Below are 144,179 nucleotides of genomic sequence, written 5' to 3' on the forward strand. Positions count from 1 at the left end.
AGTTACCCTTATACAGATCGTTGACACTAATATTACTACAAACCGAATATACCCCCAAATTTATTAATATTTTTATATAATATTCCCTTTGTTCCTAAATTGACATAGTCGAAGTCTAGTTTCATCCCAAAAAATCCGACTCTCTCCTCTCCTCTACCCTCTTCTAACTTTTTGGAAAATTTGACATTTGGTACCAGGCAAAGCACCTTGGTTCACATTTGGTACCTCTTTAATTTTTTTTTTATTTTACTACCACTCAAACTCACTAACTGTCAAAATAACTACCAGATAACAGTTTCTGTCAAACGTTACTGGGGCCCACACACCTAACTACCTCCCTCTTACTCCCTCTCTCTCCCCGTAACTTTCTTCTCCCTTTCTCTCTCTTCTCCAATTAATTCCTCACAACCTCCATAATTGACCAAGTTCTCAATTTTTTTTCCCCTTTTTTTCGATTCTTTCTTTCTCTCTCTTTCACTTGGTCAATGTACCTCTCTCTCTAACTTATCCTGAGATCTAGTGGGTGTTTGCGTGTAAGAAGGTGATTGAAGGAGGAGGTCCAACTGGAAGATTCGTCATCTTCTTTGCTGAAGTGGAAGCTTGAAGATTCGTCTGACAGGTAAGAACCCTTTTTTACAGTTGTAGTGGTCCAACAAAGCATCAATGGTGGTGAAATTGCAATATAATGCTGTGCATGTGGGTAATTTTGACAAAAAAATTGTTTAACTAAACCCTAGAATTCTGTGCTTAGAGTAAGATATTCCCTAATTGTGCAATTAACTAATCATTTGTGGGTATATAGTAATGTGCTATGATGTTGTTGTTTTTAATTGTGCTTTTCTGTACTTTAATTGCTAAATTAAAAAATTGATTGTGTTGCATGTTTGACTTGATTTAATTGTAGCTGATATGGATGGTGATGTTGAGACTATTGACATAAAGCTTAGGTTATTTGGTGGGTTTGTGGAAAAGCATCGTAGAGGGAAGTCATACTTTGTTTATGAGGGTGGGTTTGTGTTTTGGAAGTATGTTGTCCCTGTTTCTTTTGTGAGGAGTGTGAGTTATTTGAGGTTTCTTTGAAGTGAAGGGTATATAGATATTGGGTGGGAGGTTCCTCAGATCTATAGTTTGTGGTATAAGGAGGCATGAAAGACATGGGTTACTGGGAAGAGGAGGATTGATAATGATGATGATGTTAGGGGCTTCTTAGAGTCCAAACATAGTGAGGGGCATGTGGAGCTTTTTCAAACTGTGGGGGTGGAAGAGTGGGACAGGTATCACCCACCTGCTGTAATACTAGATAACCCATCCTCATCCAACCCATCTGCATCTGGATCACACCCACCCCCTCCTTCTCAAAAAAACCCAACTCCAACTGGTAATGGATCTAATCCATCTAATTCAAACCCTTCACACAGCCAACCATCTCAAACACAGCAGTGCTCAACACTAAAAGGCCCAACTGATTCAAAAAAGGCCCAAGACTTGAGCATTGTGCCTCTTTCTAGGAGGAGCCCAAGGTTGAACAAGTGCACTGAGAGTCAGCCACCTAAACCTACCTTACCCAGATAGAAACTGAAACCTAAAAAATCCAAAAAACCTATTCAGTCTGTGTGTAGGAGAAACCCTAGGTTTATAGCAGTTTCTGGGAAGGAGGGGGCTTTAAGTGGAGTGATTGAGAAAGGGAAGGGTGTTTCTGGTGAGGTGACTGAGCAGGATAGGGTGACAAAGAAAAACAAAGCTGTAAGGAAGTGTAAAAAAAGGTTGTTCAAGGATGAACAATCTGGGTCAAAGTCTGGTTCATCTTCATCTGAGTTAAGTGATTTAGACATTGAGTGGAAGGCTGGGGAAGAAGAATTGGATGTGAGTGAGGAAGAGCAGGAGCAGTGGCATATACAGACTAGAAGAGGTCTAATTGGGGTGGTTGAGAATAGCTTAAAGGTTGTTACTGTTGGTGAGCAGCCAAATCAGAAGTTAAATCAGCTTGTGAAGTTTATAGGGTGCAAGAATCTTGAGCTGCAGGTGGAGGAGAGTGACTCAGATGAACTCAGGAGTCTGCATGGATCAGATGAGGAAGAAGATCCAAGCCCCTGGTTCAGAGAAGACACTAACTTCAAAAAGCCAGTTGTTCTCTTAGACAAGCAGAGGTTCACAAGTAGTGCAGTGCTAAGGAAAGCCCTCAGAACTCATGCTATTGAGAACAGGTATGAGTACTACTACCTCCATAATGGTGAGAAGAGGATAACTACATTTTGTAGAAAGAGGTGCAATTGTGAATGGAATCCAAAGACAAGCCAACTACCTCTATGTCAGTGTGGTGATGATGTGAAGAAGTGTGACTTTAAGGTTTCAGCAAGGAGGTTGTACAACAGTTCAGCTTGGCAGATCAAAGAGGTTAGGCTTCAGCATAGGTGCATGAGAAGTAAAATGAATGCTTGTATGTCAGCTGAGTACCTGTCAGAGAGGTATGTAGAAGAGTGGATGAGTAATCCTTCATGGAAAATCAAGAGTTTCAGAGCAAGGGTGCTTAATGAGCTAGGAATACAGATAGGTTACTCTTTGGCATGGCTAGCTAGAGCAAGAGCTAAGTTGATGGTTTATGGTTCAGCTCTTGAACAATATGCAAGGGTTTGGGACTATGCTAAAGCTGTGCTAAAGTATAATCCAGACAGTGGGGTTTATGTGGTGGTTGATGGTGTAGACAAGCCAAAGCCCCCAATTTTTTTGAGGATGTACATCTGTCTTACAGCTTTGAAGGATGGGTTTAACAAAGGCTGTAGGCCTCTCATAGGGCTTGATGGATGTCATTTAAAAGGAGCTTACCCAGGGCAGATTCTGATTGCTGTAGGTAAGGATGGGAACAATCAGATCTTTCCCTTTGCCTGGGCAACAGTTGGGGTGGAATGCAAAGAAACATGGGGCTGGTTTATAGAGTGTTTGAAGAAGGATGTGGGTGACTGCAGTGGTGGCTTAGGGCTCACTTTCATGAGTGACAGGCAGAAGGTGATGTACTTAACTTGTTGTATTTAGTCAATAACTGTACTACTTAGCTCACTTTGACTAACTAGCTTGTTGTTTACATTTGTAGGGTCTGCTAGAAGCCTTTCAAGATCTTGTTCCATTAGCTGAAAAAAGATTTTGTGTAAGGCACATCTGGGCTAACTTTAAGCTCCAGTTCACTGGTTCCACTTTCAAGAAACTTTTCTGGAATGCAGCAAGAGCAACTACTTATGTGAGTGTCTTAATTTCTTTGTTTGTTTGTCCTACTCTGTCATGATGTGTGTTGTGTGTTGTGAACACTTTTTTTTTTTGCCTTGTAGTTTGATTTTGAGATTGCAATGGAGTCTATAAAAGTCTTATCTGAAGATGCATATGAATATCTAGCAAATATTCCTGCACAACATTGGTCAAGGCATGCATTTTCTGACTTTTGCAAGTCTAATATGCTTTTGAACAACCTTTGTGAAACATTTAATGCTGTTATCAAAGATGCAAGGGATAAACCCATACTTACTCAAATGGAGTGGCTAAGGAATTACATGATGAAGAGGAATGCTGAGAAGTGGCAGGCACTTCAGAAAATAGATGGAAAGAACATGCCATATGTGGGGAAGGTTTTTGGTAGGATAGAAAAAGCTGCTAGATATTGCATTGTTCAGATTTCAAGAGGGGACAGATATGAGGTGAAACTGAATGGGGACCAAGTCATAGTTGACCTAGGACTTAGGCAGTGCTCTTGTTACCACTAGCAGTTAACTGGGATCCCATGTTGTAGGGAATATTTCAAGCATTACGATAACCCCAAACTTGAACCCCACTGTGATCATACACTAAAGTACGGTGGCGTTCCAAAGGGAAAGACAAAGAGCAAAAAGAGTCGCCAACAAGTTTTAGGAACTTGTAAACCCAAAAGACAATCCAAAAGGACCATCAACTACTCCATAAGGTCTTGAACCAAACAGGGTCCGGGAATGAGGGTACGAATCCAATCTACAAAAGAAAGGACCCGCCCTATAAAATAGGCCTCTACTTTGTTCTACTCGTATTCATGTGCGCTTTTCGAATAACATACAAACATTATATTAAACCTACCCTGTTTAATCTATGTTGGTTGAATATTAATGCACAAATAATACTATTATTGGCGATCACTTGAGTTAAAATCACATTAGCCTAAACCAATTTATTAATTATCTTATTAAGCGTGATTTCAAGTACAAATTCCCTTTAAACCTGCATAAAAGGCGTGATCAAGCAATAACAATAAAATAAATCAAGCAACATAATAATAAACAATAAATAATAATCATGATAATAGCATGATAAGGCATAATAAAGCTTGAATATAATAGCAAGATCTTAGGCATGATACTAACAAGATTAATAACGAACCCTAACATGTCACTAAACAATAAAGATCAAAACTTTAACCTAACATGGTACTAACATGATATTAGAAAGGATTAAAGGCACCCTAAACATGATACTAGAAAGCAATAATAACATCCTAACATGATACTAGAAAGCATTAAAAGCATCCTAACATGATACTAGGAATCAAACATAATAAACATGCTTTCTACATTGAAAGAGAGTAATAAGATTACATACTTTGAAGCCTCGTACCTCTTTCTAATAACAAAATACACAAGTTAGTAACTTCAATGAAAATAATAAAGAATAATCAAAGAATTAAAGAATTAAATTGAAATCAAATTAAATAAAGTTTTGACTAGTTTTGGACCAAACCCTCAAAAATTATCAACCTTGCACGTCTAGGGCGAAGGCAACTTCGAACTTGGCTAGATGACTCTAAGTCTAGTGAATGCGGAATATTGTATGTAAAAAAGCTAGTTTAGAAAAAGAGAGAGAAAGAAAGCATATATTGCTCAAGAGAGAAAAGAGAGAATTAAGGAAGAATTGATAGTGAATTGATGATTATTGATGAAAGTTGATTAAGAGAATTGATTGTTGATTGATGAAAGTTGATGAATAAAAAAGGTGAGATAAGACCTCTATTTATAAGAAAAAAGAGAAGGTCGAAGAATAAGAAAAGAAATCCGAATTCAAATCGAAATAAAACTCGTAGACAGCAGTTTTTGCAAATTTTGTTTTTATCATATCTTTTGATCTAGAAGTCCAAATAAGTCATATAATATGTCGTTGGAAAGCTCTTGAAGTCTACTTTCTAATAAAATTGGAATCAGATTAAAATCTTTTGTAGATAAAAAGATATTGCCGAAATAGTAGGACGGTGTCAGTTTTGGATAGAGTTTCGTATATCTTTAATATCTTTTTCGTTATAGCTCGGATTTGTTATTATAATATATCATTGGAAAGATAATTTCAAGATCTATCCAACCATATAAAATTTGGATAAAAAATATGAGGCACGAAAATAATATCTGACTATCTTTGAACATCTTCAAATTCGAATAGAATTAGGAAAGTTTTAAAGAAGGAAAGTTTATATTCAAATTAAATTCCATGATCTTATCTTTTCAAAAAAGGATAATTAAGATATTTTAGAAACTTTATAGAAGATTCTAATCAATCCTAATTAGTTTAGGAATAGGATTAAACCTTTGGACCCTCCTCATGATCATTGGGTCGTAGGTAAAATCCGGTTTGGGCCCAGTTTAGTATTTTGGCCATAACTTCCTCATTATTCATCGGAATTGGGCTTATAATATATCGTTGGAAAGTTCTTTTAAAGCCCCATCCAACTACACCATTATTGGACCCTTATCATGGACCAAAATAAACTGAAATGGACGTTTTTATAAAATAGAAATGGTTTTCGAAAACAGAAAGAAGGATTTTAATAAAAACTAACCGCAACACTTGACTTTTCACACTTTCACCTCATTCGATTATGGTTCGACGCATAAGGTATTCATCACTGGGTTTGGTTTTCGGGAGACACAAATGGGTGTCTACACATGTGTTCATGCATTTGCATGTATCTTAGATAAAAGAGTGGACCCAGATGACTATGTGGATGCATACTACAACAGGGCCACCTATGTTCTAGCCTATGAACCTGCAATTAAGCCTATGCCTAGACCCAAACATTGGGGTAGGGTCAACCTAAGACAACCAGTTCCCCTTCCAGTAAGGGTAATGCCAGGCAGGCCAAAATCTAAGAAAAGGAAGCTTGAAAAGGGAGAGACTGCAACTGGGAGCAAAGAGTCACAACCTAAAGCACCCAAATTTCAGAAAAGGTGCAAAAATTGTGGTCAACTTGGTCATTATGCCAAGACCTGTGGGAATGCACCTAAGCCTGAAGCAGCTGCACCTAAGCCTGAAGCATCAGCAGCATCTGAGCCAAAGACATCAACCAAACCTGTCCTAAACACACCTTGGTTGCAGGAACAGAGAAGGAAAAAGGCACAAAGGGCTGCAAATAATGTAAGCTTGTGTTATGTGTGTTGTTGCTTGTGTTTTTCTTTTTTTTTTTTTTTTTGCTAAGGATGCTAACTGTGGTCTGTATTTTTCTGACATACAGACTGCAGCTGGAGCAGGGCCATGGAGCATTGCAAACAGGTCATTCCCACAAGAGCAGCACCAGCAGCAACATGCTACTGTATCCACCCAGCAATCTCAAGCATCAACAACAACAACAGCTGAACAAGTGAAGAAGGGAGCAAAGGGCAAGAGCAAAGTTGTTTAGTTTAATTATGTAGCCTTGCTAACTTTTGTTTTAGTGAATGAACAATTTTTACTATCATCATTTGTCTGTAATGACTAAGTACATTAATTCCTCTAGCTTTTGGAACAAATGGAAAAATTAACATTGCAATGAAATGAAATTAACCTTGTTGTCTCATAAATATTTCTTTTTTCATTCATTGCTTAAGTTGTCACAGCATAAGTTGTTACAATTTTTGGGAGTCAACTCCTATTGAGCAGACTTCAGATTACAAAAGCACTACTAACACCAAATAACCTATGCTTACTTCAACTACTAACTAACATCAACACAACTTAAGCACAACTATCCTATGCTTACTTCAGCACAACTAAAATCATCCCTAACATCATCAAAACACAACAGAACACAACACCCACAGCTACCCAATTAAACCAGTTCCTGTTCTGCTGCCCAAGCTTGGAGTACCTCTTCCTGTCACCATCCAAAGCTTTGCACTTCAGCTTCAGGTTGTCAATCTCAGTGAGGAGGCACCTTCTCTGTCCTGTCAGATCTTCCACTTCTGTTTGCAATGAGGTTATCTCACCCTTCATGAGTTTTTTTGTCAAGGATCAACTGGTTGATGACATCCCTTTGTCAATCAGTCCCATCTTCTTCATCCACCCACTGAAAGCTCTTGCAACCTCGAGTTTCAGTTTTGGGATCATAGAACTTGCAAGTGAGAAACTTCCTGCCTGGGTTCTCTCTGGTCCATGATGTTAGCCTAGCCATGGGTATGCCACAATCACACTTCTTGTATTTTGAAGGAGAACACCTCACCGAAGCCATAATTCGCTGCAAAAACAAACAATTAGGGACAAATTACAACACTAAATACTATAATAACTCACCAACAATTTCAATTTCATGATAGTCACAACCAACAAAAAACCCCCAAATTAACATTACACTCAAGAACCCTAATTTTCATTCCACAAAATTAATACAAATTACACCCACCTCAATTCAATTTAAACCAACACATCTGTTTTGTGTACTAATTACAGTACTAATTAAGCAAGTAATTGAAAGTTACTTACATGAATTGATGGATTAAACCAAATAACTTACCTTTATCCGCTTCGCAATCCTTCCCTTTTCAACCCAAGAATCACCAATTACCCACACTAATTGAATTCGCCTTTGCTTGTTTAATGAATTTTGTGTTTAAATTTAATGAATTTCTGTTTCAATTTGCTGCAATTGATGAAAGATGGTTTACAGAGCAAGCAAACCATGAAGAATCGTATTTAAGTGGGAGAAATAAGGAGGTAGCCGTTGGAGTGGACCCCACCTGACAGAAACAGTAACGGATTCACCCAAGTGGTAGTTATTTTGACAGTTAGTGAGTTTGAGTGGTAGTAAAATAAAAAAAAAAATTAAAGAGGTACCAAATGTGAACCAAGGTGCTTTGCCTGGTACCAAATGTCAAATTTTCCTAACTTTTTGGTTTCAATAAATCTAGAGGAAGTATCTTCCACTACTTGGTATGGGCGGTCATTTCCCCATATCAGAATAAAAAAATATTATTTTTATTTTAAAGGGAAATGATATTTTGTTCAGTAAATAGGAATAGGGTAGGGTAAAAAAAATTAGAAGCCATTTTCAGGTCCTATCCCTTTCCCGCAAAATAGTTCCCTCCGCGAAACATTTGTTGTCGGAGGCGACCCTGGCGGCGGCGAAGCTTGAAACGAGCAATCTGTCCCGATTTTTAGGCAAAAAATCACAAATTTTTGCACCTCGTTGTCAATTCTATCGAAGGGAACAGGGTAAGTTGTTACTCCCCAGCAACTAATTTAATTTTTTTTTTATTTTTAAAGAGCTCTGTTTTTGTTATGTTTATGTCAAAGTGAATCGGAGGAGGTTTCGGTATTGACAAAGTAACTGGGTTTAGCCCTTTGAAATATCGGTGGTTGGGTTTATAATTTAACTTATGTGGTTTAGGTTATCAATGGAGGTTGAAGATTCTGTTGTAATAGGTGAAGGCGAGCAATCTGAACAACTCGATTTGGAGCAGGGAACTGAAGTAAGTGAGTTGGAAGCAGAAGAAACGGAGGTTAGTTTGTTTCTACTCTTGTTAACTTGAGTGATATGGTTGAGATGGAATTACTTTCCTTGGTAATTATTGATTGAACTTAGATCTTGAAAGGTAGGCGTATAATTTATGCAAATGTTGTTAGTATTGTGACCTTTTGACTCCATAATATTGAATTGTGAAATGTGGATTGTGAGTTGGTAAATGAGAAATTTGTATTGTTTGTGAATGTTGAATTCTCGTTCTGAGTTGGGTATGTGATTTTCATTTGTTAAGTTGAATTGGGATGCTTGTGATTTTGTGTTGAGCATTGAATTTGTGTTGAGAGTTGGGTAATGTTAATGCATACCAATGGTAGTCTTGGTTTGTTGAATATAAAGGTCAGGCATGTGAGTTGGGTATGGATTTGTTACTGATTTGAGTTGGTTATGTGATGTTTGGAACAGAACTGAATAATGTTAATGCATATTAATGATTGGTTGTTCTTTCTATTGTTAATGGAAAACAATGTAGTTGATATTGTTTGTTATATATTAATATTGTTAATGGAGTATATTGTTAATGTACTTTTGATTGTTCTTTCCATTTGTTCTTACTATTAATATGGAGTATAGTGTTGCTATTTAAATTTAAAGGCAGGAGTGTTTTAGTTATAATAGAAGATAGGGTTCTTCATATTTTATGTGAGTAAATATGTTGTTTTATTGCTTGGAAGGAAGTGATGGCTAATACACAAATGCATGATGTTTTAAGTTGTGGTGTCGGAGGATGGATCAACACCTATACGATGTGTTGTGGAGAGTGAAGAAGGGGTGCATGAGGATCTACTAGACCACTTTGAAGCTAGTATGGTTTTCAATAGTTGGGAGGATGTAGACAAGTTTTTCAAGCTGTATGGAAAGCAGCGCGGCTTTGGTGTATTTCAAGTCGCTGGAAATTTTAAAATTGAGAAAGGAAAGACAGACAAAAGTAAGAGGAGGAGCTGCATATGGAGGTGTGAATGTGCTGACAAGCCAGACTTGCATTGCGCCGCTGGGTGAATGGGAAAAGGGTATATGGTGGTGGGCTGTCTTTCGAGCTAAACCGGAGGAAGACGAAGAAATGTGGATTTCCAGTGGAGATGAGGGCAGCATGTAGTTGATGGTGCTGTGATCGAACATAAATATCATAATCCCACTCTTCTAAAGTTCCGATACATCTCAATGTATCGGCAAGATGAAATAATTACAGATGTTAGAAGGAAGTTGTTTAATGATTGTGATGCTGGAAGTAAGGTTACACAGTGCATCGTAGTTTAGAGAAAGAGCATGGTGGAGTGGAATATATGGCCCTCATAGAGAGGGATTTACAGAATGCACTTGTAAGGGAGAAGAAGCTGAAAATGGTCGGTGGAGATGCAAATGCAATGCTTGCTTATTTTGATAAGATGAGCCTAGATAACCAAAACTTCTTTCACAAGTACAGATTAGATGACGAGGGTAGGTTAATTGATGTCATGTGGGTGGATGCATAGAGTAGGGTAGCGTATGTGGAGTTTCGGGATGTTGTGTGTTTTGACTCGACATACGTTACAAATCAGTACGAGCTACCTTTTTCTAATTTTATTGGTGTTAATCACCATAGGCAGACTATATTGTTAGGGTGTGCCCTTATGTCTCATGAGGACACTAATACTTTTGTGTGGCTATTCTCGAATTGGCTATTCCCCGGGGGATATTAAGTTATTAACTGACTAGTGTGCAGCTATGAGGAAGGCCCTGAGTATAGTGATGCCAAGTGCTAAGCACAGGTAGTGTTTATGGCACATTTTTAATAAGTTTGGTAACAAGTTAGGTAGTTACGCGAAGTACCAGGAATTCCATGATGTGCTACATAATGTTTTTTATGATAGTTTAACTGAAGAGGAGTTCGAGGTCAATTGGACTGTAGCAATTGAGTCCTATAGTCTTGGAAACGATGAATGGCTCTCAGGTTAGATAATAATTATAATTTACTTATAAACTACTTCACTAATTTTAAATTTATCATAATTTATCATAATGTATCATAATTTATTTAGACACTAGCTACTTTATTATTTTTAAATTTGTGGGGTTGTTCTGATGTGTTCTGCTATTATGGTTAATGTTCTGTTCTGCTATTATATGGTTAATGTTCTGTTCTGCTGTTACTTTATGTATCATAATGGCTTTTTGCAATGTGTATGTAAACACAATGTGTCTCTTTTGTATGAGTAATTCAATTAAAATTCACATTGGAAAACTTAAAAGGTCTGTTTCTTTTTTCTGCCACTAAATGAATGTATATATGTGAACTTGTATATATTTGAATTCTGATGAGGTTTGTTAGGCTTTTGAAGGTCTATTTTGATCAGTGTTGTTAGGCTTAATCATTATGTAACACCTTGGAGACTGAATATATTTATATTTGTATTCATTAATTTGTTAGGTCTTTTTTATGAGAGACATATGTGGATCCCCGCATATATGAAACACCTCTTCTGTTGGAATGAAAACTACGCAGCATTCTGAGAGCATTAATAGCCCGCTTTTTTGATAAGTATGTGAAGAGGGACACGCGGTTGTATGAGTTTGCAGAGAGATATTGCGATGCCATCGAAAATAGGGCAAACACGGAGAAAGAAGCAGATGCAAATAGTGCCATAAGGGTGAGACAACTCATTACTGGCTTTGCATATGAGAGAGCCTTTCAAAAGGTGTACACTGATGCTAAGTTCGAAAAGGTCTAGGAGCAGTGTACCAGGCTTATGTATGTGAATGTTCTCCAAAAAAGGGAAATATTAGAAACTGTTGTGGAGCTTTTGGTCGAAGATAGGGTATGGAAGTATGTGAAACAGTTGAAGAAGGAGATGCCAAGCCCGAGTAAGAGAGTTTATACTGTGAACTTCAATCCTGAAACGAAAGATGTGTTGTGTGAATGCAAGATTTTTTAGTGTCATGGGATCATGTGTAGGCATCAGTTGAAGGTGTATGATGTGAATGATGTGATTGAAGTGCCATCTAAGTATATACTAAGGCGTTGGCATAAAGACGTCCGCAGGCGTCATACTCGTGTGAAGGTGGCATACCATGACTCTACGAAAACGGAAGAAGTGAAGAGGTATGATAATATATTGACTCGGTTTGATAGTGTTTGCTTGAAGGCAGCTAGTCGTCCAGAGTATGTTAAGATGGCCTTTGAAGCCATCAGCAAGCTAGAAACTAAGTTGGATGATGCAATAGACTAGGAGAAGGAGAAGGACAAGTAGAATGAGAAGGGTAACTCTAATTCAGGCTGTGGGGCATCATCTCCATCTGTGAACAATAACAGTCTAGAACAGTTTCAAGACCCAATTGCGACAATGAGTAGCTTTGATGTTGAGTTTCTTGGACACTTGTGCGCCATAGGCCTTGAAGACATATCCCTCGACCTGGAAGGTGTTAAGGATAAGACACCACTCGTAACAATGCAAACAACCCAAATGGTTTCACATAATGGTAGTTCGGTGAATGAGAGTCCTTCTGTTGCTGTAGGAAAGGCCATTTCAATTGGGGATCCAATTTCCAGGAGAAAACCACATAGACCAAGCGGCAAGCAATTCCTTTCATTCTCAGAGAAAGGTCGTACTGAATCCGGTAATAAACAGCAGAAAAATGGACCACTTACCACTCAGGTAAATACTTGATTTGTTACAACAAGTGTAGTGCCAGATTTTTGTTTAGGCTGACTTTTGTTTTTGCGAATACAGGAAAATGTACAAGACACTTCTCAGGGAATTGAACCCTTTGCTGCTGCTAAGCCAAAAAGAAAATGAACAAGGAAGTCTAATGTAAAGGAATCAGCACCAAATACACATGTAAGTGTACAGATAATTATTTTTGTGGAAACGGTATCTAAGTTGGAACTGGGGTAATAATTTATCTGTTTTAAGATCCATGGACAAGAAGCTAATCAGTGGTCTTCTTATCCACCGTGCTTGAGCACAAATACCCCCAGTGGATTGGAGGTATTGGCTATGGAACAAGCTACGGTGAACTTGATTATTTTATCAGATCAATTCATTCATGCCTTGGGTGGGTACTTCGGGATGTTCTTCCTTTTGTTTCCACTGCAAGTACCCCATACAATGCATCACAATGTGGAAATTAATTTGGTTTAGGACGCCAATGAGTTCATTGGTGGAGAATCCTTTTTTGGCAAAATTTTGGAAGCCTACCATGGTATAATTTGCCTATATGAAAACTGGGGGAATATGTGTTGTTTAAATATTCCGTGTTATGTTAGCTGTAATTTTGATATAAACGTGTAGGGAATAATTTCAAACATCCCACACTTGAGCCCCACTGTGATCATACAGTTAAGCATGGTGCCGTTCAAAGGGAAGGAAGCTAGAGCAAAAGAGTCGCCAACAAAGTTTTAGAAACTTGTAAACCGTTCACAGGGTGAAGGTTACACCCCTTCACGATCCATGAGATCGCTAACTCCATAGTGGTTCTGAACCATGACTGGATATTCAGAGGTGAAGGTACAAATCCTACCTAAAAGAGATTGAACCTGCCCTAAATAGGTCTCTACTTTATTTTTCTCATATTCATGTGCGCTTTCTCATTAACATACAATCAATATATTAATCCTAAACCTGTTTAATCTATGTTGGTTTATTATTAATGCACAAACAAATTTATTATTGGCGATAACTTGAATTAAAATCATATTAGCCTAAATAAAATTATTAATTATCTTATTAAGCGTGATTTCAAATACAAATTCCCTTTAAACCTGCAAGAGAGGGCGTGATCAAGCAATAACAATAATAATCAAGCAACATAATAACAACAATCATCATCATAATAATATTCTCAATCTCATGAAAGCATAATATTAGCAAGATCCTAGGCATGATACTAACAAATTTAATAACAAATCCTAACATGTCACTAAACAATAAAGATTAAAACTTTGATCCTAACATGATACTAGTATGATATAAGAAATAGGAAGCAACCTAAACATGATACTAGAAAGCAATAATAACATGCTAACATGATACTAGGAATTAAAATAATATAAGCATGATTTCTAAAGATATAGAGCAATGAAATTACTCACTTTGTTGCCTCGTATCTCTTTCTATTAAAAGAATACACACGTTAGTAAGTTCAATGAAAATATTAAATCACACAATTAATTTAAATAATTAAAAATAAGGATTTGGGACCAAACCCTCAAAAATTATTAAACTTTCACGTCTAGGGCGAAGGCAACTTCGAGCTTGGCTAGGTGTGTCTAAGTCTCTTGATGGACGAATGTTGTTTTGAAAAGGGAAGGCTTAGAAAGAGGCGGAAAGAATAAGCTTCTAGCTTTAAGAGAATATAATAGAAAGATGATTGTTGGTGATTAAAACGGAGGAAATCAACCTTATTTATAGAGAAAAACAACTGTAAATTATTAGAAAAGAGTTAGAATTTGAATGGGATTAAAATTCCTTTTGACGCGGCAAGATAAAAAGTATCACGGCGCGATAGGATTATCGCATCGCGATAAAAACAGTATTTTGCGGATTTTGTTTTTATCATAACTTTTGATCTAGAAGTCCAAATAAGGCATGTTGTTGGAAAGCTCCTGAAGTCTAATTTTCAAATCAGTTGGAATTAGGTTAAAATAGTTTGTAGAATAAAAGATATAGCCAAAATATTGGAAGGGTGTCAGTTTTGGATAGAGTTTCGTATTTCTTTCATATCTATTCCGTTATAGCTCGGAATTAATATTATAATATATCATTGGAAAGATAATTGCAAGATCTATTCAACCATATAAGATTTTGATAAAAATTATGAGGCACAAAAGAAATATCTGATCATCTTTGAACGTCTTTCATTTCGAATAGAATTAGGACTTTTAAAAAGAGAAGTTTTATCCAATTTCAAATTCTTTGATCTTATCTTTTCAAAATGGATAATTAAAATCTTTTAAAAACCCATAAAATATTCTAATTAATTCTAATTGGTTTATGAATATAACTAAGATTAATAGACCTTCCATATGATCATTGGGTCGCACATAAAACTCGTTTTAGGCCCAATTTAGTATTTTGGCCATAACTTCCTCATTATTCATTGGAATTTGGCTTATAATATATAGTTGGAAAGCTATTTTCAAGCCCATCCAACTACATAATTATTGGACCCTGATTATGGACTATACTAAACTAGATTTGACGTTTTTCATAAACAGGGTACGAAAAGAAATATTTTCGAAAACAGAAAAAGGTATTTTTATTAAAAACAGAGGAATTCACGAGACTCTTTCACATTTTGCTTTGTTCAATATTCATGAAGTGAAATATATTCATCACTGGGTTTGGTTTTTGGGGAGACACAATCAGGTTTCTACAGAATCTCCCACTTTGACTGAGTTTGGAGAAACGTAAGTTTCGAAAACAAAAGTCAAAGTAGCAATAGGGACGAAGAATGATGCTGAACGTTTTGCGATCCTAAATCATTCTTGAAACGCCGATACCTGCAAACTAGAGTTAGTTAAACAGATAAAAGAGTTAGAAACGCGTATCTTACACCGTCGAGCACACGTCTCTGAAGTAACCAATTTATTGTTGTATTTATTGTAACGACCTCCACAAGCTAGGGAACGCCATCATTGAAGGTGACTACCTGTAGCCATCTTCAACTTTTGCTGTGGCATTACCTCGCCACTGTTGATGTTGGGGTCGTGCTTCACCGCTATTGATGTTCACTCGTCTCTGAACAAAAGAGCCTTTTTTGAGATGTCCACGCGTCTCTGAACAAAAGAGCCTTATTTTGAGAAATGTTCACTCGTCTGTGAACAAAGAGGTTTTGATGATATGACCACGCGTCTGTGAACAAAAGAGCCTTTTGATGATATGTCCACGTGTCTCTAAACAAAGAGCTTTTGATGAGAGATGTTCACTCGTCTTTGAACAATGGCGCATAGGGGAGATGTCCACGCGTCTCTGAACAAAGACTTTGATAGGATGCCCACACGTCTTTGAGCAAAAGAGCTTGATTGATATTTCCACGCGTCTCTGAAAAAAATAGCTTTGATAGGAATGTCCACGCGTCTCTGAACACAAGAGCTTTGAATGTTTGTTGAGATCGTTCGATTGGCTGCGAACAGGAGCTTCAATGATTGGCTGTATCCTATAAAATCAAACATTGCCAAAAGATTTTGCTGGTGTTTTTCATAGGGTTGACCTAAGGTTTGGTGTGCTTGACTCATTGTGATTGCTTTGACTTGAGGTTGACTCAATGTGATTGACTGACTTGAGGTTGACTCAATGTTATTGACTGACTTGAGATTGACTCAATGTGTTTTGACACGTATGTGTAGACTCAACTCGATGTGATATGACACGACGTACATGACTCCTGTGTGCATTGTTTTGTAATGTGCTTGACTCAAAATGCAGAAAAGAAAAAATTTTCCGTCATTTTTGTGGAGGGTACTGACTTTCTCCCGAAAAAAGAAAGACGCGAAAAGGAAGAAGTGAAGTGTTTGAGCGTTTGTGGTGCATGTTGAATGAGCTTAGTCAAGTGTATGCGTTGACTTTGTATCTCATAGTACAAGGATTGTAGCATTCTAGACTATCTTGATTGATGACTCGATAATGAAAGTATTTAGGTGCCTTGGGCACGGAGGCTAAGTACTTCATACTCTGTGATGCAATGATAAGTGATTTTGATATGACAAGGCATGCTTCAAAGTTATGTTAAGATTTCATGACAAAGGTTCCTAAGGGAAGGTTTATTTGGTTATGTATCTGTGATGTGTGTGAAAGTGACACTAAGTTTAAGTTGCAAAAGGCTATCTAAATGGATAGCGATGAGCAATGGATATCCCTTGATATGTATGAATGTGAATGTATGAATGCATTGTTATTACGGGCGCACCTCAATGTGAGGTTGCCTACGTATCCGTTAGGAATCAGGTCGATCGTAGCTCTAGCCGAACCTCGCACAAGTATGTGTATACCTCAAAAAGGTATTTTGATGGGTTGTAACGTGGTTAGGCTAAAGGTTAAAGAAGAAGGGGATAAAGGCTCAAGACCCTAGATAAGCCCCCAAGGTGTGCAACCTTGCTTTTGAATCTCTGTATTTGTATGCTTGAGATTTCTCTCTTTTAAAACTCTTTTTTGTTTATATTTTACTCCATCTTTTTTTGCTTTTGCATTTTTTTTTATTTTGATAAGTGTGGGCAATCCCGATCATGCGGTCTATCACTCACTTGGCATTCATGTTTCTCAGGCATGGTACCGAGCACTCGATAAGAGACGCAATATGAGACGTGTTCATGTCAAAGACATGTTCATATCAATGACGTTATGACACTTGCCCTTTTGCACACTTTTATATTGTTATTGCTTTTTGCTATTTTAATCTTTTGAAATTCTTGTGTAATCACTCAAGCTTTTTAGAAATTGCATAAGTTGCACACCATCCCATCCCAAGGTTAAGTAGATGTGGGTTGAAAAAGAAGGGTCGATCGTTAGACGAGGCTCAAAGTGGTTTATCAAGAAAGGATGTATATTTGAAGGGTGAAAGGTGATATGATATGGCTATAAGGGGTGCCTCAAATCATTGGTATACCTTGTGCTTAGTCCGGCAATTTTTTTTTTTTTAATGATGCAATGCAATGATCATATGCAAGAAAAGAAATGCTCATTTTATTAAAGGAAAAAGAAAAACCTATAGAATAAATTTAAGAAAGACAAATGGTGCCTATGCTAGACTTATTGGGGAAGGGGAAATCAAAAAGAAGAAAAGAAGTCCGAAATCTTGTCGTTGAAGCTCGTCTTGTATCTTGCGTTTATCATCACTCGATTTTCTTGCCAGCCGGAGGGAATGGAAGCTTGTTTGCATCGATGAGGTCTTGAATAAGATTTTGAAACTTGCAACATTGATTTATAGTATGACCGTTGCTTTGATGGTACTTGCAATAGGAGTCCGGGTTACATTTGGGCGTCCTCCTTTTAGGAGAAGGATCTTGCATAGGCCCAATTGGAGTGATGAGTCCCTTAATAAGGAGTCGATCAAAGGCAATATTGTAGCTCATCCCAATTGGAGTGAACTTTCTTTCTGGTTCTTTGGCCTTTAAAGCGTTTTTATCGATGCGACTTCCATTTTGATAGGAAGAAGCGGAAGAAGGGTTGTCGTTCTTCCTGCTCTTTCCATCATTTTTATTAATTTAGACCTTCTTGTTGCTTGGAGGAACACAAAGGCTGTGGAAAGGGAAGTCATAGATACTTATTGTTAATTGTTTGACTCAAACTTGATTCAACATGCATAGATGGGAAGATCATGGAATATGAGGGGAATGATATGTATGGAGAAAGCATGTAAGATGAAAGTAGAAGAAAGGTGTGAGGTATGTAATGTACGGAAAGTGATGTGAAAGAACGTGAAAAGGTATAGAAATTTCCGGAATAGGACGGACCCCCAACTCGAATGACGGAAAGGACGACTCATGCATGGACCTAAGACATGGTCATGGTGAAATACATATACAAAGTGTGTGCTTAAAAATTGAGTGAAAGTGGCATGTTCAAGACTCGTTTCATGACCATGTGACAAGCAATATGATTAGACTCGAACAAGGACTAAGTTAAGACGTTATGTATATGCACTAAACTGGACAGGCTGTAGTATTGTAGTCATAATTTTTGATCTATGACTTCGAATTGGACGAAACTGACGCCAAATGAAAGATAAAACTCGGGGCTACAGATCCATAGGTTGTACGACTCGTAACTCTTTCTAGAACTCCGCCTATGACCAAAACAAGTTGATACTTGTGTAGTATACGGGAATAAAAATCCTAGTTGACTCAAAGGAATTATGACTCGATTTTATACATAGTTTTTAGCTCAAATTAATTAATCAATTAATTAAGAAAAGTCTTTCAATCCTTGGTTAGCTTATTTAAGCATATTTATAATCACAAGTCAAACCAAACGGTTAGTTTAATCACATATAAATATGCACAAGTAAATAATGCACAAGTAGTTAAATAGTCACAACATGATGCAATGAGTTTGCAACCTAACCATGATTCTAGTTCTTTAAAGTTCAAGGATAAGGATAGTCAAAAGAGGGTCCATGGTTATGAGTCCAGATGCATCCCGTGGAAGCCTTACCTTTGGAAGGGTTGGCGCGTATGGATGGGACCCCACAAGTTAAATTTGTTTCCATGGTTTGGTGAATTCACAAACTCGGATGTACCCTTCGTTGCAATGAGCGTTCGATTGGGTAGATGGAGCGTGAATTCCCAGATGGTTATAGCCATATGTAGAACACATATGAATTTCAGAAAAGAGGGAAAAACTCAATCAGGAAGTAAAATCGAGCAAACAGTACTAGAATCGGTCAAAGCAAGAAGACAGATTTCTGGCTCGGTATTGGAATAACTTAGCGCGAGACAACAGGGACCATTGCGAGGAGATGGCCCTGTCACGTCGTGATATCGCTATCGCATCACGACAGAGCCATCGCAATGCGATGAGTACTTTTTTCTCAGCGCTAATTCCTACATGCCTCAGCAGCTTTCTGTGTTCTTAGAATTTTCCAGTTTTTCGCAGTATTTTTTCGATTCTAGTTGTGAAAGATATTTCCCAAATTTCCTACATGAAAAAGCCTATGTTTTTGACGCATTACGGATGGTCTATCCAATGCGGACCTTTTTATGCTTATACCAATAATGTCAATCAAAATTACGCACACGAATACTTAAAACTTTTTTAATCTCATCCACTCATTCTAAATTATTACCAAAATAAATTTTAGGAATTAAAATAGAAATCCTCCCCAGTGGAGTCGCCAAAAAACTGTAGGGAATAATTTCAAACATCCCACACTTGAGCCCCACTATGATCATACAGTTAAGCATGGTGCCGTCCAAAGGGAAGGAAGCTAGAGCAAAAGAGTCGCCAACAAGTTTTAGAAACTTGTAAACCGTTCACAGGGTGAAGGTTACACCCCTTCACGATCCATGAGATCGCTAACTCCATAGTGGTCCTGAACCATGACTGGATATTTAGAGGTGAAGGTACAAATCCTACCTAAAAGAGATTGAACCTGCCCTAAATAGGTCTCTACTTTATTTTTCTCATATTCATGTGCGCTTTCTCACTAACATACAATCAATATATTAATCCTAAACCTGTTTAATCTATGTTGGTTTATTATTAATGCACAAACAAATTTATTATTGGCGATAACTTGAATTAAAATCATATTAGCCTAAATAAAATTATTAATTATCTTATTAAGCGTGATTTCAAATACAAATTCCCTTTAAACCTACAAGAGAGGGCGTGATCAAGCAATAACAATAATAATCAAGCAACATAATAACAACAATCATCATCATAATAATATTCTCAATCTCATGAAAGCATAATATTAGCAAGATCCTAGGCATGATACTAACAAATTTAATAACAAATCCTAACATGTCACTAAACAATAAAGATTAAAACTTTGATCCTAACATGATACTAGTATGATATAAGAAATAGGAAGCAACCTAAACATGATACTAGAAAGCAATAATAACATGCTAACATGATACTAGAAATTAAAATAATATAAGCATGATTTCTAAAGATATAGAGCAATGAAATTACTCACTTTGTTGCCTCGTATCTCTTTCTATCAAAAGAATATACACGTTAGTAAGTTCAATGAAAATATTAAATCACACAATTAATTTAAATAATTAAAAATAAGGATTTGAGACCAAACCCTCAGAAATTATTAACCTTTCACGTCTAGGGCGAAGGCAACTTCGAGCTTGGCTAGATGTGTCTAAGTCTCTTTATGGACGAATGTTGTTTTGAAAAGGGAAGGCTTAGAAAGAGGGGGAAAGAATAAGCTTCTAGCTTTGAGAGAGAATAGAATAGAAAGATGATTGTTGATGATTGTTGGTGATTAAAACGGAGGAAATCAACCCTATTTATAGAGAAAAACAACTGTAAATGATTAAAAAAGAGTTGGAATTTGAATGGGATTAAAATTCCTTTTGACGCGGCAAGATAAAAAGTATCGCGGCGCGATAGGATTATCACGCCGTGATAAAAACAGTTTTTTGCGGATTTTGTTTTTATCATAACTTTTGATCTAGAAGTCCAAATAAGGCATATAATATGTTGTTGGAAAGCTCCTGAAGTCTAATTTTCAAACCAATAGGAATTAGATTAAAATATTTTGTAGAATAAAAGATATAGCCGAAATATTGGAAGGGTGTCAGTTTTGGATAGAGTTTCGTATTTCTTTCATATCTTTTCTGTTATAGCTCGGAATTAATATTATAATATATCATTGGAAAGATAATTGCAAGATATATTCAACCATATAAGATTTTGATAAAAATTATGAGGCACAAAAATAATATCTGATCATCTTTGAACGTCTTTCATTTCAAATAGAATTAGGACTTTCAAAAAGAGAAGTTTTATCCAATTTCAAATTCTTTGATCTTTTCTTTTCAAAAAGGATAATTAAGATCTTTTAGAAACTCATAAAATCTTCTAATTAATTCTAATTGGTTTAGGAATATAATTAAGATTAATAGGCCCATGGTCATTGGGTCGCACATAAAACTCGTTTTAGGCTTAATTTAGTATTTTGGTCATAACTTCCTCATTATTCTTCGGAATTGGGCTTATAATATATCTTGGAAAGCTGTTTTCAAGCCCCATCCAACTACATAATTATTGGACCTTGATTATGGACTATACTAAACTAGATTTGACGTTTTTCATAAATAAGTTACGAAAAGGACTATTTTTGAAAACATCAAGAGGTATTTTTATTAAAACAGAGGAATTCACAAGACTCTTTTACATTTTGCTTTGTTCGATATTCATGAACTGAAATACATTCATCACTGGGTTTGGTTTTTGGGGAGACACAATCAGGTGTCTATAAAACTTCATATCCCTCATTTTGTATTCCAAACAAGCATCAAAAATGGTATATTTTGCCTATTATTAGTACTTTTTCAAAATGAATGGTATGGTTTGGAAACCCCCCTGCTGTGAACTACAACAAAGTTTACTCTTATGCTAAGTTTTGGAGCTATTATGCGGGATAGTGTTAATAGTTTTATGGCTACATCTTGTGTTATGGTTCGTGAGGATCTTGCTGCCAAGCATGCCCTCACCATTGCTCTAGCAGCGGGCCTTTGGAGAATTGAGCTTGAAACACTGATAACATAAAAGGTCTTTCAGCAGTTGGAGCAAAAGAAATTTGAGGCAACCTATTTTGGTCTAATTATAAAAGGTATTCTGTAAATTGCCAGCTCTTGTCTCAGCATCAAGTTTTCCCATATCGTAGAAAGGGTAACCAGGGTGCACATAAATTAGGACACATTAGTAAAAATTTTGATTGCCTTAGGGTATGGATTGGGAGGTGCCACTTGAAGCCCTCATTTTTGTATCAAATGACTCTGGTATTTTGATTATAATTAATATATGTTGTGCTTTCCGTCCTAAAAAAAATAGCCTGACTAATTTGAAATGGGTTGTTTTCTAAATTGCAAATTGTTAATACGATAATTTGATCAACATACAAAGCAGGAAGAACTTCTACAATTTAAATAACAAATACGATGTCACATACACAAGATAACCCGAGGACCTTAGTAGTCACTAAGCTAAGCAAACATGGTGTTCATGGCAACATTGACCACCATTGATATTGTTACATATAGCATGATTAAGCTGCAATAGCTCCTTGTCACATCCCTTTTCTTCTTACACTTCTCAATTTCATTCGATAGCCGGTCGTTTTCCTTTTCTAAGCATTGCATTTTTGCCTTCACGATCATCAATTCAGTCGATAACTTCTCCTTTTGAGAGGTTAGGATGTTGGTTACATCCCACTGCCAGTCCACAACGTCTTAGTCCACCCATTCAAAGAAATCGCATCCTTTCCGACCTGTTTCAAAGTCGTAAAATTTATAAGAAAGAAATCGCTTCCCCGGGTTGTCCTGTGTCCAACTGGTTCTCTTACACGCAGGAAACCCACATTCACAATGATTTGATCTACTCATCTGCAAAATTGGCAAATTTATCAGTAAATAAATTCGTAATTGTTTGTGAAGTTACATTACAAATTGAGACAATATTATAATATACTTCTTGTTTCAATGAATATGCCCCCAATTTGAATTCTAGTTTTAATTTGATCTGGAGATGCACTTCATTTTCACCATTAAATACATGCCCTATTTTAAATACCTTCGTGCTCCAACTTTTGTGCCATAACTTTTCCTTGGTTTTTTCATTGTACGGTTAAACATGAGTTAAGTATTGCTATTCCTTATAGTGATATTGTTATTGTTTTCATACCATTTTCGAGTCGTATCCATGTGCAGTTATATATGTTTTTTTAATTCTTTTTCAATTTTAATAACCGTTATTTTGTACCAGATACAGTTAAATATTATAAATAAACTGCTATAACATTACAAAAATTAAAATACAAAAATCAGTGAATGAATAGTAATAGTAATTTATAAAGGAGACAGACATTTGACTAATAGCCAATACATTAAAGCATACAGAGCACTTCCCGTCGTTCATGGTCTTACAGAAATTTGACTAATAGCCGGCCAAAAGATTTAAGGTGGTTTAATCCATAGACAAAATAAACACAAAGTTTCTAACATACAAAGACAAATTACTAACTAATAACCATGTTTTTAACAACTTACTAACTATTCTAGTACCTTTTTTTACCAATGACTTATAAGTTTAGTTCGTTGATGCGGAGGAAATGATGAAATCTCTGTCTTTTAAATCCTTCGGGCTCGATGTAAGCATGAAGGTAAGTTCCATCGCGAATTCCTGCCTCTTGGACTGTTACGCTATCATGCAAATCAACTTCGTTAAGCCACAATCTTACCCTTTGTGGATTGACCCGGTTATCATATGCCCGTCGGGTGAACACAGTCGTCATGGGGGTGTCATGTCTTGCTCTAAATTGGAATGTGTTTCTTCGTTCGAATAAATCACTAATGTGAAAAATCAATATCTCATTTGAAGTAACACCTCGTGGATTGGCTGGAACATGTTGCCCTTCCTAATACAACAATAACCCGTTACTGATTATTTTAAGTCATCAACAACAAATTTTATTATTATTCATTTGGTTGTACTTACTTACCGTGTTGTACGCAAGAACTACCTCGTTCTTGTAAAAATCTCTATGGCGTCTCAGTTGGTGTGATTAGTTGACCTCGGTTGTAGAAACGCAGCTCCTCTAGACGGACACCGGCTCTTCTCGCATAATGAAGAAATAAGGAGTTGAAAGGTTCGTCAACACTGATAGTATACTGTAGCCTGTTGTCGTCCACGTTCCCACCCTTAATAGACATGCTACATTGTGTAAGGAGGGGAAAACCTACTAACACTAGGCTATCACCGGTTTTATCTGTTTGTGCCGACGAGGAAGATGAAGATGAGGACATTTTCATGAAAATAATGGTGTTACTGTGTTGCTAAAGTTAAAAGATGGACATGGAGGTATTAGTCTTTTTTTTAGAGTGAAGGCTATTTATTTCATGAAGATGGACGTGAAAGGTAGTAGTAGTAACTTTGATTGAAATGGTTTTTATTTGATGTTTTTGAGTTTTATGAGTGAAATATAACATATTCATATGTTTGGTTTTTTATTATCAATCGATATCATTAATAAAACTTTTGGTTTGATGTAAATATTAAATGTGAACCGTCATTTGAATTAATTTTGTACTTTTTGTTTGACACATACTTTTTGCTTACAAGTAAGTGTGAAAAGTGGTTGCGTATATTGAATGACTCCAATTGCTCAATTAATTTTAAAACAAATATAGATTTATATCTCATTAACTATGGACACTAGTATTTCGAAATTACATGAACATGGGACATCCTTGGCAACTAGAAAAATAACAATACTTCATAATACAATTTAGATTCGACATAAACAATTTTTTAGACAAAATTATATAAGCTTGTCGTAGTTCACTTCTTTGTTTTGCTGTTTCACTTTTTTCCATTCACCATTAACTTTTCGACCTTCATCCAGGTCCACATCTCCAACATTAACTTCTTCCGCTGCCAATATGGAAACTCCTCTCTTCGACCTTGTTGTAAACAAAAAAAGTAGAAGATATGACTAAGTATATAAGAGTTTGTAATAAATTATTAATTTACAACTTAAATTGTAACTTTACCATAGGCAATTGGTTTTGTTGTTGCTCTACCATTTTGTATGAATTCTGATGTTTGATCTCATTCCCACTCTACCTTTATATAGATGGAGTGACAAGAGTTATTAATTCGTACAAGCAATCAATAACACAGTTAAAAATATCTTCAAAACCGTTATTTAGGAAATACATATGGTTAAATTGTATGTCCATAGTCACTTTAAGTATTACATGCGTGCTAAACCAACCCCTAAAAAGGTTCTTTGTTAATTAATTTGATAGTTTATATTTGAATAAAAACTGTATTTTAATTAACAAAAACGGTATATAATGTGTTTGGACAAAATGTGCAGACAAACCCCTAGGTCTTAACATGAATATGTATATGGTTTTGACATGGAATGGCGTAAAACAGTATAAAAATTAAGAATAACAATTTAAAAAATATAATAATCAGTTGTTAACAATAATAACAGTAAACACTTAATTTAAAACAGTAAACATTAGCTGCTGCATGAACTTCGTATAGGACAAAAGTTTATAAGTTATAATAACAGTTCAAAATCTAAAATAACTATATTTAAATAACTTTAAACTGTATACATTTATTGTGGCATGAACTCAGTGTTAGCTTTTGTACATAATAACTTTATTTATTAAAATAAAGCATATCAGTTTATGAATAATTAATAACAATATATAAACTATGAATAACCGTTTGTGAATAATTTATACTTGTATACAAATGTATAATAACAGTATATGAATAATTACAAAAATGTACATTCTGTACTTTTTGGCCTTTTCTCCATGACCAATAATTGGATGTTGATTTTTATCCCAGCAGTTTTGTACATATAGATAACAGTATTTAGATAATTATAGTAGTTTGTATTATAAATTAACAGTTATCATAGTAAATTTTATAAGCTGGGATTATGTGTGTTTTTCAGAGCAATCAGAGCATGCATCGTATGATGCCTACCCTTACATATATACCTTACCAGATGCTTTGAAAAGAAGACATTTTTCGTACACAAAATGAATCAAAAATATATCACAAAGTGTGAAAGATTAGATTTTTTACCTGACGGTGACATACGTACCGGTGAAGTGACTAAGATTTACGGCGAAAGTGGGGTTGGTAAAATCCAAATATGTTTGCAGCTACTATTGACGTGCTTGTTGTATCCGCACGATGGTGGTTTGTACGAATCATCCATTTACGTACAAGCATGTTCTGTGTTTCCAGCCACCAGACTTAAGCAACTAAGTACACATTTGGTTGTAAGGTAGTTAGTTGATGCAAATCCATTTAATTTGGTGCAAGTCAAAAAAATAGATGACCCGGGCCAAATCATGTTGGTGTTGAACCAAGTGGAATTAATGGTGTTGAATTCTCATGAAGGTTGTAGGCACATGTCGTTCTAGATTCAATTGCCTATTTATTCAGACATGAACACAACAATACATCCGAAGGCTTCATTGAGCGGAAACGGATATTAGTGGCTGCAACGAGGAAAATGAAACAAATTGCTAAGAGTTACAACATTGCCTTCATTGTCGTCAACGAAGTTAGCAATGTTTTTACTCATGCACCAAATAGTTATGGCACCTCCATCCACACATATACTTCTAGTCGGGAAGTCAAGGCATTATGAAAAGGATGATTCCAAATAAGATATTCATTTAAAAAGCAATATGACAGAGATAATCAATCATGGTACCACGAGTGGATGGTTGTGAAGAGCACTCAATCAAACTTACAGGGTCGTCAATAACCATTCCGTATCATAACTAAGGGATTAGTAGCCGATTAATAATATTACATAAGGGATTAGTGGCTGATTAATAATATCACATTAATATTTGGATTTATGCTTAAGATAAACATGCAACAGATGTAAAAGAGTTTTAACTAACTACTGTTAAAATTATGATTTAGTATACTCTCGTTTAGATTTAATGTACTGCTATTTCTGGACATTTACTGTTTAAATATAATATTACATTGACATTTGGTTTTATGTTTTAGATAAACATTTAACAAATGTAAAAGAGTTTTAACTACATACTGCTATTATTATGATTAAGTATGATGTTATTTAGGTTTAATGTACTGCTATTTCTGAACATTTATGGTTATGTTTTAATTGTCCACATGTTGTAAAGTCCACGTGTTGTAAATGTTGTAAACTTGTAAATAAAGTACAAATTGACATTTAAATAGTCCCATTAAATTTATATAAATAGCTCCTTTTAATTTGTATAAGTCACTAGTACAAAACTAACCATAAGTAACACCCAAAAAATGTTACATAAAGTGGTAAAAGTGTTATTATAGACAATAGGTAACACTTTAATGGGTGATACATCCGCCCATGTTACCTAAGGTTTTATGTAACACTTTGGATAACGCATGGTAACACTTTTAAAAGTGATACTGTAAACCTTCTTAGATAACACTTTTTTATATTACTAGTTCATACGCACGCGCGTGTTGCGCGCGCACCGATTTATGAATATAATTTAGAAAAGTATTAGCAAGATGTATAAATAAATTATTTGGTTTAGTTTTTGTAAATTTGTACATGATATATACTTGTATAAATTATTGGGTTAAATGTGTAAAGTATAACTAGCCTTTTGGCCCGTTCGATGCACGGGTTCTTACCTAAGTTATTTCATATGTAGGTATGTTTTTCAATAGTTGAAACTTTTGATATGAAATACGAAGTAATTGTTTCATTGCTAAAAACTTAAAGGGAAAAAAAGAATGAGGGTAGAACAATGGAAAAATATAATGAAATTTAATTACGTATATATACATGAAGATTGAAGGATATGAAATGACATATTAGTTTAAGTTATGTTTTAAGTCTAGGAATTAAAAAGAAATTTTTATATAATTCAATTCATATGTTTATGTGAAGTATATTAATTGGTTCAACTTTATTTTATTATGATGGAAATGAAACACTTCATTTTCTTAATTGAATTTGCAAGTTATGGAATACATTAAGACTTAAACAAAAAGATTAAAAGGGGTGACATGTGTCATATGTGGTATTAAGTGACTTGTGATGACATATGTCATATGAAAAATTATGGTTTGTGTTTTTAAATACTAAGTATAGATTATGTTGTATTGAAATATATTAACGTTATTACTTTGTGGCCATTCAAAAGTCATCCTACTTATTTATATCATACATAATTGATAAGTCTCTTATAAGAGGAATATTGTTACAAAAGAATATGTAAGTAATTTTTTTTACAGGCATGACAAAAGAATCTTGTGTAGTGATACTTGTTAAAAAGCATGTAGAATGTTGACTAATATATGGTTTAAGGAACTTTAAATTTTAGGAATTAATTAAGTCTAAGTGAATATGTGTGGAATATTATTATTATGAGTTAATATATGAACTTCTGTTTAAGAGTAAGCAATTGGAACAAGCACTTGTGTATAATCTTATAGAATGTATTAAGCATCTAATAAATAAAAATGTTTCTTTGAAGCTTTAGTTTAAAGTGAATTGGCACTTTGTAATGAAAATCAGTTGTACCATTCACTGACCATCTATGTCATGTACTATTTTAAAGGTGATTTTATAAACTTAAACACTGTTAGTTCTACTCAGTGGATTTATAATTAAAGGTTGTTGTATTATAGATAGCACTGGCATAGGAGATGTGTTATATATTATTAGTTTTGTTCGGTGGATTTAAAGTTATATTTTTCTAAATAGTAGGCTTACCATCTACTAAGTATCTATGTTTTGTGTTATAGATAGCTAGACAAGTTTACCCTCTACCACTTGTAGACTGTTATATGAGTTGTGTTATACTATGATTCATGACTTAATCCTATGAGTCTTTGAAGGGTGCAGACTGTTTTTTGTATGAGATTTTAGTAAGAACTTCCCAATATTAGGAAGCCATTAGTGAATAGTTAAATAAATCTATTTGGTAAAGTGTTTGTTATTTTGTTCATGAATTCGTAGTTGTATGGAATATAAATTATTGGAATAAGTGTGTAAGATATAATTACTTCATATCGAAATATATTAATGTTAGAAATTATTTATATCACAAACAATTGATAAGCATTGACACTTATGTTGATATGGAGTATAGAAAATTAAAAAAGTTAATATCATTGCTTGGATTAGATCACATGTTAGAGCTTTGTCTTGCTTTATGTTAATTATTTCTCGGTCAGGGGTTACTCGAGTTGGTGGGGTTACTCAAGTTACTTGGTTAGGGGTTACTTGAGTTACTCCTTATTGAATAACTCCTGAAGTAACCCCTGACCGAGTAACCTCTCGAGTAATCCATGACTAAACCCCTCGAGTAACCCCTAACCGAGTAACCCCTCCCCTTCAAGTAACTCTTGATTGAGTAATCCCTCAGGTAACCCATGACCGAATTCTCATGTAACCCTTGACCGAGTAACTCGAGTAACCACTAACCGAGTAGCTCAAGTAACCCATGACCGAGTAACCCCTCGAGTAGCCCTTGACTGAGTAACTTAAGTAACCCCAGACCAAGTAACCCTTGACCAAGTGAACCCCTTGAGTAACCCCTGTCCGAACCCCTCAAGTAACCCCTGACCGAGTAACACCTCAAGTAACCCTTTACCAAATGAACCCCTCGAGTAACCCTTGTCCCAACCCCTCAAGTAACCCTGACCGAGTAACTTGAGTAACCCCAGGCTGAGTAACTCAGGTTAATACAAAACATAGGCAATAATAGTTTACTCACCCATAAATGTCATACACAATTGTGTCACCTCTAAATAAATTTGCATTGGTGGTTAATAGGTTCTTCCTTATTCAAAACTCATAATCTTTGGATAATAGGTTATCTTCTTATAAAAGGGAAAAAAGATTTTACTCCGTAATGACTTTTGAATAATCCTTTCATAAAAAAACCACAATAAGTATTTTCTTCCTTAGAAAAAAAAAATTATTACACTTGTAATTTGCAAAATTATAATTAGATTACACTTTAAAATATCTAATGGCAATGATTGTTAATACTTTAAAAACTAAACTAATTGCGAACGTCTTATTACTTATGCTAAAAATTGAAACTCATTGCAAAGCATTGTCTGCTTACTATAGTTAATACGACCTGTATATAACAAGTTTAGTAAAGTCATTACATTAAAGAAAACGCAACTCTTTAAAACGAGGCAAATTTATTGTATGTTGAATGTTTTTCCATGGACATTTTCCTATAGAACATTAGTCTATAACAAGTTTAGTCATAGCTTCGACTCCAAAACTTTATAGAAAGTGTGAAACCATCTTATTCAAGACTTGACAGCTTTTTTCATGACCAAAGCTTTCAGATATAAAAATACTGCTCACTAAACCAGACACAGCCTGAAGAAGGAATATGAATACAAACTGAAATATTACAAAACTTCAAACAAAATAACAAATAAGATGTGAAATGTATCCAATCTTTAGCAAAAACCTTAAAATTTATATTTTGCTCCTGCATTGATATTTGTTTCTTACATTGCACTTCGTACAATTCCATTACTACAAAATTGCAATTGGTAACACATCATACTACTCGAATACGATTAATATATTTAGTCATAGCTTCGACTCCAAAACTTTATAGAAGTACTCATCTGTATATCAAACAATCTGTATATCAGAAAGCACTACACTTCATGTCATTAAACCATTGCTACATCATAGTATTTCATTATGCTAATCAAAGCTATTACACAAAAGTTCACCCCCAAATTGGCTTACAATCAACCAAGAGAAACCCCTAAATGAAGGATTTGAAATTGCCAAAAAAATTTCAGACCCATCTGCCATATGCAAACCCACTCCAAGGCTTAGGAGAAGTGAAGAAGAATATATGTTATATATAATTGCACACTAATCAATCGACGAAAATACCAAATATTTTCTTTCAAACCATCTCCGGCTCATTGCTAGTGTGCTCGAGCTCATCTTGAAGAAGAGGTGAGAAGAGGGCAATGAACAGTGGGTTTTTTCTTAAGCAACAGCGAAACTCGTGCTTCCTAATTCTCCCATTGCCATCCATATCGAACATATTGAAAAGTTCTTTAATCTGAAATTTTTAACATCACATGATCCAAGAACTTGAGTAAGAGAAAAGAAAATACAGGTTTCAAGGCATACAGGACTTTTAAAGAGGGGAGAGGGGATCTTACATCATGGTCATTGACATTAGGAATACCCAATCGAATCGCATCTCCAAACTGCATCATAATAAATAAGAAATTAAGAAGCTGGATGAAATCGGATCCTACATAAAGTTTGGACACAGTGGTCCGGATATCAAACCTCTTCTTTAGATATGTGATCTTGGATCCCATCACCACATTTAGCAAAAGAAATTTCACAGGCGGGATTAAATGATGGTTGTTTCTTGATATGATACGATGCTAACAAAAACTGTAGGCATAACATCATCCAAGAATAAGTTGACATTCACAAAAAAACTCAAGACTACCACAACATTTCAAAACTAATGATTTGCATCCCCCTCCTCCCCCTTCTCTCTTTTATCATAAAGATATCCCATAACAAGGTAAATCTAGGAGAAAAACTACCTTGAGGAGAATGAAGTTTTGTTGGAAAAATTGTCAGAACACACTAAATAGATATAATTTGTAACACAGCAGAATTATTGCCATTACCTGTTTGAAAGTAATCTTTCCCATCTTCTTGATATCAACAAAAGCAAAAATCTGCAAGTGAAAAGGATAACAATAATGTGAATGAGTCCCCATTGCTACATTGCCAAGGCAACTAATTCTTCTAGCTTCAACAATTCTAAGATACACTGCCCTTTTTTTTAGTTTAACACTTCATTTTCTGAAAACTTTGGTATGACTTGAAGTTGTGACAACATATTATACCACAGCCAAAAGCAGTGGTGGATCTTGGGGCCAAAAAATTTGTGTGTTTCAGTGTGTGTGTGTGGTGGGGGGGAGGGGAAGGTTTAGTCCTCCAACCTTTTGCTCAAAATAACCAAACTTAGCCACTATACCACAGCCTGCACATGAAGAAAGAGGTGGATGATGGCTTTATTAAGAATAAGTAACCCAAGGTAACTGTTTCAAAAAATATGGGGAACATCGGACACAGCTACCTGAAGAATTAATGGGCAACGACCACGGTCTTGAAACCTGTAAATCCCTAACAACACTTCATCCCTCAAAGTTTGAAACCTTTAATCACCAGAATATTAGTGCAATAGCAGCACCACCATAATGACAAATAACAAAATTTGATTTTTTATGCATCAAATTTCTGAAAGAAAGAATACTGAGAAAGTGCCTCTACATGTTACTATGTGAATTCTCTTAATTAATTCCTCATTAGTTGAAGCTTCCAACTACACACAAATTGTAAATTATACCCACAAAATTCGATTGAAAATAACATATAAAAAAAACCCCCCAAAAATAGAGAAGTAAAAAATTAAATATTCAACATCTCTGCCATAAGCCCATAAGAGCTTTTTCATGTCTTTGCATCTTTCTTCTTGTTAAGCTTTTGAGAAAAGGAAAAAAGAAACTTTTTGACGATATCTATGATTAAAAGAAAAACAGCCAAGGAATGAACAAAAAGCTTCATGTTCGCAATATCAATTATAAGTTAATAGCATATACAGGAACACAAACAATTTGTTATACATCCTAAACAACTGAAACAAAATTTGCGAATTTCTTAACATGTAAAGCAATTTAGACAAAAGTAATTGCATAACCCTGAACAAGTTGGGCATTTAGGACAAGAACAATTGCATAACCCTGAACAAGCTGGGCATTTGGACAAGAGCATTTGCATTCGCAACTACAACAGTCTAAGTATGGACGAGACTTTAAGCTCTTTCCTTCAATTCTTAGTTTAATAGCATTAATTTTCTGCAAGATCAAAAACAGTTCAATAGTTAAAAATGCCAATTGCTTAAATTATAGTTATCACATCCTAAATTAAAATTCCTCAATACTATTACTTTGCCGACAATTTGTTATCATGTGGTCTATCTTGTATGATTTGACTGGAATTAACTATGTTTAGGCAAGCATGTGACGTATAATGAATATTATAATTTTCAGGGGAAGAGCTTAGATTGTTCTGCAATATCTCAAAAGACAAATCAAATGAGGAAATCTCCCCAAAAACATTCATATCATCATATGAGATAAGGTTATGAAAAAGCCCAAAGCTCACTGACCTACAGCTGTTTGATGTGATGCACCTGCTTCCTTCCTTCAATCCATTCCATCGAACCCCCAATACCCATATCCTCTCCTCGGGGACGACAAAAACCGAATGAAAACCTCTCATCAAGAGTGACCATGTTAGGCAGATTATCAAACCTGAGGGGTTCCTCCAAACTTGATGTTTTGAAATGGATAATAACACAATAATCAACAAAATTATAAAATTTATAACATACGGAGTAATAATCAAACTCCTAAACAACATAAAATTATATTTTTTTAAAAAAAAAATCAAAATTTAACCTGAGAAACAGAAGAATTTCATATTAGTCTTCCTTCTTCATTTAATCACAAAAATACTCACAAGAACTCAACCTCAAACTCCACCTACAGTACCAAGAGAAAACAACAGTAATTATCTTAGACTTAATTTTTAAATTTCTACATTATAAACTTTACTGATATGCAATCAAGTATAAGATCTGAATCAAACAACGATTTTTAAAATCAAGTATAAGATCTAAATCAAACAAATAGAAAACACAATCAATCACATCATCAATTCCTAACAAAAAAAAAACACAAAATTGAGATCAGTTCCTATATCAAAACAACCCTAAACAAAATCAAAATGCCCAGAAAACCAAAATCAAAACCTAAAAATGAAGAACAAAAACAAAGAAGAATTCAAACCATCGCCATCCTTGTCGAATATGCTGAATCTGAGAGCGACTCGTCATCACCGTAGTGATTTCGTCCTTTGATTCTGAAGCCAATTCATCATCAGTCCTTGTTTAAAGCATGGAGATAGAGCCCTGATTCTAGCCTTAATTCACCGTAGCTTATTCAATCTTCAGGGATGAGGCTATCTAGGTTTAGCATTGAAGTCAATTTGTCTGATTCACAGAAGAGAAATGGGTTATACATCACTTATTTGAGAACATCGGGAAAAAAAAATGTGAACAACAAATTACCATTAAGAGGAGCTTGCACTGCTGTAGGAAGAAAAGCAAAGAAGAGAAAGAAATGAGTGGTAGACAAGCAAAGGGTAAAAGGGTAAATAAACTTTTTAAGGGGCAAAAATGGCATAACACTGTTCATAAGAGATTTAAAATGAGGTACCCATTTTGCACCAATTTGGCTTTTAAGAGTTATAGATTAGTATCATTTTTAAAGTGTTACTTTTTATTTCTTATGTAACACTTATCTTTAGTAACATTTTTCAATCATATAGTAACACTTCATCGGACATTATGTATCACTTTTGTGAACTAATGTGACACTTTATGTATTAATAGGTAACAATTTTCAATCATCTTTTGATATATGGTATCACTATATTCGACATTATGTAACACCTTGTTAATTAATAAGTAACACATTATTATTATTTTTATTATTATTATTATTATTATTATTATTATTATAACAAAACCTACAGAGTCAATCAATTTACAAGAAATTGGTAGGGAGCCGAGATACAATCTGGGCCCCCACCCCTCTAGCTATAGCGAACCCGATCCTACTGAAGATGTGAGCAGCTGCACGAGCACCAATATCCTGAGACTTAGCGAACACCTGAACCCGCTTCAGCAACGCAATAGCATCCTTGTCTAATACCCTAATGAAAAAAAGGAGAAAGGAAGAAAACCATAGCCAATAGCCCTACAACGTGCCCCATACTTGTCCCGCTTCCGCTGAGCCGCCGCCGACACAACACGACCAGGAACGAAATCAGACAACCCCGAATGTGTCAAAGGTGAAGACCCCGTCAAGTCGACACATACATCACGACCTCTATCCCATGAATAAAGCAACACATCTGCTGGTCGTAGCGCCCCCTCGTTCCCACCAGTCAACCCAACGTTAACCTCCTTTCGAGCAGAAATCCCAGACCGAAAACAAATATCAACAAGGGTGTCACGAACAAAGTTGTGCCGATGTTTAATACCTACTATCCCAGCACAAGATACTGCATGATCCCCATAAATATCTCCATCAAAAATCCTTGAGCAAGTAGAACACGGTGCTGAAACGAAGAACAATGGAACACCCAATCGATAGCAAAGAACACTACGGTAAGTCTTACCATTCATAGTCTGACCTAAACCCGATATCGGGACCGTTCGCAACCAGGCCGAAGAGTGATTCCCCTGTTGGGACTTCCATAAGACAACCTGACGCCGAAGAGTAATTAGACTATGTATTTCTTGTGGCATCGTTACTTGCTACTCCAATCCTTCATCTTGATCCATTTGATCCTATATATGTGAAAGCATCATGTATCAGACACCCTAAAATAAAGTATTCATGAAAATCATTAAAAGTATTCATGATTTTTATTGAACCACAATCTGAGTCACAATATGACAAGAATCATAGTATCATATTGTTACAGCAAACTCAAGCAAATGAAGAATCATCAGGATAATCTGTCCAATTCCATCACAGTAAATAACTCAATATGTGTAGAAGTAAAAACTAATGAAATGGACATCTTTAAAGGCCAATACTAAAGTCACAGAATCAATGGAACTAGCGAGCTAGAGCTAACAACAATTTAAATTTCGCATAGAAGGATTAAAAAAACATGTAAGACCGAAAAATAAAGTTAAAGGTTAATTCCTTATTATGATTGTATTAGAATATATGTGTCTAAAGTAAGATTATTAGGTAGTACATGTTAATTTATGTTGCCTACGCTACTATGGTCCGTAACAAAAAGGCCATGTTTTCCTTGGTAAGTGAATTAAAAGATCAAAACATACAAAAAAAAAAAAAAAAAAAAAAAGAGTAAAACCAACTCCTAGATGAATCAAAAGAACTGGAAAAGCAAAAAATGAAATCATAAAATTCTAATAATTCATAATAGAAGAAAACCAACAAACATATGAACATGGCTATCATCGATACAGGTTATTTGAAAGGAAATTTTGACTTTTACCACAAAAAAAAAAATCAAAAAATTGTTTTTTAGCACCAAAGCTTCTAAAACTTATATTTTACCACCAAAACAAATTCTAAAAATTGTTTTTTACCACCTAACGTCAAGAAAACCGTTAAATCTAACGGTTAAAAAAAAAAATTCTTCAAATTTCGTGCGCAAAACATGTTTTTCATAGTTTTAGGGGGGGCATTTTAGTTGGAACCAATATGAGGTAAAATTGACAAAAAAAATGATCGAAAATGCCTCTTTTTGCGTATTTCACGCAAATCGAGGTATTTTTAAAAACGCAAAATGAGGCATTTTCGATTATTTTTTGTCAATTTTGACCTCAAATTAGACCCAAAGGGCTAAAATGCCCCCCAAAACCCCTAAGGGGCATGTGTTTGACACGAAAATCGAAGAATTTAAAAAATTCTGTTAGGTTTTTGACGACAGGTGGTAAAAAACAATTTTTAATTTTTTATTTGGTGGTAAAATAAAAATTTTAGAAGTTTTGGTGGTAAAAAACAATTTTTTGATTTTTTTTTTGTGGTAAAAGTCAAAAAATCCTATTTGAAAATTGTAGCTCTAAGTAGCAGAGTCTGCCTTGCAATAAACTTCTACAGGACAAAAACTTTTGGTTATAACTCATGAACTCATACTAAGGACATCAAAACCTTTTGTTCATATGTTATACTCAAGACATCATAATAATTGTGGTCAGAGTGGTGCACCATATATTTATTAGTGTTCTATATATGTGTATGTCTAATAAAAATTTTGGTAATTGCTCAACTCTGTAATACTCCTAAGTCCTGATCAAAGATTAAAATCTTTCAGGATAATCTTTCAAGTGCTTTTGAGACATCACTCTTTCAAACAACCATATAACATGATCAGACCTAAGGAAATTCTTCCTGGTAAATTGTAACAACAATGATAAGAAGCCAGATAAACACAATGTTTGAATTAAAATAAAATAGTTTATCAGGTTGTACATTAAGTACAGTACAGACGACGCTTATTCTTTTGGAATTCCAGTAAAAATATGGCTATCATCAGATTGTAGCTTAGATGACACCAACCAAGGCCAACCTCAATAATCCATCGAGGCTTATATGTAAGAATAGGAATAATCATGACATTTCTAGAATTTATGAAATTGAAATAAATAAATAAATAAAATATCAAATGATCAATAAGTCATACTCTTTTTATTCTTCTTTTTGGTTAGATATATGAAACTAGAAAAAGGTGTAGTGAATAAAGAACAATAATTCACCACCGCAACTACATCTGTCATTGTATCCTCTATGAATCAACTCTAAGAAGCTCAAATTCTTGCTAGAAATAAAATAAACATTATGGAAAATTTAGATCTTAAAATTCATAGATCACTGAAAACCAGAAATCAATTCAAAAATATCAATAATTAGACATTGAAGTTAATTATGAATACAAGAGAAAATCCAAAAACAATCACTAATATTAGAATTTCATATATGCAGTTATAGGTATCATCAGAGTACCTCGATCTAATAACACAATTTCTTCTATTATCTACCATCAACCAATAGCAAATCAAATAAAAAATATCAATAATTAAACATTGAAGTTAATTATAAACTGTTGATTAGAGGTAAAAATAATGTAATAATAAATCATGGAATCCTTTGCCACGGATGTATATTTAACTCAAAGTTCTACAACAATAATCAAAAGATCAATAAAGCACATAAATCATGCTAGAATTCCCAAAAAAATCAAAGCAATCGTTTATTAATCATACTAAACTTAGGCCCTTTTGCAGTTTCATTCACAAGAGAAGACCATTCTTGGGACATTCCTCTAGCTTTGACATGCCTATCTTCAAGTTTAGCCCATCAATATTACTCTTATCCTTAGGCATGCAGTTTCAACAAGAGTACAAGGCCCAAATGAACAACACCTTTATGAAGATACAGAGCATCATAATATAAGACCAGTAATCTGAGCAATTCTTCCCAAATTTTCAGAATTAAAATTCAGTAAATCAATGTGGAAAATTCAGCAACAAATGTTGCAGTGACATATCACTTAGTTTGACAAACATCATCAAAGATTAAAATAGGCTAGAATGTTAATTAACTCAAATAAACGCCTATATACAACAACTATTTTCATCAAAACTATCCTATATTACCCAAGAATAGAATGAATAACAGAAGTTTATTAGAAACCCCTTGCCTGGATCAGCACCAAAAATAAACCCTTGATTGACAATATTGACATTACAAAATCAAATATCAAAGATAACTTACATTGTTAAAATTGGCATATTTTCTGCCTTATAAATTTCCCCTAAGGTTGCTCGAGGTAGGTGTGCCGGGGAAATTTTGCCGGAATATCGGATGAATTGAGATAGGTGACTGGAAAATCATCGAGCAAGATTTTTTCCCCCTAATTTGTGGTAGATCGGGAAGTAGAGGGCAGAGAAAGAGAGAGGGAATGGAGGCGAATCGGAGATAGAGAATCGAGAAGGTTCCTGGCATGCCTTCGAATTTCATGGCGTGAATTTAGAGGAGAGAGAAAGCGAGAGATTGAGGTGAAACCGTGAAAAAAGAAATAGAGGAAAAGAGATCAGTTCATCAATTAGAATCTAGAAGATACAAAGCATGGGTAAAGATGTAATTATACTTTTTAGGGGTAAAATAGTCCGAACATAGATAATGATTTTGTTTAGAGGTAATCCTTATTCTCAAGATTTCCTTTAAAAGTAATCCTTATTGTCATGTTGGGGTTTTTCCGTTTTTGTAGATTAAAGATGTTATAGAAATAAGATAACACCTCATAGTGTTACTATAAAATATTACCTATTTTAAAAGTGTTACTTTATGATGTTATTTTTGTTAAAAGTGTTAGATTAAGTATTACATTCTAAGAAAATGTTACCAAAGTCTTACCTGTAAATCTAATAATTCTGCATTTCAAAAAGTGTTACCAACGTGTGTTACGTATACTTAGACCTGGCAATCGGGTCATTCGGGTCGGGTCAATTCAGGTCGGGTCAAGTTCGGGTCAGCAAATGTTCGGGTCGGGTCAGGTCGATTCGGGTTTTGGGTCAAATTCGGGTCAAGTTCGGGTCGTGTCTATTCGGGTCGGGTCAATTTTTAATATTAATTTTCAGGTCAATTTCGAGTTGGGTCAATTTCGGGTCGAGTCAATTCGGGTCAGATTTGTGTCGGATCACCAAAATAAATTCACTTTAAAAAATAGTTGGAAAAATAAAGTAAAGTTAAAAAAATATAAAAAAAAATCGTGAGTACCTATTACTTAGGAAAGAAAGAAGCCCTAAACTAAGTAATTCACCATTTCACCCTATTCACTTTAGGATTCGGGTCGATTCGGGTCGGGTCGATTCGGGTCAATTAATTCGGGTTAAAATCGGGTCGGGTCACTTCGGGTTTCGGGTCATTTCGAGTTGGGTTAAGTTCGGGTTTCGGGTCAGGTCATTCGGGTCGGGTCAGTTCGGGTCATGTTCGGGTCAACTCCATTACGGGTCGGGTTCAGGTCGGGTCGGGTTAGTTCGGTCGGGTCAACTTTCGGGTTACGAGTCGGGTCAATCGGGTTGGGTCAAGATTGCCAAGTCTACGTATACTCAATTATGTACTAGTGAGTTATGTACTTCCCTCCACCCTTTTTTTAATTCCCAGATCAATTTGAAATGGCCTTATCTTCTTCTTCTTCTTCTTCTTCTTCTTCTTCTTCTTCTTCTTCTTCTGCTCTATTGATGTTGTTAGCTATGATCCAACCCTTTGACCCTACCTCTTAGGATTTGCTATCCACCCCATTTTGTCGCCACCGCGACAAAGAACCAGAAGAGGATCTCACGGCTTTAAAGGACCGTGTGAAATATGGGGAACCCCTTATTGGCATTTTGTTGGCTTTTATCACTCTGAAAAGGCGCAACCGTTCTTTGATGTTTTCGCATCAACTAGCAACGCTTAGTCGTGGCTATTTTGCGATTAAAGGTCTTCAATTTCATCCCTATTTTCCATATCTAATCCCTTTCAAGTTAACAAACCCCCTTCAATTCCGCAAGGAGGCGTATTGCTTCATATACTATTTGCTCAATTTGTATAAGATTAGTTTCTCATTCAATCTAGAGGAGTTGCGTCGTAACTTATGGCTATGTACCAATTCGGAGGTTAAGTACAGGTATCTAATTAGGTTCTTTTATATGTTCTCCAGTGTCGGTAGATTGACAACCATTGTGAACGACCTCATTAACACCCATGGGGTTGATTCTTGGGCTTTGTCGGCCGTTCGAAAGGAGTTTTCTACTGGGATAATTTCTGGGAAAAAGGAGGAGATTGTGTCAATGGAATGGATAAAATTTGGGCCTGTTGATTTTGCTGTTGTGTTTGAGGAAAACCAAACTGAATGCAACGAGTTTATGGCCACCATGTGTGCTATGAATGGAGTAAGCATCGCTGACCACCCAGAATTACTCAACCATCCACCATATTATGAGGAAGGGTTTCCTCTAGTGTATGTGGATAATATGGCCAATGCTATTGTGGCTTACGCCGAGAAGGTTACGGATGGTTTGCCGGGGGTCCTCAGCTTCTGATTTTGATGATGGAGGTTCAAGCGACGATGATGATGAGTGGTAGATTTTTTTATGTCAGCTTCTGATGTTGGGGGTTTAATGTTTTTGTTTCAGCTAAGTGGTGTAACTTAGTTTCTAGGGGTTTTTTCATTCAAACTTGGATTATTATGTTGTATTGTTTAATTAGGGAGGTGTTTAATTTTTAATTATTGTGTTATGATGTTTAATGTATTATTATGTTAAGTATTATGTTTCACCTAATTTATATTATGTTGCAATGTTGGATTATTCGCTGCTTTTAATTTTATTCCAAAAGTCCAAAGCATGTAGTCTATTTCAAAATCTTAAATCCACTAAACAAATATAAATTGGAAAACAAATGTAAAGTCAGATGTAAATATTTAAAAAAATTCAATTAAGATTTTGAAATGTTATGGTGAAATCCTAAAAGGGACTGCAAATGGACATTTAAAAATTCAGAGAGTTGTCAAGTCAAGTCAAAGTTTGCCTAATAACGATTTAATTTAAAGCATATGCTAATGTCGTTATTTAATAATTATATATTGTTGTACTTATATTATAAACCACTAATGAATCAATATATACTCTTATATTTGATGAGAATCGTTTTTACACTATGTCTGTACCCCTATAACTACATCCCTATTAGTAGACTTTATCATATAGTTTAGGGAAATAGGCTAGCTAACTAATTGTATTGATATATCATATTTATATTTTGTTAAATGAAAAACTAGTACACTTATACATACACTAATTCCGTCATTAATTATTTATACACTGTTATACAATGTTGTATATTGTTACTTTTTTGCATACGATTGAGAATATCTATTTTTCTATTTTTATGTAATAATGTTAAGCTTGCGTTTATGTTTATATATATATATATATATATATATATATATATATATATACACTGTTAAAATGATAATCAAAACAACTATATAGTAAATGTATACAATTTAAAGAGATAATCCAGCGCTAAAGTTGAACATTCCATTTGCGCCCCCCCCCCCCAAAATTTTTGAAAACCCCCAGTTAAATACAGAGTATCGCAACAACAAACGAAACACCTCACTCACCATGAACGAAATCCTCATGAGTTCTGTGATGTTGGAAACCCACAAGATTCAAAGGAAAAGGCGACTCCCCACATCCTTTCAATCCCCAAACAAGAAATCGAAATCAATTAGCGCTCTATTATGTCCTAACTCATCTAAAAGCATTGTGAAAATTAAGTTCCTTCAAAAAAGGGAGCTGTTGGATTTCATTCTAAAACCTCAAAACATAGACCACGTATCAACCAACATTGTCCAAGTTACCAATAGCGGTAAAATATTACCTTTCCACATACCTCATTTAAGTGATCTCTCATTACTACCAAATCCACTAAAGGTGTACTTCGATGGCTAATGGGAATGCAACGGTGGCTAACATATCGTCGACATTAGATAAAGTATTAGCTTTCACAAGTCCAATGCCTAAATTGATTAAAAGAAGCACCATTATTAGAAGGGAGTACTCGACTTCAGTGCATAGTTCTTCAAATGAACTGAGGTTGGTGGTCACTCGTCGCCGTCAAAGTAGCATACGGGAGGAATTGAAGTCATGTAATGCCACTTTTGATGGAAGGGATAGACGTTTTTTTATCAATGAAGCTGACAGTGGAACCACGTGTCGGATGAAGGTTGTGGAGACTATAACATACTCCTATGGAATTGTAAGGGATTATCTCATAAGGATCTCCTAAGTCGAGCTTCACAATTCATTGATCTAATTCACTTGGACATCTTAGTGGTTGCTGAATCACGGGCCTCTAATGTGATTGCGTGATATGTATTGACGGAATTGAAGTCATACACGTTGTCCCTGGCTAAGCTAGAAGGTGTTTGTGGAGGCATGGGAGTACTCAACTTCAATAATCAGTCCTCATTTAAGAATGTCACCACATCAACAAATGAGTTGAATGGTTTGCTTGTAATTGATTAATTAGTTAATTAATTAGTAGATGGAGTAGTCAATAGTTCTAAGTTCTGTAAATCATTTGTCATAATATTTGATGAATGGGACAATATTTTTAGTATTTATGTTATTCTACATGCAATATTTTGAGAATTAATTAGTAGAAAGTCTTATTAGTAAGGAAGTTTATTGTATAAGCTCAAGAAATTAAAACCGGGAAAATTAAATGACAAGGCAACCCACCTAACATTCAAATTCAATTAAGTGACTTTAAACCAATTCAATCAAGAAGTCAAGTCCAACCCAACAAACAATTACAAACGGGCAACCAACCTAACATTCCAACCCAAATAAGCCCTGACCATTTACAATAATTATGGCCATTTACCAAAATTATAGGGAGTTACCCCATTTACCAAAATGCAGGGCGCCATTACATTAACACCAAAATGTAGGTCGCCATTACAGTAAGACCAACAATAAGACATATACAACAAACAGACCCAAAATAACAGCCCAAATATAAAGACAATGTTTTAAGTTAAAAACTAAATAAGCATCCTCTCCCTATTTCCTTTCCATCAGCAGGCTTTAGTTTTTGGTAACTACATCCAACACAACAGATCGAGCCTCGTTGAAATCACACATTAAGTCCTCGAATAACAGCCACGAACGTTCAACATTAATATCTGGATCCTGGTTACCCCAAAAAGATGACTTTAAGCATAACCAAACACATGTACATTTTGGAAACAGAAAGGAAAAGAGTATGCCTCACCAATCTCAAATCGGATAAAAGTCTCTCTGCATTCTGCTTAATTGCAAATAGCATATGCACTCCATAGTTGTGCCTGTTAACATGGATAGTGGATAAAGTTACATCAAAATTTATACAAGTGACAATGGACAAAGTTATGGCATAACATACAAGTCTCCCTGTTGATCCATTCTAAGTGATGACATCGTCCAATTGCCAACAGTGCCAAGAGGTCAATCTTCATCTAGTAACTGAAACACCAAATCCGTCGCATATGCCTACCAACCCAAAAGACCCTTAAGGAAATAATGTACCAAATATGTTTCACAAAAGAACAATCACACAGAGGTTACCAATTTCTGAACATTAAGTGAGTGGAGATTTGCAGCAGTAGACATCTCGATGGAGTCCATCACTAGAATCTCTTCGCAATTTAATGAAAAAGCTACACACCACCAATGATTCGCCAACACAACAGGGACAAAGACCTATGACAAAGTAATGTAGCTGTGATTTGGGAAGTATGACAAATTCTAGCACTAATTCTACCACTAATTAGCATACTCTAGCAATAATTGTAACAGAAATTTTAGCACTGTATATGCTCAATATTACTTACCACATTAATGCGGTTCGGAGATAAACCTGACATTTGCCGAGTATAAATTTTTGTGCTCCTGTCCAAGTCGTCTAGGGACTTCATGTTTAAAACACGATGCTAGAAAAAACAAATCACACATATTACTTCAGCGGCAGAAAAAACTCAATAGAGTATTATTAGCAACCTTTTAAACACATTACACATACCGCAAATGCGGGATCCAACATGAACTGTCGACTACGACCTTCAAATCTATGAGCCCAAACTTTTTCATACATTCTACCAGCAACCCTGACATACTACGCACATTATGATAAAAATCATATCACAACTTTGTTATGACTTCAACAAAAAAAAAAAAAAAAAAAAAAAAAAAGCAGAATTTTTAAGCATACATTGCATTACCTAGTCAACAACTTGCCCGCTACTCAAAGCTATACCAGCACACAAACTAAGCCTTGCTACATTGCCATCACAACTTAGCATCACCGGATCATCTTCACTACGAAAATATAATTTTTGTTTAGCAGCACAAACCACTAACATTCTATAATATCATAGTGTAGACATAAAGCTTACATCTCAATGTGTTGCCTCCTTGGGGAGAAATTGGTGTTTAGCATGACACAATCAAAGATTGCTTGCCGGTATCTTCGATTCTTCCTAGGCTGCCAAGTAATTACATATCCTTGTACTAATCGGCTGGGTGTTGCCGTTGTTTTCCATTTTCAATGACTTCGTTCACCCACAGCATACAAGGTCCATGCCGTGCCCCTACACTCACCATTCACTTCATCCTCCGAACTGAAACTAATCTCTTCATCAATTCTCTCTAGGCTTTCTGGTCCTCGTACTATTCTGTTCTCCTTATCCACCCTCTCTTTCTTCAACCTATCAAATTCGTCTTTCTCTTTCTCAAGCATATCTAATGCCTCTTGCTCCTTCTCTACCCTCTCCGCTTCCTCCCTTTCCAACCTCTCTTTCTCCTCCCCGGCCACCCTCTATCTTTCCTTCCTTTGTAGCCTTTCTAATTCCTCTTTTGTAACACCCTAGAAATTCCTTTCCTTTAAAACACCTGTTTTTGTCATGTTTAAAACTTTAAATAGGAATATCTAAGACATTACCGCCACCGTGATAACGGCTAAGGCAACTATCAAAGACACACAGCGGAAGACTAACTTCAAAACCTTTCAAAACAAGTCTACTTGAAAAGTCAATCCACGAAAGTAAAGTCAAATCAAAGTCAAACGAAGTAAAATAAAATTAACCTACAACTTGGAACCATTATAGGCCCTTATTAAAATCAAACCAAATTCAAAACCTTTTCGTTAGTCACGCATAATAATATTATCATAAATAATTAAAGCGATAAACACATCATATACTTATGGAAACTAGCATAATACGCTCTTCACACATGCCCATTCATGAAAATGCTTCAACACCTGAAAAGTTTATCTCTACCTATTTCCACTACTCTCCATCAAAATGGGTCATCATAGGGCCAAGATAAAGACAAGGCCAACAAACACACAAAACACACAATCAGCAAAGCTGAGTACATAAGCGCAAATAACACGCTAACATACAATTCTCTATCAACACACTACTTACCTTGTTGCACCTGTTTTTAAGCATACCACATTCAATAAAAATTCTCACTAGACACTAAATAATTTATTTAGCGTTGATTACGCATCGAACGGGTTTCCCACTAACCTCCCCCAATAAATTGAGGTTACTGACACGGGAGCTAACCGTGCCAGCATCAAAAACCACACATAGGTGGCGGAATTCCTGCGCATAATAATAATAAAAGGAATGTACAGCGTCCTGTACTCCAGTAGAAGTTATGGTTAAATATAAAACCCCATAACTCCCCCCATATGTTCATACTCAAGGTATATACGTTTCAAGAGTTTTGGTGCGTAATCTCTTTCACTTTACGTTATTTACAGATTATTAAACTCAGTGATGACCCTCAAACCATAATCATTCAATCAACAATAATTATTCAAACAATCAAACACACCAATTTAATTCTTGAATAATTAGTGACCACATAATATTTAATGTTGAATCCTTTTTAATTCTACCTCGGTGCCAATGACACCTTAAACGCATAAAGCGCCACAAATCCTATCCCTCGGTGTTAAAACACCTTAAGTGCTCTAAGGCACCAATATACAATTTATTCCTCGTGTACATAGACACTTATATAGCTCCTTTCCTCATGCTTATAGCATCGATAAAAATTATATGAACCATAAATAACTTCCTTTTTAATATTCCAAACCAAATTAAACATTTAGTTTAATTAAACATGCTCTCTATCATGTCATAAATAAATATGTGGTTCATAAATAATATTCCAAACTATTATTTTCCATCCAATATTCCATCACAAATAAATCATGCTTCATAATCCAATCACCAATGACATCCAAATCATAATTTCCAAACCAAACCTAGCATGATACTACTTGAAATCAATTAAACACCTTTAGCATGCTACTACATCAATGTAATTATGCTAAGTACGCGTACGTACCTCAAATAAGCCCTTAAAATAGCCGATTACACTACAACAATTCTCGAATCAAGTCTCCTACATAAAGGGACAATAATACTATATTAATTCTCCTTGTATACACAATTAATTCTCCTTGTATACACAATTTCCAGCAACTTAAATTTACTTTAGACTACTTAAAAAAAATCTGAAAATTATTTAAAAACCCCTAATTAAACTCCTTTTTAATGGGTAATCACACCCTTTCATTAAAATCACAATTACACTACTTTAAATAAAATTCCAGCATTTTAAACTAATCAAAAACCCTTTAAAACTCAAGGATAAAATTTAAAGCATAAAAAAAACTTCGTTAAAAATCAAAAACTGCCCGAAAATCATATTTAGAGACTGAATTTGGCCACGAGAGGGTGGTGCTCACTACCAATGGTAGTGAGTCTTTCTTAAAACATTTTTTCCACATGGAAAACACTACTTTTTTTTTTATCAAAATCGGATGAGTTCAGAACCTAATCGGGATTAAAACGGGATTAATATTAACGAATGGAAATCTAAAAATTAAAACACAAATTTACGTGTTCAAAATATTCTTGAATTAAGTTAAACTAATCAGTAGTTATAATCACCAAAATTTCAAACATCATTACTATAAAAGCCCTAAATCAATTGTTCGTAAAAACCCTAAAATCGTGATTTTCAATAATTAAAAACCCTAGGTTATAAAATTTACAAAATCTGAAAATTATGACATTTATAAAATCTGAAATTATAAAGTTTAATCATCAAAATACAATTTGATACTAATTAAATTAATTTCAAACAATAAAATCAAAACCCATAAATCAATAATTATAATTACACAAATTAATAAAACAAAGGAGAAAATAAGACTAGCCTTTTTGTGTGGGAAATTTTTAGGGATTCATGGTGTATTTATAGAGTAGAGAGTGTAGGGTTAAATTTGGGCTTATAAAGATGTGGGCTTAAGTTATGGGTTTTGGAATGGGTTATTCCAATAAGAGTACGTAGGAATAATTTACATTACCCAATAATTAATAAACGTTTGGCCCAAAATATATTTACTTTTATAAAACCTTATATTTAAAATACTTTAACCCTTTAAAATATTTAATTAAAATACTTGAGCCCTTAACAATACATTTTATTAATACTTAAATACTTTATAAAAATACATAAAAAAATACGGGGTATTACATCCTTGGCCACCCTCTCTATTTCCTCCCTTTCTAACCTCTCTTTCTCCTCACAGGCCACCCTCTCTCTTTCCTCTTCCAGCCTCTGTATTTCCTCCCTTGCCACCCTCTCTCTTTTCTCCCTTTCCAGCCTCTCCTTTTCCTCCCTTTCCAACTTGTCCATCTCTTTATCCTATCTCCTTCTTTTCCCTCTCATGTCTTTCCTTCTCCTCCCTCTCCCTCCTCTGGATATCCTCCTAGTCATTATTCATAACAGGTGTTGAACACATTAACCCACTTGAGATGTAATCATTGATGATGTCCTCCTCTGGCTCGTCATGCACACTAGAACCAAAACAAGAACCTTGCACATCACATAAATATCAAATAAAAACGAGTACTTAACAAGAAACAATGAAACAAGAATTAGTTATTAAGGCTACAATTCGGATTGATTAAATTTGCAAATTATAAGACATGAGTGGAAATGTAAGTTGACATCAGTTGATTATTGCTTTGTGTAGAGAAAATACTCGTAATAAAGAACAACATACCAATATATTTAGATAATCAAATAACTAAAATGTACGAACTGTTTGAAAATTTTTATATCACCTCATAATTCCGTATATGACAACCATCTTTTTTTCCTAACCCAATCCAATTATGTTATTATTCCGTGTAATAGTGTTAACGTAAACTCTTTTACGACTATTACTTTCCAACTAATGGAAAATGCTCAAGTAATTACTCAATAATAATAATAATATAGTCTCATCTAGACAAAAGGATTAACATTATAACCTATCCCTTATTGTTGATATGATTAATTAATTTCCAACTTATAATGATGTTTTTGGCTATAATTAATGTTGATATGATTAACATTTTAGGCTCATATGCTTCATAACCTTTCCCTTAAACGATACTTAAAGTGGATAATAATTTTTTTTTTTCATTTTTTCTCCCCAAACCTGATTATTGCTGCACGTATGACATGAATAGTATGAGTAATTAATTTAGAGATTAAGAGTGACAAGATATATGACATTAATTCAGTTTGCATACCTAAAGACTTATTCCATCCAAAATACCCAGGTCCTTCCCTTGGACGCTTTTTCACACCTTGAGTGGATATTAGTTCATCCACTACATCCTCCCCTTCTACATCAACAGCTTTCATTAACACTTCAGCAACCTGTTATCAAAAATAGTATTTGAAATTACAATGTACCACCAACTCCAAACAACATACATGCAATCAAACACAACTCATCTCTCACCTCTACAACCACAACACTTCTTTTGACTGGCACAAGGTCCAATGCAGCCCTTTCGTGTGGCCTCCCATACGTCGCATTGACACATTACAAACATTTAAAAAAAATCACCACAGGATTATATACATCAACAATAGAATAATAATAAAAAAAAACAAGGTTTTACAACCACTTAACTTTACTTTATTTACCCCCTATTTCCCAAAATCACCATCTATAATACGATCGGCCTTCTTAGCCTTGTTTATCTCAGCTTTTGTCCACACCTTCAAGCGATGAAACACACCCCATTTGACAGGCAGCCTTCTCAACCGATTTAGATACATTATTTACAGCATACAGGTTTTATTAGTTCCCTAAAAAAATAATTGCAGAACAAATAAATTAAATTATCCATACTAACTGCAAGAAATATTGTACACCCTCCATAACCCTTGGAATACACCGTAGGGTAGAACCTCCTTACAAAGCTTGAAACAGAATACACAAGTTTTTCCAGCACTAAGGAACACCAATCATAAGACTCAGGATCCACTGCTGCAATTGCTGCTGGAAGTAACTTAGGGCACAGCCTATGGGATGTTGTAGGACACAGAACATCCACTAGGGCTAGCAGCAAGAACGCAACCTTAAACTCAAACACATCTTCAAATGGAGCTTCAACAGCTTGTACTAAGTGTTTCCTCATAATCCCATTCACATTGCTCGGGGTAGTCGTACTGAATCGAGAAAGGACACCTTCAAGAAACTGCTTCACGGCATCATCCATAGCTTCTTTTGGAACCGGCAAATGCCCCTTAGGAATCTCAAGAACCCAAAGGACTTGAACAGGGTCGAATGTAAACTCTAGCCCATCGGGAGTTATGAAGCAATATGATGGAACATCAACCCTCGTAGCAAGACAATAACATAACTCCCTAGGAAGTTGCCTGTCAACTAAACCAAACAGTCCAACAAATCCCATCTCCTTAACTATCTTCCTTTTCTTTTCACAAAACTCATTAAGAATCATACCAAAATGCTCCACCGACAATTTACATTTTCAAGCTACACATAACAAAAAACACAGATCAATAAACACATGTCATGGATGCAACTGATAATTGAATTAACACCACTAAAGTCTTTTTACCCTTGTGACCTCCACCTTGCAACGTTCAATGAATTTACCAATTTCCTTCATCTTTCTGCCTTCACTAAGTTTATTGTTCTAAAAAAAAAAAAAAAACCTGCAATGGCAATACAATAACAACACCTGGACAATACAATGAAAAACTCACCCGATACACGGCTTCATCAAATTTCTTACACATCGAAAAAAACAAAGCAATTAGCTCTCCAAACAATTAGAGAACAACTTTTACATTTGTGCATGTTACCGATAACTGTGATACCACTACCTTTTACTTCCTACCAGCATATTCAAATTCCACTTCAGAGTTTACTTTTCCACCATCCTTCAAATTGAATACACAAACAATATTATAACCAATTACCTCAACACCGTTTCACTTATAAAATATACAAATTACATAACTCTTTCACAAAATGCAACACGGGTGCAAAATAAAACTCCACCCCACCAACTTACGCATGTAAGTTAGAAAAAGGTATGATGACTCAATAACATACAACTATCAAGTATGCCCACACCACTTAAAAATGAAAACCCTAGCAAATAAACTATCACAAACTTCTTGAATAGGACCAGGCATTAAAATGAGGGCCACCATTCGGAATAATCCTTCAACTCTAATGAGATCAAACTTTCAATATCCGATCCACCCCTCCCCAAAATGCCCACGAGAGAAAATTCCAATATGCCGTTGATTTTTCTGACAAATGGAAAAGTCTGATAGGTTTGAAAGTCAGTATGTTTAACACAAACTACAAGCCTGCCATTTTAATACAAACCAATCATCATGTACAAAAAAATATAAGACTTTCGATTAGCAACCATTCACCAGTCAAAATCTTTTCAATATACTATATAAACAAAATTCAATACTACTTACAGTAATAACTGAATCAGATGCAACCATTTGAAACAAAGTTTATTCATGAACTCACCATTATATAGCAACAAAAAAGGGGATAAGAAATCAACTACAGATGGTAGGGACTTAGTTAAAGTGAAATAACCAACTTAGAAAAATTGAAGGATGGCAACCACTATGCCAATCAACACCAGTATATCCACAACATTCTAAGCCTAAACTTAAAATGTCCCCAACAATATACAATTACCATATTCGAATATTCAAAGTTAACAAATCAAATTAAGAAATGAACAAATCACAAAAGCAAATTTTTGATGGACATACATTTCACTGAACATGGCTAAGCATTCCTACAAAGAAAATTACTAAATTTCCTGAATACGACTTCTTAAATTCACAAAATTCCTAGAAAACACATTTACCTTTTTTACTACACCACCGCAAGTACGCCCACCTCTTCTTCCACCCCTACGACTACCCCTTCCACCCCTTCTACCACCTGCTATAGTTAACCCCTTAGTAACATAAACCTTAAAATTGTTACGAACCCTTTATATAAAAATAAATAAATTGTATTACCTAACATGCCTCCACTGTTGTGAGAATGAACACCCTCAACACCTTCTACACCGCCCACCTTCGAATTATAGTCAACACAGACTCTTCAACAAAAACCTCGAATTTTACGACAATCCTTGTCATGAGACAACCTAGACTAAATTTGACACTTTTGAGGCCGTTTTCCAATCGATTTTTGCTAGGTTTTGGCAATTTTTAGCAAGATTTAGGCTAGGTTTTCACAAGGGTTTTCGATGAAGTTTTCCGGTGAGGAGATTTTTAGAGAGAGAAAAGAGGAAAGTTTTTTTACAGTAGTAAATTCTAGAGAGAGAAGATAGATTGTTTTTTACAGTCAATAACACCATGAGTTAATGTCTCTTCTTTTATGGCAATTTGACGAATTTGCCCCTAGTATAGGACACACGTGTCCATACTGGGTAGCGGTCCATCACAGCTCATAAATCTATGCACATAGTGTAGATATCCGCGTTATCTCCCTATGGTGGAGTAGTGTTTTGTTAGTGGGCTTGTTTAAGATCAATAATTGTCTTTAGTTTTCTAAGTTTTTTGTATTGAAAACAAAAACCAAAAATAATCTATTGTTAATTTTTAAAATTATCATGATTTAATAAGTTTGACCAATTTTTGTTTTATTTTATGACATACTACCTCCGTTTTGCATTACTCGCAACAAAGAGTAGTTTTGTAAATTCCTAGGCAAAAGTTCTTAAGCATAGTTATTAAAAAATAAGGGCATATACTTAATTATTAATCCAACAAAAAAAAGTTAAAACAAATTCAACAAAAATTAAACTAAATAATCCTCTACCAATAGCACCACCCAGTAGCACCAAAACCACCCCCTGCACCACCACTACACAGCAGCACCTAAACCACCCACCAACACCACACAGCTACACCAAAACCACCCACCACCACCACCCAATACAACACCAAAACCGCCACAGCACCACAAAACACCGAGCCCACCACCACCCAGCCGCAGCACCGAACCTACCATCGACGAACCCCACGATTTGAACCTACCACCCACGATCTGAAACCACCGACGAACCCCACGATCTAAAACCACTGATCTGAAACAACCCACGATTTGAAACCACCGACGAACCCCATGATTTGAACCTACCACCCACGATCTGAAACCACCGATGAACTCACTGAATTGAAACCACCCACGATATGAAACCGCCAACCTACCACCGATGAACCCCACGATCGGAAACCACTGATCTGAACTCACCGCTCTAAACCCACAAACCCGCCATGAGAATGGGGTTGGAGGAGAAGAGAAAAAAACAATGGGGATGAGGGTGAAATTAGTTAATCTTGGGTTTAATGTAATGAGATTTGATTTGTTTTTTAATTAGGATGTGTTAAAAAAAGTAACAATAATTTCATCATTTCGCAGTTAAAAACTTACTAAAAAAAAGGATTGAAAAACATTCATTGCGAGTATTGGCAAATGGTGCGAGTAATGCGAAATAGAGGTAGTATATCACATGATTTTAAAACCAAAAAACGTATATTACAACGATACCAAATGAACTCTAAAGTTTTTTGTTTTTCTTTAGGCTTTTTTGTGTGTTAGGCTAAAAAAAGTATTCATTTTTTTGCCATATTATCAGTTCGTTAATAAAGATTTATTTGAGATCACAATGATTGTCAGATTTTCAAATACGTGTGATCAAATTAGATAAAAATCATCTTTACGACCACAACAAATCATTAGACCCATCACTCTGAAAAGGTTGTATATTCCAGCAATTTGTGTGACAGATATATCACAATTTAAGCTATATTCAACGATCGTATGTAGCTTTGATAAAGAAAACATTTATAGTTAATTTCGATTTTATTTGTATTTCTGGTATGAACTTTTTATTAATGGATAATATAATCCAAAAGTATCCGAGTGTGAAGGGGAAAATAAAAACAGAGTAGTAAGAGCAACTCCAATGATTGTAGCTAGGGATTTGCTTGCAATTTCAATAATTCCCTAGCTATTAGCTTGACCATTAGAGCTAGAAAACTCAATTAGCTTGGCTAAACAAACAAGCTAATTTGCTTGGGAATTAAACTTGCCAAAATAAAATGTTTATTGCACCAATTAAGCTCTTTCCATGTATTTTCTATCCAACAACTACTACTAAGCTAATAGCTATCCATTGGAGCAAAAAGTAGCTAAAATGATAACACAAATACTAAATGCAGTATAAAATAACCTAAATGCAGAAAAAATTAAAAATATGTAAATTTAAAAAGACAAAAATATCCTTTTCTAAATCAATTCCTCTGTTTCAATAACTGAATCTTCACTCTTCCCCTAATGTAATCCTCTAAACCACTTCTACATTGACTTCATCTCTTAAACGCTTTTGGTTGTTTAATCGATTACATAAACAAATTGTGGTTATTGTTTCATAATTAGGTTCCTTAATTTCTATATACAGGTCTAGTTCGTAAGAAAATGTCATTTAATTACTGTAATTCTTTACATTTGGCTACTACGTATCTTGTTGCTTGGAAATTGACAATGGTATTTCCCGTGACTATCGGTAACACCAAGTGGTAGGTAGCTTAGAGTCCCAGAAATTTCATCCGGTAAGTAGCTTAGGGCCCCGAAAATTTCATCCGGTAGGTAGCTTAGTGGCCCGGAAATTTCATCCGGTAGGTAGATGCAGGTCTCAAAAATATCGTTATTATTATGCAATTCATTACCTTCCGTCAATCTCTTAGAGCAAATCTTCCATCAATCTCACAAATCAATATTAACATTGTATGAATCCATATTGACATATATAGTGACCCTAATATATACATAGTAACCATTTTATTTATGGTTAGTTATCTTTTTATAGCCTATGTAGGATTCGAACCTACATCATTGTGCACTTGCACACAGCTCTACCAATTAAGCTAATAGGCTTTACACTTGAAATTCAATTTTCACTAATTTCCACAAGAACAAGATATAACATTAACAAACCTCATACAAGTATAAACATTAAAGAAAATACAACTTACTAAACTCAAACTAGGTAAAAATTAAACAAATTAAAGCAACCCAACAAACACTATAGTCACTTGTCAATTTATTATGCCCACATATTTGTTGTATCCAAACGAAGAGTGAAGATTAAAGTTAAATGGTATATGTTCACTTCTTTTTTACGATGATGCTTGGGTGATCTTGTTGCATCTATTATCCTCCAGCAGTAATTTTAATTGATATTAGAATGTGTCAACAGAACTGGTGGCAAAATAATTACCTATAGTGGTGACTGCAGACACCTCTACACGTACTCTTCCTCTTTAGTTGAGCCTAGTACGTGATTCTAACAATCAGAATTTACTCCATCAATCTCTTTATCAGATGTGCGTCCAAGGTCTAACAATAATGATATAGAGATTCTCTTATCCACACAATGATCAACCGGACTATTATTAAGCTAAACACCACTTTCCAAAATATAGTAACCGTTTCTAAATCATAGTTACCCTATTAATCTACTTCAACTAATAATTGACCATATTTCAAAAAAAATTGAAAAAAATCATACAGTGACCCTTCCTGACTTCTTGTTATCATCCAAATTCTCACATTCAACAATAATTACGCGAAATCAAAAACCCTAATTAAATAGCTAATGTATAAACATAAAACAATGAGATTCAATTTAAGTATAAATCAACATGAATTAATCAAATTGAAACCCTAGATTGTTAATACTACATAAAATTCAAGCAAAAACTCCAAAAGAGCTTCAATTCAAGAAGAGCAGCAACATAATAAGCTTAAAAAGTTCAATAATCAACTCAAAAATAAGAAATTTACTGCAATTCTGTCCATCATCGGGATTTGCCGAAGTACGAAGGTGCTCTTCCTCTAAAATGTTTCACCGCCTCTGGTTATCACCATTGAAGAAGAGGCTAAGCGATCTTGAAATGTAGAGAGAGAAAAACTCATATGGGCGAGCTTCGAAGAGAGAGAAAATGGATCTTTGAAGAGAGAAGATGGAGCTTGGAAGTTGGAAGTTCATGTGAAGAGAGAGAGCAAAAGGTAATGAAATAATTCTGTACCTTGTTTGAATTTCCAAAATGATAAAACGATTAAGCCATTCTATTTCTTACGCACGTGACAGGTACTTGGTCCACAATAATTTATTGTGGACCAGGTTCATTTAAGAATTTTTACTTTAAATCTTACGCGGCATGGCAAGCTAATTTGCTATTGGAGTTCTCTAAACGAACATTCTGTCCAAAAAAAGAAAAAAAAAATCCATTTCCTACTATCTCCCTGAATACCCGCTCTAACCTGCCGGAGTTGCACCGCTGCCGGTTCACTCTTCCCCTAATAATTGCAGTCATCACTTGCATTTCTTACTTCTAACCTTAATAATTTCAACTTACAATCCTTTCTCTAGATTTAATCATCTCTTTTTTCAATCAAAATCAAATTAATTTCAATATCAAATTATCTTTCCCCAATTTTAGGTTCAATTTCAAACTTTTCCTTCGATTTCGCAATCTGGGATGATCAATCATGTCTACTGTTAATGTAATCAAGTCATCCCTTGATTCCATACAACAGGTAAATCTTCTTCATCCTGATTTTTTTCTCTTTTAGAAATTTGGGTTGTTTTTCACTTAATTGTGCTTTTTGATTGTATTGAATTTGCTATGCCCTAGAATTTATTGATCAAATGTTAGGTTGTTCTTAGTCATACAATGGTGTATAGAATGCCTTTGTTTGGGGTAACTTAAGTTTCCGGGCTTGAGTTGGTATTTGAACATAGGAAGATTTTATTTTTACTGCAAATTTGAACTTAGTTTCAGCTATTGATGATGAACTGAATTATTTGTTTGGAGGTGATTGCACAAGTGAAATGTTCATTTTCAGTCGGATCGAACTCGAGTGTGCTCTTGCTTTGTGTGCCTTATGTTTGAAGTGCATTGATTCGAACAAATTATGAACTTTGGAATTGAATTGTTGATATTCACCATTGCTGATGGATTCTAGCCTCTGCCTTAAGAAATTACTTGAGCAGAAGTGGAGTATCGATGCAAAGGAGATTATAGCTGTATTCTCTATGTTGCTAACTAAGTTGGAGATGATTGATGATGATTATTTATTTACATTCATTTTTCTTGGTCTGACTTTTATTACCCCTTAATATATTGCCCTCAGTCTTAGCATGCTCTTAATGGGGTATGATCAAGAGTTATTTTAAAGGAATGGAGTTAAAATGATTGAAGCATTGATAGCCAAGATGGTTTGCCTACATGAATCATGATATATGGAGTAGGATTTTAATTCTTGTACTCGTCAATGAGGATTCTCTCCTTTCGTTCCTTCTGTGCAAATTTTATATGCTCGTGCAATCCCAACTTCTTCATGTCTTCCTTAAATTCTTCCATCCAAGTCAAGGTCTTCCCCTGCTTCTTCTAAGACCCAAGACCCCCTTATACCAACCCTCAATTTTTTTTTACTGGTATGTCTTCCAATTTTTACCTAACATACCCTTAGCAACACAATTGGTTCTCCTTTTTTTTTTTTTATCCTTAATGTCTGCTGCTCCAACTTTCCACCTAATAAGGTATTACCACATTTTTATCTCGTCATAGTCGTCTCATTTTCTCCCATATTTGCTACTCCCATCTTACTAATATGATTTTACTTGAATGCCCCACATGACCCATATAGCTTCCCGATAATATTTTCCCTTTAACTTCAAAGTTATGCTATGGTCACACACGATACCTCCCTCTCCAGTTGAGCCAATTAGACTTGATCTCATGGGTTATATCTAGATCAAATATTCTATTCTCTTACAAAATCTACCCTAAATACTCACTCATTGGCTCCTCCTTGCCATCTATATTACTATATCTATGCTAGACTTCCTCCTAGTGTCTAAAATACATTCCATGCACTCATTCTTGTTGTGACTTAGTTTGAACCCCAAGGTTCTAGATTTTGTCTTCGTTGCTCTAATTTAGCATAAACCCCAACTTTGGTATCATTCACCAAGACAATATCATCTGGATACATCATACATTAAGGATCATACCTTGGATAAATCTTGTTAATTCATCTAATACTACTTAAATGAGAAAAAGACTTAATGGAGACCCTTGGTAGTTTAATAGTGAAAACTGATAAGGAAATCCTTTGTTACTCCACAACAAGTCCTTACATTTGTTTTGATGTCTCGATACATATCCTTAACTAGGCCTATATACTTATGAGGAATACCCTTCTTAGTCATTGCCCACCATGGCCACCCAAGCACTTCTCTTGGTGCCTTGTTATAAGGCTTCTCCAAGTTAATGATAATCATGTGCAAACCCTTTTCCATTGCCTATCATATTATTTGCCTTATCAGATGTATAGCTACCATGGTAGACTGCCTCGGCATAAACCCAAATTGGTTATGTGAGATCCTCGTACATTTCCTCAATTTAAAGTCTATCACTCTCTCCCATAGTTTCATGGTGTGACTCATGAGCTTTATCCCTCGATAGTTTGAGCCATCTTGAGCATTACCTTTTTTCTTATAAATGTTTTGATGTGCTTTTCTTCCAATCATGTTGCATAACACTGCTTAAAATTATTGGTACCACAATTTTGCTTAAAATTTTTGTTAAAAAACAAAATACTATAACAGTAAAAAGTTTTGTTTTTCTCTGCTATGCCATATTCCTTGAATTTGTTAGGGTTTTGTCTTACAGGAATGTTCAAATTTTGAACAGATTGAGATGAATTGTTATTTTTGGCGCAATCCAAACAGATTGAGGGCCATTATGGCCTGTTTTTCTCAGGGAGAAATGGAGTGTCAGTGTTTTTATTAATTTAATTATATATTACTATTCCCTTCTACTGCTAGCTAGCGAAGTAGTTCTCTAATGGTTTTTGCTTGAAATATATGTAGATATCAGAACACCTTCATGAGGCTGTTGTTTACCTAGATGCGGGATGCACAGAGAGTTTCCAATTTATTGGTGCATTCTCTTTGTTATTGGAATATGGAGCACGTGCTGTTTGTTGCTTGGAGAACATGTCCCCGCTTGACATGGTAAGAATATCTGATCTCCACTTTTCTTATTTATATGTTGTAATGATGTTTTTGGGACCAGGAAGTTTTTTTGCTAATGTTGCTGGGATGATGAACTGCCTAATAATGGCATTCTGCTTCTTCAATTCTTCTGCCCTGCTGTTAGATGTGCAACATCCATGGCCTGATGTGTGAAGGAGGAAAGACATGGGGAAGAAATCAGTTTATAATTACTTAGGGATAATACCCTGTTGTCATTATTCAATCTTGGAATTTATGTTCTTGAGTAGTTTCTTTCCTATTTATGAAGATGATGAATAACTTATATGAATTACTGAGAGATAATATCTTGTTGACATTATTCAATCTTGGAATTTCGGTGCTTCAGTATGTGTTATTTTTGGTTTCTGCATGCGTATTAGTCCTAATTTCTTTCCTACCTATGAAAGATGATGAATGTCTCTTATTGCTTTCATAATGAACATATATTAATATTATGATGTTTACCATGTAGCTCCAATTTAACTAAATTCAAGAAAGAACCTGTTGACTTTATTTTTGGTGCATTAGGTTGCTGATTGGAATGGAACTACAGACTCTGCTAAGAAAGTAGTTGTTATTACATCATGCCTTTTGAGTGATGTGCACCGCTATGTCTTACGTTGTCTGGGAGCACACCCAAGTATTCAGCATTGTTGCATATTCACTTCCATCTCAGAGGTTTGTTTGCTGTGCTTTGGATACTTTGTTCTCTCTCTCTCTCTCTCTCTCTCTTAGTCTCTTTCCATTGCTTCCTTCCCTTCCTTTCTCCATTGGAACTTTTTTTTTTTGGTCACTGTTTTATGGCTTCATTAATCTTTGAAATTGGTGGGCTTTTTGGATGGCTTCATGGTTCTTTGTTTTAGTAATTAATACAACAACTTTCATCCATAACTAAATTGGGATTTGTGTGTAAGTGAAATTTGTCGCTTTACATTAGACCTGGCAAATGTGTCATTCGGGTATGGGTCGAGTCATTTCGGGTCGGGTCATTTCGGGTTGCTTTCGGGTCAACTGATAATCGGTTTGGGTCGGGTTCGGGTCAACATTTACGGTCGACTTCGGGTCGGGTCAATTTTCGGGTCAACTTCGGGTCGGGTCATATTCGGGTCGATGCATTGGGTTAAATTCAACTCTCTATATATATTTATATATTTTTTGACGAGAAACTCACTATATTTATTAAGGCTACTTTTTTCATAGAATACAATAATTATTTGACTTTAGATTATTTTGTAATTTCATTTGGTATTGAACATTATGTTGTGAACGCATTATTATTGTACCATTTTTTTTTTCTAGACTTGTGAGAATTGACTTTTATTTCGAGCTTTAGTTAATTTTTTTAATCTTATGGACAAACTCCATAGAATAGTCGTTAAATTTCAATATTTTTACGATTTTTTAATAACTTATAGAGATAAAAGGCCGAAGAAATCGAGAAAAGTAATGCTCAAAATATGTAAATTACTTACACTGTTACACATTACAAATTAATAAAAAAAAAATTAAGTCAGTTTGATTGCGGTTTTTTTCTATTTCGGTTTGCTCAGGTCAAGTATTTAATTTAAATAGATTCTGGTCATTTAAAGTATAAGACAATTTTGGTTCCGGTCACTTTGGGTTTCGAGTCTATTTGGGTCAATTAATTCAAGTTAAAGGTCGGGTCACTTTGGGTATCGGGTCAACTTCGGGTCTCGGGTCACTTCGGGTCGGGTCATTTTGGGTCTCAGGTCAACTCGGGTCTGGCCATTTCGGGTTTCGGGTTAAGGTCGGGTCAATTCCACTTTGGGTCGGGTATTGGTCGGATCGGGTTGATTCGGGTTTTGGGTCAATTTCGGGTCACTGTTTTCGGGTCATGGGTCGGGTCATCGGGTCTGGGTTAGAATTGCCAGGTCTAGTTTACATTGATTTGTTACAGGAAATTTGTAGTTCCACATTTATTTTTTGGGAGTATTTCACTCATTTTATTTATCCACAGATATATTAAGTTAGTTTCAATTTTCTAAAAAAAAAAAAAAAGGAAAAAAGGTTAGTGTTCAATCAGCTAATTAACTTCTAAAATGCCATTCTGGAGTAAATGCTTGTTTCTAAACTGAAAGTGAGAGAGAACTTCACCTTTGATTTATAATACTATTCTTTCTTTTCTACATTGTGTGATTAAATTAGTTTATTTTTCCCATTTCCAGATAGCTCATTCAGCATATCCAGATTCACCCCTTGGCCCAGATGCATTTAGAGAATATGAATCTTTGTTAATACAAGATTATGAAGAGCTTTCGAATAAACACAAGACAAAGTCAGAACCGTTGGATGAAAAAAACTTATTGGAAAACTTGGCTTTGGAGGAAGGTTGGGCCCAACTTGATGATAAAGACATTTCTCATGTTGTCACTAGCCCTAGTGTGTCAAGCGTCAATGAAGATAATCTTAAGCAGAGAGAACAAGTGTTGGCCGTGTCTGTGCAGCACTTCCCTATGATATATTGCCCCTTGTCACCAAATTTCTTTGTCTTACCTTCTGGAGGTTCAGTTGCTCAAGCTAGCTTGTCAGCTGCGCATGAGCATTCACTCAGCCCTGGGTTGCCCCCACTAAGTACCGGTGTTGCATCTGATGGTGAGGATGTTCCTGGGGCTACTCTTACAGCCCATTTTCTCTACTATCTGGCTTCTAAGGTAAGACACTTTTTTTTTTTTTTTTTTTTTTTTTAAACTTAGCTGCCAGTTGAGCTGTCATTGACATACTTTAATTTGTTAAATGGGTTTAGATTTTGTTATTTGTCTTGCAAGTATATTTAAACATCTATGAGTTGATATATGTGACACAATAGATAATATTAACAGTCATAATAAAGCTATTAGTGTCCTGCTGCATTTATATTATGTCTCAATATTTCTGCCCTGAGTTTCTAGTGGAGTTATCCTTCTTCCCCCACCCTCAACCCTCTACTCTAGCTCCTCAAGTCACACATATTTTATTACATAAACACGCATACACAAAACAGTAAATTTGTTAAATATTTGGTTTTTCCTATAGTAGGTGTGACATGCTTCTTCTGTTTTGATCTGATGGTTATATGATAAATGGAAAAGTAACAGAGTTAAGTGAAAAATGTGGAATATTGTAAGAAAATAATGATAAAATAGTGTATAGTAGTGGAATGTCGTATGATAAATAATAATAAATTAATAAAAGTGGCAATAGTTTTGAAAGAAGTATTAAAATAAGGTGGGCCATGTTTTAAAATAGAAATTATTTCGAAACAGAGGGAGTCCATGTTTAGAATGCAGATTTACCAATAAAAAGGGAATTAAGCAAGAATTATTCAGGAACTATATATTTATATGTTAACTGCTGGCTGTTGCTGATGTTGGTAACAAAGTTATATCCTACATAAGCTTAATACTTTTTACACTGCTTTGTCTTCTTTCTATGATCTAATTCTCTACGAGGAGAACATACACTTAAATTTTTTAGGAACTAAATTAATATTCAAACTTCTCCATATGTTATTACAAAGTGCCTTTGCACTTTTGTGGTTAATTGGGATGTTCATGCAGTGACTAGAGGTAAATCAAGCACTTTTCAATGTTTCCTTCATTTCTCTAAAATGCAAAACTTGCTATTTAAACAGACATGCAATATTTTTGGCAACAGGAGAGAGAAAGCAAGTGGGTTACTAAAAGTATATTCTATAGAAGATAGAAAGGATGGTAGACTAGTAGAGTGAAAGAGTGGCCAAGTATGACTAAAGTAAATGGGCTATTGTAAAAGTAACCAAAAAGGGAAGTGTTATAATTCTCTTTGAATATCCTAGTTTATCAATTTTATTAAAACGGAGGAAGTACACTACACCTGTGATTAGGCAGAAGTCTAATACAATTCATTTGGCACTCCTAATAATGCTGTATGGGACCTAATGTAGCCACCCCTTTCCTTATGTCATTTTCTTCTCTTTCTTCATCCTCCCACGTCTTGCTCTCATATTTAATTAACTTTCTGCATCATTAATATCTTCCTTCCTACATTTCTACATCAATCTCTTCCTTCCTACATGTCTGTCTTCACCGCCCCTCTTTTGTGTACATGTGTGGGTTGGTGGAGGTGGGGGGAGAGTCCAGCATAGTTGTTTATTTTTTCAAATATACGAATTAGTGATAGAAGAGAAGGGAATATTTTTTTGATACTAGGCTGGCTGGTAGCTGTTGAAAGTCAAAACCACAGAAGTACATCATGCATGTTTGTGAAACTTAATTGAGGAAATTTGTGTGGATTTTTGAAGTGCTTTACTCATGAGTATCAGACAATAAGCAAGTTAGCAAGTTACCAACAATTTCAGAGTTCTCTGTGCTTCTGTGGTATTGGGCGCCCAAGGGCCTAGTCTATATTACCTGCATGGAACTTAAAATTGAATTGACTTTACCAACAGTGATTTTTTTTTCTATGTTGGATTGTTGGGTGGTATAGGTGGTTGTAATCTTGGTTTTGGACACCATTAAAATTATTATTTTCTACTGAATGTTCTTTTCCTCTCTTGATTTGTAGATGGATCTAAAATTGGAAATATTTTCTTTCGGGGATCAATCGAAAATTGTTGGAAGATTATTGACAGATATGTCGAGCCTTTATGATGTAGGTCGTCGTAAAAGATCGGCAGGCTTGTTGCTGATTGATCGCACCCTTGATCTCCTGACCCCATGTAGCCACACTGATTCATTTTTTGATAGAGTTTATTCTGCTTTACCTCGTAGAGAAAAATCACCTTCTATACATGCAAGAAACTCACAAGCCCAGGCAAAGCCAAATACTCGCGTACATCGTGCACCTCTTGATGTTCGCATACCTCTTGACAATGTTTTCAAAAAAGATTATGGAACTGATAATTTTCAGCTACTGCAAAATTTTGAAGCTTTCCTTCATGGGTGGAATTCCAGCAGCACTGATTCAAAGATCCAGGACCTGATTGACCTAAGCAACAAAATTCAAGATGAGAAGTCCTCAGGCTTCATAGAGCATTTATTAGATGGATCCTTTATGGCTGCAGAAAGTTTCCATGGAACACCCTATTTAGAAGCTGTATTAGGGAGACGAATGAAGGATGGGTCTGTACTTGTTAAGAAGTGGCTCCAAGAAACTTTTCGCAAGGAGAATATATCTGTGAATGTGAAAACTCGACCTGGTTCTGCCACAAAGTCAGAGTTGGAACCCATGATAAAAGCGCTGGCTACAACTGACTCATCCTTTCTTAAAAATAAAGGGGTTATCCAGTTGGCTGCTGCTACAGTGGCTGCTCTGGAAGACTTACATTCTGACAAATGGAATGCCTTCATCAGTGCTGAGAAAATGTTGCACGTTTCTGCTGGAGACACAAGTCAAAGCCTTGCTTCTCAAATAGGGGACTTGATTAATAAAAGCTTTTTAACTAGACCTCAAGGTGGAAAATCAAAGTCCTCACAAGGATTAATTTCTTTCAAGGATGCATTGCTCCTTACAATAACTGGCTATATTTTGGCTGGTGAAAATTTCCCCTCATCAGGATCTACTAGCCCTTTCTCATGGCAGGAAGAGCATTTAATGAAGGAAGCCATTGTTGATGCAATAATTGAGAACCCAGAATTGTCAGAACTCAAATTTATACAGGGTCTTGCTGAAGATCTTGAAGCTTATCGGAGTAAAGTCAGTTCAAAGGAATTGAAGGCTACGGAAGAATTGTCCCTTGATGATTTTGATGGTGATGGATGGGGTGAATGGGGTGATGAAGATGCTGATAGTGCTAGTAATAAAGAACAAGGATATGATGACATGCAGCTCAAACTGGAGTTGCGTGATAGAGTTGATAGCCTTTTCAGGTTCTTTTACAAGTTATCTGGTTTAAAGAGTAGGAATGCACCACTAAGAGAAGGTTCTTTTACCTCAGAAGTTGGTTTTGGAGGTGATTCCTTTGAAAATAAAGGTCTTCTATATAAGCTATTATTGAGAGCACTGGGAAAATATGATGTACCTGGATTAGAGCATCATTCTTCAGCTGTAGGAAGACTTTTTGGAAGATTTGGCCTTGGCCAGGTGAGGAAGAAACGGTTTCTTAAAGAATACAAACTTGTATTCTGAATGTTACTCATTTTATACTGTTATCTGTGCAGGCAAAACCTAGTCTTGCAGACCAAAACATTATCCTTGTTTTTGTTATAGGTGGTACCAACGGCCAAGAGGTCAGTGATTTGAAAATATTTCATTCATGTTGCCTGCAGTCAACCTCTATCAATCAATCAATCAATCAATCAAAGCCTTAATCCCAAAAGTGGGGTCGGCTAACATGAACCAAATTTGATTATTCCGTGTAGTCATCAACATAAATCTTTCTCCTCCATCCCTTACGATCCAAAACTTCATCCTCACGTAAATCCATGCACTTCATATCCTTCCTCACTCCTTCCAACCAAGTCATCTTTGGTCTCCCTCTTCCTCGTTTAATCCCTCCGTGGTCCCACTCTTCCACTCTTCGCACCGGTGCACCCTCGGGTCTCCGTCTTACATGTCCAAACCAACGCAGACGATTTTCCCTTAATTTATCTACAATGCCCGCCACACCTACTTTCTTGCGAATAACCTCATTTCTGATTCTATCTCTTAAAGTGTTTCCACACATCCACCTTAACATGCGCATTTCCGTAACCTCCATCTTTTTAATATGCTCTTTCTTAGAAGCCCAACATTCTGTACCATAGAGCAACACTGGTCTTATGGCAGTCCTGTAGAATTTTCCCTTCAACTTTAAGTGTTTCCCTGCAGTCAACCTCTGCAAGTATATTTTCTTGCTTTCAATGTGCTTGTGAATTACGTATGCTGCTTTGGTGCTTTTTATGCTCTACAGTTATTCCAATTAATTTTTTTTCAAGATTTTACCAAATTATGAATACATGCAAACCTTGAGAGCCATATAGGAACCACTTTGAAATCTTTTCACTTTTGTTTCGAGTGTTTTGCTTGAGAAGTGTGCTATTTTGAAGTGAAATTATTTGACAATCTTGTGTTGACAGATCATTTTAGTTGGTAGAGTAATTCCAGGAGACCTGATCATCTTCCTTTACATATCACCAGGTACATGAAGCTTTTGAGGCACTGTCTGAAACCGATATGCCAAATATCGAGCTTATAGTTGGCGGCACAACACTTCTTACCCCTGATGACATGTTTGAATTACTGCTAGGAAACTCTAGTTACTTCTAATTCTGAGCTCTGTAGATATTGTTCTGATTCCCCCCAAATCTCAGCGCTGGTTACCTACACATCTGTTGTATATTCTTACATGCATCACTTTTTTTTTTAATAATTATTTAATATTATATATTTTTTTGGCGGGGCTTGTAAAATTAAAGGTAAGTGATCACTGTATTTTAGGCAATTTTAATCTTTCTTTAAGTGAGTTGAGAAGCTGCCTTTAATCTTTGTTTGCAGCTGCTAATCTTGGTTGCATATGTCATCCGGACTTGTCTTATTCTGACGGGAAGAAATTTAACCGAAAGTTTAACAATATTTTTACACTTTTCAGTCTTATATTAGTACATACTCCTTTGTGTAGTAAAGTATTTCATATCTATCTCTAGGTGCTTCTGGGGGGAGGGAGCCCTAGTATCTCAAAATAGCAAATATGTAAGTAGAAGGAACTTTATGAATATTTTATAAATTTTTTAATGTACTATTTTTCTAGGTTGGCTCCTCTTCTTCACCAGACACTATGCTCCATTTTCATTCCCCTTCATTTTCATCTCTTTTTTCCTCCTTCCTAATAATCTTGCTTCATTTTGTCGGCGAACGAAAACCCTAAGAAAAATAGAGAAATTAAGAGCATGGTACCCAACCCCCATTGATGCTCTTTGTTCTTCCATTGATGCTGTTCTGATTTTCGTTCCTCCATTGATGGTATTCTGATTTTGCTTGAATACAATGATATTTTAGACAATTTTACAATTTTAACGTCATCTTACTAGCTAAAATGACACATATACCCCTTTGAGATACATGATATGTATTTCATATTGAGATACTTGTATTTTTTTCCTTTTGGGGTATATGTATACAGTTTTGGTTGTCTTAAATCGTTGTGCCTAAGTGTCGAATCTTAGACTAAAAGGTATGGGACTTAGTTTTAAACTTTAATAACTTCTAATTAAAATTATAGCAAATTTGATTTTCACTACCACTAAAAAGCACCACTGTGATTTTTATTACCCATCTAAAATTTTATTTTATTTTACTACCACCAAAAATACAAAAAATTATTTTTTGCTACCACTTAATATTTTCCGTTAGGAATCTGTTAGTGGTTAGCCATTAAATTATTTTTTCTTGATTTGCGTGCCGAAAATGTTCCATGCATGCGTTAAGTTTTTAGGGAGTCATTTCGGTCCAAGGATCCAAATTGAGCTCGAAAATTAGCAAAAAAAATAACGCAAATGTTTCGTTTTCCATGTCCTAAAATGTTTCGATTTGTGTGCAAGTATTCTTTTTGTCGCAAAAATTGCTCGAGTAAGATTTTGAGGGTCATTTTATCTGAAAATTTCATCATACACCCGGGTGTACCATGCTCATGGTACACCCGATCAAAATACAAGAGTTATAAAAACGCGGAAAGAACATTGTGTACAAATACAAAGTACACGAGTAGAAAAGAAATAGATAGTAAAACGATTCTTTCCTTGAGTTAAGGGATTGGTTTGTTTTTGTATTTCTTGATTTATGCAATTGATTTATTATTTACATTCCATATTACTTTTGATAAACAAAATTTCATTTTTTTGGTTAAAAGAAAGAAATTGAGTTTATAGAGACATAAATCATGATAAAGTTTGAATATTGAATTGATTTAATGTTATTACGGAGTTGATTTTATTATTTTGATGAATCATTTAATTGAAAGGTGTAACTGACAAATTCCTTGTTGAGAGAAAATGTATTTTTGATTTTTTTTTTCTTTTTTTTTGGTTTTATTTTCTAAGGTTGAAAATGATGTTCTTCATATTCTGATTAATGTTCTTTTATCATTTTATAATTGCAATGAAATATGTTTTTTTAGTCTGATCAATATGTTCTTTGAGTCTAAACTATATGTTCTTTGTATTACAAACAATGTTCTTTAAGCTATATAAATTAATCATGTTCTTTGGGTATATAATACAAATTATGTTCTTTTTACTTATATAATATGTTTTTATATTTTAAATTTTGAATTAATTTTGAATTATATTTGTGTGAAAATAATTTTAGATAGAGAAATTTTTTATATTATTGGTAAAACTCAATTAATAATTATCTTTTACCTTTTTCAAAAACTGGATCTCATAAAATATTGTGTTCTTTATATTTTAGTGTTATGTTCTTTTATAAATTCATGATGTTTTTTATAATTATATACTATGTTCTTTCCGCTTTAATCCAGGTGTACCATGAGCGCATGGTACAGGTGTACGAACCACCAATTGTTATTTTAGTTCTTATGGGACCAATTGAGTTTAGAATTGAAAAGAAAATAATGTAAATGTTTTCTTTTCAATTTGAAACTCAATTTGGTCCCATAAGAACTAAAATAACCCATAAAATCTTACTCGAGCGATTTTCACAGCAAAAAGAATAATTGCACACAAATCAATGCATTATATGACATGCAAAACCAAGCACTTATTTGTTGTTGTAATCCCGAGCTCAATTTGGATCCTTAAATAACCCCATGAAACCTTAACGAGATATATTTTCAGCACGCAAAATGAGAAAAAAAAATTTACAAGCTAACCATTAACGGAAACCATTAAGTGGTAGCAATTTTTTTTATTTTTTTTATGGTAATAAAATAAAATTTCAGATAGGTAGCAAAATCAAAGTGATGATTTTAGGACAACTTTAAATGTTGTAGAATTCAAATATTTTGTGTAACGCTGATGTAGATGGAGGGAGAAACTTGGGAGAAGAAGACTTTTCCGGTCTTCTTCTCCCTCCATCTAAATGTTTAATGTCTCTCCTCTTTCCAACCATTTTACATGTTGTAAAATTTCTCTTTCTTTCCAACCACCAAATGGTACCTTTTCTTCCTCTTCCTCATACTCGACTTCAATTCGCTACCACCATTGCAGATGACAAATCCGTCATGGATGACTTGTTGAAATCCTTCGCATCATCTCCTCTTTCTGGATGGGATTCATTCATAGATTTCTGCAAATGGAAGGGTGTAAACTATGACAATAGCAAAAAGGTTACCTCCATTAATCTTGCTTCTCAATCTCTAAAAACTACACTACCTTCTTTCATTAATACCCTCTCTTAACTCACCACACTTTCTCTTCAAAACAATGAAATTATTGGCCCTTTACCATCTTTAGCTAATTAATCTCTCTTCTTCAAACTGTTTTTCTTGATAATAACAGTTTCACTTCAATCCCATCTGGTGTTTTTTCTGAGTTGAGTTCACTTCAAACTCTCTCTTTCTCCGTTAATGACGACCTTGCGCCACGACAATTTCCCTTTGAGCTCATTGATTCTTCAAGTTTAGTTAGTTTTTATATTAATGATGCAAACGCTAGCAGGTCTTAGACTAAAAGATATAGTGGGCCAAATTTTAAACTTTAATAACTTATAATTAAAATTATAGATATCTTAAAATAATAGTAATAATAATAATAATAATAATAATAATAATAATAATAATAATCTGACTGAAGTTAAGTTTAATGCAATGAAGTCAATTGACCCTACTTAACTCTTATAAAAGTTTATTTCATACAATTAAAATTCTCAATGGTGAACAAAGTTTTATGAAATTATCTTTGGCACTCAATAATTATCATTTCTAATTCAATGGAAACATTAATGATATAAATATGCAATTATAAGCTAACCCTATTTAACTAAAGGCATAATGACTAGTATAACCCTATTAATTAAATAAAAAAATTAAAAAAAAACCCATGCCACCCCAACCCAAACCCACTGCTAGCCCCCTCCCCTACCAGCGGCGGCCGGTGATCGTCACCCCCCTTCCTCTAGCGCTGGCGACCCTCTCCCTCCCTTCCCCTGACGCCGGCGACCTTCTCCTTCCCCAATTCCCTCATATCTCCTTCCCCGATTCCCTCTTCTTCCTAATTCCCTATTCCCTCAATTTCCATCCCAACCCAGGCATCCCTCGGCGCAGGCGTCGCAGCCACACCGAACCAAACTTCATCACTGCCCAGGAACCACCTGTTGTTTCAACCAAAATCCGCATTATTTGTTGACTTTCACTATAAGCTTTTTGTTTCAACCGAAATCCGCATCAATTCAAGGCGGCGGCAAAATCGACCCGATTCGTTGAAGTCGGTTCGATCTTCATCGAAACCATCAAAGGAAGAGCAATATAATCAGGTTTGGAGCAATCTTTGTCGGGTATGAAGATGGCTTTGGTGGTTGGGTAAGATTGGTCAAAGGATAGAGAAGGGTAGCTGTGATTTCGCCGGTGGAATCGTCGAGTTGAACGATTTCGACGCGGTTTGGGCCTTTGGGGTTGTTGGTTTCGGGTATGGGGTTTCATGGTGAGGGGGTTGGTCGGAAAATGGAGTGGAAAGGGGGGGGGGAAGGTGGCCAGAAAAGGATGGCCGAAAAATGAGGTGGTCGGATTTTATCGAGGAAGGGGTCAGGGATGACAAGGGGTAGAAAGGGTGGTGGGTTTTTGTTCAATAGGGGTATTTTAGACATTTTTCTTTTATCTCCCTTTTAAAACTTTAACCATGGTTAAGATATTCTTAAAATACTTAACTAATGTAATCATTGAATTAGTTTTACAACTTATAGATTACCAAAGATAATTTGATATTTTAGTGTTTACCATTGAGAATTTATAAAATTGGAGAGTACCATTGAGAATTTCCCTAAAATATACTAATCAAATAATTAATCACTATAAGGAAACAATATGCGAGTTTGATCAAAATTTTAATTTACACAAACCTATATGGGTCAATAGATACAAACAACATACTACGATACATGTACAATATATGTACAATGTATGTATAAAAATCATATAATTTAAAAAATACGTGCCATTTTAGATTTGTAGTTAATAAATTTTAAGTTGTGAAATAATTTGTAATGTTATGATTCAAGTGTACATATTTAAGGTCTCAATAGAATTAAATTTAAATATTAATTTTTTTTAATTAAGTAGTAAAACTATCTATGTTACGTTAAATTTTAATTTTCATTTATTTGAACTCACTTACAAAAGTTGTTGGATTTGCCCCTTGACATAATATTTTATCACGCACGTCTAGTAACTCTTACAAAAGTTATAGGGGTAGGACCCCTATGAGCCTCAGTAAATATTTATCCTCCCCTGATTACTTGTTTTATTTTGTAATTATAGTGCTAGTCACATGATTTAGACTGAAATTCCCCCACCTTACTATTGGGGGACTAGTCTCCTCGGCCTGGATTGTTTACAATGACATGGACCAAAGATGGGAGAATGTTTATTGTGAGGTGGTTAGCAACAATTTAATACACTTGATCAAAATGTATACTAATATTTGACTAATAACTTCCTTCTTACTTTATATCAATATAAAAGCTGTGAATAAAAAAATGTTATGATGGAATACAATACTCTTGGGATCTAAAAAAATCTGCATAACCTTATGATCTTATGAAACTTGTTACAATTTTCAACACTGTAAGTTGAGTAATGAGTGATTATTTTATTCAAATTTTATTATACTTTTTCCTTCTTGTAAAATTCTTTGATAATTATATCTTATCTTTGGTTAGTCCTTTGTTGACCCTCAACGAGCTATCATTGAGTCTGGCCAATATGTACAAGTTTGTGGCTCAATATAATGGGCAGTTCAACACACTTATAAATGAAGTTTGTATGGAGATAGTTCAAGAGGTATTGCACATGCAATTCTTGCATCTTGAATAAATTCGTGCCTAGAAACAGACAATGCATCGAAACTTGTACGTGTATGTGGTCTTACACCAAGTGCAAATGCAACCAAATCATGGAACTAATAGGTAACTAAATTGCATTTTAGAATTGATCAAGCATAAATCATACTCAACTAAATTTAGAGGAACCAAGATATACAAATGAAAATTGAACATTGTTTATTGAAGCGATTAAAAGTCTTTGGGATAAAGAAGAGATTTTTTTATTTAAATTTTTTTTTTTACATTTACTCTTTAGTTGAAAACAAAAAAAAAAAAAAAAAAAAAAAAAAGAAAAAAAAATCCTTAATAGAGGACAAGTGTCCTTTAAACTTCCAGTTTCAAAATAGAAGTATAGATTTTTGGTCTAAATGTCGTCTGAGTTAATATTTTTTACCAAATTGTCACATGGGATTAACTTTATTTACCAAATTATCGTTGGAGTAAATTTTTTTACCAAAATGTTGCAAAAGGTCTTTTTTGTTTACCAATCTAGTTAATTGGCCACAAAAAAATCTTACTTGTGGTAAATCAAATTACTTGTACAACATTCTTCAAGAAAAAAAAGTGAAAAATAATACAACTTTTGAGTGGTCCGCCAAAATAAGTCAAGTATTTAATTATTTTTGTATAAAACCTTTAAAGGGTTTTCGATTTAAACAAGATATATACGGTTAACATTTTATTTATTTGTTAATATTTTTGTTTAATAGTTTAACTAGTTCTTTGCTTGAGCAACGCTCGGATATTCACAGAAAAAAAATATTTTTATAAAATTACTGTAAATTTGTATTTGTATATAGATTGCGTATAAGATTTAAAATATTTTATTTATTTAAGTAGTTTTTATTGTTCTAATTTTTAGGCGGCATATTCTCTTTTATTTTTTTAAAAAAATCAATTATCTTATTATTTTTAAGGAAAAAAAAAAGAAAAATAAATGTTTTGGCGGGAAAATTTTTATTGTGGATGCGACAAGTGTATTTTTGGGATATTTCTGGTGATTACTTTAATATATAATATTGATTAATTCTTAATTTTAACAATAATTATAGTTAAAAAGTAAAATAATTTTTTTTTTAGTGAAAACAATCCCCCACCCACCTCCCCTACCAGCCACCACTGCCCTTCCCCTTCCCTGGTGTAGGTTACGCTCTGACCCCCTTCCTTGACGTCGGCCCTGACCCCCTCCTCCTTGTCGCGTGTGGCCCCTTTTCCTCTTCCTTGAATTAGCAACCCTGCTGCCCGTAACCCACCTCCCTCCTCCACGAAACCCCCTAAAACTATCTCCCCCACCAGCAAAAATACTAATCGGACCATCCCTGCCATCGTTAGGGTTTTCGAAGGTGGAAGATGTGTGTTTAGGGGGTTTCGTGGGCAGAGGAAAGGGTTTTCGAGGAGGGTTATTTGTTAGGGGGAAGAGGGATTTCGAGAAAAGGGGAGCTGGGAAAGGGTCGGCGCCGGCGTCGTTGGAGGGGGGTTTGGGCACGGCCAGCGCAGGAAGGCAGGGAGAATGGTGGTAGTGGTGGCCAGTGGGAGAGGTTGTTAATACACCTGGGTGCACCGTACACTCATTAATATTTTGTTCTCATTTATATTTTGATGATTGTTTTTCATTTAATCACCAAATGATGAGGAGAAAAACTAATCTTGGGTTATTGGGTGTGCGGTACACCCCAGTGTATATAACAAATTCCGGGCTAGTGGGTGGAGAATGGTTTTTACCAAAAAAAAAAATGATAATGTTTTTAAAATTAAAAATATTAAATAAATAAAAAAATTAAATTAAATTGTCAAACCAATAATAATATAATGTCAAGTATCTCGTATAATCTATTAATTAGGTTAATAACCGGTCATAACTTTTTGGAAATTTGTTAAAAAGGTCCTTATAAGTAGTAGTGTTTTTTTTTTTTTTTTTTTTTTTTTTTTTTTTTTTTTTTTTTTTTAAAAAAAAGTTCTTTTATAAAAAAGATGACACAAAAGGTCCTTTATTGTACTTAAATTGAGGCGATGGTCCTTTGACCAGATTTCAGCCATTGACTTTTTTTTCCGACCAAAAGCCAATAGCCGAAATCCGGTCAAAGGACACTCACCACAACTAAGTGCAATAAAAGGATCTTTTGTGCTACTTATTTTACTACATCCGTTTCATATTTTTTGCAACTTTTGCCAAAAATGGATGCTATACATTATTTGCAACTAATGTTTTCTTTCCTTTTTAGGTTGTCATTCCTCTGTATCTCTCTCCTCATCACACGTATTCCTATTTTTCTCTCTCTATCTTACACTCACAAACAAATTTTGCCTAGAAGTCCAAGCAACCTTTAAAGTTGCAAAAAATGTGAAATAGAGGTAGTATAAAAGGACCTTTATAACAAAAAGACCTACTTAAAAGGACCTTTTTAACAAATTTTCTTGCTCCCCCTGTTCCATAATCTCATGCCCATATTCTTTTTTGGGTTTCCCAAAATATTGTGCATGTTTATAAAAATAGCACATAATTATTACTTACTTTTTATCTTTCCTATACAAAATACACATATACCCAAAAAACATTATTTACTTTTTTTTTTCATACAATATTCTCTACTTTTTATTTTTCCCATATAATATTCTTTACTTTTTATCTTTCCAATATAATACGGAGTATTCTACTAATTCCACCATTCTCCTGAATTACCGTGCTTTTTGAGAAATAAGCATGAAATAATGGGACGAAGGGAGTACATTTTTTAAGTGGATACCTTCAATTCTTCAATAATTGTATAATTCAGACCACTCAAAGATTGTACTACCTCCATTTCATATTTTTTTTTCCAACTTTTACCAAAAGTGGATGTTACACAATATTTGCAACTAATGCTTTATTTCCTTTTTAGATTGTTATTTCTCTCTATCTTTCTCCTCATCACATGCGGTGCTATTTTTCTCTCTTTATCTTACACTCACAAACAAATTTTTCCAAGGAATCCGTGCATCTTTCAAATTTGCAAAAATGTGAAACTGAGGTAGTATTATTTTTGACTGAAAATTCTACGCTTTTTAACCCTCAGGTGTTCGAAATTCTACGATGTGCCCATGGTTTTTGAAACGTCTACACCGTGACCCTAAGGTCTCGTTATTAACTCTGTTGTACCCTTGTCGTTAAGTTTTCATTAATAAAGTTCCGTTATCTTTAAAAAAAATTTTAAAAAAGAAAACCAAAACCACCAACCCAACCACCCATAACCAGCCGTGGGTTGCAACCCACGGCCGACCCTACCCCCGTCCCCTCGAGCGCCGGCTGCCGCTTAGACCCCCATCCCCTTCCCTTCCCCCTTCCCCGGTGGCGGCGCCGCCACCATGACCCTCCCCTTATTTCCCCGTAAAACCTCACGTAACCCCTCCCTCTCCCCCTCGAAAACACTTTAAATAACGTCGCAACCGTCGGAAAACATCGAGCCGCATCTCCCTTCACCGTTGCCGTAGCCTTTCGCTGTTGTTTCTTTTCTATCCCTCTCTCCGCCCAAGCCTCTTGTTGTCGAAAATCATCGAATGTTAGGGTTAGGGTTTGGATTTGGGGGTTGGGATTTGGGACATTTTGCTGAATTTTGTGGTGTATTGGTGTTTGAAGGGGAAAGGGGAGGTGGTCGGAGCAGCACCGATGTCGGGGGAGGGGAAGGAGTTTAGGCAGCCGACGCTCCGGGAGAAGGGGGGTGGGCTAGGGATGGTAGCGGGCTGACCATGGGGTGGTTTTGGTGTTTTGTTTTGTTTTTTTTTTTAAAATTATTTATTTATTTAAATTATTTTTTTTATGTCTAACGAAACTATATTAACGGAGATTTAGCATCAAGAGTACAACAAAGTTACTAACGGAACCTTAGAGTTATAGTGTAGACATTTTAAAAACCACGGACACAGCGTAGAATTTCGAGCTCCTCTAGATTATAGCATACAATTTCCCAAAAAAAAAAAATTACTCATACAACTCATTTCTGTCTAACCCACTTTACATTTGATCACTCAAACTGGATCAATGCTAGATAGCCCAAATCAACACGGACCGTGCACTACCTTAACACTCCACACCGCAACAAAACAAAATCACACCACTCCCAAGAGTCGCAACACACTCCCTCACATACTCAAATTAGAGAGAGAAAAACGAAAAGTCAGAAAAATGTCTTGTCCAGTCCTCTCTGATGTCAGTCAACAACCAAACACATTTTCACCAACACATCTTTTTCAAATATCTTTTTGTACGTCCCTTTCTCCTTCGTATAAAGTGCGCACCAACACCCCGTGCAAAATTTATTTCATTTCCCTTTTTTGTAAGCTCTCCACTATACTGTACTTCACTGCTTCTTTCAAATTTCAATGGGGCATGTTTTCCTCACTTTTCCCTCTTTTTAGGGTTAGGGTTCTTCGTCAATTTTATTTTTCGGCGATTTTTTGAGGAAAGTAGTAAAAATGGAGTCGGAAGAGTATTACAGGAAGAAGGAGAGAGCTGCTTTGCTTATTTCTTTGATAATGGCGTCGATTTCTATGGTTTCTTTGCTCGTTGCTTTTAGTTATTATTGCTACATTCGTAACAAAGTCTCTAAACGCTCCAATCTCCAGCAAAGTATGTTACATTTTTCTGATTCTTTTTATAAATTTGTTTACATTTTGGTTTTGTTTATTTTCTCTGTTTGTCTGAAATTTGTTCTAATTTTTCGTAAATTTGTTCTTTTTTTAGCTTTTTAGGACATTATTGAGTTTGATGTTTATGTATAAATTCACTTTTTTTTTTTAATTTTTTTTTAACTAATGTACTTAATTGAGTTTAATGTGTATGTATATATATATTGTTTACATGTGAAGTGGAAGCAGAAGAATGAATGTATAAAAAAATATGGAGTATTAAAGAAAAAATGAAAAATATAAAATGATTAAGAGTAGTTGTATAAATCATTAGTTATGTAAGAGAGTCAATTAAAGGGAGTGGAGTAGACTTCCTGCTGACTGACTTCTGATTGAATTGTTTTGCAAATGAAATACAACTGGTGGTTGTGAGTTGGACTTTTGGTTGTAAGGAGAGTTTTTGTTGTGGAAATGCTGGGTTGCCCGGGTGTCCGAAAATGCCGGGTACCTGGAAAAACTAGAGTATTCAGTTGAAAATAAGGTAGTAGGAACTAGGAAGAATGTACTGAGGGAAAGTGACTGATTTTGGTTTGATCTGCTTAGTGAAAATTTTCTAGTTTTATGAAGTGCCAACTTTTTAGATAATTTTTGGACTTTTGAGGATCTAACACAGGTACTTGAGATGAAATGATGAGTGATTAACATATGCGTAGTGTCACATTAATGATTTCTGCCCACTGTATTGGTGTTTATGCTTTCAACTAGAATTGAACATTGGAGTGAATTAGCATGGATTTTTGGAAATGGAAGGCAAACTAATCTAATCCCTTATGGATTTTGGATTATTGGATGGTTTAGAAAACAAGACCTTTCCTTTAGCTGCTGGAAGTAGATTTTTGGTGATTGCATGAAGTATTTAAAGACCATTTAACAGCTGCATTTGATCCTGATTTTAAAAATTTTAAAAATGACTCACGAGTTTCATCTGTCAATAAAAATACTAAAAAGTACTAAAGTCTCATATATGTGAAAAGATTTCGCTCTTTCTCATTTTAATTTAATTTGGTTAAGATAAGTTGTCCAGTTGTCCTTTGCTTGCAGTGGGATATAGAAGTAGGAATTAAAAGCTAAAAGCCTCTGTGTTTATATGTCTCTAATTCGGATGTACATTAATGTTAAACACTTGCTCATCACACACTTACTTTGGTAGAAATATTCTTTCTTCAGCCTGACATCTTATTCTTTTGCCTAAGTGGGGCATTTCCATATGTCTTTCAATTGTGTATTTGAAGGACTTGACAATGATGACAAAAGTGGGGCATCAAATTCAACTCTTGAAGTTGCTTGTGAGAAGGGATTACAAGTGTTTACATTCAAGCAGCTCAATTCCGCGACTAGTGGTTTCAGCAAGTCAAATATTATAGGGCAAGGTGCATTTGGTTCAGTGTATCGTGGAGTACTTAATGATGGGAGGAAGGTTGCTATTAAATTGATGGACCATGCTGGAAAGCACGGAGGAGAGGAATTCAAAATGGAGGTTTGTTCTCTATGAAGTATTACCAAAAGTCAATCCTCAATCCCCTTTTTTTTTTTCCTATGCTATCACAAATTTGATGTTTGATTGGTCACTTTTATAATATGCAGGTTGAATTGCTGAGCCGACTTCGCTCTCCATATTTGCTTGGTTTGGTTGGTCACTGTTCGGATAGTAATCATAAGTTGCTGGTTTATGAGTTCATGGCAAATGGTGGATTGCAAGAGCACCTGTACCCTTCTAGAGGTATGTATATGGCCTTTAGTAATTAAGTTTCTCCTTTTCCACCTTTGTTGCATGATGTGTAAAGGGTCATGGTGCAATGTAAGAAATTTAAAACTCAAAATACTAAAATTTTCTTTTCTGCTTTGTTCCTTTTCATCTTGAACTATCTCATTGTGTTCTTTACTCATGTATATTTATGTAGTTATATCAGCTTCTTTAATCTTTCTTGTTGTGCGAAATTAACCTTTGTCTTGGATATATCCGATGACTTCTGAATCTTCTGTATTGTGATGTAGATTTTGCTCTTTGTTTTGTTTTGTTTTTTTATAATTAATACTTAAGCTGATCTATCAGTCTAGTATTTAGTTTGTGATTGGATAGAAAATGTAGTTGTGCTTGTCACATATTCACACTGGCCCCAATGTCCCTCCCTACAAAAAACGATGCTTCTTATGACATCTTAGATGGCCCTTACTTTGGGAATCTTTTCTCATTGATAAACTTTCACACTGAGCTTATCCCTCGAGTGTTTATCAGATCCATGTACTTTTCCTTTAACAGTTGAAACAGAAATGTTAGTACGCGAGTCATATAGAATTCAGTTTATCAACAAGAAAAGCTTCCCAAACTAAGTCAAATTCTTGCTTGCAATGGCCTATTTGTCTTCTGTGATTTGCGAGTATTGTGACCAATAAAGAACTACAATAATATCTCGATGGACATGCATAGAGTTTTTGGAAAAGTTGGAACAGAGATGTTTTCATATTCCATAGTCAGACCGGTGAAAGTTCAATATTGATTGTGTGAAGACGGACAAGTTGCTGGGCGTGCTGTTTTCTTCAATAAAGGTCTCGATGCTTATAAGTCTTTGTTGTCCATACTCTATAGCCTTATTTAGGACTGGAGGATTTGTTGTCTATATGTCTTAAATTCAGAACACTGCAGTTTTACTGTGCAGACATTACAGTTTTTGATGCTAGAGTATACTATTTGTTCTATCTTTCCTTGAAGTGAGATTTGAATGTGGTTATCTTACATGTTCAAAATCTCTGTTTAGGTTCAAATGCTTTTCCTTCCAAGTTGGATTGGGAGACACGGTTAAAAATTGCTTTGGATGCTGCAAAAGGGTTGGAATATCTCCATGAACATGTGAGCCCACCTGTGATTCACAGGGATTTTAAGAGCAGCAATATTCTTCTTGACAAGAACTTCCATGCCAAGGTTTCTGACTTTGGATTAGCTAAGCTTGGACCGGAGAAAGCAGGTGGACATGTATCCACACGAGTCCTGGGCACCCAGGGTTATGTTGCTCCTGAGTAAGGGCCACACTATCTTTTCTCAGTTAGAATTTTGCTCTGGTCATAATAAGTTCATCTCTGAATTCGCAAATAATATATTCTTCTGCAATTTTTTTTTATATATTTTATAATTCTTTATGTAGGTATGCATTAACAGGACATTTGACCACAAAATCAGATGTATACAGCTATGGGGTTGTCCTCCTGGAGCTGCTTACAGGCAGGGTACCAGTTGACTTGAAGAGACCTCAAGGTGAAGGTGTCCTTGTGTCTTGGGTAAGCTTACTCTTCTTAGTTTTATCACATATATAGCGGACACTGGAGGATTCATTGGCAACAAGTAGCATCTTAAATAAAATTTTATCTATCCAAATTTGATATTTGGGTGCAAATTGGGAATTCGAGTAGCTTCAAGGGAACAAGTGTGAGGTCCAAAGGTTTTTTTTTTTTGTTGTTGCGGCCCTATACCATTTAGTCTTGAAAACTATGAAAAGTGAAAGTGTGATCAAATTGCCATATTGGATAGGTCCTTTGTTTTTATATTGGACTCTTATTTATAAACAAGTGCTTGGGAAAATACATTCTTCTGTTTTGATGGATCAGCAATTCTCATCACACCGCCTTTATGTTGTATTCATCTTCTGCATTTGATTTGACTAACTGATTCATCCTCTAATATCTGTCTCTTTTGGAATTGTGACGGACAAAACTACAAAAGGCATTGCCAAAGCTCACTGATAGAGAGAGAGTTGTACAGATCATGGATCCAGCGTTGGAAGGTCAGTATTCGATGAAGGAGGCTATCCAGGTTGCTGCTATCGCAGCAATGTGTGTGCAGCCAGAGGCTGATTACCGACCACTAATGGCTGATGTTGTACACTCTCTTGTTCCTTTGGTGAAGCTTCAAAGATCAACTTCAAAGGTCGGCGGCTGTTCTAGTTTTCATGCACCCAAGTCTCCTACAGCTACTAACAATATCATTAAATGTAGCGACACTCTATTGACCGAGTCCTAATTATTGAAATGCAATCGTAGGCAGCATTGTTCGCCAACTATTATGGGGGTTGAGGACATTTGTATGTAGTATTAACTGAGAGATATTCCAACCAGTGGTACTAATTAGAAGGCATGTATCTATTAATCTAATAGGCACACTTTGACTTGGAAGTTGTAACTCTTTCTTGTATCTTTGTCAGGATAAGGAATTCAAACTAGGTCTTATTATGATATTATGGGATAATGACATTGATCTATATCCTGCGGCCTAAGCTACATACTAATTGGTAACTGCCTGATCTTTTATTATCTTAGTCTTATCATATTATGCTTCTTTAGCTGTCCTTTCCTTTAAGTATGATATCTATCGGTCAAAATTTGACCAAAAAGAAAATAAAAAATCTGACAAAATTATGATTTAAGGTACACTAAATAAATAAATGAAGTGGGAATGCATGTAATATTTGTCTTCAATTATTTATTTATTTATTTTTGGTAAATAAAATCTCTCTTATACTCCTATTCCATTAATATTGCAGTAATAGGGCTTTTACACTATTCATCACTTTTGTTTGAATATTTATACGTTAAACAAAATAAAGTCATGTGAGATTTTGTAAGATTCGTCTCATGAAGTATTTTCACATTAACAATTTTTTATACTTATACTTCTTCAATTTCTTTTTAGTTGCTACACTTTCCTATTTTGGAAATTGTTAATTAGTTGCAGCACTTTTCATTTTTTATACTTCTTCTGTGTTTTTTTAAGTGTTACAGTTTGACCGGCACATAGTTTTAGGCAATTTAATTGACTTAAATAAAATATAAGGTAAGTGGGGCAGTTGATATTAAAAAATTGTAAAAGAAAGATAGTGGGATTAATAGTTTATTGAAAAGTAATGAATGTGAGAGGAAATATATAATAAAAAAAGTAGTAGTGGGTTTGGGTGGGGACCATGAGAGGAGAGAGACATAATATTTTAATGTAGCATTTTGCCAAAAAAAGAAGGTGTAACACTTATTAAAACACGACCGGATTTAGTAAGTGTAACACTTATTAAAACACGAAGGGAGTATTACTTTCTCTCTATTTCTCTCCAACCCTCATGAGTCCCTCTTATTATTCTCTCTATCTGTCAACTCTTAAAAAAATTATCTAGGAAACTATGAAAATAAAAGTGTAGTAACTAAACAAAAAAGCGGAGGTAGTAATAAATTTTTTTATAATGTTTTCCTCACAAAATTATAAATATTTAATACATAAAATGTGGTTTGAGAGGCGTAATTTCATCCTTGTTGTGATATTATTGGAACAAAGGAAGTATGAGTGAAGACTAAAGCTTTGGTGTCCACCAGATCGAGCTGGTAATTCGGGTAAACGGGTTGGGTTTGAGTCGAGTTAGTGTGGGTCAGGTCAATTCGGGTTAATGTCGTAACCTATAAGGGTCAGGTTCAGGTTGGGTCATTCTTGAGTTGGGTCACGTCGGGTCATACATCTTATCGGGTTGGGTTGGGTTACATTCGAGTCGGGTGAATAATAGGTCGGGTTTAATTTGGATTTTAACGGGTTAAAAAGAGTTAGGGTCATTCTCGGGTTCGAGTCGAGTTCAATTCAAGTCAATAATTTGCGGGTTATAATCGGGTCAGGTCATTATCGAGTTTGTGTCGGGTTCGGTTCAAGTCAATAATTTGTGGGTTATAATCAGGTCGGGCCATGTTCGGGTTCGGGTCTCAAATATTGGGTTAATCTGAGTCTCGGGTTGAATTCAGGTCGGGTCATATCGGATTCGGGTACATAGAGTAGTTTCAGCCTTACGAAGTTACGACTTTACGAGTAGCTTAGAATGTATTTAGCATATATTGTCTAATTATTGTATGTATCTTTATTTAGCTAGTCAATATCTACAATAATAAAGATATATACAATAATTAGATAATATATGTTAAATATATTTAACACTTAAAATGAGCAAATCGCTATAATTAGTTTAGGTAAGGAGTCATATGTATTGAAGTACTGACTATTGAACTTCTCATAATAACTCGTTTGTACAAGCACACAACTACACAAGTGACACACATAAGATGTCATTAATTTCATATAATATAATCATATATTCTTATTTGCGTGGCGAACATCATGGTCGTAGAAGAAATAATTTAGAAATGAGTACGTAACTATATAACTATATATTGATAAGATTGTTTAAATTGAATTTAAGGTAATTTGAAATCGGGTTAGGTCAATAACAGGTTAGGTAGAATTTGAATTGGGTCAGGAACAATTCGGATTGAATTTGGATCAATAACAAGTTGTGTTGACTTTGAGTTGGGTTAGTAATCAATCGGGTTTTGGGTCGGGTTAAATTCGGGTCGGGTTAGTAACAGGTCGGATGAAATTCGAGTCGACTTAGTAACAAGTCGTGTACAATTTGGATCGGGTTAGTAACAGGTCGGGTTAAATCATGGTTTTGACGGGTTAAAACGGGTTTAGGTCAATCTCAGTTTAGATCGGGTTCGGTTCAGGTCAATAATTTACGGGTTATATTCAAGTCGGGTCATTTCCAAGTCGGTTCAAGTTCGGGTCTCAAATAACCGGGTTAAATCGGGTCTAGGGTTGTTTTTAGGTCGTGTCATATAGGGTTTGGGCCACAATTTTTTCCGGGTTCAAACAAGTTGGTTAATAATTGAATTCGGGTAATTTTTCGGGTTGGGTTAGTTTTTGACAGCTCTAGGCCTAGTGTCCACTTTTTATTTTCATTTTTATGTTTTATAAGCACCTTAAAAGATTATAACATCCCTCTTCCTTTATAATTATAATAAAGATAGTTTTAAAAAATAAAGCCAACCTTTTTTTTTTTTTTTTTAATGGAAGAAGCCAACCTATTAGTAAAGATATAGAAAAAAGAAACTGAATAAAAAATGTTGTTGAGCAAAACGAAACATGAATTTGCAAGACTTGATTAGATATAGAATTAAAATAATCATGAAATTCATATGAATCGAAATGAAATGACTTGAATTGAACTAAAGTGAATTAACCTAAACTGAAGTCAAATGATTTGAATCGAAAATAGATGATTATTAGAATCTTGGGGAAATGAATTCCTCCATTTCACTCCTTAACCAAATAAGGAAATTCATTTCCTTCATTTCTCCCTACTATTTCTTACCCGAATAATGTGTAAATGTTAAGAGAAGATGTCATATAATAGGAGTCGACTATTGAACCAATAACTATCTTTAATTAGGAGAAGATGTGATGTTAGGCAGACATCTAGCAATATGGGACAATAGGAGTGATGATCTTTGAATTTGCATAGTCATGTTCTTCTCAATTAATTAAATATAAATATAAACCTTAAGTAATCGAAAGAGAAATTTCAACCAATTGATAATTTTGATTTAAAGGGACATCCCATCTTACAACATGGATTAGGAATCTGAAATAATCAATAGTTATGTAAATGTTCCTCCCCCCCCCCCCCCCCCAAAGCCTTTGTTTTCACTGACCTGACTCCGCTTAGGTCTACTTTTATTCTAAATATACTTGGAAAAATGTACTTAATTAATTTCGCATACTTGAATAAAAACTACCCAAATTTGATTCACAAGTTAGGGCCTATTCTGATTAACTGAATTGAACTGAACTGAACTTATTGAAGCTGTACTAAACTGAACTGAATATTTTATGAGAGAAGGAAATTAAGAACTGAACTGAACTTATTGGAGCTGAACTGAACTAAAAATAAGTTGAAAAGAACAGGCCCTTTGTCACATTAAAAATATTAGTTTGAAAAGGTTTAGACATGTATGATACCAATAATTAATAAGATAGTAGAGTAGTGTCGGTATATAAATACGTACATCAGAACGTGCAGAAGTACTTGATATAGATTGCATAACTTTGATAGATCTAGGAATTTCAATGTGGAAATGAAAAGCTAAACTTGACATGCCTTCATAATCATCGAATTCTTCTACAATCTTTAAACCATAGCTTGAATAGTGGAGATAAAGATTGACAATCATCCCACCGAGCGTGCCATAATTTATAGGTAATTACATTAATCTTTTTTAATGATTTAATTAAGTTCATATGATCACATGACTTGGTTATTACTTACACAAGCTTACTTAAGAGCCCCTTGGAGAAAGAGTTCATTTAAGAGCTACGTAATTTGCTATCCTATAATTTATAAAGAAGATACTTGTACTTTAAAGTATTAGCGAGTCTTAAACCAAAAAGTACATGGGGTCAAGATTTTAACCTTTAACTTTTACTTAAAAATACACTCGTATTGCAAATACTTAATCATCCCTGCTTTAGACTAACTTTCCTTGGACAATATTTCTTTCCTAGAACAAATAATTCAATGAAGAGCAGCTTCTCCAGCTATTTGATAAGGACGGTGAATGTGTTGCCTATATGCTTTGCGTACATTGCAGGATAAAAAACTTCACTCGCTCAATACGAGTTGGATTTTTTGAACAAACCAAAGGTAATTGATATATATCTCCTCGAATTTACATGTGCAATTTGTTATGTTTCACATGTACAATGTCGTTTTACTAAGGATGTGGGTAAGATTATGTAAAGGGATGGCAGTGAAAATGAAAGGGACGAACCAACTTAATTCCACTTGCAACTAACATCACCTTATTTTGATAAGTTCAAAGTTTTTTTATATTCCTACATATGGTTAGAAACTTAGAAAACGCTGTCTATTCCAGCAGGCTTACAACAATTGTTCTTGTGGGTTGTTATTCATAACATTATGATTAGTTCCATTTGTTGACTATTGCCAATAGGTTAGATTTAATCAAGATTTGAATCATTTAATAGCGACTGGCCACACCGTGTGGCTAGCTGACATACACCAAGTAATCCCTAATCGACGAGTACGTAACCCTTGATTGACCGAATAACCCCTGACCGACCAAATTATCCCTGACCGAGTAACTCCCGACCGAGTGAGTAACCCTTGACCTAGTAATCCTTGACCGACCGAGTAACCCCTGATCGACCAAAAAATCCCTGACCGACTTAGTAACCCCAGACCGAGTGAGTAACCCCTATATCACTAACAAAGTAACCCCCATAATAGTTGGTCACACGGTGTGACCAACTACATATGAAAGTTTGTATTAATAGCAACGCATGTATATAAAAATACTATGTGAGATCATTTTCAATTTATATATATATATATATATATATATATATATATATATATATATATATATATATATATATATATATATATATATATATATATATATATATATATATATTGATGTGTATTTTTAAAATAATAAATTTTTATCGACTTTTTATGATAAATATTTTAAGATATTATGCTTAAATGCAGGCACTGGTGCCATGCCAAAAAAAAAAAAAAAAAAACAGAAGGATATAACATAATAAATAAAAACTTGTGGGAGTGTTTTATTGAAATTGGAAATATAAATATATAATTCATCTATTTTGACAAGATAATTTATCATATACAATATAATTAATTATAGCGTGTTTTGAGTGCGGTCATCAAATCAGATGGCCGCTTATAAATGAATAAAGCAACTCTTATAATATTGATCAATTAACACCTATGACTAAGTAACCCTTATAACGTTACTGAGTAACCCTTATAACTAACACTGACGAAGTAACCTTCTTAACAATGATCGAATAACCCCTATAATACTAATGAAATAACCACATGATGGTAGGCCATACGGTGCCACATATAAAAGTTTGTGAATTACTTATGTCCCCCACTCTTTTTATTAATAAATATATATTATTTGTTTATAAATGTTCTTTTTTTCTTTGACAAACGTTTTTCCTTTATTTTGTAATAATCGCAATACTTTGACTTTTGTACTATTCATACGTTTATTTTGACTATAATTTTTACCATTGTATGTATACTAAACATATATTACCATGTAACTTTTGACTGTAATTTTTACCATTGGATTAGTGTTTTTAATAAGTATATGTTCATTGTATTAACCTTTTATACAATCTAATAAAATATACGACCTCCGTTAAGTATTAGTTGCAACTTTGGAGTAATATTTGAGAGATATAGTTGCAACTAATATTTAACTGAGGTAGTAATTGCAAATTAAACATTAATGGTCAAAATTATGCATTGATATATGTGCCATTTAAGCAAAGATTTGGCTTGGGGGAGTTTGATATGTCCATTTTATATAGTGATTTACCCTCGTCTCTTGGTCATATTTTAAGAGTATTTTTGACTCTACAAAGCTACTTTTATTACCAATATGCATTTTCTATTGTTTTCGTAGCTTTTGGTATTGTTTTGTAGGAAATTGTGGATTTGGAGTATTTCCCCGGACTTATTTGAGCCACTACGAGCATTGAATATGGATCGCATTGATATGACCATATTATGTAGCCCATGACCGTGTTAGATTAATTAAGAACGGTAATCAAGGGCTCGGAGAAGAAGAAGAAACAGAGGCATTGGACTTGCTTCATAGAAGAAAATATTTGGATTGGGCCGAGTAAAGGAGCCCAAACGAGGAATCCAATGTTGCTTGGTGGACTCGCCCGATCGGTAAGTGTTCTCGCCCTGAGGCGCGCCCGACCAAGTGAGGGAGAGAAAGAACGACAACATCTCACTCGGAGGCGTGCCCTGCCGGATGAGAGAGATTAAAAGAGCACCCTAAGGCGCACCTGGCCGAGCAGTCAGGCGCCCTATTGGGCGCATGTTTTTAAGGGCGGCGTTTAGAGATGATTAATTATCATCTTAGTTTAGGTTCCTTAACTTTAATATAAATACGCTTTTGTTAAGCGAAACAATTACATCTTTCATTAGTTAAAAATTCTAGATTTTAGTTTTAAGCTAACATTAGTATTTTGTTCTCTCAACACTCTTTGGTTTATGCAATTCATTAATTCTGTTTATTTTGGTAACGATTTTCTTCATTTTATTTATCGTAATTTAATTACTATGATTAATTATGTCTTGTTTAATCTTTTTGCTTAGTTTCGATTTCATTATGTGTGAGTAGTTTATTTCTAGGGTTGTTGGGGATCCGTAAATAATATGAGGGGGTGATTTATTATTGATGATTATTAATGCTCTGATTAATTTCCTATTGATTGATTTAATGTTATGCAATTAGATTAGGCCTGGTTTAATTGTATAAGTTATGCAATATTAATTCGAGATTCGACAGATGAGAATTGATGTTTAGGCTTAGTTTCAATAGGCAGATTAATTTATAAATGGTTAAGTCAAGATTCGAGAGATGTGATTTAATACCGCTAGATTAACTCTGTGATTGTAATAGGTAGCAAAAGCCCTTTATAATCTTATTAATTGATGCATTGATAATTGATTGTTGTGCTTTACCCCGCAGTATTAGTTATTGGTGAACCTATACCCTAGGCTTTGATTTATTGTTATTCCTATTATTCTTATTCGCAGGGCCGTAGCAATGATTTTGGGGGCCTTGTTCCAAATCGAAAAAGGGGCCTTAATAATGTAAAAATTATACAATTTTTTTTAATCTATAATTTAGACAATGCACAATTTTCCTATATATACATTGTAAAATTGAAATGCTTTCATGTAACACTGATATATTCAATTGGACGAATTGCTCGATACCGTTGATTCTCAATCTTTGTTTAGAAGTATACGACCGATTTCGACCTTTAAAAGGAAAAAAAAATGCTTAGATGCAGAGTACTATAAACAAATCAATTTTTGTTAAAATAAAAAATAAAAAATTACTTCAATTGACATTATCAAAACAAGAAAAAAATTAACAAAAAAAGTGAAACATTGATTCAGTTGACATTATCAAAACCAGAAATAAGTATACTCTATCAGACAATCATCAACCAACATTCTCCCTCCTATTTTTTAAATGATGTGCAAAATTGCAAATAATACATTAATACCGATTACCAAGCAAGTGATAAGATCAAATAAAAACGAAGATTATTACACATTTTAATGTCTTGGAAGATTGAATGATTTGATGAGCCGATGTCATATTTTCATACTTAAATAATTAATTGCTTAAAAACCAAAAATAATTAAAAATAAAAATCTAAAATTACCTTAAATCGATTCGATGAACAACCGAACAAAGAACTGAAATTAATTGCTTCAATTATTATTGCTTCAAGCCTTCAATTGCTACAATTCGTTCCCCTCAAAAAGGAAAAAAAAAAAAAAAATTGATTCAAGCCTTCAATTCGTTTTTGATTTTGTATAATTGTATCAATTGGGAATAGATGAAGATGATTGAATGGAAGATAACCCATATATATGTACGGGAAAATAATTACCGTTTGATAACAATAATTATGGAAGATTGAAATTGATTTCTCATTGCCATTGTTATGGAACAAAAATGAATTTATTTCTTTTTCTGTTGAAAATCTTTGAATGGAAATATGCAATACAGTTTTCCATAGAATTGATTGATGTAATTATGGAGGAATTTGGAAAATTGGAGAAATTAATATGGAAGGTTGAATAAAGAGGAAAAATTTAGCGTGATATATTCATGATTAATATTACTGCTGCTTGCTTGCCTGCTTTGGCGTTAAAAACAAGAGAATTTACCTTCTTTTTTTTTTTATGGAAAAAAATTGGGCCCCTTTAAATTGGGGGCCTGTGCAAGAGGGCACCTTGCACATGCTGTTCTACGGACTTGATTATTCGTGTTAGTTTATTTATTTCCCTTAGTTTAAGTCTCATAAAATTATATTTGTTACTTGATAATTTAGACCATATTAATTCTTTAGAAATAAAAAGACATTGTTTCCCTGTGAATTCGACCCTACTTCCCTAACTACTTTAGTTAGAAGACTTAGGAAGTAATTTTGATTTGGTGATACGACTAGAACCTGTCAAAAATTATAATAAAACAGGGGGAGTAATATTAAAACAAATGAAATGCATTGCAACTTATTGCAAATCAAACTACTCACAAGTTGCAAGGCTCTAAAACACTTTTTCACATCAGATGGGATCGGGTCAGTCGTATAAGTTTTTGATACCTTTAAGGACGCAAGATCGCAAATCCAGACTAGTGTGCAGCGACTTGATAATATGGATTAATTTAATTACTCTATTAGCAAGGGTTTTGCTTAGGCAGTTTAAGTCTTTAATTAGGCTAACTAATCCTAAGTTCCAACTAAGTTGGTTTGTCCTAAAAGGCTTAGGCTGGGTTATTTGGGTTCCTAAAGGGATTTTCAATCAGTTTTTGGGTCAAATACTCTTTCTTTTTTCGACAATTGCAAAGGCATGGGTCAAATACTCAGACCAAATTCGATGATACTTTTCAATTATCAATTATTAATGTGACGTGTACAATTGCCTCATTCTGTCATATTTTTGGTTGAATATTAGGTGTATTATAAATGAGATGAATTCGATAGTATAATGCTTTTTTTTTTTGAATAGGTCTAATGCTTTAATTTTATCGTTCTTGTAAATCACATAATTGATATCCCGTTTGAACCAAAAAAATTGAGATATAATTCCATAACTATCCTAGCTAGCTTCCTTAGTTAGATAATTACATCTACTTCACAAAAATAGTCAATGTAATTAGCTAGCAAAAAAAAAAAAAAATGATTATGATATTTACAACCCTTAGGGTCTGTTCTCTTACGTTGAAATTCAGTTCAGTTCAGTTCAGTTCAGTTCAGTTCAGTTCAGTTCAGTTCAGCTCAATTCAGTTCAGTTCAGTTCAGTTCAGTTCAGTTCAGTTCAGCTCCTAATTTCCTTCTCTTATAAAATATTCATTTCAGTTCAGTTCAGTTCAGTTCAGTTCAGCTGAGTTCAGTTCAGTTCAGTTCAGCTGAGTTCAGTTCAGTTCAGTTCAGTTCAGCTGAGTTCAGTCAATGAGAACAGGCCCTTAGTCCCATTATATATGGCTTGCGTTTGTATAAATTCGAAAATCTATGAGAAATCATGAGTCGATAATGTCATAGGCGCTGAATAATTATTATTTCCCGAGGGGATTTGTTTTCTGCTTGAGATTAATGATTATATTTATTTAGAAATTTTATAGTGGTCGTTTAAAATATGACTATCATAGTACTTTAATGATAAAACAATATAATCGATTAAGTTTTTATTTTTTTTTTATTTTACATTAGATTATGAAACCATTAGTATTTTTATGTCTACAACCCAAATAAAAATTACATAAATGAACTAAATATTGGATAAATAAAAACTATGTGAATGATACAATTTTATACTCCCTCCGTCCCCAAATTACATTCCTACTTCTAGTATTTATTCCTCACATATAGAGAGAAATAGAAATGTAATTTAGGGATGGAGGGAGTACCAAAATTAGAGAATTAAACTTTATTTATCTGAAAAAAATAAGACTATAGATTGTATAATCAAACATAACACCATTATAAAATTTTGGAAGAAATAAAGGTGTTATATAGTTATATTGATTGATCTTGTTGCAATTATTGGACTAGAAAAGACACCCATGAAAACTATTTGGTAAAACGTGAACTACATGCATGCACGCCGTATTTTAATTTGGTGACAAATTCATACGTTGTCCAGGTGTACCTATCTAGTAGGGAAGAAAAGTCTCTTGATAATTTAATTTTTTTGTTTAATTATTGATGGATAAGTGCAACCGCTTTAGATAAGATTAGTGATATAGACTTATATTACCTTATTATATCCCAACACAAGTTGGAAAATGACATTGCGATATGTTAGTTGTAATCCTTAATATTTATTTGTTCTCATCTTTGTTTGCATATTGAAAATAGCTAGCTAGGAGTTCTTTTCATTATTGAATATTCATCTGTTTTAATCATGATTAAAGTATTAAACTATGATTATGAATTTATCATGTTTTGTAATGTTAAAACTTACATTTTCAACTTAGAAGAATGTTTTTCATTCCCCTACACTTTAGAGTGGGACTTTGATTTGCCCCAAATTCCAACATGATAAGTTGAGTGTTATTCTATGTAATCTAATCAAATATAATTAATAACTCTCTAGATGTAAAAGCGATTGTTAAAGTTTTATTAGTTCAGCGTAAAAGTCATTATCTAAATACTTGTAAATAAAATTTGAAAAGAGTAATCGGTCTACACATACACATATATAATGTTTGTTAAGTTCGTAAAGTCAATCAAGATGTATTTCGTTATGTGGGTATGTATCATGCAAAGAGTAAAAGCTAAGCATGTAGAATTCAATATAAACATAGAAATAAGAATTAAATGGAATGAGAATGGATTGAACCCATATTAACTAGGAGTTTCCATTCGGCTTTCGATCCATTATCAGATGTTAGGTTTTTATTGTGGATTTATCCAAACTTCGAAAAATTCATTCTAGAATAGTGATGACTGGGCCTTTTTTTTTTTTTTTTTTTTTTTTTTTTTTTTTTTTTTTTTTAATGAAACCTTTTGGTGAAGTTTATGTTAAAACTTTCTCATTTGCATCTTTGTATAAATTAAACTATAATATTGATGTATTATATAAGGGCCTGTTCACTTCAGCGTAATTTCAGTTCAGTTCAGTTTAGTTCAGCTCCAATCAGTTCAGTTCAGTTCAGTTCAGCTCCTAATTTCATTCTCTCATAAAATATTCATTTTAGCTTTATTCAGTTCAGTTCAGTTCAGCTCCAATCAGTTCAGTTAAGTTAAGTTCAGCTCCAACCAGTTCAGTTCAGTTCACTTCAACTCAGTTCAGTAATTGTGAACAAACCCTAATAATATATTTGGTTTTTGTATAGTAATTAGGATATAAGTAATGATAGTAGGAATAGCAGGAATAGTGCACAGACAATTAACAATTACTTTATTCAAACTTGACTCTACCAATAAAGGTTTAGATTGGCTAGACTGTTATTATTACGATAAGGTCCTTAGCCCACCAAATTGCAATGGAAAGTTCTACCTCTCACTCCACAAGGCCAATTTTAATTTAATGATTTTAAATCTGTGTACAACCTAATTTAGCGTGTGCTTACATGTTGAGTCACATTTGTGAAAGATCATGAATAAAGAAAGAACGACATACAACCATATCACTATGTATTATGTTTACTTGAGATTAGATTATTAGATTGCTCAACTAATATTGAGGATACAGTAATCATGCATTATGTATTTATGTGGGAGGTTTTTGATGGGATTGTTCAAACTGTGTGTGATGGATGTACTTTTTTTTTGGAGATGAATAGATGATCGAACTGCATGGGATGTGTGGCATAAATAAGTTGCATTGAACGGATGAAATAAATTGTTCTATTTATTCATTGATGTACGTAATACTGTATTACTTTTCTTTCTGATAGCAACATGAGGGGTTTGATTAAATTTGTTGAGATTTCTCATTGGTAGGGTTTGGATATTTAATATTATGTTTCTAGTGTTATCATTTTATTGTTTTATTTTATAAATTTACCTATTTTCGATCCATAGTTTATCTTTCTACGTTTACATAAGGATTTATGTCGACTATGTAAGAATACTTAACCACTAATTGCAACACATTTTACTGTAATAATTATTCCTTACTAAAACTATCTTTGCAATTGTTTTGGTCATACAGTTAGATCAATACAAATCACCTTCTTTAAATTATGTACTCTCCCTATGCTTTTATTTCTTTAACCTCTTTAGAAGATGAATGATTGAATGAAATCAGGAAGTCTTCTATCCGACATTACTTTGCTAGCTTAACAAAGGAAGTAATTTCCCTTAGCTACTCCTTTCTCTTTAAATTTGATTCGTTTTGAATTTATTTTCTAGATTTATACCAAACAAATTAAATAAAAGTCTATTATTGAAACATTTTTAAAAAAAATAAAAATTCTTTCAATATATGAAAGGAAATTTTGACATTTGCTACCGGGAAAAACACCTCGCTTCATATTTGCTCTCGGTTTAATTTCAATTCCACTTAACGGATAGGATTCCGTTAAGTTTATTAAAAAAAAAAAAAAAAAAACAAGAAATAGCCACGAAGCCACCCCCCCCCCCGCCAGCGACCGTTGGGGTTTCTCCTGTGACCAACAATGGCGATTACACGGAGGGCCGCCGTTGCCAAACACCAACTTCAGGCAACTCCTCCACCTCTTCCTCCAGTTCCTCCGCCGCCCCCTGTTGCTGAATTCACTCCCAAATCAAACAACAACAACAAACAACTCCCAAATCAGTTTGACCGAAATACACCCAAATCGATTAGTTGCGAAATTGGTGGCGATGGTGGTGTTGCGGGTTGTGATAAATTGATGGTGGTGGCGGTTGCTGCTCGCGGTGGCTTGAGGTGGGTTGTGATGGTGGTGGAGGTTGCTGCGATTGTTAGGTGCGTGGCTGCCTGAATTTGCAAGTAATTGTGATTTTATCTTTCCAAATCTCCTTTCTCCTGCATCCTAATTCTCATTGCAAAACAAATCCCTACATATTTTTGTTTGTTCGCCGCTTCTCGAAGGTTCATTTTCGGTGCCCCCTTTACAATTCTTTGTTTTTTTGTTTTTCCTCCATTATTGGATCTCATGGTAGAGTAGTGCTTTATCTCTCCTCATACTCTAGTTAATTTATGTTATTTGTGCTTTCTCTCTCCTCGTACTCTAGTTAATTTGTGTTATTCATTTGTATAATTTGTGAATTAATTTAAAATTAATTTTTGATTTAATTTAATTTTAAGGGGGATTTTTTGTGTTTGTGTTTGTGAATTGGTAGGGATGGCTTCAACAGGGAATCCAAATCAACAACAGCAACAGGAGCGCAGCCGCAACAACAAGCACAGGCCGGCAGCGGTGGTCAAAAGGGAAGGAGGGGAAAACGGAAAGGGGGTTGGGGATGGAGGGGTGGCTGAACGGTAATTGGGCCCCACTACCGGAGTAAGGCATCGGGTAGTAAAATTTAACAAACTCTGATTTATGTGGTAGCAAAGTAAAAAAAAAAAAAAAATTAAACCGATATCAAATGTGAAACGAGGTATTTTTCCTGATAACAAATGTCAAAATTTCCTATATAAAATCCTAATTAACCCATAATTCGAATGAGTACAAGAAAGTAGTTCTAACAGATAAAGATCGAAAAACTTGTCCTTACAAACGTTGCTGGTTTACTTTCATTAACAATATGCTTTGACAATTCAAAATGACCGATGTGCAATTAATAACGCCGAAAGTTCAAAGTGGTATATTCGTATTTCACTTATGCATGCGCTTCCCAATTCCCATAATCCCATCTAACGCTATTCAAGTATTCCACTTTCTAGTTTCTACTAATGTCGGCAAATGCAAATTAAAATTCATGCCGCATATTACTTTAAGTATACTTCCCCTATCCCTATTACTCCGTATATTGCAATAATGAAACGCTTGCATCACTTTTTTTTGACCATATAATATAATTTATACGTTAAGTAAAACACGTGAGATCGTGTTAGATTGATCTCATAAAAAACTTTTACAATATTAATTTTTTATAATTTTTTACTCTTATACAATTATAGATATTTAACATATAAAATATGCTTTGAAATGCGTAAGTTTATCCTTGTTGCAATAATATTGTTGGAATTGAGGAAGTATAACATAACTAGTTTGCCTATCTTTAACATGATCAAGTAGTAGGCTTGTGTTTGACTCAACTTAATTCGTATGCATGTATAAATTCATCTTCTATGAACTTAACGTAAAAGAAGAAACTTGTGAGAAATTATTTGAACTTAATAAATTTATTTTATATGAATTTATCTGAAGTAGTTTTGTTATTTATTTGTGTGAGAAAGTGTCTGAAAAATACATTATCTTGTTTGTCTAAAATGGCATGTACCCACAACCCATGTTAAAATGTTAGGGCAAAATAATCATGTTCAACAATATGAATTTGGTAGAGATACATATGTTGTAATATTGGTGGATGTATGTTGGAATACATGAAAACTAATATTTCATCTATTTTTTCATAAAGTAATAAATTGGTTGAGTCCATTTCACTATGAGTTCATTCACCCAATATATACATAATACTCCGTATTCTACAAACTAATGTACCCAATAATTCATATAAAATTTTCAAAAACTTACTTTATATATGATATGTCCAAAGAGGTTAACCTATATCTAAATTCTAAAGTCCAGATGTCCAAAAGCTTATTTGAAATGTTGTCTAATAATTTATATTCATCTTACAGTAAGTTCAGACTTATTAAATATTTTCTCCTTTTATTTAGTTGACATGTTTTGACTTTTGATACTATTCATTATAATATCTATTTTAATTTGACTAATTAATGTGATTAATTATTTTTGTAAAATATAGTATGTCATGTATGATCTTATTAGATTCGTCTCGGTATATTTTCATAATATCAACTTTTTATTATTTTAATTTGCGGAATGAACTGTTCATCCAAGTAATGAAGTAAGAAGCCAAGGAACACCAAACTTAACCCAGATGAATGGTCCAAAAGGACATAGAAGACAAATTAGGTTTCATTTTTTCATCTTTGGGTACGTAATAAGCTAATGATTAAAGATCTCATGATTAGTGATTTTATACTCTATCATGCTACCTCACATAAAATCATTTGGACTTGAAATATTGATGCAATGAAAATAGGGCTCCTTATACCTAGGACCAGATTCTTGATTCCACATAAAAGGATCAACTCAGCCAAAAACGTAAACTGATGGTTAAATTCCCAATCTCCATGATTGGTTTTAATACTCTATCGATTCCTTTGGGTAAGATTGGCTTGAAGAAAATACATACAATCTATGAGCAAGAGTGATTATTTACGAAGATAAATTCTTGATTCATGTCTCTGGTCGTGCTATAATTTTTTACTATACAAACATCGTACCCAAGAGTATGAAGTGAATATTTTTGTTTAAGTTTGAAGAAGGGAATGAAAGAGTAATTATAGAAACGATATTCTGAAATGGACAGGCTTGAGTACGTGTTCTGGGGCTAGATTTGAAATGTCTACTCCATTTAATTTGCAACTAATCCTAATTACTCACATACATGCGGTGTCTTCTATTTTATATATTGCCATATTGGTTACTAGTAAGTCTAGTGTGTATATATATGTATGAAACTCAAAGCATATAATATTATCAACTCTACTTTCACCTTGCCATAATTAGCAAGCTAGAAGCAATCAAGCAAGTTAATTATGGCTTCCAAATTGATCTGTTTTTTGGTAATATTTTCCCTCATATCACTTTTTTTGGGTACTTCTAATGCTTGGCTTATGCAGCCAGACTTTTATGCCTCTAGTTGCCCTAATGTTGAACAAATTGTGTACAATACTATGAAGCAAGCCGTTAGTAAGGAACCACGTATGGGTGCTTCTATTCTTCGCTTGTTCTTCCATGATTGCTTTGTCAACGTAAGTATTTTCGAATCTATAACCTTATTTATTAATATATATATATATATATATATATATATATATATATATATATATATATATATATATATATATATATATAGCAATACCATGTTCTATGTACATTATTAAACAATATACTACGATGTATGAAAAATTATTATGCAAAGATGGGAGAATTTTGTTATTTCCTCGCAATGTCATAATTGATTGTAATATTGTAGCTTTTTTCTAGATAGAAAATGGTTGGGAGGATGATGATTAATGGGTCCCTAGACAATTATATAGAAGGTTTAGAGAAAATGATGGATGCTATCTACAAAAAACTGTGTGAGAAAATGAAGAATTAAAAAAAATATATATAATACTAACGTTACATGATCTATTGTGAACAAAAAAAAAAAAAAAAAAAAAAAAAAAAAAAAAAAAAAAAAAAAAAAATTAAATATGATCCATACTATTTTAGGAAAAATCACATCTTTTTTGTCACACCCCTAAATAATAATAGCTTAATAGAAGTACATACATACAAGTCTTTGACCTAATTTTATCTCATAATTTACGTAAAGGTTCATCCAAATAAATTATGTGATTAATTTAGTTATTAGAAATTATAAAAGAAATGTACGCTGAGTAGTAACTATGAAGAAAGAAAGTATATATAACTGTTTTATATTTACACTAAAGGATCAAAATAGACTCGAATCAATATATACACTATATTGTTCATCTATTAGACTAGCTCATTCATATTTTTCATTCATTTCCGGTTACATTAGGGTTGTGATGCATCTGTACTCCTAGATGATACACCAACATTTACAGGGGAGAAAACTGCTAAAGCAAATGCAAACAACTCAATAAGGGGTTTTGAAGTTATTGATGCAATCAAGTGTAATCTTGAAGCAGCTTGCCCCCAAACTGTATCGTGTGCAGACATTCTAGCTCTTGCGTCACGAGATGGAGTTAGACTGGTAAGCACATATAAGTCATATAAATACTTTTGAATTAAAGGTTTTAATTGTGCACATAAATCTAAAGCTCAATTGGTTTGTATTACTACTCCCTATCACTTGAACTTCATTCATTGTTTATGACAAAGAACAAAAAGAAAAACTTTACAAAATAAGCCATATTACTTACTTCCTCCCTATTTTCCAATCATAGGAAAATCGAAAAATACATGCAATGTTTTAGCTAGCATGTGTAACAAAAATGTGAATAAATCTATAATCTATAATAATACAGTATATTTTCTCTGTTTATTTATAGTTGCAATATACATTTTATCATGACCTGGTATTTAAGAAAAATGGACGTCACATGATATAATACACTTAAAAAAGGGTTAAGAGGTTTTAGAGGTATAATCAAGTGGCCATGAACTTTAAATAAAGATAATAATACAATTTTCACTATAAAAATTAAACCTTTCTTTTATAGTGTGTTGCAATTATTATAATATTTCCATTGTAGAGAAGTGTTGCGAATATAAAAAAACGAAGGAAATAATATGTATTAAATAGCGTTTCAAATAACATTTATCTTGTCACGTGGCTCACTCCATTATCTTAATTCATCTAAGTGTTAACGTTTATATCATCCCTTATAAACATGCATGGTTCATATGCAATATGAACCCACTGCAACCACAAGTTTGATAATAATCCTATTTGCTTATCTAAGTTAAATTACATTGCATTGTATTATTTCAGAACCATATTAATGACAATTGAAAATGAAAAATGAAGTTGAATACAATAACTCGAGACGTACATTGTCTATTGATCCCACCAAAACTAGTTATTCAATTTAAACACCTCAATTTGTTCTTATAAAAATTTATTATAAGATCCTACCACTTGATGTACCTAACTATATTTTCTCACATTTGTAGTTAGGAGGGCCCACATGGAAAGTACCACTAGGTAGAAGAGATGCAAGAACAGCAAGCCTAAGCTTGGCAAACAAAAACCTTCCACCCCCAAGTTCAAGCCTTGCTAACCTCACTTCACTCTTTGCAAGACAAAACTTAAACATCAACGAAATGACCGCCCTCTCCGGCGGCCACACCATCGGCCTCGCTCGTTGCATCAACTTCCGACCCCACATCTACAACGACACCGACATAGATCCCACCTTTGCAGCCACACGCCAAGCCAACTGCCCTAGACAAGCTGGGAATGGAGACTTCAACTTAGCCCCTCTTGATCGTCAAACTCCAAACAAATTTGACAACGATTATTTTCAAAACCTTGTTCAAAAACGCGGTCTATTACATTCGGATCAAGAGCTTTACAATGGTGGTTCTCAAGATTCCTTGGTGAAGAAGTATAGTACTAATCAAGCTGTTTTCTTTCAAGATTTTGTCGCCGCCATGATCAAGATGGGGAACATTAAGCTTCTTACTGGTACTAAAGGAGAGATTAGAAAGAACTGTCGTGTTATCAATTAGATTGTTGTTAGTAATATCATCAGTTTATTTCATAATTATGGTTTTAATTACACTTGTACGTACTATATATATGTGATTTGTATTAATTTGTTGTTACTGTTGTTACGTGGAAGTTGGAATAATATCCGAGTGATTTATGGATGTGAAAATTGAAAAGGACAAGTGTAATTATGTACTCCTTTTCTTACTCCGTATTATAAAATAAACTTGCATGCAAATGGAGTCGTATAATTTTGGGATTAAAGCAATTTCTACGGCTATGCCTTACTAGCATAACATACAAACAGTTTTTCATTACTTTTTTTATTTTTTATTTTATTTTATGCTTTTACAGTGATCATTTGAAATATGAGTATCATATAATTTTTAATTCTTAATCTGTGCATTTGGGTGCACCATGCGCATGATGCACCCGATCAAAAAAAAAAAAAAAAAAAAAAAAAAAAAAAAAAAAAAGCAAGCTAAAAGAACATTGTTAAAATTGTGAAGAATATTGTATAAAAGTCCTGATAAAACTGAGGCAGAAAGTTGGGTTATTGGCTCAATTGATGGGTTTCCATCTGTTTTCAAAATTGTAATGTAATAGTCACTAATAGCCCTTAGAGCTATGAATGTTTCTAATATGGGTACTAGATTAACCCCGTGCGATGCACGGTTTTAAAATAAGAATTAAATTATAGACTTTTAACACGTAGTGAAAGAAAATAACTTTCTTATTTTTCCTAACTAATTTCTAATTAAATATGAATATACAATTTCCGAAAGTGCATAATTTTCATATTTAATTAAAAAAATTCAATTAAATTATATTATTAACTATTGTTAACAACTCGTAAATAACTAAATAGCATAATATGTGTAGAAAACCAAAAATTTAAAATTTAAAAATTCAAATGGAATATTTTTTCAAAGTTATGTTTATTAGGGTAGCTTAAAAATGAAAAAAATATGACATCATCCTTGTATTTTGGAGGGAAAAAATTAAATAAAATAGTGACACTTAGGCAATGATGACATCAGCGATTGTTATTTTAGTATATATATATATATAGATATAGATAGATAGATTCTTGAAATGACCATAACTATACTTAAATCCTATTGGTTGATTTTTTTTCTTTTTTTTAAAGGTCGGTCAATTTTTTTTTCTATTTTTAGTTCTCTTTCTTTTTTCCAAAATATTTTTTGATTTTTGAAAACCTTATTTTTATTTTCATAATTATTTTATTAAAATCATTTTTTAATAAAGTAAAATACTAATAAGATTAAATTAAAAAAATCAAAATCAAAATTTCATTCTTCATTATTGTTCAATAATTTGCTACCCACCCACCATTACCTACACCCCAAAACCCGTCGCCTACACCCGCCATCACCACCGTCTTACTCGCCTCCAACACCCGTCCCATCACCACGAATCCAGATGACGAACTTCACACCCACAAACCCAGAAAATTCAAACCATCGCCATAAACCCCACAAAATCTACCCCCACAAAACCCATGAAACCTCCCCAACGCTCTTTGAAAACTGTTCTCACCCACCGATACCTACCCTAAAAACCCTGAAAGTCAAATTCGGCCATGAACACTACACTCACAAACCCACAAAACCCATGAAATCCCCCACAAAACTGACGAAAACCGCATCCTTATCTACCACCGTTGTTTCGAATATCAGACCACCACCATATCAACCCACGAAAATCCGGTCTTGTGAAATCAACCACTGTTGCGTTGTCGGATCTGAGTTTCTGGGTTGTTCATGGTAAAATGATGAACGATAAAAGTATTTTGGTTTCAGTTTTTTTTTTTATTTAATCTAATTTCTTTACATTATTAAAAGTGTTTCTAATAAAATAATTATGAAAATAGGAAAAAAAAAAAGAATTTTTGAAAGCAGAAATTATTTTTTGGAAATAAGAAAGGAATTTTTAGAAAATAACACCACAAATTTTAAAAAATTTTGATTGTAACACCACGTTATCTCAAACTTTTATTATAACACCCTAAAAAAACTTGATTTCACTACCAACTAACGGATTTTTGGATGAAATCCATTTGTGGGACCCACCAAGTACACGTGGCACTCATTTATTGGTTTTTAAAAAAAAGAAAAATAATAAAAAAAACCTAAACCCTTACCCAGCCCCACCACCGGCAACCCTGCAATTACCGCCAGCAACCCCTCTCCCCATCGCATGCATAACCACCGTCGGCACCCTCAGCCACCGAGAAGCCCACCGGAGAAGACCTTGAAACACCCCAGCCACCGAAAACCCACCTAACCCAACCTCAAAACACCCAAGCCACCGAGAATCGGCGTTTAAACCCCAACGGACGGAATTCCAACCGGAAAAAAAACGACCTCTCCTTTACCCTTTCACCCTCAAAATGGATGGAATCGACCATGGAAACCCAGAATGGTAAATTTCGGTGGTCGATTTGGCCATTTCAAGGGTGGGGCAAAAGGTGGTGGTTTTCTCGTTGTGGTTTTGTGCGGTGATTTGAAGTAGTTGGGCTGTTTTCGGGGAGGGGAAGAGGTGAACAGGTAGAGGCGCCGGTGTAGGGGTGTTGGTCGCTCGGTTTCGGCGGTCAAGGTGGGGGCAGTGGTGGTTTTCGGCTGGAGTTGAGTTGTCGGCGGTGCGGTGGTGGGGCTGGTTGGGTTAAGGTTTAGGTTTTCTATTTCTTTTTTTATTTTTCTTTTTTTTTAAACTAATCAATGAGTGCCACGTGTACTTGGTGGGTCCCACTAACGGATTCCATCCAAATCCGTTAGTTGGTGGTGAAATCAAATTTTTTGGGGTGTTATAATAAAAATTTGAGATAATGTGGTGTTATAATCAAAATTTTTTAAAATTTGTGGTGTTATTTTCTAAAAAATCCAATAAGAAAAAGAATTAAAAATAGAAATTTTTTTTTTTTTACCAATCATTTAAAAAAAAAATGGAAAAATCAACCAATAAAATTTAAGAATAGTTATGGTCATCTTAAGATGACCATGTAGAATTTTTACTAGAGCCATTGCACCTTCCTGTCCTTCCAATACTTTCACCACCATTGACTTGATAGGACGCCGAGTTGGCTCTGTATGCAAACACCACAATGCAATTTTAATAATCTTCTTAACGTCTTCAGCATTTTGCTTCATATCCTCATTGCATTCGTTTAGTAGACTAAACAACTGGCACTCCTCAATCTTTTGTTTAACCTGTTGGTTAAGAGTGCTTTCCGATAGTAATCCAAGCTAAGTTCTTCTTCCTAAACACTATTTCTAACACTACAACCTCAGAACTATACACATTAGCTCTCTCTGTGATCTTTCGACCTAATCTTTCGACCAAACCATTCAGGGGCAATATAATGTTAAACTCTACAGAAATTAGAGAAAACGGTTTGGCCTTGTATTGATATTTACGACAATATATATAGTATCATACTGTAGGGAATATTTCAAGCATCCCACACTTGAGCCCCACTGTGATCATACACTTAAGCATGGTGGCGTCCAAAGGGAAGGAAGCTAGAGTAAAAGAGTCGCCAACAAGTTTTAGGAACTTGTAAACCGTTCACAGGGTGAAGGTTACACCCCTTCACGATCCATGAGATTGCTAACTCCATAGTGGTTTGGAACCATGACTGGATATTTGGGGATGAAGGTACAAATCCAACCTAAAAAAGATTGAACATGCCCTAATAATAGACCTCTACTTTATTCTTCTCATATTCATGTGCGTTTTCTGACTAATATACAATCAATATATTAATCCTAAACCTGTGTAATCTATGTTGGTTGATTATTAATGCACAAACAAATCTATTATTGGTGACCACTTGAATTATAATCAAATTAGCCTAAACAAGATTATTAATTATTTTATTAAGCGTGATTACATATAAATTCCCTTTAATCCTGCAAGAGAGGGCCTGATCAAGCAATAACAGTAATAATATCAAGCAACAATATGTATATTGACAACAAATCATCATCATCATAATAATAATATTCTCAAAGCATAATAATATTAGCAAGATCCTAGGCATGATACTAACAAGATTAATAACAAATCCTAGCATGTCACTAACAATAAAAATCAAAGGTTTAACCCTAACATGATACTAACATGATAGGAGAAAATAGGAAGCAACCTAAATATGATACTAGGAAGCAATAAAAGCATCCTAACATGATACTTTTTTTTTTTAAAATAATCAAAGCATGATTTCTATATCAAAAGAATAATTAAAGTAATTACTTACTTTGATGCCTCGTATCTCTTTCTAATAACAAAATACACACGTTAGTAACTTCAAGGAAAATATTAAATCAACACAATTAATTTATAATTGAAATAGAGATTTGGGACCAAACCCTCAGAAATTATCAACCTTTCACGTCTAGGGCGAAAGCAACTTCGAACTTGACTAGGTGTGCCCAGGACTTGTGAATGCAGAATTTTGTAAAAGGGAAGGTTTAGAAAGAGAGGGAAGAATAAGCTATTGCTTGAGAGAATTATTGATGATTGTTGATGATTGTGAATGAATGAAAATGGGGAAATACAACCCTATTTATAAAAAAAAAATAGTCTGAAAACGATAGAAAAGAATCAGAATTTGAATCGGAATAAAACTAGCTCCTGTCGCCAGCGACAGGACCCAGCGCGAAACGACAAGAATCACACATGGCGACATGTTCTGTCATTTGGCGACAGACTTGTCGTTACACGCTGGTTAAAAGATAAAACGCGCTTTTGTACGGAATTATCTTCTTAATATAATTAAGCAATACAACTCCGTGTTTATCAAGTTTAAATCATATTTTATCATAATAAAACACTTGTTTTATTTCAAATCAAATTCATTATTTTTCTAAAATGATAATTATCAATCCTAACTCTATCAGAACTCAAAATAACCTTCTAGACTATTCTAGAAAATTAGAATCAATCCTAATAATTTTAGGAATAATAATTAATGGGCCCTCTACTAGATCATTGGGCCATAAAATCATTTTGGACCCAATTTAGTATTTTGGTCATAACTTCCTCATTATTCATCGGAATTGGGCTTATAATATATCATTGGAAAGCTCTTTGCGAGCTCGACCCAACTACACTATTATTGGACCCTTATCATGGACCAAGATAAATTGGACTGGCTATTTCCATAAATAGAGAAGATTTTTGAAAACAGAAAAAAGTATTTTATTAAAACGACCGCATCACAAGACTTTTCACACTTTCACTTCGTTCGATAATCAAGTGACGTGAAAAGTACTCATCTCTGGGTTTGGCTTTTGGGGAGACACATTTGGGTGTCTACACATACAAAGGAGACTTAACTTGCCTAAAAATCCTAACATGACAAATATACAACATTAACATAAACCAACCGACTTCTAATAGCTAGGTAAGGTACCCCTTGAGTTTTCCTCATTTGAGTCATTACATAACTTTCATCTTTGTCAAAAAACTTTGCAAGACAAAAATCGGATATTTTGGCTTTAAGGGCGTAATCTAGAAGCACATTTTGGTGTTTTACATATAGATGAGCTATTCTCTTTCTACACTACTCCTTATGGAAATAAGCCAGCCCCTTTGCAATTTGCAGGAGAATTTTTTGTCCAAAACTGCCTTTATTTAACAATTTTTTGTCCAAAACTTCCATATAATTTTTTTTTGAGATAATTGTGAAAAAGGACCTTTTAAGTGGTCGAATTTTTGAAAAAAGGACCTTTTTAAGTGAAAACTTGTGAAAAAGGACATTTTAAGTTCCATTTTGTTTGTATGGGGTACTTGGGTGAGCTTGCGTGGTGGTCAACGCCGGAGCTCCAGCGTTGACTATCACGTGTTAGTCGTCACGTGACTTTAAAAAAAAAAAAAAAAAAATTTTCCCAAATTTCCCTCCTTTCCCGACTTAACCCCTTCATTTTCCCCCCTTTCTCTCTCTTTCTCTCTCCTCCTTGAAACCCTAGAATTAGTTCATCTGCAATTGCTCTCAATTTGTTAGAGAAAGAGTTAATAGATTAGGTATTGAGTTGAAAGCTCAACAATTAAACCCTTCCATTGTGATGTTTTACATTTCATTTAGATTTAGCTAGTGTGTAGTGGTTAAAATTTTTGCGAATTTGAACAAGGTGCTGCAAAATTTAGGGTTGCAGTTACTCGCTCTACTCCTTAAAGAAAGATGAGAAGATGCAATTCTGGAAAACCTGTTGCTCAACGTACTTCGTGGACCCATGATAACCCTGGAAGACGATTTAGAGCTTGTAAATTCTACAATTTTGAAACTGGGCAAAGAGGATGTGATTATTTTGAATGGCTTGATGAAGACATTCTAGAGTGGCAGAAGGATGTGACTAATGTGTTGGTGACTGAGAAACAGAGGTTGACTACGGACTTGAATGTCCTTAAGGGTAGAGTTACTTGCATGGAACATGAAAAGAGAAGGCTTAATGAAGAGCATGAGAGGATGAAGAAGCTATTGGATAATTCTGATGGTCAACGTACTGACATTAAAATGATCAGTTAGCTATGTTGCTTATCCTTTATGCAATTGTTTCAATTTTTGTGGTAAAAGTAATTGTTTCAATTGATGCTCTGTCTTCAATTCATTGCTCACCAACAATGGAAAAAGTAGTAAATGTTTGGCCGACCATTTGGACAGTACATAAGTGACGAATTAGAGAGGAGGAGAGAGAAAGAGAGAGAAAGGGGGGAAAATGAAAGGGTTAGGTCGAGAAGGGAGGGAATTTGGGGAAATTTAATTTTTTTTTTAAAAGTCACGTGACTAACACGTGATAGTCAATGCCGGAGCTCCGGCGTTGACCACCATGCAAGCTCACCCAAGTACCCCATACAAACAAAATGCAACTTAAAAGGTCCTTATTCATAAGTTTTTATTTAAAAGGTCCTTTTTCAAAAAGTTGACCACTTAAAAGGTCCTTTTTCACAATTTTCTCTCTCTCTTTTTTTTCCACAAACTACCTTCAAAAGGAGTTCTCATTGTTGACCAATACCTAATTTTTTTTGTCAGATGTTGATTTAATGTTCTAGTCACTTAAAGACATGTGCATGACACATGTTTCATTATTTATTTATTTATGCTTTTGTTAATTTTTCTCCCCCATTTCCCCCCTTTTCTCTCTCTTAGCTTCCACTAATCAGATACTCCATCGTCTCCATCCCTCTCAAATCTCAAATGATGAATTTAGTTGAATCCCCCCTAAAAAGCCACCACTACCTCAATTAATTTGTTTGAATCTTTTTTTAGTCAATCACATGAAAACATCATCCCCCTAAAACCCTAAATGTTGTAACTCGTTTTCAATGAAAATGATTTGTTACCCACACTACCTCAATTAATTAGGTTCAAATTGTTACCTGAATTAAGTAAACATGATGGATGAAGTGTTCGAATGTGGTGGAGGCGCTCACAACGTACCACAACCATGGTGGAGGAGACAGAATTATAACGTGGGTTTAACGGAGATGAATCGGGAGATATGTGAAAATTTATTTTGCACTACACTCTAAATTTTGAACCCATCATATATCAATTGCTCATTAGTGTAATTTCATGGTGCTTGTTATACTCTGAATTTTCGGGGTATGATAAAACAAAGAAGAAAGTGAAAGAGATGGGTAAAATAAGAAGAGAGAGAAAATGGATGAAAATGGGGGAAAATTCAACAAAATCATAAAAAATAAAAACAAAACACGTGCCCTGCACATGACTTTAAATGACCTGAAAATTAAGGTCAACATCAGAAAAAAAATTTAAGTAGTGGTCAACAATGAGAACTCATTTTGAAGGTATTTATGGATAAAAAAATTTTATGAGGCAATTATGGAAAAAAAAAAAAAAAAAAAACTTTGCAGGATGATCATTTACGTAGCATCCCAGGTAAGGTTGCCTCTTGGATTTGCGTTAAAAATCTATATATCTAATGAACTATTACTCAAGTTTTTTCTTAACATTAAAATTGTTGGTTGCACCCATCAAGCTTTCAGAACTAAATTTCATAGGAAAATCAGGAGCTAGCTGCTTGAAACTCTTCCCCTAGCCTACTTTTGGTATTCTATCTGTATACAAAAATTATAGGGGTCGGACCTTTGTGAGCCCCAATGAAGATCCTCCCCTGGATGTGAAAATGGGAGGCCCAATTCCAGATGTATTCTGGTCGTTTACCGGAATACATAATTTGAGATTGAGTTTCAACAATTATAGTGTGTGGGTCTTTACCCGGTTCGTTATTAGACATGCATGATAAAAATATTATTTCAAGTGAATTTTTTTTGAAACCATTTCAAGGGACAGATCTACAACTTCTTCAAGTGAGTTCAAATAAATGAAAATTAAAATTTAATCTAACATAGATATATTTAGTACTTAATTAAAAAAAACTGATATTTAAATTTATTTTTATTGAGACCTTAAATATTTACGCTCGAATTAAAAATTACAAATTTAGTTCATAACTCACAGTTTATCAATTATAAATCCAAAATGGTACATATTTTTAAGTTATATTATTTTTGTATATATATTGTACAATTGTTGTACATATATCGTAATATGGTGGTTGCATCTATTGGCCCATTTAAGTGTGTGTAATTTAAATTTTTAGATCAAACTCACATATTGTTTCTTTATAATGATTAATTATATAATTATTATATTTAAATTTATGTTACAAGAGTTTATAAGAGTTACGTGGGGTCGATGGACTCCATTGCTTTAAACTTGACTTCGGTCAGATTACTGTTTTTTTTAAAGTCAAATGTCTATAATTTTAATTAGAAGTTATTACAGTTTAAAATTTGGCTCCCCATACCTTTTAGTCTAATATCTATCTGTCACTGTTCACATCATTAACATAAAAACTAACCAAACGTGAAGAATCAATGAGCTCAGAGGGAAATTGTCATGCCGCAAGGTCATCATCAAAGGAGAGAGCGAGGGAAAGTTTAAAGTGAACTCAACCCAGAAAAAGCACCAGATGGGATTGAAGTGAAATTTTTATTATCAAGAAAATTAGTTCGAAGAAGAAAGAGATTAGCTAAAGAAGGTAAAGGACCAATGATTTCATTGTTTTGAAGAGAAAGAGTTGCGAGTTGAGAGAGGGTATTAACTGAAAAAGGAAATATAGTTTTTAGATATTGAGAAGCAAGATTAATGGAGGTAACTCTGTTGCTATTATATAAGTTAATTACACCCTTCTATTTGTAGAAATCTGTAGAAGAATCCCACCTAGAAGGAGGAGATGATGCGAAGGATTTCAACAAGTAATCCATGGTGGATTTATCATCTACAATGATGGTAGTGAAGTTGAGTGTAAGGAAGAGGAAGAAAATGATTACCATTTGGTGGTTGGAGATAGAGAAATTCTACAACATGTAAAATGGTTGGAAAGAGAAGAGACAAAGAGCATTCAGATAGAGGGAGAAGAAGACCGTGAAAGTCTTCTTCTCCCAAGTTTCTCCCTCCATCTACATCATTATACAAAATATTTAAATTCTAAAACATGTAAAGTTGTCCCAATATCTCATTTTCTATATTTCCCATCAGAGTATATATTTGCCATTTTTTAAGGATAATTTGCTCCATTACTAATATTTGGGTCAAATTTTGATAACTTTGACCATTAATTCTCCTTAATTTACAAGAGATTATATAGTCAAAAGGGGTCTTATTGGATTCATCTCGTTGTATATTTTATTAGCATCTAGTTTTTATAATTTTCACGCTTATAAAAATAAAGATATATTCGTTTAAAGACGCTTCTTGGAGACCGTGATAAGTCAAATGGGGCAAATAATAAGGGATGACAGGAGTACTTATGTAGATGAACTTTACTTTTATTATTTTTTATGTTCATAATAATGTTAAATACTTTTAAGTTGTATTTCGTCTATAATTTGTCACGTAAAAGAACAAAGAAACACTAGTAGAAAAAAGGCCATCCGTAACGGGCAAAAAGGGCCCATCCGTAACGGGCAGCGTCCGTTACGTATACGGCTGTTACGGATGGCCATTGTTATTCGTAACGGGCACTTTCCGTTACAAATAAAAACTTATTCGTAATGGGCACTTCAAGTGCCCGTTACGAATAATAGGTTATTCATAACGGGCGTTTCAGGTGCCCGTTACGAATAAGTTGTTATTTTAATACAATAAGTCATTATTCGTAACGAGCACTTGAAACGCCCGTTACGAATAACCCATTATTCAAGTGCCCGTTACGAATAAGTACTTATTTGTAACGGACACTTACGATGCCCGTTACGAATCTACTTATTCGTTACGGACATTGTAAGTGCCTGTTACGAATAACTAGTTATTCGTAACGGGCATTGTTCGTAACGGGCAATTACAATGCCCGTTACGAATAATCTCCGAATAAGACAAAAAATTAGGGGCATTTGTAACTAGCATTTCAGGTGCTAGTTACAAATACCCCTATTCTTCTTTCCATTTACAAGTTACCACCCAAATTATTATAATAATTTATAACAAATCCAAATATTTCATGCCACAAACATATTATCAAACATAACATATATACAAAATCCAATTTTGTATGCTAATTATAAACTCTCCTATTGAGAAGTCCAAAACGCTATTGATTACAAAATTTAGTAAACAATGGAGCACAAACAGCAGCAGGCCAGTAGTAACAGCAGCAATCAAGAGCAACATCAAACACCAACCAAAACACTTCGGCGTCGATCAATGCACCAACAATCTGTAGAAAGGAAATACATTATAAGCATAAGCTAGAGAAGAAAGATACTTGCTTATTGAACTTGAAGATACCTATATAGTAGTTGTACAAGATATAAATGATTGACTATTTTCAGCTTACCCGTTTCATTGTTTGAATTAGCTTCCATCCTCAGCTCTTTAATCTGTAAGATTATTTTCAGCATGCCCATCTCATTGCTGCTACCGCTGAAATTTTAGGCAACAGATTAGAACAAGAATGAGGAAAATTTTTACTTCCGACAAAAGTACCAATAATCAGCCGTTGAAAACACAATTTTCAGCATGCTAAGCCACGAAAAGGTCTGAAAGATGTGTTTCAGTGCATGAGTGTGTCAGAGGAGTACTTTGACTGCTACCACTCCTCCTGCTGGCATTATTGCCTTGAATATCAGGCCAAATGAACAAATGATCCCTCTTCCAATATGTTTGTGAAATACCGAGTAGGCTACTGAATATTCCTGGTATTAGAATATAAATCTGTAAAAATTGCAATTGCACAAATTTCCATGAATTTAATTGCTGTAATATGATTTTGACACTCATCATCAATAAAGGAAAATTTTGATTTGCTTTATCATGGAACACTTAATAAACCAATACTTAAAACTCATGCCATTAACCAAAAAAAAAAAAAAAGAAAAAAAAAAGAGAATTGGTGAGTCAGTGACGCGGAGTACATAAGGCCACTGCTCATCTTCACTTAAGAAAAACATGGATCGAATGATAACTACGAGAATATCATATCTGAATAAATTGTGGAAGCAAAGCACAATATTCTCCAATATGCCATTTTTATTTTCTTTACCTCATATCAGTGATATGAGTTTTTTTACCATCAATATATCAATCTGTCAAGTCACTTTTTGGTCCAAATTCTAATACTGTACAGTATACCATATTCAGATGTCTAGAGACCAGACATAGGTACTTTCCTAGTATCATGGCTAAGATTTTACACATTATTAAGAGTAGCAAACTGAAGCTCAACTTTATATGGTCCCTTTGATACAAAGCAAACTAACCGTTGATGCCGATGTCGGTGATGCTGCTGAAGGCAAATTATCAACACCAGGCAAAGATCCAAGTCACTGAAATCCAGCAGAAATGGGTTTCCTAACAGCTAATACATAATCATACAGGAATCCCAATCTTTCCTGCCTCCTAAAACATCAAAAAAAAAAAAAATCACAGATTAGCAAATTAAGAACCCTAGCCCAAACACTAAGTCAGCCACTGAAACACAAACATGAGGCAAGCAATCAATTTGAAAGATTTGCAAAGTTTTAGAGAATCCAATGCCCAGAAAAACTAATAAAATTGAGGGACTCTTATCTAAGAAACTTGTGAGCTTTGAGCCTTGGCTGCTTCAATTCTAAATGTCTCAGATATACAATGAGAGCAAGTAATAGGAAAATCCACAAAGGGAAAAAGAAATAGATTTACTTGAAGATATATGAGCATACTCATTAAATACAGAGGCCAAAGAGAAGCATCAATAATATTTTATTATACAAACCTAATAAGGAATATGCAAGGTGATAACATCTAAATATCTGTCACTTACAAAGATCAATGTATAGATGTATGCTCCTGTTAAAATAGGAAGTCCCAATGTAGATATGAATATGACTCCTAATTGAAGCAACAATTGAGGACTATCTGTCACCCTTGAGAGATAAATTGGGACAGCAGCAAGGGTTCCAACCAAGGCACAAACTGCAGCTGCTTTCGCTGATTCCAACCTCTCTTCATTTAGGGTGATCTCACCCTTCTCCCCCAAAGCTCGTTCCGCTTCTTCAACCATTGTTTTTGCTTCTAATACCTCTTTCTGACACTCTGAAATCTTAAAACAGTTACTGTCACAAAAGAGTACAACAATATTTCGCGAGCAATACATTCAAAATAATTATTTTCCCAATTCATACAATTAAAGTACCAAAATACAATAGTCACCAATAAGAATCGAAATAGTGAGAAAATCACTAGTATCCCACAGCGGATGTCAAACACCCGATTCCATAGCGGATGGCTAAGCATCCGAATCAGCATTAGAGGAGAAACCAACACAAACACAATAATTGGACAATAAAAGAACAAGATATACCTAAATGAGAACAAACTTACTTTAGCTAGACCAAACCCATATTTAACAACCAGAAAAGATATAAAAATGGGTACTAAACAAGACCACAATATATAAACAAAAAGAAGGTGGAATTGGGGATTCATCATATTATTGAAAGTTGATAACAAAATATTGACTAAGATAGTCCAAAGGGTAAAATAACAATAAAAATATAGTCCTCTGCCAACCCAAATCCACTCAAAGTATAATAATGAATATGGGACATCATAAAATTATCAAGAAAACAAAAGAGTAGCAATAGCCAGGAGGTAATCTTACATAAAAAACCATGAAGTACGAGGGAATAGATTAATACCCATAAAGTGTAACAATGAAAGACGATCCCTAGTACAATAAAAGGCATAATAGGAATAGAAAAACTAATCCAAAGGTGATAAACAACACTGAGAATTAAAAAGATATAAGCCCATCGATTAAAACTATGCATGTGACCATACAAAGATGATAAACAAAACACACCAAATATTGATCATGCGTTCTGTAGTTCTCCATCTAGCTTTACTGTTGACCAACAAAATTGTTGCACATTAGTAGAGAGTTTGGCTTGAAGTTTTATAGGTCAAATCCACATATGATGAGAAAAATGAATAAATCTCATGACTTTGCTTAGTATAACATCTTAGATAAATATGATGAATGTTTCCCAGCCTGTTTAAGACAACATCGTAGACAAATAAGATAGGAGGAATGTAACCTCACCCCTTAACACTGAGAGAGGCCTCATACCCCCCAAAATCCATGCCAAAAAAAAACTACCCTGAAAGCTAAATACAGAAAATATTTCCCGGATAACGAAGAGTTACATGGAAAAAAAATACACAAAGGATCAGCGATAAGCAAAAACTCCACTTTCGTGTATTTTGTAAAATGACCAAGCCTAGATATGATAAATTTAAAAAATCCAGTGATCACAAGTTAATTATCAATTAAATAGTCAAATGCAATATAGCAAGGGAAAGAAAAAGCAAACTCTTTATTTTAATAGCATAGATACGACAAAATGAAGTATTGCACATAAGATAATGATTGAATAATGCTGGTCAACAAAAACGCATCCACATTAAAGGTCTAAACCTTTAATTCACAGCTAATTACATACAATGGGGTTTCTTAATTTCCTATTACCAAGATAAAGTTAGACTGTGTCAATCATCAAACAGTTGCACCACCTTAATTATTTATAAGCAACAAGAAACAAAGATATAAATTACAAGTTTTCATATGTTCTCCATACCATTTACTGCAGTCGGCACTGTATAGTCTACCACAATCAGCTCAGGATATTCATCATAGATAGAGGCAAGGATATCTTCTCTTTCTAAAGGACTGTGGACCTGAATTTCTTTATCTCCCACTTGGACAAGCTGCCCACTCTCCTCATGTGCACCGAATGATACAGGAACAATATGAAGTCCAGCATTCGCTGCTACTTCGATAACTGCCTTTCCCATTTTGCTCATGCAACTATTGACCTATAATTAAAGAATCACATAGAACAAAGTTTCTAAGTAAAAGCCAGCCTAACAGAAGCACATGATGTTCTTACAACCATAATCACTTAAAAGTGAAATGCCATATCTAACAACAGCAATAATGACTATATGGTTTGTCAACTTCTGTCAAATTGAAGCATATCTTTGATTTCTTTCAGTAGCTCAAAAATTGTAATCAGTAACTGACCACAATTACTGTTATAGTTAATACTTAATAGGTATATGTTTTCTGGCATCCAACCATATTATTCTAGATATTAAGACATAATTTGATGTGAATAAGTTAAAGCCCATGCCATAATTTATAGTAGACCATTTTCACTCTGCTAGTTAGTCACAGCCTCACAGGTGCATGTAAAAAACACATAAATGGACAGGTATCAGAATTGGTATGACTTTAACAACTTCCTCTAAGATACAAGGATTGGTAGATAAGTATGATGGGAAAATGTATGATTGTATCCTAAGATCAACCAACCAACCAACGTCTTCTAGAAGATTTATACATCAAAAACTTAGATCATTTTCATCTAAACTAATAAAGCAAAGGATCAGATCAATGCTAGCCAATTGATTTAGAATTACCAAACAAGATACAGATCAATCTAGCTGTGGAATTAGAGAACTTAGCTTACACCTAAGATATCAATCAGAAAGCTTCATAGAACAAACAAATAAATTGACCTCCAGCAAGGGTGAGACTTAAATTTCAAAAAGACAAATAAATAAATCGCAAGACACAGTTGAAGATTGTCAGCCAAATCCAGCCCCGTGGCTCACCTTCCCCTCCCTCCCACCCCTCTCCTTATGCATCTTGAAAAGCATTGATAATTCTGTGTATATAGCCAATTTCAATCAGCATTTACTTTCATTCATCATACTCTCATAATTTATTAGAGAGTGCACAAATATAAGCGAAGCAACAGACACATACTAGTGAGTAGTGACAAACACAATAACATTTTAGTTTTGACTTGATAAAAATTTCCATGCAGCCAATAAATTTAACAACACTGAGAAGATCGACTATTGAACCTAAACCCATTAAAATCAGGTTCCAAAAATCAAAATAAATTCTTTTTGCTCAAGATTATCAACGTTAAATGCACATAAGAAATTCTAGCAGCAAAATTGATTGTTATAATCTTTAATAAATTGAGCAATATAACAAATAGTTCAATAATTCACCTCAAAATATCCCGAATTTGACTATAATGACCTGAAAAATTGATATTCAATGGTTAATAAATGAAAAAAAAACAGAATTTGCCTCTGATTTTGTTTCAATAAGGAGTTAAAGCTCATAAGCTTCTACAATGGAGCTTCGACGGAGGTGAATTACTCAAGCTTCAGCATCATGGCTTTGAATCGGATTTCAGAGATTAGCCATGGACGAATACCAAAAAAATCATAGTCGAAACGTCGATCTTCGAATAATTGGTCCAAATAAGTTGACAGAAATTCACAAATCAGATCTAAATAACGAAGATCTGCAATTTAAAGTTGTAGATTGAGGAGAGAGAATAAGCGAAAGAGAGATGTGAGACTATGAGAGAGAGAGAGAGAGAGAGAGAGAGAGAGGAGAGAGAAGAGGAGAGGGAGGAAAATGGCTGATGGGAGAAACCCTAATGTTAGTCTTAAGCTCCTAACACGTGATCGATTTGTAACAGACCTTATTTGGCCGTTACGATTAGAGCAGTAATTGTACCGGACAAATTTCTGTCCGTTACAAATACTGTTTATTTGTAACGGTCAAATTTTCGCCCATTACAAATATTAGTTATTTGTATCGGACCTATATATTACCCGCTACGAATCATCTTTTTGTAATGGATTTAATTATGCCCGTTACAATTGAGGCGTTACAAATGAACATTTTTCCACTAGTGAAAAACACTCTCATGGAGTCATGGTGTAGACACCCATTTGTGTCTCCCCAAAACCAAATCCAGTGATGAATGCCTTGCACGTTGTGTTATTATCGAATTAGGTGAAAGTGATTTGAAAGTCAAGTGTTGCGGTTTAACTTTAATTAAATTCTCCTCTCTCTGTTTTTGAAAATGACCTTATTTATTTGAAAACGTCCATTTCAGTTTATTTTGGTCCATGATAAGGGTCCAATAATGGTGCAGATGGATGGGGTTTGAAAAGACATTTCCAACGATATATTATAAGCCCGATTCCGATGAATATTGAGGAAGTTATGGCCAAAATACTAAACTGGGCCCAATATTAATTGTTATTCCTAAAATTATTAGGATTAATTATAGTTTTCTAGAAGTTTCTAGAAAGTTCCTTTTAATTCTAATATTTTTAGATTCAATAATTAATTATTTTTAAAAGATTTTTATTTGGAATAAAATATGGTTTTATTATCTTAAAAATATATTTTATCTTCTGTACGGATTCCGTAGATCAAGTTGATTAAAGATCGGATTCCGCGTGAAGAAAAACGCGCTAATACAGGCTGTCGCCAAACGACAAGTCTGTCGCCGCGCGACAGAGTTAATTCCTGGCGACAGCGTGGAGTTTTATTCCTTATCAAATTCTATGTTTTTCCGGATTATTTTCATTATAAATAGCGTCCGAATTCCTGTTTTCGAAAATCACTCAGAATCCTCTAAAAACAATATTCTTAATTCTCTCTATTTTCTCTCTTTCTAAACTAGCTTTTTACAAAATACAATATTCCGCATTCACAAGACTTAGAGTCTCTTAGCCAAGTTCGAAGTTGCCTTCGCCCTAGACGTGCAAGGTTGATAATTTCTGAGGGTTTGGTCCAAAACTAGTCAAAACTTTATTTAATTTGATTTCAATTTGATTCTTTAATTATTGTTTATTATTTTCATTGAAGTTTACTAACTTGTGTATTTTGTTATTAGAAAGAGGTACGAGGCTTCAAAGTATGTAATCTTATTACTCTCTTTCAATGTAGAAAGCATGTTTAGATTTGTTTATTATTGTCTTATAATTCCTAGTATCATGTTAGGATGTTTAATATTCCTAGTATCATGTTAGGATGTTATTTTATGCTTTCTAGTATCATGTTTAGGTTGCCTCTTATTATTTCTAATATTATGTTATCATGTTAGTACCATGTTAGGTTTGAAGCTTTGATCTTTATTGTTAGTATCATGCCTAGGATCTTGCTATTATTATTAAGCTTTATTATGACTTATCATGCTATTACCATCATGATTTATTATTATGTTGCTTGATATTTATTTATATTTTATTGTTATTGCTTGATCACACCTTTTATGCAGGTTTAAAGGGAATTTGTACTTGGAATCACGCTTAATAAGATAATTAATAATTTGGTTTAGGCTAATGTGATTTTAAGTCAAGTGATCGCCAATAATAGTATTATTTGTGCATTAATATTCAACCAACATAGATAAACAGGGTAGGTTTAATATAATGTTTGTATGTTATTCGAAAAGCACACATGAATACGAGCAGAACAAAGTAGAGGCCTATTTTATAGGGCGGGTCCTTTCTTTTGTAGATTGGATTCGTACCCTTATCCCCGGACCCTGTTTGGTTCAAGACCTTATGGAGTAGTTGATGGTCCTTTTGGATTGTCTTTTGGGTTTACAAGTTCCTAAAACTTGTTGGCGACTCTTTTTGCTCTTTGTCTTTCCCTTTGGAACGCCACCGTACTTTAGTGTATGATCACAGTGGGGTTCAAGTTTGGGGTTATCGTAATGCTTGAAATATTCCCTACAGTTTTTGGCGACTCCACTGGGGAGGATTTCTATTTATATTCCTGAAATTCATTTAATTTTGGCAATTATTTAGAATGAGCGGATGAGACTTGAAAAATTCTAAGTATTTCATGTGCGTAATTTGATTAACATTATTGTCATATGCATTAAAAGGTTAGAGAACTTAACCCATATCCTCGAACTTTAGAGAACTAGAGCCATGGTTAGGTTGCAAACTCATCTTGTGACTATGTGAACTACTTGTGCACCCTTGCTTGTATTTATTATATGTGCTAACCGTTTGTTTGACTTGTGTTAAAGACTAAATAAATTGACTAATGACTAAAAGGACTTTGTCTAATTAATTAATTAATTTTGAATTAATTAAAGGCTAATAATTTAATCAATTCGACCTAGTACGACTTTAGGCATGTCCATTTAGAGTAAAATTACTGGAAACAGTCCAGATTAATGTTCCAGCAATGGCGCAGGAATTTGGACTGTGGCGCTGCAGTTTAGCGTCTGTCGCCTGGCGACAGTTTTGTCGTCTAGCGACAGGCTCTAAACTGTAGCGACAGTCCTGTTGTTTTTAGCGACAGTCCAGTTCTTTTGCTCGAGTCATCACGACGAGTTTAATTAACAGTCTACTAATCCGATTAATCAGTTTGTTAATGGTTCAAACCATGTTTAAGTCTTTAATTGAGTTTAGGCACTTAAAGTCCCATGGTCATACACTAGTAGTCAAAACATGTCACTCACATACACATAAAGCACACACATAACATGTTTGTCACATTATGACCATGTCTAGAGAGTCTTGAATGCGTGTTTTCCGTCATTTTTTTTAGGGGGGTAAGTCGGATATTAATCCTCCAATTTTTAAATTCCCTTAAAATATATACCCCATTTTTTCACTTTTTCTTTTAAATCTTTTAAACATAAAGTCAAGTCAATTAGAGTCAAATATTAAAACAAATATGGTTTAAATTACAGCGCGTGGTCAAGAAAGGAAGGGCGCTTAATCAAAGACAACACTTTTGTTCAAGTTTTACTTTTCGACAAACCAGTCGGTAGGAAAAGGAAAGCTAAGAAGGCAATGGCTAGTCAAGAAGAACTTAATGAAGTCAAGGGATAGGTAGCCAACTTGGCTGAAATGCTGCAAAACCTATCGCTGCAAATAAGTAATCCTGAAAAACAAAAACAAATGGACCTAATCCAGGAAAGCTTGGGCAAATTGTCCAGCGACTTTAGATTTCAAGAGATTAGCTCCCAAGGGGTCTCGGTGGATAAGGACCTTCTTCCACAAAAGTTCAATCCCAATGACATCCCTAAGTTCAAGGCCATGGATAACCTCTATTTTCATTTAAGAGCTTTTGAAACTGTAATGAGTATTAAGGGGATAGATAGAAAGGCATTTCATTCTGTATTTTCACCATCCTTAGAAACTGTATGTCAACAGTGGTACTTTTCACTTGATAAAGAAAAGACTTCTAGTTGGGAATCTATTGTGAGCGCTTTCATTGAAAGATATAAATGCAATATACAAGTTGAAACCGATCATAGAGAATTAGAAATGCTGAAACAAAAAGAAAACGAGGGTTTTACCTCCTTCTTTAATAAATGGAGGGAAACCACTGCAAAAATGGTTGAAGTGCCTAGTGAAAAGGAATCCGTCAGGATGTTCATTAAAAACCTCCAAGAAAAATATTCTAAGCATCTCAAATATCAAAGCAACTTAAATACTTTCAAAGCGGTATATGACATTGGAATTAACATTGAAGATGACCTTGCTAAACAGAAAATTGCTAATAACAACTCAAGTAGTGGCTGGAAAAATAAGAAGAACGACAATCCTTCTTCATCCAAATCTACCCACTCAAATAATGTTAGCACTTTTCCTCTTAATGAAGTGTTGGCAATGAATAATAATCAAGGACAAAAGAAACCATTTAGGAAGAATTATACTCCTATTGGTATGAGTTATGACACCGCATTTGATCGTTTACATGCAAAAGGTCTTATAACTCCTATTAGACCATTTGGGGACCCACCTGTCGAAAGGAGAACGGCTAGCTAGAACCCAAATGAACATTGCAAATATCACCAAGGTAGGGGTCATCCTACAGAGAACTGTTGGAGATTAAAGGAAGCCATTCAAGATTTGATTGATAGTAACAAGCTCCCATTACCTCCTGCAAGTAAGAAGCCAAGTATCAATACTGCACCGCTATCAGATTCTTTGGCTATTTCCGACGAAGAAAACCAAGAGGATCCATCTAGTCTCATAAAACCTATCGAGACCATTGAAGAAGAAATCTTCGAAGATGCTCTCAAATTCTCCGGCCAGGAACCCGCAACTAAGCAAGAAGTATTGGCATTGACATTAATACTTTCGGAATTAAAAGAATTAATCTCACAAACCTCCGAGGCCATAAAAGAGAAAAATGAGTTGCTTAAAAATAAACCTCCTCTTAAGCCAAAGAAACCATTTTCCCTCCAAGTAATTGACACTCCCAAAAAGAACAGTAGGAAATATACTCCAATTGGGACATCATACACAAACATGTTCAAAATGCTCTTCGAGAACGGAAAAGTTCAACCTCTCGAACCAAGACCATTTGAATCATTGAAAAGGACAGACAAATATTATTGTGCATATCATCAATCAGGAGGACATACAATAGAGCAATGCTTCGAGTTTAAGGACTTGGTTCAACGTTTGATTGATGAGAAAAAGTTAGTTCGACTTCCACAAGATGCCATGATTAATGGAGTATGGGACAGTGACGATGAGGATGTGTACCTTAAAGACATTGAAGAAACTCCTCTATCAACAATAAACCCAGTAAATGACATTTGGGACGAGGAGGACTCACCCATAGATGTCCTCACTAGGTCCGGAAGAATACAACCTCCCATTTTAACACAACCCATACCTTCTATTCAGCAAATTCCCGTGCCTATTATAGAAGACAACGATATTGTCAAACAGCTAAAAAAGACTAAAGTAGAAATGAACGTATGGAAACTTTTAGCCACATTTCGAGAACATAGAGTCGCAGTCGTGGATGCACTGGCTAAGGTAGGCATAGATTCGGACACCACTCCTGAGGGACTTGCAAACTTCCTCACGAGCGATCTCCCAAGTCCAATTAATTTGGTCACTTTTTCGGATAAAGATCTACCACCGGAAGGTGACAAACACAATAAAGCTCTAAACCTCACAGTCATATGCAAAAGAATGTATGTCCCTATGACTCTTGTGGATAACGGTTCAGCAATTAATGTGTGCCCACTTAGAACCGCAAGAATGTTAGGAATAAGAGATGAGGATTTATCCCCATCAACCTAAGGAATAAGAGCCTATGATAATTCACGTCGTCAAGCATTAGGGACGATCACTATGAATGTAACTGCAGGCGCAATTGAACATGCTACTACATTTCAAGTAGTAGATATCAAGGCATCTTTTAACTTGTTATTAGGACGCCCTTGGCTTCATGATTTAAAGGCCGTCCCTTCGTCTCTCCATCAACAAGTAAAGGCTATAGTTGGAGGCGTTCCAATAACCATTGATGCTTCATCTATGAGGATTAAAACAGTAGAAAATCCACTAATTAATGTGGAACACGACGAAAACGATAAAGATTTGTGGGGCTTTAGCGAAGAGGTCTCCTTAATAGAGGAAGATGAAAGGACCCCTCTTCATTATGACCTCCACTCAAACATGATAACAAATGCTATCCTAAGAAAACAAGGACACTTTCCTGGAATGACTCTAGGAAAGAAGAAAGAAGTAGCTAAACACATGGGCTTACCTGGCCTCCCTAAATTGGATACTTTCGGACTTGGTTTTGAACCAACCCTCGAAGACCTTAAACGAGCCCAGGAAAAATCAAAAGCACGAAGAAATGCCCGTATACAAAAAAAGGAAATACCCATGGATCAATATCCTCTCACTTTAAACGGGCAATTTATAAGAGAAGGAGAGGATTACCCTTGTCACGAATTTCCTGAATCTTTTGTTGTAAATGGTATAAGGCAGCCTGGATTCGAAATCTTTTTGGATTGTTGTTTCCTAGCGAGATCCCAGCCCCAACATATAAGGAAAAAGCACCCCCTTGTTTCGACTTTAATGTCATGGGACTCCTCTTTGGAAGGGAAAAGAACGAATTAAGATATGCGGAAGATGATTCTTCACTCATCCAAGCAGTTCTCCAAAGCGAAAATTTCGATCCCTCGGAACTTATCACTCCAATAGCAGATCAAGAGCGTGGATGGCGCAAGACGGTGAAGATAGTTACTATAAATGGAAAGAATATTTAGTTGTAGCACCCTCACCTTCTCTGAGTCAGAGTCTGAGTTAGAGTCTTCCCTTGTCGAGTCTTCTAAGTCTTTAGTTGTAGCACCCTCACCTTCTCTTTCTACTCCTAGGATAGTTAGCAATCAAGTCTCGACGGACATCTCTTTATTTGATGTAATGACTTCTGAGTTTAATAATATATCTTCTTCCCCTTATTCCTCTTGTTTTTCTTTATCTAAAGATGACGAGCATTGCTTAATTAATGATGAAAATGACAAAGAAATAATTAAAGCAATGGAAACACTTGAAAATAAGACACCAATAATTGAGGATACAGAAACGGTTGATATCTCAAAAGATTCAACCATTAAAAGAGAAGTTAAAATCGGACTGACGCTAAACAAAGAAGAAAGAACCGATTTAATTAATCTACTAAAAGAATTTATCGATGTATTTGCTTGGTGATACGAAGATATGTCAGGCATTAATAGAGAAATAGCTCAACACACTATACCATTAATTCCAGGAATGAAACCTGTAAAACAAAAGTTACGTCGAATGAAACCCGACGTGGCCCTTAAAATAAAAGAAGAAGTACAAAAACAAATAACTGCAGGTTTCATCCGGGTATCAAAATACCCCGAATGGGTCGCCAATGTTGTCCCGGTTCCGAAAAAAGATGGTAGAGTTCGAATGTGTGTCGACTATCGAGATTTAAATAAGGCAAGTCCAAAGGACGACTTCCCTTTGCCACACATCGATATTTTGGTAGATAACACAGCAAACCATGCACTCCTCTCATTTATGGATGGATACGCAGGATACAATCAAATCCTCATGGCCGAAGAAGATATGGAGAAAACAACATTTATAACGCCTTGGGGTACTTATTGCTATACGGTAATGCCATTCGGGTTAAAAAACGCGGGTGCTACTTACCAACGAGCAGCAACTGCCTTACTTCATGATATGATGCATAAAGAAGTGGAGGTCTATGTGGATGACATGATTGTAAAATCAAAAGACCGCCAAGGACATCCAACAGCCTTAAAGAAATTCTTTGAAAGATTAAGAAAATACAACATGAGGTTAAACCCCTCTAAATGTGCTTTTGGAGTTACCTCAGGGAAACTCTTGGGTTATGTCATAAGCTCTAGAGGAATAGAGATAGATCCCACCAAAATTAAAGCAATCATGTCCATGCCACCGCCCAAAACCGAAAAGCAAATTCGAGGATTTATTGGCCGGTTGCAATACATAAGTAGGTTCATATCCAAGTTAACCACGATATGCGAACCAATATTCAAAAAGCTTAAGAAAAATGTACCAATCATATGGGACGATGAGTGTCAAAAAGCCTTTGAGAAGATCAAAGCCTATCTTGCGAATCCTCCCGTATTAGCCCCAGCACTCCCCGGAATACCCTTAAGACTATACTTAACCGTCACAAAAGAAACAATGGGAGCTATGCTCGCACAAGAGGTAGAAAGCAAAGAAAATGCTATTTACTACTTAAGTAAAAAAATGCTCGAATATGAAACACGCTACACCCCATTGGAAAAGCTATGCCTCGCGTTGGTGTGGGCCACAACTAAATTGAGACATTACATGCTCGTGCATACCGTTTACGTAGTCTCACGAATGGATCCCCTAAAATACCTATTCGAAAGATCTACACTTAATGGATGAATCTCAAGATGGATAGTAAATTTGGCCCAATTTGACATAAGTTTTATGCCTCAAAAAGCAATTAAAGGATCAGTGGTCTCGGATTTTCTAGCAGATTTCCCAATAGAAGATTCAACACCCTTAGAAGAGAATGAATTCCCGGACGAAAATTTAATGATGACAGAGGATGATACATGGACTCTATATTTTGATGGAGCCTCAAACCAAAAGGGGTGCGGCGTAGGAGTCTTATTAGTATTACCTAAGGAAGAACATGTCCCTATATACATCAAATTAGATTTCGACGTCACCAACAACGCAGCTGAATATGAAGCATGCGTGGTAAGCCTCGAAACCTCTTTAGCCCTAGGTGTAAAGAAACTCCGGATATTCGGAGATTCATCCCTAATTATTAATCAAATCTCCAAAAGATGGAAGGTTAGGAGTGAAAGTTTAGCTCCTTACCAAACATATCTGGAAACTCTCACCGATCAATTGGAAAAAGTGGAATACACTTACCTACCTAGAGAGGAAAACCAATTCGCCGACGCCTTGGCGAGGCTAGCCTCAATGGTTAGAATACCTAAAGAAATTGAGCAAATGCCTTTAACCATAGAAAAAAGGCATAAACCAGCATACATTCAGGCCATAGAAGACGACGAAGTAATTCAAGAAGAAGAACCAGAGGAGGAACCATGGTTCGTAGATATATTGAATTATGTCACCAAAGGAGAATATCCTCCTCATGCTGACAAAAGAGCGAAAAGAGCATTAAGACTCTTAGCTTCCCAGTTTGTACTCATAGGAAATGAACTACACAAAAGGGTACCTAAGGGACGAGCTCTATTATGTGTAGACAAAAAAGATGCTCAAAGGGCTATGAGAATAATCCATGAAGGTATATGCGGAACACATATTAACGGCAAAATGCTAGTCCAAAAGATAATGCGAGAAGGATATTACTGGACTACCATGAATAAAGATTGTCATCAATATGTAAAAAGATGCCCAAAATGTCAAATTTATGCAAATTTGCAACATATCCCACCATCTCTTCTCTACACCTACACTTCACCATGGCCTTTCTCTACATGGGGAATAGACATAATTGGAAATATTACACCTCCCGGAACAGGAGGCCATGAATACATCTTGGTTGCAATAGATTACTTCACAAAGTGGGTGGAAGCACAATCATATGCTAAACTCACCGCCAAGCATGTAGCACTCTTTATCGAAAGAAACATAATTTGTCGATACGGAGTCCCACATGAAATGATAAGTGACAATGGAACTCATTTTCAAGCAGAATGTGAAGAATTGCTACAAAAGTATGGTATTCAACATCACCATTCTTCCCCGTATAGACCTCAAGCAAATGGAGCAGTTGAGGCCGCTAATAAGAATTTGAAAACGATCATTGAGAAAATGACGGAAAATTATAAAGATTGGCCTGACAAACTTCACTTCGCATTGTGGGGTTATCGCACGTCAATCCGAACATCAACAGGAAATACGTCATTCAACTTGGTATATGGAATGGATATCGTACAACCTGTAGAGTTAGAAATACCTTCTTTACGCATTGCGTTAGAAAGTAAACTCGATGAAGTTGAGTGGACTAGAGCACGATATGAAGAGCTAATCCTACTCGATGAAAAACGACTAGAAGCTCTACATCATACTCAATGTTATCAAACCCGCATGGCTAGACATTTCAACAAAAAGGTCAAGACCAGAAATATCAAGGTTGGGGACTTGGTATTAAAAGCATTAAGGAAAAATGTCTTAGATCCGAGAGGCAAATTCCGGCCTAATTGGTCTGGACCATATATTGTCAAAACAATCCTGTCAGGAGGCGCGGCTAAATTAACTGATATGGATGGTAATGAATTTTCAAACATGACAAACCTTGACCAACTTAAGAAATACTACCCATAAGTACTTGAGTAAAATACTCAAGAGAGCTACGTTTGGCCTGATTCCTTAAGCAAAGGATACGTAGGCAACCCAGACAGGGTGCGGCCGCTTTAATCTCTTCAGATTCTGTATCTCCGAAGTAAAAAACTCATGTCTACAAAATTTCAAAACTGGCGCCAGACGATAGTCTCTGTCGCCAGACGACAATTTTGTCGCCAGGCGACAGAGCCCAATCGTCAGCGACAGTGCATCAGATAGCAGCGCTAGTCTTCTGCGAGTGTCTAGACCAGTTTCGCATGTTCTGGAAATTTATTCGACTTTCGTACTCGAATTAATTCTCCGAAAAATAAATTTTGTAATTGTTTTCATTGCTCTAATTGAAAGTTAATTAAAATAAAAGCTGAAATTTTATTGATTAATAAAGAAAGGACATTATTGATAAAATAAAAGCTGAAAAATTAACTAAAACAAATTAACTTTGTCTAATAAATCAAAAGAAAAGCAATGTTCTAATCTTTTTTCTCCTTCTTCATTATTTTCCAATTTGTGTCTTCATTCTCTTCCTCTTGATCCATAACCTTCGCTAGGAGACAACCGTTAGAAGATCTACACTCTATTTTAGTATAGATAGTTTCTCCTTCCACTAGGACTCCATGTTTCTTCTCTACCCAAGCTTCCTTCTTAGTAGAGTCAACTTTTCTTTTTCCTTGATTCTTCTTGGCACTCTTCTTTCTAGGCATAATAGGAGTCTTGAACTCAATTCTTTCCCCTAGGCGTTCCTTAGCAGGGATCTTCTTGTCACCTAGACGATACTTCACATTGGTCTTTTCAATTGTAACTTGAGGTTTTTGGAATCTTCCATCAAGCCATTGCTTCACTTTATTTGACAAGCAAGGTGGTTCCTTATGGGTAATCACCTCCCATAAGGGCCTACCACTCCAGTATCCATCAAAACGCTCAATCTCTTGTGACACATGAAATTCATAAGGACGGCGAAGATCTCCTGTAGGGATGGTTTGTGCGAGACCATATTGTCTCATGACTCTACAAGGAAAGTAAAAGGTTAGTCTCGACAAGCTCGGGAGACGACAATATGCTTGATTACTACAACCAATCATCGCCTCAATCCTCCACCAAGGAACAATCCAGTTTATGGTAAAGTCACCGGCAGCGAACACCTTGCTCCACTCATGGCGACCGATTTTCAAAAATCGTTTCTTTCGGCGGACTATGCAATTTGGAACATATGTGTGAATATCATCGGGAGGATTAATAAGCTTCAGCCTCTCCATGAGCCATATCTGCAAATATGTATTTAAATTAACATTACAGTGTAAAAATGATATTCTTTAGTTCTTGATAAATTAATAATAATATTATTTTATACCTGTAATAAAATTGGAGAACCTCTTAAAGGTGCCCTTGAATCCTTTCTTAGTGCATCTAACCACACCATAGTCTCTCCAACAATTAATGGCATTGGATTTCTCCCAGATTCAACTTGTTCTATAACAGATATAATTATCGATTGCCCCTCATTATCTTTGCCACTCACTAAGAGCAATTGGTTAAATAAACAATAAAGGAAAGCCCTTCTTTTATAGACACGGAAATCGGGATTGGGATTATCATAAAAATAATGTGCAAATTCTGTCAAATTAACTATGTTACCATGCACTATGTGTTTCAAAGCCGTCCCCCTCAAATCAAAAAAGTGTTCGAAATCTTTATAGTAATATTCATTGATTCTAGGCATTACCGCAAGGTCTGTGGAATAATAACCTATGATGGCCCCAAATTCTTCCGGTAAAGGACATATTTCATCATGAAAAAATCTAAAACAATGAGTATCAATATTCCAATAGTCTATGGCAGAATAAATAAAGTCAATATCAAGGCTCATCCCCTTGACTCCAAACATACCCCCCATATGAGAAAGATCTAATGCTTTTTTATCTTTAGCAGTCAAGTGACGACACCATTCATCCATGTACCCACAAAAGGTTCTTTTAGCTAAAGGCATGATTACTAGTTAATTAACTATTTAATAAGCTGGTTAAATTATGCAGTAAACGGATGATTCGGGGGCTATTTATATTTTTTTCTGCACGACAGACTTCAATTCCTGTAGGAAACAGGAAAGCGCGTCTGTCGCCAGGCGACAAAATTGTCGCGTGGCGACAGAGCCTGTCGCGTGGCGACAGGATGGATTACGCGGCGCTAGTTGTTTCCTTAGTAGCGTCACCTATTGCGCGTAGGAAACCGTGTTTTTAAGTATTTGATTTTGACTTTGACTTGGCTTATTGTTCTATTCCTCTTCTCATACCCTCAATATTATGATTTTTATTATTTTTATTTTTATTATTTTTATTATTATTACTCTTATTATTATTATTATTATTATTATTATTATTATTATTATTATTATTATTATTATTATTATTATTATTATTATTATTATTATTATTATTATTATTATATTAAAGCTTAATTTATTTTTACACTTTCCTTCATTTTCTTTTTTCTTTTTTTGGGGGAGAGAGTCGGTACCCTCCATTAATATTAAAAATGACGGAAAAATTTTGCGCAAAAATTACACTTTCTCACACACTTACATGCACGACACATTTGTTATACAATAATAAATCAGGCAAATAGAATGTTGATAAATAATAAAATGCATATATATATACAAGTGTCTGGTACATAAGTCATATAAATACAATAGACAAAGTCCTAGAAAAGTCAAACATAAAACAAACACAGGTACAACTATGGCGCTGGAGGTCGCAAGTCGCGAGGGATGCCGAATGTATCGAAAAATGTCCTACTCCGTGGAGTATGTCCATCATCACCCCCTGAACCACTAGGCGGCGCGAACTGCAGCTCAGGACCAGGTCATCTAACCTCACCCTGAAACCCGACGGAAAGAGGCTGGGGCTGCAAAGGCTGCTGCGACGACGAGCCAAACTCGTATGTCCCACCACCCATCCCACCTCGAACGGTCGGCCCGGTCGGAATGTCCTCAGGTGATGACGTCGAATCCTCTACAGTGGCAGCCTCAGAACGACCACCTCGACCACCAGAAGTAGTCCGGGGACGCCTCGAGTCGGACCTAGTAGTCTCCCTCCTAGGCTCGGGCCTCGATCGAGTGCGTGGAGAAGGAATAGGCTGCCCCTGCAAAAGTAAATCAAAGTTAGCAAATGCAACGAAAATAAAGCCAAAAGTAGTAAAAGTAAAAGTAATACCTCCTCAGCGTCGTTGCTACGACAGGTAGCACGGTTCCGCAACCTCACAAGCTGGCTGCGAAAGGCGTCAATGCACCTGGCCATAGCCGTCACCACCTCACGAGAGAACTGCCAAAATAGCTAAAGTCAATAACAATTATAAAGCCAACATAGGGATGGTATATAAAAAAAAAAACTACTTACTCGAGTCTGGTGACGAGGAATAGACCGCTCCACAAACTGCTCTCCCGCTGGAGCTGGCGGAATAAGCTCCTCGATCGGTCCATACGTACCTTGGTAGCGTATAGACATCCTCGGAGGGATGAACTCCCTAGGACCAGCCTGCTAAAAATAAAAGTTAGAAAGATACTTGGGGGCTACCTAAGAAAGATAAACTAAATGAATAAAAGCATACCGCTGCCTCCTCTGAAGGGACAGGAGCCGGCGCTAGCAACGGTAGCAGGTCCTCCTCATAGCTCTGCTCGAGGAGAACGTGTGACCTCCAGGGAGCACCTCGCGAAGGCCCACCAGCACGATCCCGCTGCAAGGCATCATGGAACATTAGCCGAGGTGGAGGAGCGGGAACAACGAAAGTATCCGAGGAGTGTTGGATGGCCACCCTCTCCCCTAGGTAGACCACCGCGCCATATGTCCCCAGAAAGTAACGACGCTCAGCCGTATACTGCGCCGCCAGCGCAGGGATAGGAAAAGCAGCCCAAGGTCGATATACCGGGCTAGGCTCCTGAAACATCACTAAGTAAGATACTAACGCTAAAAGGTGATAAAAGAGAAAGTAAGAATTTAAAGAAAAACCTACCGTGAGGATCATCTCTCGAAGGCGTAACACCTCCGGCGGACCTCTACGGCCTCCCCAACTAGCAGCAATGGGGAGCACGCGAGGAGAAGGCCTCGCAGGCGCAAGAGAAGGGAAGTACTCGTAGAACCAAATCTATACAGAAAGTGAGAATCAGTAAAAATAGTGCTTCTAAAGCTAGAGTTAAAATCTAAATAGGGAAAAGGAGATATACCTCTACGACCCTCCAGAAACTGGAAAGGGCTATCTCTCCAGACAAGGCCTTGTGACGACAGGAGCGCCGCAAGCCCAGTAAAAAATCAGCATAGGCCATGCTGGCCCAGTCATATGTCCCGACCAACTGGAGGTCGCGAACGGCGGACAGGTAGTATAGAAGTACTCTACTACCTCAATCGGGGGAAAATGTCCCTGATAGCAGAATCAGCACAAAGATGCGCACCCGCTGCTCTCGGGTAGTCGCATCATCCTCGAAAGCTGCAGCCAACGTGCCGCGACGGATACATCGGGAACTCAGCTGTCCCGACTAAGCCTCAGCCTGGGCCCGAATAACGATCGGCCCCAATAACTCCAAAACCTCCGGCCAGTAAACGGTAACGCCAGCATCGAAAGGTAGAGGAGTAGACTGGAACTCTAGCCCCGTAATGAGACTAAAGTCAGCTGGAGTGACTGTCATCTCACCCCAGGGAAAGTGAAAAGTGTTAGTGGTGTCCCAAAAGAACTCCACCAAAGCTCGAACGACGAGGTTACCCCCATCGTATGAAAACATGGCCCGAGTGGCCTGCAGCAGAGGAGTCAACCCACATGACTCCCAAAGACGACGAAGCCCCTCATCGCGGCAGATAAAGTTGTCGTACAGGGAGATGATGGTGGAGTTACCCAAGCCATGGCTACGGGTCCTCCCACTCGCTAGACCTCGTCGGATTCTCTCCGACAGATGATGAACCGGCGCGTGAAATAGAGTGCGCTCGTCCCAATCAGGCATGACACCCAGCCCGGAAGTAGAAGGCACGTCCTCGCCATGCTAAAGTATGTAAAAGTAATTAAGTTGGAGGCTCTACAGTATCCAAAGTTCGCCTAAGCCGCATGATACTATGTTCAAAAAAAAAAAAACAAAGTACGTAGTACTAAAACAGAGCAAAATCTCAAACAAGCATGGAAGTGTGTTTTTTTGAGCAAATAAATAATTTCTTGCAAACATATGATGAATATTGTGACAAATTGTACAAGTAAAAGCAGTCAAAATGCAAAGAACGACTCACATTGTTCTTCACGACCTTAAGAGGTCCTACAATGGTGAATTGCTTATTTCTTCACCAAATTGGGTCAAACAAGTCTCAAAATACTCCCAAAGTAATATACAAGCATAATTAAACAAATTTAAGGCATAAAATTCAACGAGCAAAGCAAATTAAACAAAATGATTTTCGAATTTTTCGGAAAATTCGCGAATTAGAACGCGTAATTCATCAAAAACCGAGTAGAGTTTGAGCAAAACTTACATAGATCGGGAAAATAGATGAGAAAAGCTTCGATTTGCAACAAGTTTGAGTGAATTTGGTTGAGAAATGAGCAAGAACGAGTAATTTGAAGTTTTCGCGAAATTTGTGAAGCAGAGCAGCGAAATGAGAAAGAAGAAGAAGACGGGTTTAAAACCCCAATTCTGTCGCCAAACGACAGAATTGTCGCGAGGCGATAGACTCTGTCGCGCGGCGACAGATGCAAAAGCTCGCGACAGGCACTTCTGGTCAGCGTAGGAGCGGCGACAGAGTGCTGGGCTCTTCCTTATGGTTTTGTGGGTCCATTTTGGTAGTTTGGGTTCCTTGGTACGCCAGTTAGCCCCTTTGAGAAATTGACATGATTTAGTCAGCTTGATCAAAATGCACTGAGTGATCGACTTGATGAAAGATCGTCTCACCTTAACTTAAAGCGCCTAAGTACTGGCTCATAATAAAGCACCAAAATATTGGTTCAACAAATAAAGCACCGAAATATTGGTTCAACAAATAAGGCACCGAAATATTGGTTCAATAGACGCGCCAAAGTAATGGTTTACAAAGGCAAAAGCACCAAAGTACTGGCACAAATATAAAAAAAAAACAATGATAAATAATGATATTAAGGGTCAATAGGTAAAGTGATTCTTTGGCAATGTCTCAACATAGAGAGGAATTGTTTAGCGGCGAAGTATGGTCGTGACGAGGTAGTGTCACAAATAGTGGGGATGGCGAAGCAAGGCCACCTTCGGCGGTCCCTCAAGGTAAAGAAGAGATTGTCTATAGCGGCGACATACTGCTGTGGCGATGTATAGCCACACCCAGGAAATGACGACATACAGTTATTTTCGACGATGTTCCCGAAATACCGTGGAGGATTGTCACCAAGGATATTGAAGGCGACGACATATGGTTATCATCAAAGATGGCGTTCACGAGGTACTGTGGGTGTTGTCACAAACAACATATGAAGCAACAAGATGGTTACTTTCAGAGACGTGTGCTCGACGGTGTAAGATACGCGTTTCTTAACTCTTTTATCTGTTTAACTAATGATTGTTTTGCAGGTATCGACGTTATAAGAATGATTTGGAATCGCAGAACGTTCTGAATTGTTCTCCGTCCCTATCGATACTTTGACTCTCGTTTTTCGAAACATAAGTTTCTTCAAACTCAGTCAAAGTGGGGGCTTCTGTAGACACCCATTTGTGTCTCCCCAAAACCAAATCCAGTGATGAATGCCTTGCACGTTGTGTTATTATCGAATTAGGTGAAAGTGGTTTGAAAGTCAAGTGTTGCGGTTTAGTTTTAATTAAATTCTCCTCTCTCTGTTTTTGAAAATGACCTTATTTATTTGAAAACGTCCATTTCAGTTTATTTTGGTCCATGATAAGGGTCCAATAATGGTGTAGATGGATGGGGTTTGAAAAGACCTTTCCAACGATATATTATAAGCCCGATTCCGATGAATATTGAGGAAGTTATGGCCAAAATACTAAACTAGGCCCAATATTAATTGTTATTCCTAAAATTATTAGGATTAATTATAGTTTTCTAGAAGTTTCTAGAAAGTTCCTTTTAATTCTAATATTGTTAGATTCAATAATTAATTATTTTTAAAAGATTTTTATTTGGAATAAAATATGGTTTTATTATCTTAAAAATATATTTTATCTTCTGTACGGATTCCGTAGATCAAGTTGATTAAAGATCGGATTCCGCGTGAAGAAAAACGCGCTAATACAGGCTGTCGCCAAACGACAAGTCTGTCGCCGCGCGACAGAGTTAATTCCTGGCGACAGCGTGGAGTTTTATTCCTTATCAAATTCTATGTTTTTCCGGATTATTTTCATTATAAATAGCGTCCGAATTCCTGTTTTCGAAAATCACTCAGAATCCTCTAAAAACAATATTCTTAATTCTCTCTATTTTCTCTCTTTCTAAACTAGCTTTTTACAAAATACAATATTCCGCATTCACAAGACTTAGAGTCTCTTAGCCAAGTTCGAAGTTGCCTTCGCCCTAGACGTGCAAGGTTGATAATTTCTGAGGGTTTGGTCCAAAACTAGTCAAAAATTTATTTAATTTGATTTCAATTTGATTCTTTAATTATTGTTTATTATTTTCATTGAAGTTTACTAACTTGTGTATTTTGTTATTAGAAAGAGGTACGAGGCTTCAAAGTATGTAATCTTATTACTCTCTTTCAATGTAGAAAGCATGTTTAGATTTGTTTATTATTGTCTTATAATTCCTAGTATCATGTTAGGATGTTTAATATTCCTAGTATCATGTTAGGATGTTATTTTATGCTTTCTAGTATCATGTTTAGGTTGCCTCTTATTATTTCTAATATTATGTTATCATGTTAGTACCATGTTAGGTTTGAAGCTTTGATCTTTATTGTTAGTATCATGCCTAGGATCTTGCTATTATTATTAAGCTTTATTATGCCTTATCATGCTATTACCATCATGATTTATTATTGATTTATTATTATGTTGCTTGATATTTATTTATATTTTATTGTTATTGCTTGATCACACCTTTTATGCAGGTTTAAAGGGAATTTGTACTTGGAATCACGCTTAATAAGATAATTAATAATATGGTTTAGGCTAATGTGATTTTAAGTCAAGTGATCGCCAATAATAGTATTATTTGTGCATTAATATTCAACCAACATAGATAAACAGGGTAGGTTTAATATAATGTTTGTATGTTATTCGAAAAGCACACATGAATACGAGCAGAACAAAGTAGAGGCCTATTTTATAGGGCGGGTCCTTTCTTTTGTAGATTGGATTCGTACCCTCATCCCCGGACCCTGTTTGGTTCAAGACCTTATGGAGTAGTTGATGGTCCTTTTGGATTGTCTTTTGGGTTTACAAGTTCCTAAAACTTGTTGGCGACTCTTTTTGCTCTTTGTCTTTCCCTTTGGAACGCCACCGTACTTTAGTGTATGATCACAGTGGGGTTCAAGTTTGGGGTTATCGTAATGCTTGAAATATTCCCTACACATGGTCTACATTAAAAATATTTAAGAAGAATAAGTTAGCTAAATTATTAGATAGCAAAGTTGGTATGACTTCTGATAAGTGTTTTATTTCTCTACTTATCATGGTATTTTTAACACGATTTTGTAGTCATTTTCCCCTCTTTAACCCCTTCTCTAAGCTAACTCCTTTTTATGCATGATTGTAGATTTAATTTTGGTATTTTCGTCCCCCTTGTGTGTTTGCTCGTATTTATAGGTACAAAGGCAATGTGAAGAATTAGCTTAGGCTTGAAGACGCTTTCAAGAAGCCCAGCAAGCTTAGGAGCAGGCACGCTCATCTTCAGGAGCGGGCGTTCCAAATTATTAGACTACAAACTACCTCAAGTTGCAACTCAAGGAGCGAGCGTGCACCCTTGGAGGAGAGGGGCACTCTTCTCTGATCTTCCCCATTTTTCCTAGCCCGCTACAGCAAGGAGTAGGTGTGCGTTACAAGCCAAGAGCAGACGCTCTTACTATTCTAAAGTCCGATTTTGATGGATTTTTCTATGTAATTTTTTAGGGTATAAATACCACCCTTGGCTTCATTTTTACGGGTCTTCTTTCCCTTTAGCTTCCTTAGGCTTTTCTCTTTTAGTTAGTGCTTAGAATCCTCATTAATTTGCTTAGTTTCTCTCAAACTTAACCATTTGTACTACCTTAATTGAAGATTGTTCTCTTGATTTCAAGTATTTCTCAACTTTGAAGCTTCATTTAGTAACCTCTATCTCTTACTCTTTGTGTTTTCTGTTTTTAATTACTGTGAATTAATTTTTTCTCCCTTAATCTTGTTTATTTATTGTTGCATGTTCAATCTACTTCCATCTTATCAATCCCTCCAACTTGTTAGATTAATGCTAGAATTAGGACTTGTAGATATTTTGTTCTTCACCATGATTAGCGAGTAGTTAATTAGCTAGGGGTAGGGGGAAGACCTGATATTTGTGCTTTCATGTTCATTTTGGGTTGATGATTAATTATTAAAGAATTGGTTATTTGCATGTGTAATTGGATGGCCACTTATTGTTCATGTATTCACTTATATGCTTACATTGAAAGATGAAGTTTGGTTGTGAACCTTTTGTTGTATGATTAAACCGAATTTCTATCTTAATTACGGTTCCTTGTTTGGATGATGTAGTAGTCTTAGTTGCAATAATTAGGTAAGAAATCTCAATTACTTGTGCCTTAATGCTATCTTGGACCGATTGAAAGACAAAACCGAGTTAGTAGTCTATTTTCCATCATTGAGACTTGGTTGGCCTATCATGTTAGTTGAACCTATTGGTTTAGGAATGCTTAATGTTGTGGCTTCGAAAGAAGAAAATGTTGAGTGCCCTTTCTATCACCCAATTTGTGTTCATGTTTGCCTATTTTATTGATCTATTGTTTTGGTAGGTGTCGATTCCTATTTCCCCCTAGTGTTTGTCTCCATAGTAGTTAAAAAATCAAAACCCCCAATTTGTGATCAAACTAGATTACAACTGTTTCATAATCTTGGTTTACTCATACCCATTCTCTATGGATATGATCCTTTACTTGCCCTAGACTTGTCTTAGGTTGGTTTACGTAGAAATAGTGTTTGGCTTTAGGGTGATTCGACCAACGACAGATTTATCACTTTACTAACTTCTTATTCATCATTTCCCAATGGACCCAAGTTTGATTCTTGACAAAAAAAACAATTTTTAAATTGATGCGTAGCATTCATATTTCTAATAGGGTGATGTGGCATTCTCTTGGTGGAAGACAGGAGTGACATGTGACGTGTATTCTTGATTAGGAACACCTTTTAATATATAGTACTAGTTTCTTGGGCCCGAGCGATACTCGGAGTATTACATGGAATTGATCATTAATATACGTTCTAATTTATGACTTAATTTTCTTTTAATTAAATTTGTTGTTTGTATTGTCATTTGCTACATATTAATATTTTGTATTCAAAAGATTGAATAAAAAATCACATAACTTGGTGGTAAAACACTTATTTGTAGAATTAAAGGTTGCGTCTTCAAATTTTGTAGAGAACATTTTTTTTTTATAATAAGTGTATGACATGCAATGAAAAGCAAATGGAAGGGAGAGCTACGTGGCATAATAAGTAGTTGAGTGAATGACGTCCTGGCGTAGTGAGGGGGCCTACGTGACTAGTATAGATTAATGTTCTAATATATACAATCTTGTCTAAAAGTTAAAGGAAAAATGAAAGCTAATAATTCCACATTTACTACATCTTCCCATAAACATCCCAACTTTTGAAATTCCAAAAACAAGCCCACCTTTGACATTGATCTTCCATTAATAATCCCTGACCAGTTGAAGTGTTTTGGTAACCGATTCTCTTAGGTTTTTTCTGCCACGTGTCGGATTTTAATAGGTTTATTCTAATTTTTAATAATTAAAAAAAACCAAAATAATATCTATATATATATATATATCCCAAAACCCTAGCCTTAACCCTGCCACTGCCTTCTCGGCTTCTCCCCATCCCCGCCTCTGCTTTCCCTGGCAACCCAACCCAACCCATCTTTCTCTCTCATCCTCAATCTTCAATATTTAGCTCACTATTCAATCTTTGCTCAATTACTCTTTTACCCGCAAATGCAATGTAGGCGTTCGGTTCAGCAATAATGATATCCCCCAACATGTAGTTTTATGAAAAACCTAAAAAGCCCCTTATCGGATTTGAACCGATGACTTACGCCTTACCATGGCGTTACTCTACCACCTTAAACATCAATCTCAATTTTTCAGAATAATCATCACAATTTCGTAAAATTTCTTGAGGTTTCCGGTGGGGGGTTTGGTTTCATTGATGGGATCTGGTGGTGTCATGTATGTGACTAGAGCTGTCAATTCAGGTTAACAGGCCGGGCTTGGGTTGGGTAAGAGTGGGTCGGGTCAACTCGGGTGGGGTCAATTCGGGTTAATGCCGTAACCTATGCGGGTTGGGTTCGGTTGGGTCATGCTTGAGTCGGGTCATGTCGGATTATACATCTTATCGGGTTTGGATCGGGTTAATAATAGGTCGGGTTACATTTGGGTCGGGTGAACAATAGGTCGGGTTTAATTTGGGTTTTCACAGGTCGTTAGGGTAATTCTCGGGTTCGAGTCTGGTTCAGTTCAAGTCAATAATTTGCGGGTTAGAATCAGGTCGGGTCATTCTCGGTTTCAAAGTCAGATTCAGTTCAAGTCAATAATTTGCGGGTTATAATTAGGTTGGGTCATTTTCAAGTCGGGTTATTCTCGGGTTCAAGTCGGGTTATGTTCAAGTCAATAATTTGCGGGTTACAATCAGGTCGGGTCATTTCCAAGTTGGGTCATATTCGGGTTCAACTAACTATAAATAGATAATTATCATTTTTATCAAGCTAATTATTTCCTTTGACTATAATATATATGGCAACATACTAGGGAACTATAGTCTATAATTTAGGAAGATAATTACCTCCTTTGACCATACAACAAATATATACTATATTTAACTCTTAAATTTGGGGATGATGCTCCTTTCTTTTGCTGGCCTGGACCGACTTGGTCTTCCTAGACAAAATGCTTTGATCAACAATAATAAGGTGGTCTAAATTGAATTTAAGGAAATTTGAAATCGGGTTAGGAACAATTTGGGTTGAATTTAGGTTGGGTCAATAACAAGTCGTGTTGATTTTCGAGTCAGGTTAGTGAACGATTGAGTTGAATTTTTGGGTCGGGTTAGTAATTGGTCGGGTAAAATTCGGGTTGGGTCAATAACAAGTGGGTTGAATTTGGGTCGAGTCAATAACAAGTCGGGTTGATTTCGGGTCTAGTTTGTAACAGGTCGGGTTAAATTCGGGTCGGGTTGAATTCAGGTCGGGTTAGTAACAAGTCGGGTTAAATTCGGGTTTTGACAGGTTAAAACAGGTTAGTGTCAATTTCGGTTAAAGTCGGGTTTGGTTCAGGTCAATAATTTACGGGTTACATTCGGGTTGGGTCATCTCCAGGTCGGTTCATGTTCGGGTTTGGGTCTCACAAACTCGGGTCAACTCGAGTCTAGGGTTGGTTCAGGTCTGGTTTGGGTCACCATTTTTTCGGGTTCAGATGGGTCGGTTAATAATCGGGTTCGGGTCGGTATTTCGGGTCGGGTCAGCTTTTAACAGCTCTATATGTGACGGTAGTTCGGGTGAAGGTGATGTTTGGTTTAGGCGGGGTTGGGGGGTTTGGTTTGTTGATAGAGGTTGGGTGATGTCGGGTCTGTGTTGGAGATTTTGGGTGAGGGTGTTGTTTGGTTCTGGTGGGGTTTGGGGATTTGGTTTTGTTGATGGAGGTTTGGTGGCGTCAGGTGACTCGGTCTATGGTGGAGATTTTGGGTGATTGTTAGGATTTCAGGTGGGGTTGGGGTTTCATCTAAGGTGGTGGCTGCATTCAAGGAAAGTGGTTAGGGTGGTGGTTTCGGGTTGGAGTGAAGGTGAGGTGGTGTGGGACTGGTGTCTTGGTTTAATTTGGTGAGGTGGTGGTGGGCTGGTGGCTTGTTTAATTTGGTGGGGTGGCAGTTCAGTGGTGCTGTACGTGGTGCCATGGAAGGGAAGGTGGGAGGAAATGAATTCAATAATAAAAAAATAAAATAAAATTTAACTGGTTTAACCGGTTACAGGTAAAAGGGATTGTTAAAAGAAGATTAAGGTTTTTAAAAGGTGGGATTATTTATGGAAGATAGAGCAAAGGTGGGATTATTAATTTTCATTTTTCCAAAATTAAATATAAGCATTAAACAAACTTCGTATATTCCTACACATTTTTTTGAAGAACACTATATATCTAATCTCATAAATGATACTTCTTCTTTTTCTCTTTATTATACCTAAAAAAAAAAAAGTCAAAATATGAACAGTAATAGAGAATTAAATCATGGAGAAATGCATATACGTAGTATGATTCCTAAAAAAAAAAAAAAAAAAAAAAAAAAAAAAAAAAAAAAAAAGACATCAATCAATAAATTTGTTACTGTATTAATGTTTGATTTAGATTTTATTTCTTTATTATGGGCTAATGGACTACTTGCATTAGTTGCATGTTAGTATATACGTAGTATATCTTCTTTAAATTTGCATTATCATGTGGTTTTATCACTTTTGTGCAATTGTGTCACTATATACGAGTATATGACTAGTAGTTGCGGACCTTGTGGTCATGCATTGCCAATGTTGAAAGGAGACTGCAGCTACTTCAATTATTCTGACTTAAATGGACGTCTTATCCTACAACAACATGAAATAAAAAAACTCTATTTAATTATTAAAACCTTTAACTTGACAAAAATATTTCTTCTCTCTCGTTCCCTTTTTGTTGAAGATATTATTATTTGACAAACCTACAAGTTACAACATGCATGGTCCAAACATGAAACACATATTTATTGCTTTTACGTGATACTTCGTCTTAACATAGGATGTAGTACATTTGTTTAGCTCAGCTATTTATGTTGAGATCGAGAAGTCTTTAATGGTTAAGATGGATGATATGTATATGGATCTATAATTCATTGTAACTTTTGTGACTTAATTAATTCATTAGCAAATTTGGCCTTGAATTATGGTGGAAGCTGTAGACACCTGATTGTGTCTCCCCAAAAATCAAACACAGTGATGAATATCTTTCACGTCATTGATTATTGAACAAGGTGAAATGTGAAAGAGTCTCGTGAATCTCTCTATTTTTAATAAAAATACTTTTTTCTGTTTTCGAAAATCTTTCTTTTCGTACCCTGTTTATGAAAATGTCCAGTACAGTTTAGTATAGTCCATAATCAGCGTCCAATAATTGTGTAGTACGATGGGGCTTGAAAAGACCTTTCCAACGATATATTATAAGCCCAATTCCGATGAATAATGAGGAAGTTATGGTCAAAATACTAAACTGGGTCTAAACGAGTTTTATGTGCGACCAAATGATCATGTGGAGGATCCATTAATCTTAATTATATTCCTAAACAAATTAGGATGAATTAGAAGCTTCTATAAGTTTATAAAAGATCTTAATTATCCTTTTTGAAAAGATAAGATTAAAGAATTTGAACTTGAATAAAATTCCTCTTTTTGAAAGTCCTAATTCTATTCGAAATAAAAGACGTTCAAAGATGATCAGATATTATTTTTGTTCTTCATAAATTTTATCCAAATCTTGTATGGTTGGATAGATCTTGAAATTATCTTTCCAATGATATATTATAATTTTAATTCCGAGCTATAACGAAAAAGATGTGAAAGAAATACGACTCTATCCAAAACTGACACCCTTCCACTATTTCGGCCATATCTTTTATTCTACAAATGTAGGGATGATGTTCGTTCATTTGAGGGATATGACATCAATGGGTACACTTTTTGGACTGAGGGTTGGGATTTGAAATCTTCCTCCACCCAAAACAGTGGTGTAACGCTCGTGGCATCGTCAAGGGAGTTTGCAAGTGCTAAAGATAAATCACCTGTCGATGCAAAGTTGTCATACTATGGTCGAATACAAGAAATATGGGAGCTTGATTATGTAACTTCACAGTTGCTCTTTTCAAGTGTAAGTGGGTTGATAATATCAGGCGTAACGTCAAATATGATGACTTTACTCTTGTAGATTTTGGTCACTTGAATGATAGTGCAGAATCATTCATCCTTGCATCTCAAGCTAAGCAAGTGTTCTACGTAACTGACCCAGTCGATTCAAAATGGTCTATTGTTCTAGCTGGAAAAAGAAGAATCCTAGGCATTGGAGATGTTGAGGATGAGGAAGAATATGATGCGTTTGATGATTCTGTACCTTTCACTGTTCCTAGACCTGTTGTACCAAATGATATAGACGACTAAGCAGGTTATATGCGATCATACCACAACGAAGGAATTTTAGATTAAGGTACTATAATTGAATGTTAGTAATGATTTAAGAGTATATTTAGTATAGTTATCATGTATATAGGAGCATAAGTAGGTGAAAATGACATAAATGAGCTTCTACTTGACCCAAATCCTTTGTTTTGTATATAAACTACGGCTATTTCACCAAATGCCACTGAGCACTTTGAAAATTCACCAAATGCCATCGGACTTTTCAGAATTCACCAAATGCCATTCACAAATAGTACAATGACATGACGTGCCATTAATGAGGTCTGGCCGTTAGTTGTCAGTTTATGTGAAACTTATTTCATGAATTACCACTGAGCAGTTTACATATTTCACCAAATGCCATTACTTAATAAAATTTTAACACAAAACACCTATGATTTAATGAGTTGGAACGGCTAGTTTTTTTTACCATTTTTGATTTTTTTTTTGGGGAAAACTAACCGTTATACCCATTGTTTTGTATAAATTCGACACTAAGAACACACATAGCAGCCCTTTGTTATGTAATCATGAGTTTGATATCAAACACATTATCCTTAATACATGAGTATGCATATGTTAGAGTTCCAAACAAATTTTGCAAGTGGTGGTAGGAAATACACAATTAGAAGCTCGGAGTCAACATGTAATCCATAAAGGTTGTATTATAAGTGTGATTCATGTAATAGCTTCAAATGGTGTAAAGCTCAGATGCAAGAGGAAGGTCAAAGCAGAGGAATCTCATTTGTAAGGGATGACTAAGGGCAAAGCAATTTGTATGAAGAAGTGAAACAATTTAAGAAGAAAATCAAGCAACAGCAAAAAGTTCTAAATTGTATAATGAAATTAGGGGCACTGATGTGTTTTGTAATTGTGATTGTAATGATGAAATGAATTATTGTAGTTGCAATGAAATTTAATAAAGAGGGAAATTTTCAATCATGTCCATATTATATAATAGCTTCCTGTTAAAAAAAAAAAGCTTCTTGTTCATACTCATGAGCTTACTGTTCAAAACATGAGCTTACTGTTTACATCAGTTTCACAAAAATACTACATGGACATGTCAAAATAAACAAGACAACACAACACACACTACACTAATTATGTTCAAAAAATTACAGGGACTTTTCAGGCTGTGCATTCAAAAGGGGAGTTGTTGTCCATTCATGCTGCTGCTCTATTTGATGTGCTTGCTTCAGTTGTAGGGGTTTTTTTCCTAGATGCACAAGTCAAAATGTTGTGCTCCAACTCACCACATAAGCTGCACTTAATTGTAGAATGCTTCTTCCCTCTCCTAGCTTCATTTGGCCCTCTTCTTCTTTGCTTTTCTGGTCTTCCTGCAGATCTTTTCACCAATGGTGGTAATATGTCAGGCAGGTTGACTGATGGCCATTGACTTAGGTCAGGCATTGGGTGCGTATGCTCTGCATAAGTAAGCTTGTACGTCTTCCCTTTGAAACAAGGAGCTACAAAGTCTGTAGGTTGTAGCCTCTGGTGATAAATAACCCTTAGCACATGTTTGCAAGGGATCCCTGAATGCTGCCACTTCCCACATCCACAAGTGCCTCTGCTAAGCTTGATGGGAAAATGCACACGTTGGTCTCTCACCTCAAATTCATCACCACCACATGGGGTTGCATAGCATAGCCTAGACTTATCTGATCTTGCTTGCAGAATCTTTGTTGCATACTCAGTTAGGTCCATATCCCCCATGCCTATAGCTTTGTCAAACCTTAAGCCAATCCTCTTCATTGCCCACTACCTTACAGCTGCAATACAACATTCACACAAAAATGTAAAATCAGATAATGCATGTGTTAATGCAAGTAGTTATGTGTTGATGTGGTTACCTTCAAGTAGTTTCAGAACATGTAGATCTCTATAGGGTTGTGTGCATGAGTTGAAAGACTCTACAAAATTTGTTGTGTTATGATCACAACACAGTGCATTATCAAACTTATGCCTAGACCAGACCTCAGTGTAGCTCTCTAAGTATTTAGCAATCTTAGGATTGTACTCAAGTATTTTCTTCATTGCTTTGTTGAATACATACTCATTTTATGCATCAGCTGCAATCCAGAAAAGCTTATGGAAGACTGAACCACTAAATCCTTTGGCCTTGCAGTTTGTGTACAAGTGCTGGCAACACATTCTTCTAGTAGCTTTGGGGAATGTGTCATGAATTGCTATGTCAACACCCTGTAAGCAAAGCCATCAGTTAATACATGAGTTAATACATGAAGAAGTAAATCAGATTTTATAAAGTGTTTTCAAAGATGGCTTACCTTCATTCTGTCAGAGATGAAAGTCCAATCATCTCTACTGCAGCCTTCCTTCTCAAATAGGATTTTCAAATTCCTTAGGAAATAACCCCAGCTGTCAATGCTCTTAGTGCCAACCACTCCATAAGCAATGAGAAAAATCTCATTGTTCCCATCTATTCCAACTGCAGTGAGAAAGATTACCTTGAAATGCCCACTTAAGTGAGTTCCATCAATACCAATTATGGGTCTACTGCCCCTCAAGAATCCCCTACATTGGGTAGCAAAAGAAAAAAAAACAAGCCTTGAATCTTGGTGGCTCATTTGCATTTGATTCACCCCAAGTGACCAAAGCATAACTACCTGGGTTTTTCTCCTTCACCATTTCAGCATACTTAGGCAATAGTGAGTATGCCTCTCCAAAACCCCCATGAATCCTCTCCTTGCACATTGCCTTCACCTTGTAAAAGAGCCTTTTTTTAACTTCAATCCTAAACCTTTCCATACAGAATCTTTGTAAAGACTCAACTGGGATGTCAGGATTTGCTAAAATGTCTGACTGTAGATGTCTACACAGCCACTCAGATGTTACAACTGGGTTAATCTCCAGCCTTCCACAACTTTTATGCTCCCTGTCAAAGTCTTGATTACCCAGCTCACCTTGTCTGTCATGGTGGAGGCATGAATTCTCCAGTTGCAACCATTTACAGCACACCTTGCAATATATCTTATTTTGTCAGTCTTTTCAACACAAACACCAAATCCTTCTTGTATGCAGTAGTCTTTGAAAACTTCCATAAATGATTCCCTGTCTCCAAATATCAACCATGGCTTTAGTCTAATGGCTCCAAACTCTTGATATGTCCATATTTTACCATTCCTGTAGTATCCATGGTAAAACTACCATCAAGATAATCCTCAAACTGCTTCTCAGGAATGTCATCATATAGACAATCTATCTCTATCTCCTCCTCTATGAAGTCACCAATGTCTGCTTCATAATCATCTTCAACTTCCTCACTGTCAGATTGTATGTAATTATCATCTTCACTATCACTGCCAGACTCATCAGACCTCTCCTCTATTTCAGGTGCTCTGTTCCTTGCTCTATTTCTCTCTGATCTCCTTAAAGTAACACCTTGCTCCTCAGAAGTAACCTTTTTTGCAGCACTCTTCTTGGACCTAAATCCCTCAGGTCTTGATATGCCTCCCTTTTTAGGTTTATAACTGCTAGTTGCTGCAGATGGTTCAGGTGGACAGGCTATTTGTGATTGATTTGAAACTG

General features: G+C 35.2%; 9 protein-coding genes across 17 annotated transcripts; 5 read left to right on the forward strand and 4 right to left on the reverse strand.

Annotated features, from left to right (window-relative positions):
- Positions 1–8,300: 8,300 nt before the first annotated feature.
- On the forward strand, positions 8,301–13,417 carry LOC145587797 (uncharacterized). The gene is made up of 4 exons (XM_081644474.1): positions 8,301–8,460; positions 8,636–8,747; positions 11,175–12,399; positions 12,475–13,417. The coding sequence occupies exons 3-4, from the start codon at positions 12,088–12,090 to the stop codon at positions 12,538–12,540; spliced, it is 378 nt and encodes a 125-aa protein (XP_081500600.1). The 5' UTR covers positions 8,301–8,460; positions 8,636–8,747; positions 11,175–12,087; the 3' UTR covers positions 12,541–13,417.
- Positions 13,418–30,572: 17,155 nt separating this feature from the next.
- On the reverse strand, positions 30,573–34,166 carry LOC145589584 (lysophospholipid acyltransferase LPEAT2-like). 7 transcript variants are annotated; one of them, XM_081646224.1, is made up of 8 exons: positions 33,880–34,166; positions 33,490–33,573; positions 33,198–33,342; positions 32,106–32,184; positions 31,651–31,701; positions 31,295–31,405; positions 31,162–31,209; positions 30,573–31,058 (listed from the first exon to the last, which is right to left on the reverse strand). In XM_081646224.1, the coding sequence occupies exons 2-8, from the start codon at positions 33,509–33,511 to the stop codon at positions 30,897–30,899; spliced, it is 618 nt and encodes a 205-aa protein (XP_081502350.1). In that variant the 5' UTR covers positions 33,512–33,573; positions 33,880–34,166; the 3' UTR covers positions 30,573–30,896. The 7 variants fall into 7 exon arrangements, 6 of the variants coding, with proteins under 6 accessions (XP_081502350.1, XP_081502349.1, XP_081502352.1 ...); XM_081646223.1 differs by having other exon boundaries at positions 33,198–33,360; positions 33,880–34,165; XM_081646226.1 differs by lacking the exon at positions 33,490–33,573.
- Positions 34,167–55,877: 21,711 nt separating this feature from the next.
- LOC145589585 (sec1 family domain-containing protein MIP3-like) lies at positions 55,878–66,268 on the forward strand. Its single transcript, XM_081646227.1, has 7 exons — positions 55,878–56,226; positions 58,568–58,711; positions 59,261–59,410; positions 60,919–61,404; positions 63,275–64,792; positions 64,870–64,938; positions 65,828–66,268. The coding sequence occupies exons 1-7, from the start codon at positions 56,179–56,181 to the stop codon at positions 65,954–65,956; spliced, it is 2,544 nt and encodes an 847-aa protein (XP_081502353.1). The 5' UTR covers positions 55,878–56,178; the 3' UTR covers positions 65,957–66,268.
- A 9,545-nt stretch (positions 66,269–75,813) lies between these two features.
- On the forward strand, positions 75,814–80,566 carry LOC145587798 (protein CYTOSOLIC ABA RECEPTOR KINASE 9-like). 2 transcript variants are annotated; one of them, XM_081644475.1, is made up of 6 exons: positions 75,814–76,283; positions 77,536–77,819; positions 77,927–78,062; positions 79,099–79,357; positions 79,483–79,615; positions 80,058–80,566. In XM_081644475.1, exons 1-6 carry the CDS (start codon positions 76,130–76,132, stop codon positions 80,352–80,354), a joined length of 1,263 nt encoding a protein of 420 aa, XP_081500601.1. In that variant the 5' UTR covers positions 75,814–76,129; the 3' UTR covers positions 80,355–80,566. The 2 variants fall into 2 exon arrangements, with proteins under 2 accessions (XP_081500601.1, XP_081500602.1); XM_081644476.1 differs by having other exon boundaries at positions 75,815–76,283; positions 77,575–77,819.
- A 12,287-nt stretch (positions 80,567–92,853) lies between these two features.
- On the forward strand, positions 92,854–94,704 carry LOC145587799 (uncharacterized). Its single transcript, XM_081644477.1, has 2 exons — positions 92,854–93,705; positions 94,083–94,704. Exons 1-2 carry the CDS (start codon positions 93,416–93,418, stop codon positions 94,216–94,218), a joined length of 426 nt encoding a protein of 141 aa, XP_081500603.1. The 5' UTR covers positions 92,854–93,415; the 3' UTR covers positions 94,219–94,704.
- A 1,741-nt stretch (positions 94,705–96,445) lies between these two features.
- On the forward strand, positions 96,446–99,346 carry LOC145589586 (peroxidase P7-like). Its single transcript, XM_081646228.1, has 3 exons — positions 96,446–96,750; positions 97,530–97,724; positions 98,648–99,346. The coding sequence occupies exons 1-3, from the start codon at positions 96,535–96,537 to the stop codon at positions 99,203–99,205; spliced, it is 969 nt and encodes a 322-aa protein (XP_081502354.1). The 5' UTR covers positions 96,446–96,534; the 3' UTR covers positions 99,206–99,346.
- A 10,785-nt stretch (positions 99,347–110,131) lies between these two features.
- LOC145587800 (uncharacterized) lies at positions 110,132–115,185 on the reverse strand. 2 transcript variants are annotated; one of them, XM_081644480.1, is made up of 5 exons: positions 114,953–115,185; positions 114,799–114,829; positions 113,352–113,589; positions 111,536–111,807; positions 110,132–111,132 (listed from the first exon to the last, which is right to left on the reverse strand). In XM_081644480.1, exons 3-5 carry the CDS (start codon positions 113,575–113,577, stop codon positions 111,103–111,105), a joined length of 528 nt encoding a protein of 175 aa, XP_081500606.1. In that variant the 5' UTR covers positions 113,578–113,589; positions 114,799–114,829; positions 114,953–115,185; the 3' UTR covers positions 110,132–111,102. The 2 variants fall into 2 exon arrangements, with proteins under 2 accessions (XP_081500606.1, XP_081500605.1); XM_081644479.1 differs by having other exon boundaries at positions 114,926–115,185.
- Positions 115,186–141,797: 26,612 nt separating this feature from the next.
- Positions 141,798–142,385, reverse strand: LOC145588840 (uncharacterized). Its single transcript, XM_081645436.1, has one exon. The coding sequence runs from the start codon at positions 142,383–142,385 to the stop codon at positions 141,798–141,800; it is 588 nt and encodes a 195-aa protein (XP_081501562.1).
- A 306-nt stretch (positions 142,386–142,691) lies between these two features.
- LOC145588841 (uncharacterized) lies at positions 142,692–143,692 on the reverse strand. Its single transcript, XM_081645437.1, has 4 exons — positions 143,555–143,692; positions 143,258–143,453; positions 142,919–143,079; positions 142,692–142,832 (listed from the first exon to the last, which is right to left on the reverse strand). Exons 1-4 carry the CDS (start codon positions 143,690–143,692, stop codon positions 142,692–142,694), a joined length of 636 nt encoding a protein of 211 aa, XP_081501563.1.
- Between the last annotated feature and the right edge of the window lie 487 nt (positions 143,693–144,179).

This window comes from Chenopodium album, chromosome 17, assembly GCF_948465745.1.
Source record: "Chenopodium album chromosome 17, dcCheAlbu1.1, whole genome shotgun sequence".
Classification (NCBI taxonomy): domain Eukaryota; kingdom Viridiplantae; phylum Streptophyta; class Magnoliopsida; order Caryophyllales; family Amaranthaceae; genus Chenopodium; species Chenopodium album.

Excerpts from the sequence above, each read along its gene's own strand:
- LOC145587797 (XM_081644474.1), top strand. The coding sequence starts at position 12,088 with ATGAGTAGCTTTGATGTTGAGTTTCTTGGACACTTGTGCGCCATAGGC. Across the intron at positions 12,400-12,474 it reads ATGGACCACTTACCACTCAG|GAAAATGTACAAGACACTTC; the intron begins GTAAATACTTGA and ends TTGCGAATACAG.
- LOC145587799 (XM_081644477.1), top strand. The coding sequence starts at position 93,416 with ATGGCGATTACACGGAGGGCCGCCGTTGCCAAACACCAACTTCAGGCA. Across the intron at positions 93,706-94,082 it reads GAGGTTGCTGCGATTGTTAG|GGATGGCTTCAACAGGGAAT; the intron begins GTGCGTGGCTGC and ends GTGAATTGGTAG.
- LOC145588841 (XM_081645437.1), bottom strand. The coding sequence starts at position 143,692 with ATGGAAGTTTTCAAAGACTACTGCATACAAGAAGGATTTGGTGTTTGT. Across the intron at positions 143,454-143,554 it reads CCTCCACCATGACAGACAAG|TCAGACATTTTAGCAAATCC; the intron begins GTGAGCTGGGTA and ends AGACATCTACAG. Across the intron at positions 143,080-143,257 it reads GGTGAAGGAGAAAAACCCAG|TTGGAATAGATGGGAACAAT; the intron begins GTAGTTATGCTT and ends TTCTCACTGCAG.
- LOC145587798 (XM_081644475.1), top strand. The coding sequence starts at position 76,130 with ATGGAGTCGGAAGAGTATTACAGGAAGAAGGAGAGAGCTGCTTTGCTT. Across the intron at positions 78,063-79,098 it reads GCACCTGTACCCTTCTAGAG|GTTCAAATGCTTTTCCTTCC; the intron begins GTATGTATATGG and ends ATCTCTGTTTAG. Across the intron at positions 79,358-79,482 it reads CAGGGTTATGTTGCTCCTGA|GTATGCATTAACAGGACATT; the intron begins GTAAGGGCCACA and ends TTCTTTATGTAG.
- LOC145589584 (XM_081646220.1), bottom strand. The coding sequence starts at position 33,451 with ATGTTGTTTAGGAGTTTGATTATTACTCCGTATGTTATAAATTTTATA. Across the intron at positions 31,702-32,105 it reads GTTGCCCATTAATTCTTCAG|ATTTTTGCTTTTGTTGATAT; the intron begins GTAGCTGTGTCC and ends TTTCACTTGCAG. Across the intron at positions 31,210-31,294 it reads ATCACATATCTAAAGAAGAG|TTTGGAGATGCGATTCGATT; the intron begins GTTTGATATCCG and ends ATTATGATGCAG.
- LOC145589585 (XM_081646227.1), top strand. The coding sequence starts at position 56,179 with ATGTCTACTGTTAATGTAATCAAGTCATCCCTTGATTCCATACAACAG. Across the intron at positions 61,405-63,274 it reads TCTACTATCTGGCTTCTAAG|ATGGATCTAAAATTGGAAAT; the intron begins GTAAGACACTTT and ends CTTGATTTGTAG. Across the intron at positions 64,939-65,827 it reads GTGGTACCAACGGCCAAGAG|GTACATGAAGCTTTTGAGGC; the intron begins GTCAGTGATTTG and ends ACATATCACCAG.
- LOC145587800 (XM_081644480.1), bottom strand. The coding sequence starts at position 113,577 with ATGAGCAAAATGGGAAAGGCAGTTATCGAAGTAGCAGCGAATGCTGGA. Across the intron at positions 111,808-113,351 it reads AGTGCCGACTGCAGTAAATG|AGTGTCAGAAAGAGGTATTA; the intron begins GTATGGAGAACA and ends TTAAGATTTCAG. Across the intron at positions 111,133-111,535 it reads ACATCTATACATTGATCTTT|GAGGCAGGAAAGATTGGGAT; the intron begins GTAAGTGACAGA and ends TTGATGTTTTAG.
- LOC145589586 (XM_081646228.1), top strand. The coding sequence starts at position 96,535 with ATGGCTTCCAAATTGATCTGTTTTTTGGTAATATTTTCCCTCATATCA. Across the intron at positions 96,751-97,529 it reads TCCATGATTGCTTTGTCAAC|GGTTGTGATGCATCTGTACT; the intron begins GTAAGTATTTTC and ends CGGTTACATTAG. Across the intron at positions 97,725-98,647 it reads CACGAGATGGAGTTAGACTG|TTAGGAGGGCCCACATGGAA; the intron begins GTAAGCACATAT and ends TCACATTTGTAG.
- LOC145588840 (XM_081645436.1), bottom strand. The coding sequence starts at position 142,385 with ATGAAGAGGATTGGCTTAAGGTTTGACAAAGCTATAGGCATGGGGGAT.